This window comes from Gadus macrocephalus, chromosome 12, assembly GCF_031168955.1.
Source record: "Gadus macrocephalus chromosome 12, ASM3116895v1".
NCBI lineage: Eukaryota > Metazoa > Chordata > Actinopteri > Gadiformes > Gadidae > Gadus > Gadus macrocephalus.
Window position 1 is genome coordinate 16,388,178 of NC_082393.1, and position 144,179 is coordinate 16,532,356.

At 42.7% G+C, this 144,179-nt stretch overlaps 2 protein-coding genes across 4 annotated transcripts; both read left to right on the forward strand.

Moving 5' to 3' along the window:
• The first annotated feature begins 49,037 nt into the window (after positions 1 to 49,037).
• kdm4aa (lysine (K)-specific demethylase 4A, genome duplicate a) lies at positions 49,038 to 79,407 on the forward strand. 2 transcript variants are annotated; one of them, XM_060066837.1, is made up of 22 exons: positions 49,038 to 49,193; positions 50,009 to 50,152; positions 50,651 to 50,826; positions 51,311 to 51,425; positions 51,803 to 51,996; positions 52,282 to 52,331; positions 52,599 to 52,702; positions 52,803 to 52,940; positions 53,480 to 53,709; positions 56,082 to 56,218; positions 56,585 to 56,973; positions 57,791 to 57,887; positions 58,123 to 58,307; positions 59,700 to 59,904; positions 74,183 to 74,259; positions 74,741 to 74,796; positions 74,899 to 75,007; positions 75,503 to 75,691; positions 76,430 to 76,600; positions 76,942 to 77,061; positions 77,166 to 77,258; positions 78,005 to 79,407. In XM_060066837.1, the coding sequence occupies exons 2-22, from the start codon at positions 50,018 to 50,020 to the stop codon at positions 78,143 to 78,145; spliced, it is 3,111 nt and encodes a 1,036-aa protein (XP_059922820.1). In that variant the 5' UTR covers positions 49,038 to 49,193; positions 50,009 to 50,017; the 3' UTR covers positions 78,146 to 79,407. The 2 variants fall into 2 exon arrangements, with proteins under 2 accessions (XP_059922820.1, XP_059922819.1); XM_060066836.1 differs by having other exon boundaries at positions 49,052 to 49,193; positions 49,984 to 50,152.
• Positions 79,408 to 91,491: 12,084 nt separating this feature from the next.
• Positions 91,492 to 113,660, forward strand: LOC132469027 (neurturin). Of its 2 annotated transcripts, none has more exons than XM_060066954.1 (3): positions 91,492 to 91,980; positions 101,751 to 101,903; positions 112,229 to 113,660. In XM_060066954.1, the coding sequence occupies exons 1-3, from the start codon at positions 91,848 to 91,850 to the stop codon at positions 112,636 to 112,638; spliced, it is 696 nt and encodes a 231-aa protein (XP_059922937.1). In that variant the 5' UTR covers positions 91,492 to 91,847; the 3' UTR covers positions 112,639 to 113,660. The 2 variants fall into 2 exon arrangements, with proteins under 2 accessions (XP_059922937.1, XP_059922938.1); XM_060066955.1 differs by having other exon boundaries at positions 91,842 to 91,980; positions 101,714 to 101,903.
• The last annotated feature ends 30,519 nt before the right edge of the window (positions 113,661 to 144,179 follow it).

The window sequence follows — 144,179 nt, forward strand, 5'->3', positions numbered from 1 at the left end:
GTTGCTCTTCTTTGGGTTGACTATCCCAATTTTAGCTTGAGTTCATGAAGGATTTGTTTAGCTTTTAAAGATGACTTGGAAAAGGAAAACCTAGTGCATCTTAGATGGCATTGACAGTCGATACCTCTTGACTGTTCTTTGGCGGGATTTGGAAGGTTAATCCATCACTTAATGTTCCAATGGAATGCCATTGCTCTTTCTTTTTTTTTTTTACTTTCTTTTTATTTGTTTTTCAGGATGAATAAGAACAAACAAACAGACAATAAACACAGGGCAAACATGGGCCATGCTAGAGTGCGAGGATAGAAAAATAAAAAGGACGGGAAAAGGAAACTTTACAATTAAAGTGGGTTACATTCCTAACAGTAGACAGACCATTTTTCCCAGGCCTTGATATAGCGATCAAATTGTAACCTTAAGGAAAAGGTCAGTCCCTCAAAACAGATTATTTCTTTGACAATTACAATCCATTCGTCTTTAGATGGTGGATTTTCCCTTAATCCGGGAGTTTGTAACACTTTGACTAATCTTTTAGCCCAGTTATTACGAAAGAAACGCAAGTTTCTTAATTTGAGAACCAAGCACATTGATTGTGTTCGTTTGAGACCACTTAATAATACAAATAACGAGGATATAGCTCAGGGAATTACATTAACTCATATATTTTCAAACTGTTCATATTTCCATATACATTCACCAAACAACCCTCAAATAAACCCACAGTCCAGATACCCCAAAAGTCTTTTCCATATACATTCACCAAACAACCCTCAAATAAACCCACAGTCCAGATACCCCAAAAGTCTTTTCCATATACATTCACCAAACAACCCTCAAATAAACCCACAGTCCAGATACCCCAAAAGTCTTTTCCGCCGATGTGATCTGATAACCGCGTTAATATGCGGCCTCCATTTGCGCGCCCCTTGCGCACACTCGCGCGTTCTCCCTCTAGTTCAAAGCAAACAAAAAAGAATATCCAAACGAAATCCCCGATGTCCCCGAACAAAACTCCGCAAGCAACTGTCTCTTACGTCCGGGGAAAAAATAGGCAATCCGGGAAAAAGACAGGCAAAGAAAAACCAGATGACCCAGGTCGTAACAAAAACCTCCAGCAAAAAATATAAATCGCTCTTACCGACGTATCCAACGAGTCGGCAAGAGTTGTCGACTTTGTCTCAGTGGTTCTTAAAGCTTTCCCACTATTAAGCTTTCTCAGTTGGACTGGCGTTTGTTAACTCTGACTCTAAAAAGTCAGAGTTATAAGCCACCCATTTCAATATTCTTGCATGCTTCACAAGGTGGACCTTTTTGCAAGTCTTAAACCACACCATAATGGACTGTCTGGTCCACTGATCTAGTTTATACATGTAGGTGTCTCGGTTTTGACAATCACCCAATATAGACTGTGCCAGAGATTCAAAAAGCCTAAATTCTAATGGTGCGGCCACACTGAACGCGCTACGCACGTTAGATTACGCGAGTAACGCTCCTAACCTGACGCTTGCTGATTGTGTGTCACAAAAATGGTTCAACGCGCCTACGTAGCCACCATCGCTGCGCCTTATTTAGGAGTCCGAGGTAGGAAACCCAAACGCCGCCGTGTTTGGGTGCATGATAGAGTTTAGATCGGGTAGATTAAATAATCTCGGATATAAATAACAATAATCGGGTTAAATAACTTCACTTGGTGTTTCTGGTGTGTTTCCAGCATTCGTAGTGTTGATCAGCAGAGAAATAGTCAGCCAAAGACGTTGAGGTTGCATAGCAACCAAAGACGCTGCCCATGCAAGTGAATGGAGCGTTCCCTCTTCGTCATAACTATCAAACCAAACATCCTTCACATTCACCGAACATTATGAAAGTAAAATGCACATTTCTCACTAAAAATGTTTACATAAACACTTTTAATGGCGTAACTATGTTACTATTTCCACCAAGAATAAAGAGTAAAATGTCCGCCATGTGCTTCTGTGCAAGCGTCACGCATTACTGGCGTTAAAAGTAAAAAAAAATTAACTCGGCACGTTGGTGCGTCGTTTAAGTGCGTCATTACGTGCGTCTAACGCCCCTAATGCGCCGCTTTAACGCGTGTAGCGCGTCTACACGCCTAAACCAATGGTTCCCTATGCGAAAATGCCGATTTTCAACGCCTTTTCTAACACGTTCAGTGTGGCCGTACCTTAAGTCTTTCCATTTAGCTGAATACTCTGGATTGCACCAACATACAAGTGGTCTTAGCTGAGCGGCGGTGTAATAATCCTCAATGCATGGAAGGGCAAATCCGCCCTTGTCTATGCGCAGTTGTAGGGTTTTCAATTTAATCCGGGGTCTTCTGCTATTCCACAAAAACCTTGAAATCATCCTATTCCAGTCATTAATGGCCGTAGGGGGGATAGCAACAGGAAGAGACTGGAATAGGTACAAAAGCCTGGGGAGCACAACCATTTTGACTGTTTCAATTCTATTCGACGTGTCCAGTGGTAGTAAAGTCCATCTATTATGGTCTGCTTTAATTGACATGGTAACAGGACTATAGTTACTATCATAGACTTCAGAGGTGTCCCTTGGGATCCGCACACCCAAATATTTAATAGCTGTGGCGTTCCATTTAAAGTCGTATTTAGTTTACATCTCACCATTTGGAGTGAAGTTGTAACAAAGTATTTGGGACTTATTCATATTCAATTTATATCCTGAGTAAGGGCCAAACAATTCCAAAAGAGACATACATTTTGGTACACTTTTTTCTGGGACAATCATAGTCATCAAAACATCGTCAGCGTATAGGCTTGTCTTATATTCAGTACCCCCTATACAAATTCAATTTATCTCTGGATCTTCCCTCATAGCTTGAGCTAAGGGCTCTATAAAGAAAGTGAAAAGGGGGCGGGGCTAAGTGGACAACCCTGGCAGCACCCCCTCTCTAATTAGATGGGTTGGGACAAATGTCAATTAATTCTTATTCTGGCCGTAAGGCACGAGTATAAAGATTGAATACACTGTACTGACATTTTGTTGAAGCCAAATCACTCTAGTACCTGATAAAGATAACCCCACCCTATTGAATCGAACACCTTCTCTGCGTCCAGGCTGATCAATGATGCACTAATGTTTTCCTTAATCACATAGTCAACCACATGCAGGGTGCGTCGGATATTAACCTGTGTTTGTCTTTCACAGACAAATCCTGTTTGATCTGGGTCTATCATTTCAGAGACAATATGTTTCGACCCTTTTAGCCATAACTGATGCAAATAGTTTATTATCGGAATGTTAAATAGATATAGTCCTATATGAACTACATTCCTCTTTGTCTTTGCCCTCTTTGTGAATTATTGTTATTAAAGCCTCGCTCCACGATTTTGGTGTCTGTCCCTCTTTAAGAGTGTAGTTGAAGCATCTAAGGAGCAATGGTGCCAACTCAGGTTTAAAGGCTTTATACCACTCACTGATGAAGCCATCAGACCCAGGCGCTTTATTAGCTTTCAGTCGTGAAATCGCTTTATCCAGCTCATCAATTGTTATATCTGAGGTCATAATATTATTTTGCTCGTCACCTATTGAGGAAGAATAGTAAATAAAATTGGTCTATCTTCGAAGTGTCAACCGTTCCAGGTTGGCTATATAAGTCCTTATAATAATCCTCAAAAGATTGTTGCATATCCTCTAGTTTGTAACACATTATATTAGGTCTCGTATTCCGTATTTTATAAATAGTTCTCTCGGTTTGTTGTTTACGTAGTCTCCAGTAGAGAAGCTTCATAGCCTTAGGACCAGTTTCATAGTATTTCTGTCTGCTAAATCAAAATTTCATCTCATTTTGTTCATTGTAGATCTTATTTATTTCCTGTTTGATACATTTTAGTTGCGTCAATACTTGTGGGTTTTTCTGAGTAAAATGTGGAATTTCAAAATATTTCACTTTAGCATGCAATTCAAGTAGATGTTTCTATTGACCCTTTTTCCTATAAACTGAGAAAGCTATACGTCTTCCTCTAATTCCCGCTTTCCAGGCATCCCACAAAACATTTGGTGATACTGTTCCATTGTCATTGTTTAGCAAGTAATCTTTAAATTCTTTCCTAATAAATTCCTTACATATTTTGTCGTTCATTAGACTTGAATGAGACGCCATAGTGAATCCTTCTTTTTATTATCCAGGTGCAGTGTGAGATATACCCCTGAATGGTCTGAAAGATCTCTAATACCTATCTTGCAGGCACTTATCCTGTGTCTACTGTGTACATGAAAAAATTGTCCAATCTAGAATTTTCTTTGTGGTGAGATGAGTAGTAAGTGTATTTTTTTCTGAGGGGTGTAGGTCTCTCCATACATCTATCATACCAGATTCCTTTGGCAATTTTCGCATAATTAAGGAATTCCCATTTTTGTTCTTGTGTAAATTGTTAGACAAGTTTATACTGTAACTGAACATTCCAATCACCCCCACAGATAACTATTCCTGACACCTCACGAATTAGTAGATTCCTTATTTTTTGATAGAGTGATCTATCATGTCCTGGAGGCATGTACACATTTAGTAAGGTCAGTTCTTTGTGGTCTATTTTACCTCTAATCAGTATAAAGCGACCTGCCCTATCTTTGATTTTAAGCTGGTAGTTGGAAGTTCAACTTATTAGGAAGTAAAATGGCCACACCCTTCCTACGCCCTGATTTATATGAGGAGTAAAACGTGTTCTTGAACCCCTTCATTTTTAGTTTTTTGTATTCTACATCAGATAGGTGTGTCTCTTGCCAGAAATTGACATGTAAACCTTCCCTTTTAATTTTAGCAATAACTTTACTTCTTTTCACAGCATTCTGTAACTCATTCACATTAAGTGATATTACCTTGTATTCCTGATACATTGACATGGTTTAGATCTGTCTCTGATGGCCCAGTGTAAACCAGAACATATTGGCCTTGAACATGTATGGTAACTAAAACATACAACAAAACAAGCAGACTTCAAAGGTAGGAGAACATGTCGTGTGCTCCTGAAATCTGGGGGGAAAACCTAGCTCAAAGTAAGGGCCCCTCTTTGGAGTAATCAATGAGATTGCTCCCAAAAGTGAAAAAAATAACATTGAGCCTCTATGGTAGCTTCCAACAAAACTACTCTCCCAGTCTCAGTAAAACATCTTCTCTTAGGCCAAGGGCAGTCATTGCAAGTCATTGAGTAAAAAGAGATTACCAGACCACTTGTTGCCATCTGTTGGGTTCAGGTTGTATTAGGGCTGCGGCGGAAGGCACGCAGCTTGTGTCTTATCAGCTTCGAGTGAGGTGCTAGCTGGGGGCACTTGCCTCTTATTTTATCCCACTGCGCCTGGCCTATTTTCACGGCTGGGCTGGGATTGGTATCCTGGACGATGGGGAAACCCTCTCTCTGTAGGTTGTTGGCAGCCTCTTTTGCATCACTGTAGAGCCTTGGGCCGCTGGTCAAAAACACCTTGAGCTTGGCGGGGGTGGGGAGGGGGGGGGGAGATGTCTGGAACCGTACCCCTCTCTCCTTCTCTTCCTCATTACTTCTGTCAGGTAGTCATTGTCAAAGTAGACTTGTGTGTCCTTATAGAAAACTTATTTATTTTTCCACGCAGTAGAAATAACCTGGTCTTTGGTTTTTGTTGTGTCTACTACCTGATTACACCACTAGGTGCGCTCTCCTGCTATGAAGTGTGTTGTGGTACGAGAGAAGAAGTCGAACGACACGTGTAGAGATAGTCTAGGAAGCTAGACCTACAGTACTGTGCTGTGTGCTTACAACCTTGGACTTACTCAATATACTTACACTTGAACGTATGTCGGTCTCACGTTACTTTTGCACTACCGATTTTTTCTACATTTAAATTTTTCAATATGACTGCTACGGCGCCTTTCCCGAATTTTTTTCTGCCTGCGCCGGGGGAGACCGCCGTTCCATTCAAGGTCTGGGAAATAATATTCGAGAACTACTGCTTAGTCATCGACGTGGATGGACTAAAATGGACTGAGGCAAGAAAACGTGCCCTTTTGCTTCACTGTTTAGGAACAGAGGGACAAAGAATATTTTACACATTGCCGGAGACTGGTGCTACATTGGCAACTGCGATAGCTGCCCTGCATGGCTACTTCACGCCAAAGGTAAACGTTGTCGTCTAACGACACACATTTAGGAAACGAGTCCAGCTAGCTGATGAATCAATCATTCAGTACGTGACTGCTTTGCAAAGGTTAGTTGCTACTTGTGTATTTGCTAGCTGTGATGACATGATACGTGACCAGCTAGTGGAACATGTTGCAAGTCCACATATCCGAGAAAGACTGTTGCTAAAAGAAAAGTTAACACTGGAGCAGGTTACCACTATTGCTAGTCAGATGGAGTCAGCTGGAGAACAAGCAAAGTGCATGACTAGTGTTAAAAGTAGCTTGCCTGTACATGCAGTCCAAGTTCAAGAAAAAGGGAAGAGTAGACAGCCATACAGGAATGCACGTTCGGGTTCATCTGCAAGCCATTCTACTGCCAGTTACACTCCTGCTACAAATTCCCGCTCATGTTTTCATTGTGGATCCGACAAGCATTTGGCTAATGCAATGGAATGCCCCGCGATTAAAATCACGTGTAAAACCTGCAACAAGAAGGGACATTTTGCGTGCGTGTGTAGGTCAGCTGCACAGACTCATAGCATGCCTCAAGTGGAAATACCGGAATATACTCTGCTATTGCTGCAACAGTCAGAGTCACCAGCAAAACTACATTGCACTGTGGACATTCGTGCTGGGACATTGCAAAAGACAGTTAAACTCACAGTGGATACGGGAGCCTCAGTGTCAGTTTTGCCAGCATGCATAGTGGAGGAATACTTTGAGGGAGTGCCTCTACAGCTGCCTGCAGCTCATCTTGGGACATACTCCCAAACTCCAACCACTACAATGGTGAGGAACAGTGAGTACTGTAAAGTGAGGAGAAAAACGGTCTGTCTAGTTACTGGACCAGATGAAATGAGACGGAGAGGTAATAAAGTCTGTCGGCACGAGGACCTTGGATTTATTAAGTAAAGTGGCAACGGTTATACAGAGTCATAAAGCGTGAGAGATCGAATATGTCTAAGTCCCTAATCAGCGCTGATGGTTCGTCCAGAGCTTCGCCTCCGTGGAAGGTCTGCTTCAGAAGAAGATCAAGAGTCCCAGTGTGATACAGTCTTATGCTGTATCCTCCTCTCGATGAGGTGTGTGCGTTTGAGGTGTGTGTGGTTCTGTGTGTTTTTGCTTGACCTTGGCTCCCAGGCCCTGGTATATGCATGCGTCCTCCTAACGGGGGAGAGCTCCTCAAAGTGTCTCCTGTGTGATAAATTAAAACGGGGGAGCGCCCCCCCGAAGTGTCTCCTGTGTGATAATTTAATGTGGCTCTCACGTTCTTGAGGATGACTGGTGCATTGTCTGAGTGTCTACCATTTGCCTGCTTGGGAAATGGGGCCTTGGCTCTGGCCTTGACCTGACTATATTATCATGTTTGTGTTAAAAGTTGACTATATTGTAATGTGACTGCCATGTGATGTGCTCATCAGGCTAGGGTAGGAGTTAGCTATATTTGTAATGTACATGTGATGTACTCAGCAGGTTATTTTGCCCAACAAAAGTGAACTTTTATGTAGCAGAGACTGGGACACTAATGGACATGGATTTGATAACTGCACTTAAGCTGCGTATTGAAGGTGACAAGGTCCTTTCTGCCTCACCTGCCTGCAACCCTCCCGCCTCCAGCCCAGTCATGTAGCTCTCCAAAGCCGAAGCGCAAGCTCCAACAGTGGGTTGTGTGAAAGGTTTCATGCATAAAGTTACGGTCTCTGAGTCTGCCATACCTGTTCGCCAAAAGCTACGACGTCTGCCCTTTGCTGTCAGATCTGATGTGTGACTCAGACTTCAAATGGAATGATGCGGCTGAAAAGTGTTTCAGGGAGTTGAAACAGCTGTTGGTGGACAGCTCACCATTGGCCTTGTATGACCCTGCCCTGCCAAGCATAGTTTCTACAGACGCCTCTGACTATGGCGTAGGCGCCGTCTTCACGCAGATACACCTTAACATTTGCTTCAAGAACGTTGACACAGGCTGAAAGAAAATATGCAACAGATGAAAAAGAGGCCTTAGGCTGTGTTTTGGCAGTCGAGAAGTGGAGACGAACCTGTGGGGGCACAGGTTCAATCTACGTACCGATCACCAGGCCCTCACTACTCTTCTATCTACTGAAGGTGCTGACAGAGCTGGAATGCGCATTGCAAGATGTTCAGCCCGACTGCTGTGCTTCAACTGTGATGTAAGTACCGTGCTGGCACACAGAACCAAACTGCGGACTGCTTGTCTCGATAACCATTGCTTACTGATCCTGCCTCTGCATCGTGCACAGAGATCTCTGCTCTGCGTGCACAGATTCAAAAAAGATGGCCTGCTTCCTTAAAAATCTGTGAGTACTGAACTGCAATCATACTTCAAAATGCGAAATGAACTGAGTGTACACGGGGACTCAGTGATCCGCGGGTCTCGCTTAGTGGTGCCTATTTCTTTACGGAAAACATTAGTTGTGTTGCCACATGAGAACCACCAGGGCAGGCGCGTCGTTAGACTTGGGCATTCGAGGCTATAGCCCCGGATCTTTTGGGAATAGCCCCGGATCGCCGTAAAAAAACCCAACATAATGCTGAAAATTGCCCCGTAGAGTTTACTTCTTTGTGATTGAATTACCAGCAGCCACAGATGCAACATTGTAGAGTGAAAACCGCAAAATTCCACCGTGTCCATGGGCAGATTTAGAATAATTTGTTGCAAAATGTTGCAAATTCAACGTCGGTATTCTTTCTTCTCTATGAATAGAGCATCTCGTCGATATTGCTGTTTCGTGCTGCTAGCCTTTTAGGGAGATCAGAGAGTGTTGAGAAGGACAGTACCAAAATATCTTTGGTAAAATGGATATAAGAAGAGAGACTATGAAGGTATTATTGTAGCAAAAGTCTTTAGCACCTGTAACTGCAGAATTTGTAATGCGTACACTAAAGTCACAATAAATTTGAAGTCGTATATATTTATTTTGCATGTGTAGGCTACTCTAAAGTCACAAATGTGTAACAGTACATTTGCAGTCGTAAATATTTTTTATACCATTGTAAACACAAAATAGGGTCTACGAGTACGCAAATCTTTGTTACAGGTGCACAAATCCTTTTGCTACAATTATTGCAGCGCAGTTGGTGCAAAACACATTCGCACACCCGTGTTTCATAATCTGAGAACATGCCCAAAAGGTGTGCATTCGTAAACCCAAATTTGAAACATCTGTGAAAAATTTCCTCACAAATAAAATGATAAAGAACGCTATGTTAATTCAGCATTTTAATTAGCGAGCACAAATCCATTTTACAACTGCTCGAATCTGCTCCTGCAAGTCTCAGCTGTGGGTTTTTTTGCAGGTTGTTTTGCACAACGCCTAGGTGGTAAATGTGTAGCAAAAGTATTCGTATCCGTAGATGCCAGAGCGTCCGTGAGCGGGACAAAATAGACCCGCCCATAATTTCCTAATCCAATGAAAATCGCCGGCAGGGATGCATTTCTCAAATTAAACTGGGACCCACTGCGTGCCAGCCATGGAACAATAAAGATCGCAGCATACTCAGCGCGCGATACGTTTCTTTCTGGAGAAGTGAAGAGGGCGTCCTACTGAACGGAGGTGGGTATCCTACATTTTGTTAAATGAATTCCCCCCAAAGTATTTCATTAACATGCCGCAAATGTCCTTCAATGTATTTTAATGGTCGCCATAACATAAGTTCAGAAATGTTAATGCAATACTTTGGGGAGAATTCACTTGAACTAAGTCATTTCATTTAACATAATGTAGGAAATTATTACGTAGTTCTTCAAGGAAAGTGGTCAAATCCAAAGGAATAGCTTTAAAGAGACTTTATTTAGTATAAAGTATTTTCGGTATGGTAAACTGATACTCTGAAGCAATGAGAGATTGAAGATGTGTCTAAGCACGTGCTGAGCGTTCTCCTAGCTGATCAATAGACCTATAACCCTGTCCAATAGCTACCGGGAGAATTCTGGCTTGCTCTGGCTCCAACCGTCTGTTATGGTATGGATCCTCAAGCCCGGAAGTAGTGGGAGGAGCCGGGTTGACGGCCTCCTTACCTGTCTGTGGTGCTGCCTTCTGTGGCTAAAGTATTTATTGCAGCCTTCAGTAAGGTCTTGCTCCCCTTGTGGCTATGTATAGTATTTACGGCTTATATGTTTGGTCCTACTCCCTAGTGGTTAAGTGAGGGAAATACAGCTTGTGTTCTTAAAATACGTAACAATCCCTCCTTGGTCATCTCAGATGACCATACAATAATATTTTAAATCATAAACATCATTTACCACACCGAAAACATAGTCAAAGTAGGATAATTCATCAACACCATCAACCGTGTGGGAACAACTCTATCGAATAGAGAAAAACCACTACGCGTCCCCATAATACTGAAACGGTATTCACATTGTGGCTCTCATAGGAAATACAGGTCATTATTTAACAATACAACAATGAACATATATCTTGTTATCATACAATCATATGGTCAAACAGCACACAAACAAAAGTATCCATAGAAATCCTGAGCTAATACTTTTGGTTATGTGCTACAAGGTCATACAATTTTCAACATGTGCAAAAGTAAAGTAAAAATTTGAAGTCATAATACAATTTAAAAAATTCTAAATGATTGATAGGCTAGCATGGATTTGGGTGGTTCAGGTGATCTTCGTGTATTGGTGCGCTGTTTCATGTGGGTGGTTTTGGGCGTTGTTATTATCGTAGCCATTGTTTCTTCTGTCGCCGTCGGGCCTGCAATTCATGAACCCAAGACTCGTCCCTCCTTGTCAAGGGTTCAGCTCAGAGAGCTTACTTTTACATCATGGGAGCCTCCAAACAGGTTCTCCATCGTCAATGTGTCAGCAACAGGTGGCCTGTAAACAACCGTCTCAAAAAAGATCAACAGTACCATTATCAATGCAGCGATACAGAAATAATGGGTTGCACTCGCAACCAAACAATACTATATAACAACAAACACAACTCGTCTTGGTGGTTCCTTCATCTAACCAATTCTATTTAGTGCTTGTACAGATTTTAAATCTTTGTTTTGAGTGTCCCATTCCTTATTCCGAGCTGGCATCAACCTTCAATCTTGATTTAATATTCACACTACATCCCTCCTTGCGCATTGCTTCAGCCATGCGCATTAAATTAACCAATCCTAACACCGATGTAGTGCATCCAAGTTGAAGTTCCTTTCCTTAATCATCTGTACATAAACCAATCTATTATGAAGAATAATCTTGTGTTAACGAGTAGGGGGCACTACCAAGCACTACAAATATGGCGGCGCGGCAAACTGCATACGTATCAGCCGACTACACAAACTTCTCTGAGCTCTATCTGTCCGGCTGGAAACTTGACCTTATAACCTATGGCCAAAACTTAAATGACTAAGCACACACTATTCGCACGCCGCGCTGACGACCGGACCTTACTGAAGGGACAAGGGGATGGGGGGGGGTCTGACGACCGGACCTGTGAGGACAAAAGGTTGGGGGGGGGGGTTTCACGATAGGATATTTTAGACAGGGACAAGGGGATGGGGAGAGGGGGGGGTCTGACGACCGGACCTGTGAGGACAAAAGGTTGGGGGGGGGGGGGGTTTCACGATAGGATTTTTTAGACAGGGACAAGGGGATGGGGAGAGGGGGGGGGTCTGACGACCGGACCTGTGAGGACAAAAGGTTGGGGGGGGGGGGGGTTTTCACGATAGGATTTTTTAGACAGGGACAAGGGGATGGGGAGAGGGGGGGGTCTGACGACCGGACCTGTGAGGACAAAAGGTTGGGGGGGGTTTCACGATAGGATAGAGAGGGGGAGGGGGGGGGGGAGGAGGGAGGGGGAGAGAGGGGGGGGGGGGGGAGGAGGGAGAGAGAGAAGGGGGGGGGGGGGAAGATAGAGAGAGGGGGGGGGAGGAGAAGAGAGAGAGAGGGGGGAGGAGAGAGAGAGAGAGAGAGAGAGAGAGGGGGGAGGTAGAGAGAGAGAGGGAGAGTGTGGGCTCTTTAGCCCTTGGCCTCCTACACAGCGCAAGATGGCGCCTGTTTTCACCAAGGGCAGTGACTACAAATATGGCGAAGGTTGTCAACAAAAGAAACCGACGTCATGAAGACGCGCCGTCTCTTTAAACCGTACACCCGTAGTTACACTCAAGACTCGCGGAAGAAGCAAAGTATAAGCAATTTGACCCTGATTATTTGTCAAACGCCTTCATGGATCTCTATAAGAATATTGAGATTGCTGCAAATTTGCTTCCACGGCGGGTTAGCGAGGCACTCAAACCAGTTGGGTTAAAACTGCGCAAGTGTACCTCTACGGCTGCGTTGTATACTAATCAAAATTGCACATTAGATTTTAAATGAACCGGGCCGAGAGGAATCAATCCAATTTGAACTCCTTGGCAAACGACGGCCAAGCCTCCGGTTTAATATGCAACTATGCTAGATTAACGTTAAAAACCTGACCTTTCCTCCCCCCACGTAAGAGTTTGGAAGTTTATGGTCGGTATAAATATACCTTATGGTGGCCCGGCTTAACTTCGGCGCTTTTCACCATATAACACTTAAAACCATAGGTAATACGTCTCCCACGTTGGTACAAACATTAGATCTAGACGGGATTGGATACAGTCTATCGACAAACCCATATAAAACACACTCCTAGCTCTTTGCTTCTTGAGGCAGTTATTTAATTTAATCTGTTAGCGTATCCGAGGCCGTTTATCTAACCGGCTGTTTATGAATTTCAAACCAGACCGAGGCCACACGTCCCCGCAGCCAGACGGAGGCAGTACAAGCTATTCACCTAAATATTTCTATTCTAACTATACAGAGTTCAGTCATTGACAACAGGTTCTGTTTACCTTTTCAGTGGCGCCTGTAAACAGCTTGTATTGCGTCCCGACGGCCTCGTGGCCGCTAATCTCAGTCCGGAACTTCCCAAGAACGTCAGGGTCACCAAATTATTACGTAGTTCTTCAAGGAAAGTGGTCAAATCCAAAGGAATAGCTTTAAAGAGACTTTATTTAGTATAAAGTATTTTCGGTATGGTAAACTGATACTCTGAAGCAAGGAGAGATTGAAGATGTGTCTAAGCACGTGCTGAGCGTTCTCCTAGCTGATCAATAGACCTATAACCCTGTCCAATAGCTGCCGGAAGAATTCTGGCTTGCTCTGGCTCCAACCGTCTGTTATGGTATGGATCCTCAAGCCCGGAAGTAGTGGGAGGAGCCGGGTTGACGGCCTCCTTACCTGTCTGTGGTGCTGCCTTCTGTGGCTAAAGTATTTATTGCAGCCTTCAGTAAGGTCTTGCTCCCCTTGTGGCTATGTATAGTATTTACGGCTTATATGTTTGGTCCTACTCCCTAGTGGTTAAGTGAGGGAAATACAGCTTGTGTTCTTAAAATACGTAACAATACCCACCTCCGTTCAGTAGGATGCCCTCTTCACTTCTCCAGAAAGAAACGTATCCCGCGCTGAGTATGCTGCGATCTTTATAGCTCCATGGCTGGCACGCGGTGGGTCCCAGGGTGTGTTCGAAACCACCTACTTGCTTCCTACTCTTACTAACTATGACGTCAAATTGAGTAAGCAGAACGTAGTAAGCGAGTTTTAGGTAAGCGAGTAGTATCCGAATGTCTTCTACTTCCGGAAAGATTTTGTGTAAGCATCGCTAGCTTACTAGACGTACTCAACTGCCCCAGAATGCACTGCGTCTATTCAAAAGAACAATGGAAGCAATGGCGCTAAACGGGGAGCCGCAGCAGCAGAGCCCACAGCCATACCGATGTAATTGTTTAATAATTGTTTTTAACATATCACCGCAAATCCTTAAGTTGAAGATGTACTGTGACGTTAAATGTGACGTTTATATATTTATTTATAATATTTATTAACGGCGCCCGGCCGGTAGGTTATTGACACGTCATTTGATTCACGTCATCTGAGGTGGTTAAGTAAGAACGGTCTTCCGAACGTCGATTACTCAAAATGTATTACTCAATCATTATTTAAGGATTCGAGTAGTACGCCAAGTATTTAGTAGGTAGTAAGTAGTAATTAGTAAGTCATTTCGAACACACCCCCAGTGTAATTTGAGAAATGCATCCCTGCCGGCGATTTTCATTGGAGTAGGAAATTATGGGCGGGACTACTTTGTCCCGCTCACGGACGCTCTGGCATCTATGGATACGAATACTTTTGCTACACATTTACCACCTAGGCGTGGTGCAAAACAACCTGCAAAAAAACCCACAGCTGAGACTTGCAGGAGCAGATTCGAGCAATTGTAAAATGGATTTGTGCTCGCTCATTAAAATGCTGAATTAAAATAGCGTTCTTTATCATTTTATTTGTGAGGAAATTTTTCACAGATGTTTCAAATTTGGGTTTACGAATGCACACCTTTTGGGCATGTTCTCAGATTAAGAAACACGGGTGTGCGAATGTGTTTTGCACAAACTGCGCTGCAATAATTGTAGCAAAAGGATTTGTGCACCTGTAACAAAGATTTGCGTACTCGTAGAACCTATTTTGTGTTTACAATGGTATAAAAAATATTTACGACTACAAATGTACTGTTACACATTTGTGACTTTAGAGTACACATGCAAAATAAATATATGCGACATCAAATTTACTGTGACTTTAGTGTACGCATTAAAATTCTGCAGTTACAGGTGCTAAAGAATTTTGCTACAATAATACCTTCATAAGAGACCCGCAGTGAATTCAACCCGGTCCACTTGACATCGGGTAGGTGCATGACAGTGGTAACGTAAAACGTCAATAGCCCGGGCTATTATTTGTTTTCTATCACTGAACTTTCGAACAAAACTATTGCTCAGCAACGATGGGAAATAGCCTACTATCAAATGCATTATTTAAACCAGTATTTAGCGTAGGCCTACATGTTTACCAGGCAGTTGAATAACACCTGCACACACACACAGGCACGCTCGCACACACACGCAGAGTGGTAATCGGGAGAGTTGGGAGAATTCCCTGTGGCCCGTTAACGTTTCGGGGGGCGCCGGGTGAACGTCGCAACCAATTCAATTTTGTCTAGAGGGGAGTAACTGAGCGCCCCCTCCCGAAGTGGTACAGCCCAGGTCGGCCTTGAACTGCGATTGGTCAGAAAGACGTAACAGCTAATGACAACATTGAACTCTCATGCAGGCTCGAACAGAGTGACACACAAACACACACACACACACACACATACACACATAGTTTTTCACCCACTCCGTATCCAGCTTGTTCCACGCTTAAAGCACCCCAGGCTACTATGCGGCGAGCTGGGGCTCTCATGTTCACCCCTGCGGTGTATTCCTTGTCCGCATCCACTGCCATCCAGTTGTCATACGATTCATGCAGACTGGTTTTGAACGGCTGATTCCATGGATGTACTTTGCGTGTGCCGTGTTTTCCCGCCGATTTGGCGAAGCTGTATGGTTATGCTGTTGAGAGCTTAAATAAATGCACTATATAAATTGACTATGAACAATTATTGAAGTTTAACATTTTGTTCAGCAAATTTGACAACTGACAGATGCAATATTGTAGCCAGTGAAAATCGCAAAATTCTGACTTGTACATTAATGGGCAAATTTAGAATCATTAGTTGCAAAATGTTGCAAATTTGATTCTCTATGCAAAGCCCATCATGTCGATATTGCTGTTTAGTGCTGCTCTAGTTTGCACAGATTCAGGAGACCCGCAATGAATTCAAGGCCACTTGATGCGCCTAGATGTCCACTTGACATCTAGGCGCATGAGTGTTTATTTGGCTACAGGCTTTTCTAATTCATTTTGGCTGCTGTATGTGGTGCACTTTCCTATCCTTAACGTAAACATTAACCTATTCAGTAGGCCTGCCCCGACGTGAGTCAGACATGACGATTTGTCTTACCTTTACTTCTCAAACTATGTGACAATTGCATGTTCATCGGCCCGATTTTCAAATTTCCTCGGGGGAGATACCCCCAAACCCCCGTTTTAAAAGGACTCTAACTTCTGGGCTACAGCCCCCGATGTTTTCAATTGCTAGCGACGCTTCTGCACCAGGGCATAGTACGAACTAAACAACGCCTGTGTGAGTTGTATTGGTTCCCTGGAATGGATGCCCTTGCTCAGTCTTACAGCTCAGCCTGCATGCTATGCTAAAGCCTGGACCGCACGACAAAGACTTTCGCCGCACCACTACAGCCAGTACCCTTGCCTGCAGCACCATGGACCAAGATAGGTCTGGACATAGTTCGAGACCGTTCGAGACAGCCCCATGGAACTGTAGGTATGCCATTGCTCTTACTGACTACTATTCCAAATGGCCTGAAGTGGCTTTTGCAGCATCAATTACCAGCGAGGTCATGATTGGATTCCTCGCTAATATCTTCAGTCATTATGGCAACCCTAAATGTGTAGTGACTGACAATGGGCCTCAACTGATTTCCACTGCCCTTTCCACATTCTTCAAAGACCGCATCATAAGACAGATCAAGGTGTCTGTGTATCACCCAGCGTCTAATGGAGCTGTAGAAAGATTGAATCGAGTCTTGAAGAGCTGGGGGGGGGGGGGACTTCAGAGAACCTACGGACTTCAGTGGGGGTTTCATTCCATCTGCGCACGGCACCTTCTCAACAATAATCAATAATCTTCCTCCCACTCAGGGTGAAAATGGTAGGTCTTAGCTCGTTTCCCCTCAGCCATGCCAACGTTTAGGAGTGCGTAACTACTGTTGACGGCTTTCAACTGCTGTTGACAGCGCATGCGCTACCGCACGTATATGTCCCGCGCAAATTATATTTTATTTAAAAATAAATAAATACGCGAGTCCGCGGTCGACTTGGGATCTGTCGGCGGTCTACTGGTAGACCGCGATCGACTGGTTGGGCACCCCTGATATACAGTGTACCTACAATCTACCAGTGCTTTGAACACATAAGTATATTATACAAAATACAATTACATACGTTCATTACAAATTACAAACATTGCAAATGATCGGTGGTGCATTGGATCCCGCAAGAGCTACTCACCGATAGTGGCAGCATCCCTTCCACCGGTAAACAAATGTTTGTGTGCCACCCTAAGGTGCATAAAAGCCTCAGTTTGCTGGGCTGACCCTAAAAAAAAAGATTAAACACAAACATAAATAGGTATACATAACTAATCTTACGTAAACATACGTAATCTTGTGAGCGAGTAAATTGACATTGGTGACAGTGGTGTTTAACACCAGCTAAGTCCATGCAAAATATAGTAACGTATCATTAAGTTGCAAAAATGTTTGAAAAGTGGCACAGGTCAGAAAAGCTAGAAATTGTGAAACAGGGACGACCAACACCGCAGCTAGCTGCTCTGACCAAGACGGGCAAAGGATTTGTGCGCCACTTTCAATCCAGCAACTACGAGAGGTATAGTTGGCTGACAGTGTCAAGTGGTCATTGTAATCTGTATGCTTGCTATTTGCAACGGATCGATGTGGTGTTTGGAGTCACGGTGGGTTTTCCAACCTGTGTTGTCTTACAAAGTCGGCATTGAGACACCAAAGTACGGCGGGCCACTTGCATGCAACAGTCTTGTTGAAGACGTTCGGAGACAACCGAGTGGATTTCAACTCAATGAGCAAGTAAGAAGGGAAACAGAGCTCCACAACAAAATCGCACTTTGGTTGATTTGTAAAGCCTATATTAAAGGTTGGGTATGGAATTCGCTTTTTTGGCCATTTTTGCAGAATTACTTGAAATCCTTATCATAACCCACTTACAGCCACTGAGTTAGAAGTACTGACATGAAAATTAAACAAGTCAATCATCTGTGGAACGGGCAGGGCTCGAAAAACTCCAGCCAATGATTTCCAGAGCCACCGAGTTGCATTGGACAGTAAGTACGTCAATCAAACGGTCGTACTGCACTCTCCCTCCCCCGCGCGCGACCCCTTCGTGCAGTACTCGTGACCCAGAGCAAGCTCCTGTTTGTTGTTATCCTGCGGTAGCTACTGGAACTAGTTAATCCACATTTGGACCTAGCAGTAGAAGACAATTTCCATGGCAGACAAGACGCCACCATCCCCATGTTGTTTTTTTAATGTTGCCATGTTGTTTAACGAAAACCTACGCTAGCCTGGCTCGCTCTCGCGCATCTGTGTTCGCGCTCGTGCATGATTGCGCGTCCAGGTACTTGGGATGGGTGGAGTCAGAGTCAGCGTTGAAGGAGAGGGGGTAGGACCATTTGAGTTGTGTATTTTCAAAATCTGCTGGCGTTTCGCAAATCCCATACCCAACCTTTAATATTCTTTTGGTTTAAAAAAAAATACCTGTGTTCGTTAAAGTAACATGTGATTGTTTTGAATTGGTTCTTGTTTGGTAGCATTAAATATGTGTGAATTTATTGCAAAAGTCCTCTAAATCAAGCACAGGTTCGAGGAAAGAAGCACGTACTTTACAGCGTTTTTACTAGGCCTAAATGACAGAAGATTTTTGGCTGCATTCATGGACAGTCGGAAATTGTAGAATCTGACGAATATTACGGTCTTTTCAGCTTATGACTAGGGTAGGCTACGTGCGTTTTGCTGTGGTTGTTTTGGCTTAAAAAAAAACAAAAAACATTATTCTTAAAGCCTGTTCAGTTGTCAGGGTTATATTGGGTGGTTACATCAACATGGCATTAACCCTGACGTCATTATTAAGTCATTGGAAAAGCGGTTTACTTCAGGATGATTGCATTGAAGGCCTCATGGTGAAAGTCACGGCCGGCACTGTTACAGATGTTGTTCCACAGATGTTGTACCGTAGGTCCAAATCGGCCACCTTTATTTGCATGGATTCCTGTGCTTGTTTCATTTGCAGGAGCTCGTCTTCGAACTCTTTGTTGAACTCCTCTAAGTTCAGCCACGCGCTGCACCGCTTCATCCACCCATGTTGTTGTAGTTTTCAATCCTTTCCTTATGTTTCCCAATGTCTGGTTGATCTCCTCTCTGAACTCAGTCAACTCATTCTTAACATCCTTTCTTAGTTCATGACAAAGTGCAGTTAGCTCCTTTTCTACATCCGCACGCATTGCCCTAACCTCGGTCTGGATATTAGCCAGGAAGCTAGCTTCGATATTCTCAAGCCTGTGCGGGCTAGGCGAGTTGGCATTAACGCCGTCGTCACTCTCCATGGCTGTTTTCTTATTTCTCTCCGCCTTTGTTGCCGTTCTGCCCCTGGCTCTCCTGTGCTTATCCCCTTACATACTTTGGGCGTGTCTTATTTCGTTAATTTACTTGATTCCGGGAAAATATACTTAAAAAGTGGGAGAGCGATTTGCTAGCCTGCCATCCTCTACCACAGAGGTCACTAAATGGCGGACTCCGGTCCGGATCCGGACCGAGTGACGGTTCTTTCTGGACTGCAACGCATAGTTTAAAAATGATTGAGAAATGAAATTACTAATATTGACGGAGCGTTTTTTTCAACCAGCGCGGCTTTGTCGCAGCTTGTCCAGCTGAGCTTACGTATGTACGTCATTAGGTCATAGCGCTTCAAGCTACTCAGCCAATCAAAGCGATTGTTTGGAAAGAGAGGCGGGTAATTGTGGAAAGGGCTCGCTAGAGAGAATCTTTAATAGGTGCATGGAGAGAAAGAGAGAGGATCGAAAGCAAGAGCTAGCAGGAGGAGAAATAACAGCATGTCGTGCTCAAAGATAAGAAAAGTATACTCCGAAAATCGAGCTTTCAAAGATGAATGGACAGAGCAATATGTCTTCATTCTTCCCACTGCGAGTAGTAAACCAGTCCGTCTCATATGTTCCGAGACCGTGGCGATCATAAAATGTGGCAATGTGAAGCGCCACTATGAAACCAAGCACAAGTATTTTGAGCATACATACCCACTGAAGTCAGAGGTGAGGGCACGGAAAATAAACAAACTCAGATCCCAGTATGATCGGTCCTCCAGAATACTCTCACATTCATTAACGGCCCAGCAACGTGCAGAACGAATGTTCACTAAAAGTAACATAGATTTTGGGTCAACATAAAAAGCCATTTACTGATGGGGTCGTTGTTAAGGAGTGCATGAATGCTGTCTCTGAAACATTACTTGAGGGTAAACAAACGATGAGTTGTGTGAAAAAATCAAGCAAGTCCCAATGTCTGCTCAAACAACATCAAAAAAGACTGAAAAATTAACAGAGGATGTACTGGCGCAGCTTGATGCAGCTATTCAGAGTGCACCATGCATATCCTTAGCTGTTGATGAATCTACAGATATTACCGATAAAGCCCAGCTTCTGGTGTATGTTCGATTTTTCCACAAAGAGAAGAAAGAATTCTGTGAGGACCTCTTGGGTGTAACATCACTTGAGACACATACAAGAGGAGAGGAAATTTACAAGGCCATAAAGGAGATGCTGAGAAAGAGGGGGATAGATTTGAAACAAGTGGTCTCAATCACCACAGATGGAGCACCTGCCATGTTAGGAAGAGAGAGAGGAGCTGTGGCACGGATGAAAGAGGACAACCCTGATCTCATAGCTTACCACTGCATCATCCATCAATCTGTTCTGTGCGCTCATCTGTCAGAAGAGTATGCTGAAGTGATGAATATAATGATGAAACTCATCAACTTCCTCAGAGCATCCTCATCCCATCAACATCGCCTGCTGAGAGAATTCCTGAAAGAAGTTGACGACTTACTACTGCACAACAACGTAAGATGGCTCAGCAAAGGCAGGGTGTTGGAACGCTTTTGGTCCATTCATAAAGAAATACCCGCTTTTCTAGTGCAGCTCAAGAGTCAGAAGGCAACACAGTTTTTACTTTTATTGCAAGATGAGAGCAAAATGGATATTGTTACTTTTTTGGTAGACATCACATCACACCTTAATGAACTAAATTTAAAGCTACAGGGCAAGAAGAACTCTGTTTGTGATTTGATGACAGCTGTCCGCTCCTTCGAGAGGAAACTGGAAGTGTTCAAGGAAGATCTTCAAGGAGACTGTGAACACTTCCCAAACGTCCAGGAACAGATTCAGGGAGAGAGAGATGTTTCTCCTCATGTTGACTTCATGGATAAGCTGATTTGAAACGTCAAAAGACGCTTTGACAGCTTCAGCCTGGGACAGCAGCTCCTCCTGCTCATTCAGAATCCATTCCTCATCACAGATGTCAGAGGATGTCCAATTCCTTCATCTACTTGGCCTTACATTTGTCAGGCATTTAAGCCGATACTCTACTGCTGTAGCTGATCCTTAGAGCATAGATCTCACATATTTTACAAGTGATAATTGTTAATAGACTTGAGGCTGTCAATGTAAACATTGGGCGTTGGGCGCTCTTTTGTGCATTGCAAATTTGGCAAAAATGATAGATGATACAGCACAAAATAGAATAACTTTCATCCTCTATTTCTTCCGACTTTTGTTGAAGGAATAAGAAGCACAAGGAATCTCTGTGCTCGTCGTAGACACTTACTTGATGGAGTGTTCCTTCAATGTCGTTGATTACAGCATGGAATCCTCGCCAAACCTATGCAATACAAGGAGGTTATTTATTTGAAAGAGTTGACTATTTGAGGAAATGCCTTTAAATGAAGATGAACAATCAAATACCACCAGTTATTCCTCTGTGTTTATGATGAACTGATGTGATTTGGTGTTTATTTTTCTGTGGTTGAAGTTGTTCAGTTTGGCTCCTGTGTAACCTTTTGTAATGATCTCTTCCATAAGGGCTTTATGCTCAGCAGCATCAGATTAATATTTTCTGAACTATCTGGATAGATTCTGTTGGGAAAAATAACCTGCTGAGTACATCACATGTACATTATAAATATAGCTAACTCCTACCCTAGCCTGATGAGCACATCACATGGACACATTATAATATAGTCAACTCTTGCTCTAACCCAACAACACAAACATGATAATATATAGTCAGGTCAAGGCCGGAGCTGAAGGCCCCATCTCCCAGGCAGGCAGATGGTGGACACTCAGACAATGCACCAGTATCATCTCCAGAACGGGAGAGCCACATTAATTTATCACACCTCGTGTCTCACGAGGAACTCTCCCCGTTACGAAGCTCTCTCAGGGCCTGGGAGCCAAAACACACAGAACCGCACACACCTCAAACGCACACACCTCATCGAGAGGAGGATACAGCATAAGACTGCATCACACAGGGACTCTTCACCTTCTTCTGAAGCAGACCTTCCACGGAGGCGAAGCTCCGGACGAACCATCAGCGCTGATTAGGGACTTAGACATATTCGATTTCTCACGCTTTATGACTCTGTATAACCGTTGCCACTTTACTTAATAAATCCAAGGTCCTCGTGCCGATAGACTTTATTACCTCTCCGTCTCATTTTATCTGGTCCAGTAGCTAGACAGACTTTTTCCCAACAATTTGGTGACCCTCGACGTGATTTTTTCTGAATTGAACACGCAACTGGGAAACGAGAGACGGAGAGCGGCACGACCTCGGGACCCTGGAGCACCGGACCGGTTCCTGCAGTCTCACCTCGGGCCCAACAAAAGGTAGGCAGAACCTGTTGATAAAATCCAAACTCTGCATAGTTATATAGGAATCACTTTAGGAGGTGAGACTGTGAGAGCGGTTCGCTACGGGATATCTCGTGGGGACGAATAGGACTGCATCCCAGTATTTCCCCCTAAATCCGATTGACCCTGAACGCGTGACACATCGAATATCGGCTCGTTGCATGGTGAAAGAATACCCTCGAGACCATAGGGCCTATAATAATCGGTCATAGTGATACAAGACTACCGATGGCCTAGTAATAAATGCCTGGGCCAAGAGTGGAACCCGGAGGGATGCCTGGACCGCGGGTGGAATCCAGAGGGAATGAGAAGAAAAAAACTAGGGCCTATAATAATCGGTCATAGTGATACAAGACTACCGATGGCCTAGTAATAAATGCCTGGGCCAAGAGTGGAACCCGGAGGGATGCCTGGACCGCGGGTGGAATCCAGAGGGAATGAGAAGAAAAAAACTAGGGCTTATAATAATCGGTCATAGTGATACAAGACTACCGATGGCCTAGTAATAAATGCCTGGGCCAAGAGTGGAACCCGGAGGGATGCCTGGACCGCGGGTGGAATCCAGAGGGAATGAGAAGAAAAGAGAAGGGCCTATAAGAATCGGTCATAGTGATACAAGACTACCGATGGCCAAGTAATGAATGTGTATTAAATAATTCTGTGTGGTAAGAAGGTTAGAGTCCCTTTGCAGAGGGAACCGTATGCCTGGGGCACGAGTGACACACAGAGAGACAGTGTGTGTATGCGCGAGAGAGGCTGTGTGTGTGTGTGTGTGTAAGAGGCCCAGAGAGGTTGAGACGGAGAGACTATGTGTGTGTGTGTGTGTGTGTGTGAGAGGCCCAGAGAGAGAAAAAAAAAAAAGAGAACGAGCGTATCTGTGGGCCGGCTAAATATAGAAATAAATCATTCAATGATAACCCGGGTGTGTGTGTGCAGCGTTTGCTTGCTTTGTTATGCTCAACGCTATGTGTGCAGCGCTTGCTTGCTTTGTTGTGCTCAACGCTATTTTGCCGTGTCTGATGATTGTGGGCGCGGGACACAGAATGAGAAGTCTGTTGATATGTTTCTGTGTGCGTCTGCGGGAGACTGAATGAGAGAAGTCTGTTGATATGTCTCTTTGTGTGCGTTTAGAGGAGACAGAATGAGAGGTCTGTTGATATGTTTCTGTGTGCGTCTGCGGGAGACAGAATGAGAGAAGTCTGTTGATATGTCTCTTTGTGTGCGTTTAGAGGAGACAGAGTGAGAAAGGCTGTGTGCGTCTCTGTGCGCGTGTACGCAAGAGGTGATGTTTCTGTGTGTGCGTTTAGAGGAGACAGTGAGAAAAGCTGGGTGCGTCTCTGTGCGCGTGTACGCAAGAGGTGATGTTTCTGTGTGCGTTTGGAGGAGACAGAATGAGAAAGGTCTGTTTAGGTGTGTGTGTGTGTGTGTGTTTGTGTGAGAGGGAGCGAGAGAGATAGCAAGGAGAGATAGCAAGGAGAGCTAAAGTCGAAGGACGATCGAGAGGGACCATTTTCCCTCTAGACAGTTGGAGGTAGCGATAGAGTGCGTGTTTTTCTAACAATGAACGGTTGTTTCAGGACCACGAGAAGGGGCTCTGTATGGTTTTCAGGCCCAGAGTGTAATCCCCTTTCCCATATGTGTAGTCCTCCCATTTGAGGTCCCCGTCCACCATATTTGAAGTCCTCTACTCCACCTCATGTTGTAGTTCCCCTCCCTAAAACCATATGGAAGTTAGAACCTGTGAGGGTGTTTTGGTTCGGCCTGACGAGGCCTGTACCAATTTCGGTGGTCAGCTTCTAGTTTTGTGTATATAGAAATTTGGAAAGGGGGAGCAGTATTAAGTTATATATAATAAAGTGAAAAGTTATTTGTGAATGAAGGGACAGAAGGATCTTTTTGTGTGTGAGAGATAGTTATTAGGCCTTGTTCCATGATGGAGAGTTGAGGATGTTGCATTCCAGGCTTATCTGTTAACGGTCCTAGCTGCTGCTTGACCCTAAGGGGAGCGAGGAAGGGTGAGAGAGAGAGAACACATTTCCCCCCCCCATTTGTCGAGCTACACCATTCAGGCAGTACAGAGAGACACACTAACACACAGTACAGAGAAAGGAAATAGAGTGTGTTCAACTGAAAGCGTGTGGTGGCCATACACCATAAAATACCACATATCCAAGGAATGCAGGTAGAGCTCTGTTGAGTTTTCAGGCTTTGATAAATTTGTAGTTCCCTGTCTGCCATGTTTGAAGTTCCTTGTCATCTCTGTCCATAGGTTTCACCTGAACAACCCCTCTGCTGGCCGAGAAAAGGAACTACCCATGGTTTCTCTCACACCCAGCCCCCAGAGCACACTCGCTTTCAAGGCGTTATGGCCGCACCCAACGTGGGAGGGAGACACGCAGAGAGAGAGAGAAGCCACATTCCACCCTTATCTGTTGTCTTGCACCAAACAGCACCCCGTACTGAGGAGGGAGAGAGAGCGTGTTCTCCCGAAGGAGGGAGAGAGTCACAGGGAGACACGCAGCGGATATTCACATTATGGCTAATTTGTTTTTCTTTAAGTTTAGTTTTAGTTTTGTTTTTTATTCAGGATGATGAACATCCTGACACAGTTACCATTCAGGATGAAGAACATCAAAGTTCATGAGGAGGTTATAAGGACAATAACGTTGATACTTTAATAGGACAACAGTGATGATAATCTAATGCAATTGGACTAAAGAAGGTGTTGCTATTAACTAAGTGATTCATATTATTTTCACACAGGAAAGAATAATTGAATAAATATGGATATGATAAAGAAGGAGAATAATAATAAAATAAAATAAAGTAATCTTGATAAACTGTACAAGTAGGACTACACCTATTAAAATATGGGGTGTATCTCTTTGGTCAAGGATGACAGGTGGATTGAAGCCACATCTGCTGGGAAGGGGTCCTACATGCTATGTTGTCAATTTGGATTCGGAAGTAGTGGGTTTACCTTTCAAATGCCACTACTGCTGCTGCAATAATTTTAACTGATAAATTACCTTTTGTTTTATAGTTTCCCTGATGTGTATCCAATACGCACACACTTGGCTGCATAGAACAGATGGGGCTGAAGACTCTGTCTCCATCCCTCCACTTTGCGATCTATACCACCATATAGGTGGGGATTGATTGTATCCCAGGTATGGCATCCTGCAGCGAGCCAGTATGGAAGGCTGGTTAGCCAACGACGGGTAAGATCCCACCTTGACACCCGGGACGACCTAAGGCAGGCACAGTCACGATTACTTGGCAGAGTCGCTGTGGACACTGGCTTACTTGATCATGAAGTCACGAGCTGCAACAATCATAGGAAGTGCCGGGTGGGGTGTAGGGTGGAGGAGGAACAGGAGTCAGATATGTCAGCTCTGGCAGCAGAGGTGGTCTTGGAACGGGGCATGTCGCGTTTTATTTTATTTTACCTTTGTGGTATAGAAGGCCACTAACGCATGTACGTTTTTCGGTTTAGTGCATGACTTTGGAACAGCGTGGTCTCCGGCGGCTGATGGTAAACCCACCCATATTGGGCTTTGGTTTTGGACATACTGGTTTCGATTTCCCTTCCCAAAAGATTGGTTTTAGTTTGCTGATGGTTAAGGTTAGACGTTTCGCCGTTGGTTGCACCAACGGCGTTCTTAGATTTGCTTATCATTTAATGTGCATGGTTTTGACCATTGCCCAAGGGGGGAGGTATTGAGGAGGATTAAAAAAATATATATATATAAAAAAAATAATATAATAATAATAATAATAATAATAATAATAATTAGAAAACAAGGTTTTTCTTCACCATACTTGCAAACAATGATTGACATCCAGCTAAATGAGTGTGAAATATTTGAAAAAACAGTGTTCAACAGATGGGTAGAAGCAGTCCCATCAGAAGACCAAAATGCGGTTACGGTAATCAAGGTTCTGACTAGAGAAGTCATGCCAAGGTTTGGAATTCCGTCACAAATTAGCTCAGGCAATAGGGCAGCGTTTATTCAGAAAACACTCAAACAAGTGATTTAACATCTGCATGTCAAACAAAGATTAGGCTGTGTCTACATTCCTCAAACCACAAGGTATGGTGGAGAGAGGAATGGGACGCTTGAGATGAAGATTAACAAAGTTAAATTAGAGTACTAAATTAAAGGACTAATGCACTACGGTTGACACTAATGAGTTATCGCATGAAAACTAACAGAACGACGCATCTAACCCTGCATGAAATGCTTAAGGGTCGACCCATGCCTTCACTTAACATTCGAGGGTCCCGAAAGGGACTTCCATTAGAGTAATTAGAAATAGAATTAAGGAAAATATGTTTGAACATCTAACTGTTGTACATAAGTTTGTAATTCCAGCAAGAGAAACACAAAGTTCCAGGGCCAGAGGAGGAGCCAGATGCAGACACGCCCGGAGCCGACCAACTACCCAAGGATGATGCAATCAGATTTCGGATGGATGGAGAGCCCAATGAGCGATGGGCGCTACAGGTGCAGCAGGTGCCATCCAAGCTTACCTGGGGATCGAGTATACACCGGAGAGTTTGGACGCGGGACCGCCAGAGGGGCCCGACCTGATCCGGCTGGAGAACATGGTGGGCTGCCCCATTCCCGTCCCCGCCAACGGCACCCCCCCCCTCCCACCTGATGCACCCACGTCGCCCGGACCAGGGATCTGCGTTCCGGTACCAGGGGCTGCGGCCCGTTCCCTTAAGGCTTAAGGGCGCCCCTGGCTGTATTCGCTTCTGTACGCTTCACTGTTTTTAGCCGCTCCCATATCTATGCCCGCGTCTACGCAACCGAACATAAATGTTGTTGTTTATATCGCTGTCCCACTAGATGGAGCTCGGGGATACACACGGGCGAGATTCCAGGGGCCTTGATTGCCCGTTTATCAGATGAGGTCCTGAGCGCAGTTGAATAAAAGGGTCTAATGCTCAGGTGGCGCCTTGCGTTCACCTGCCCGTGATGACGCTCAGGACTATTCCGTGGTTTCTTAGTTGTTCCTGTGCCCCGGGCCTACCTTGAATACCCCATGCGTGTGATTGCTTATTGTTACACGACCAGTTAACTCCTCCTCACATCCTTAGTGTGTGGTCATCTAGGGATGGGTTGAGGGGGATTGCCATTCGTTATCTACCTCATATCTTTCTATTATTATTACTATTATTTAGGGACACGTTTCATGGTTACATTTCTTTCCTGTGATTGTTATTGTGTAGTGTCTGTGTGATTGTTGCATTTTTGTTATATTGTTATTGTTTACTGTTAGTCTTATTGCTGCTTTTTGCTGATACTGTTTTTGTTTGGAGTTTGTTTTATTGATGCATTTTGTTGTTATTATTATGGTTTGGTGTTAGTTTTGTTGTGTGGCCAGCTTTGTTGTTGGTTGTTGTTTTTTGGTGTCGTCTGATGTCTGTTTTTTGTATTATTGTATGCTTGTGGTATGTTTTTTGTGTATTACCTGCTGCCACTTTACTTGGTATTGTCTGCTCGCGATGTAAGGCCGGGGTGGATGCCACCCCCTAGGTGGGGTGTGTATGGCATACCCATGTCTGAAGCATGGGTAGCGTTTCTCCCACGTGGTTCCCCATACACCCGGTCCAGCGAATTGTTTTGGTCCCATGCTCATGGTTGTTTGTTTTTATGGTCATTTGCCCTCTTTCTGTTATTTCTAATGGTGTTATGATGGTAGTCCCGTGCTGGAGTCCTATCCCTCGTACCCCAAATGAGTAAAAGTCGTCTTGCGACGACTTGAGGGGGATATGTTGGGAAAAATAACCTGCTGAGTACATCACATGTACATTATAAATATAGCTAACTCCTACCCTAGCCTGATGAGCACATCACATGGACACATTATAATATAGTCAACTCTTGCTCTAACCCAACAACACAAACATGATAATATATAGTCAGGTCAAGGCCGGAGCTGAAGGCCCCATCTCCCAGGCAGGCAGATGGTGGACACTCAGACAATGCACCAGTATCATCTCCAGAACGGGAGAGCCACATTAATTTATCACACCGGAGACACGAGGAACTCTCCCCGTTACGAAGCTCTCTCAGGGCCTGGGAGCCAAAACACACAGAACCGCACACACCTCAAACGCACACACCTCATCGAGAGGAGGATACAGCATAAGACTGCATCACACAGGGACTCTTCACCTTCTTCTGAAGCAGACCTTCCACGGAGGCGAAGCTCCGGACGAACCATCAGCGCTGATTAGGGACTTAGACATATTCGATTTCTCACGCTTTATGACTCTGTATAACCGTTGCCACTTTACTTAATAAATCCAAGGTCCTCGTGCCGATAGACTTTATTACCTCTCCGTCTCATTTTATCTGGTCCAGTAGCTAGACGGACCGTTTTTCCCAACAATTCCAACCCTGTCTTTTGCCATTAGACTGTTGTTTGGTAAGGCCATGTCTTTATGCAAAGTAGTATTTTTCAAGGGAAACACAGCTTGTTGCATTCTGCATGGAAATGAGATTTTGTTGGGTGGCAGCTGGGACCACCATGCTGTTTGGCACTTATAAAGTGCAGTGGATGGGCTGGGGAGTATGGCTTGAACATATCCTAGATATAGGATGGACCTGAGGCCTTCCCAGCACATCAGTCATGTACCAGTGATTTTAATAAGATTTAAGAAACCACCCTCGTTCCCACTGCAACGTGCGGAAGAAGCAGTGTAGTGTTGGGTAGGTTGAAGATCAGCCGGGCTGCTGCATTCTGGATAAGCTGCAGAGGATGAATGGCACATGCAGGCTGACAAGCCAAAATAGAGTTGCAGTAGTCCAAACTTGAGATGACAAGAACCTGCACCAAAACCTGCAAGGCCTTCTGGGTGGTGAACGGGCGTATCCTACTGATGTATGGAGCAGGAAATTGCAGAAGCTGGTTGTCGCAGCAATTTTTGGACCGGAAGGACAGCTTGTCATCCTGTGTCACATCCAGGTTCCTGGAAACACAGAGTTGCTCAAACACTGTCATTAGAGGGACTCTCACTATTTTTTTAAATCTCTTTGAGAGATACTCTATGACTGGCTGGCATGAAACAACCCTGAAGACATATCTTTTCAACAAATCACATATTTCTTGAGTATAATTGAAACCTCAAATTACGTAGGATTTTTTGGAAAAGGATGGAGCATTAGATCATCTCCATGGGCTATGTTGGGGAACATCCAAGACACTTATAGTATAACGCCACCGGATTTGTGGATATGTGGAACTCCATCTGTGCAGCGAGGGCTAAGCATCAACGTCACTTAAATATAATGCAACAGTGTGTGGAGCTCTGTCTAGCAGTGGATTTTGACGTCCGCCTCTGAAAGGTTAAGGTTTCTTGTGTTCATAGCCTATGCAATGCGTGGCACATTTCATTTACAATATAACTTATATCATTATAATGCTACAACATAACAACAGTACTAAGTAAAATAATCGCAAATGAGTTGCAAAAAGGGGGATAATATGCCCCCCTCCTTCTTACAACAGAGGCTTCCAGAGGGTTCTGTCCGTTCTGTGCTACTGTAAACATGTATGTGCAACATGGCAGCCTCCATCGAAGAGTACCAGCTCCCTACTTAGATATCAAGGGCTCATTCTAAGGTTACTAAAACACAATTCTTATTTTCAGGGGATCATACACGAATGAAAACATACTTGAATAATATATTACATTTTTGCCAAGTATGTTCCCCTAGATGCCCCTAAATTCTACACACTGTTCTTTTAAGATTGTCAATCTAAAACTTGATTTGTGAAACTAGTTTAAATTCCTAGGATGTAATGATTCCGTGCTTTTAACTATAGAACAGGTGCTCACAAGGACACTGACATCTCAAACCGTAGAGCCTTCCCAGATTCCAGTCTACTTGGATCCCTCACCAAGACCTTATCAAATCGCACAGCACCTCAGAGAATTGGTTTGTTGAACTGAGGGGTTATAATAATCAAAAATGTAAAAATGCAGAAGGACATGAAAACAAAATGAAATCAAAAACTTGCTTATTGCAGATATTTCATGTTAATTCATGTTATCTTGTGATTTTATTCTTACATGTCATAGAAATTCTTATGGTTAAAATGATATATTTTGACAATATAAGACTTTTATTTTCATGTAACTGTAGTTACTATCCAACTATATTTTTCTTTGTGAAAGGATACATTTATATTGTACAACACTGTCTTTTATTATTGCAATTGCATGAGAATTTGTATAAGAATCTGGACTATAAAACCTGTTTTGCAAATACAGGTCAGGGGTCTCATTTATAAAACTGTGCGTGGGATCGCTACTAAAAGTGTTCGTACGCCCAAAAGCCAAGTTTTGCGTGCGCCAAAAAATATTCTGATTTATAAAACCCTGCGTACACACACCGTACGCAATCTTTTCTTTATAAATCACAGACTGCCTACAAGTGTGCGCAGCTGAATCAGCTTCACGTTCCGCCCTGTACACGCCCCTTTTTAATCATAAATGGTCAATGCAAATGACCTCATGAATTCGATCTGCATATAAAACAGACTCAGATGCAAGTATTATGTCTTGTCGGAAACAATGGCAGAAGTACTGAGAAAAGCAAAAAAGCGAAATTTCACGGAGGTTAAAGTGGAGACACTTGTGGGTGAGATGGAGGCCCGGAAAGTAGTTTTGTTCGGCGGTCACGGGATTTGGATCGCCAACAACAAAAAGCAGAGTGAGTGGCAACATGTTGCTGCAGCAGTGAACTCTGTCAGTAGCAAGGAGCGCACAGTCCCAGAATTAAAAAAGAAGTGGTCTGACATAAAGTTACATATTTTTATGTAGCCTACCAATAAATCGTTATGGTCCCTCAAGACCCTCTCCCTCCGAATCCTGTCATTTGCATGGTCCGCCAGAAGTGCCATATGGTGCAGCATTACCACGGCGCCTACCTCTGCATTTATAGGGTTACGGTAATAATACTGACCGAGAACACCTTGGATAATCAGTTTGTAATCACCCAAGTAAAATGTTCTTGAACATAACCCCTTTTTAATGCCTGGTTTGTAATGGAAAGCATCAAGAGTAACGGACAACAATTGTGATGCAGAGTGTGGCTTGGTTTTCCAAACTTGGGATTTAAAGGCCCACTATGCAACTTTTTTAGCCAAAATTACATTAATTATGCTGGTTGAGAGTTATTCTGATGGTTCTGCAACCATTTCTGGGTCGTTTGGTGGGTGTGTCATTGCCCCATGTCACCTCTCCAAGGAAAAAGCCCACATGCAACTTGCTCTGTTCGGACCGACACAATCCGGATGTGACGCAGCGGAAGTATCCAATCGCGCCTCGAAAATGTAGTCAGATTGTAGTTTCGAAAATGCTTTACGGCACAGACACACAACCAAACATGGCACCGGCTAGATATAAACAGCCAGTTGCGAGGCAATTGCTGCATTCATCATGGATCAATCGTCTGATAAGGGACCCAAGAGGCGACTGTCGGTGGAACAAAAGAAGAATGGACCAGAAAATAGATCAGACACGAGTGAAAGGGGAACTATGGAACTTTTTTGGCTTGATTTACCTTAATATAACAGGCTAAGAGTCATTGCGATGGTTCTATTACACATTTTTGTTCGATTGTTCGTTGTTTCTACTCCCCCTTGCGCATCTTGGCGGAGAAAAGGAATATGTTTCTGCCGGCGACCCGCCGCCCACTCTCGTGGGAGTATCGGGTCTCGCGAAGTAACGAATTGCTTTACGGCACAGACCCCCAAACACGGAACCGGCTCGATATAAACACAAGTAACCAAGGGATTGTTACATTCATCATAGATCAGCTGACTAAAAAGAGACAGAGAAACCCAATGTCGGAGGAACAGAAGAAGAGAAAAGGGAGACTGACCGACAGAGAGGCCAGACACGAGTAAACGTTGGGCAAGCTTTTCAGGAATAGCGTGAACTGAAAGAAAAAGAAGACTGCAAATCAGACGCCGATTTGGCCGTGTTGCTTTTGAAATTGAAAGTACCCTTGGGTGAACTTTGTCTTCGTGGTATTCTTGATGTTGATAGTCTCTGTACAAATGTGTTTGCTCAACCATTTTGTTGTGAGCCCTGTAAAAATTGTTTTCTCGACCGTTTTGTTGTGAGCCCTGTATGTTTCTAGCTTGCTTGGTTGCAACCATATAAACACCTTTGTTTCCATGGGTGTTTTGCTGTTCGACTGTCTCGTCCCCCAGATACAGACTGAATCCCCGAATCCAGGTTCTTGTTTATTTAGATTATAATGTTGGCCAACACTCTTACACTGATTGTTCTGTACAACCTAAGATAAAACAATTATAATCTAGGATATCAATTCTCCCGTCAACTATAAAAAAGGATGGATTTATGTTTATTGCAATACAAATACACCATTTTAAAAATGTATAACCTTGCCTACACTTTATGAACATCTACTTCGGACATGGCTCCACGCATTCGCCGGCTTCTTTGAAAACAAATGCACATGGCTCACGTAGAAGTGCATGGGGAAGGGTCGTCAACGAGTTGTTACGACAGTGTTGTAAAAGATCTACTACGAAGCTGTAGGGGGCGCTGTGTAGAGAAATGTGCGTGCCAAAACCAAGAAAACAGCGAAGAAATGCCCGAAGTTGCATAGTGGGCCTTTAATTGACATTTAAAATTACAATGTCACATAAAAATATTATGTTATTGACACATGTTGGACAGATGCTTTATTCCATGCAGTCGCGCCGTCAGTGGACAGTATGGAGTGACGGGATTAAATATAGAGAATTTTTAAAGAGTTATAGAGAGTTATAACTGAGAAATAACGCAGTTGACTTGAATTATTCTGATAACATAGATTTAACGCATGATACGGGTTGAAATTAAATTTATGAAGAGCGATGATAAAACATAATCGTTCTTCTCACTCCACAATTCTTCGGTCTGACTTCAGTTCACCACCACACCATCTGTGTCGCAAATTCCCCTTTTCCTCCAAACCATGCGTACTTTTTGAAAACTGACAGAGCAACCCTTTCTCATCAAAATTACGTTCCCAGAGAACTATTCGGCATTCGCAATTACGTTTGTCTAAAAAACGTATGTTGTCCGTGATTACGTTTAATTGAACATATCGTAAATACGAATTCGTTCTCAGCCTATTTTTGCCATTTATTTACCGTGTTACTATGGCAGAATAAAGAATAAATTCATGCATTATCATTCAACTTGAACATGTGTTTTTACAGTATAGAGTGGTGGAGAGGGATGACGTATGTTGGCCAACCCGGAAGTGAGCGTCGCCCTCGGTTCCCTTGACAAAAAGCCAACGGGTTTTTACCATTGGATTTTGGATTATTGCAGAAAAATTAGCATCTTTGAAGCAACTCCTCAAAAACTGAAAATAAACAAACAAATAAAAATAACCGTGCTCCAAAGAAGGAAATGTAAACCAATGCATTCTGAATGGGAGTGTTTCTCCGATTTGTGTCTACACACCTTTAGCCACAAATGTACACCTCCATCCCACAGCAAAAGGGGACTAGAAACTAACCTCTGTCTTATGTACATTTACTGGACTGTTGGAGGTCACGCCCCTTTTCTGACCTTTTCGAGATAGCTAGGGAGGCTAAAAGGAAAAAAAGTTTCAGGGCGGTAGGACCTTCCTATCTCAAAAACGGTTTTTCCACCACATTCTGAACCATTAGGTCTTGCAGGCAACACTTCTGAGGGGCTTTGTCCAAATGACAGTCCATTTGGGAAAACTTTTTTTCTCTAAGGGCTAGAACTCCAAATCTCGGATATGTCGTTCTCGGGGCCCCGGGAAATGTGTGTAAACATTTTAGCATGACCTCGTGTGACCTCCAACAGTACAGTAAATGTACATAAGACAGAGGTTAGTTTCTAGTCCCCATTTTTTGTGGGATGGAGGTGTACATTTGTGGCTAAAGGTGTGTAGACACAGCTGGCCTGTGGCCACGTTTTTGAAGTCTGGGGTCAAAAGGTCAAAAGGAGCCGGCACCACGTCGCTTATGAGATAACAAAAAGTTCATCTGCATTTCTCTCATAACTTTTTGTCATTATTAAAGAGAGGCCTAATTCTCAAATATGCATGTTGGATGGCTAGGGTGTAGGTCTGGGAAGAACTTCAGGCCAAAATCTTTCAAGCGAGCCGCTGGGTGAGGTGCAACGAGATGGAGCACTTGCTGAGTCATTTCCTGTAGGGCTGGAGCCACAGGTTGAAGCGTATGCATCCTTTGAGACCCCTTTGATATATAAGAGACCCCAAGGTACAGCTTACTTAAAGGTTCTCGACTCAGTCACCTATTGCATCCCTTCCTTTAGGGCTTCGGCCTCCTAATTGATCATTGTAGTATAATTGAATGCCCTCTTTCATATATATGATACCTCCACCACTGGGACGTGGCAACAATTCTCCGAATCCATATGGCGAGGGGGGGGGGGGGGGGGTGCTTGTGGACAGTAGGGGTGTACACTAGACATAAATAGGAAGCAAACTCAGGAGAAGGAATGACCTCTCACAAATATTAATTTAATAAATTGTTTCAAATAACCCTGCCTCGTTAAATCAATGAGCTTGGTGTTTTGCTTTCAAAAATAGGTTATACAAGAAGTCTAAACTGCAGAAAATATGCCTTTTAAGGATACCTTGGAATATCTGTCTATTTTTCAACCATCGGACCCTAGTTTACGACAAAAACAAGACCATTGACGGCAGCTCCTTTGCCGTGTGGTTTTTAGAGCCATGTAAGGATTAGAGGGGGGCGGTCGATAGCAACCACCATAGCAACCATGACGGTCAAGTGACTGGATGCAGCCCCGTTGAAAAAAATAGAATACCACCCTACACACTCAGGAGATTAATGATATTTAAATTATTATGACCATGAAGTCTTTATTTGCATGGGTTTACATTTCATTCTGTGTAGCATGGAAAAATCTGAGAAACACTCCCATTCAGAATGCATTGGTTTACATTTCCTTCTTTGGAGCACGGTTATTTTTATTTATTTATTTATTTTCAGTTTTTGAGGAGGTGCTTCAATGATGCAAATGTTTCTGTAATAATCCAAAATCCAATGGAAAAACCCGTTGGCTTTTTGTTGAGGGAATCCAGGGCGACGCTCACTTCCGGGTTGGCCAACATACGTCATCCCTCCACCACTCTACTGTAAAAACACATGTTCAAGTTTAATGACAATAATAATAATAATCATAATTCTGCCATAGTATTTAATTAAGGGAGGGGGGGGGCATACAAGTCTTTTGGCCATTCGTAGTGTTGATCAGCAGAGAAATAATTTGTCCGCAAAGACGGTGACGTCGCATAGCAACGGAAGATGCTGGGGTAGACAAGTCACCGGACTACTACCCATGCACGGAGCGTTCCACGGCATTGAGAAGACCCGTGTAATAAAGGCCTATAATATTTCTGTTTATGGCATATATTTCTCCTCAGATTAGGCCAATAAACCAATGATAAAATAAAAATAAAAACGCTCGATCAAAGGCCCGGCCCGAGTATAGTGGTGGGAAATATTGGCCCGACCCGGCCCGCTTCGGGCTCGGGCTCGGGCTTGGGCAGAGAATCTAAACACTGACTGGAACTACTTAGCAGGTGTCTGTAGGCCTATATCAGGAGTTAATGCACGCCCTGCAGCCAATCAGAATACGAGTATTCCCCCAGAATACGAGTATTCTGGGGTTAGGGGGAAAGTCTGCGTCGAGGTATCGACGCAGACTTTCATTCACATAGCCAAAAACAAGAGAATAGATGGCTAGATAAAATAAACATCAAGACATACAATTCTAAAAAGAACAGATGAAGCAGCTACCCTTTTGTCCTTCGCGGTTTGCCTACAGATCAGCGCACCTGCATTTAATATATCTGTGTATTGTCACAATTTCTCAGAATCAAAGGTGAAAGTAGAAACGGGTGGCCAAAAGCTGTCATATTGTTAGTTATCACAGACAATTTTAAGTAGAAACGGGTGGCCAAAAGCTGTCATTTGTTAGTTATCACAGACAATTTTCAACAATGAATGATCTGTACGGAGCTCCTTAAAGGTTGGGTATGGGATTTGCGAAACGCCAGCAGATTTTGAAAATACACAACTCAAATGGTCCTACCCCCTCTCCTTCAACGCTGACTCTGACTCCACCCATTCCAAGTACCTGGACGCGCAATCATGCATGAGCGCGAACACAGATGCGCGAGAGCGAGCCAGGCTAGCGTAGGTTTTCGTTAAACAACATGGCAACATTAAAAAAAAACAGCCTGTCCTCCTAGAAAATACGACCGCATAGGTCGTTTGTACCGCCCCAAATTACGACCCACTGGAGCGTATTTAGCGCCTCTAGCGGTCATGCAAATAACGACATTCTGAAGTCTCGGGGCCGCTCGTGGACGCTCGTGGTTGCTCGGGACGCGCGTAGCCATATTAATCGTTATTATCTGAATGGGAAATGCAATATTTTAGGACAGATACACAATTAAACGTGTTTCTAATGACATTTCTAGCGAGAAATGTACATTTTCCTTGCATAATCTTCAGTCAGTGAATGTGTATGATCTTTATTATCTGAATGGGAAATGCAATATTTTAGGATCGATTCAGCGTTAAACGTGTTTCTAATAACATTTCTAGCAAGAAATATACTTTTTACTTGCATAATCTTCATTCAGTGATTGTGTCTGATCTTTAGTTTTATAGTTATTAGGAAGATTTAATCGTCTCGCTCGCATGTTTCAACGACGTCAGGTTGGGGACGCTGCTTTCGCTAAACTAGCAGCTCACGTGTTTCCTGCGTTTGTGTTATTAAACCGTTACTTTATGTAACTTTTAATGATATTGTAATAACCACAGGCGAGGTATTGAGCGAAGTAAGCTTGATAGCAGGTTTATTGGATTCCACAATCGGACAGGCAGGCACAGCTCCACCGGAAAACTACAACAACCAAAACTCCCGCCCGGAAGGAAACCCCCGGAACCCCCTCTCAGAAGGCCCGCACCTTCCTCCCAAACCCTGTGACGCTAAAATATCATCTTGTTAGAAACCCGTTTATCTGAGAGCCAACCCAGTAGCCAAAAGCATACGTTGACAGTGTACGTTTTCGTGAACACTGGATTACGTCGCATTTCAACATAAAATAGCGTGCTAAGCACACACACACACACACACACACACACACACACACACACACACACACACACACACACACACACACACACACACACACACTGCATTTCGCTGCTAAAACAACAACTTGGGCTGCTTCTCGGACATTTTGGGTGGATTTTGAACGGTATGTGGGCAGGACGTTTTTTGCAGGCAGGACCTGGCAACCCTGCGCTGTTGCCCGAGGTGAAGAAATGCTCCGGAGCAGATCTGGATCCACCATGGCCAAAATAATTGTCATGAATAGCATGAATAGATTCATGCATTATCATTCAACTTGAACATGTGTTTTTACAGTATAGCGTGGTGGAGGGATGACGTATGTTGGCAAACCCGGAAGTGAGCGTCGACCTGGGTTTCCCTTGACAAAAAGCCAACGGGTTTTTCCATTGGATTTTGGATTATTGCAGAAAAATTAGCATCTTTGAAGCACCTCCACAAAAACTGAAAAAAATAAATAATAATAATAATAATAACTGTGCCCCAAAGAACGAAATGTAAACCAATGCATTCTGAATGGGAGTGTTTCTCCGATTTTTCCATGCTACACAGAACGAAATGTAAACCCATACAAATAAAGACTTCATGGTCATAATAATTAAAATATCATTAAGCTACTACTGAGTGTGTAGGGAGGTATTCTATTTTTTTCAACGGGGCTGAATCCAGTCACTTGACCGTCATGGTTGCTATGGTGGTTGCTATCGACCGCCCCCTCTAATACTCGTGGCTCTAAAAACCACGCGGCAAAGGAGCTGCCGTCAATTGGGTTGTTTTTGTCGTAAACTAGGGTCCGATGGTTGAAAAATAGACAGATATTCCAAGGTATCCTTAAAAGGCAGCTTGGATGTGTTTATTTTCTGCAGTTTAGACTTCTTCAATAACTAATTTTTGTAAGCAAAACACCAAGCTCATTGATTTAATGAGGGAGGGTTATTTGAAACAATTTATTCAATAAATATTTGTGAGAGGTCATTCCTTCTCCTGATTTTACTTCCTATTTATGTCTAGGGTAAACCCCTACTGTCCACAAGCATCCCCCCCTCCCCATATGGATTTGGAGAATTGTTGCCACGTCCCAGTGGTGGAGGTATCATATATATATGAAAGAGGGCATTCAATTATAGCCTACTACAATGATCAATTAGGAGGCCGAAGCCCTAAAGGAAGTGATGCAATAGGTGACTGAGTCGACAACATTTAAGTAAGCTGTATAGGGTCTCTTATATATCAAAGGGGGTCTCAAAGGACGCATACGCTTCAACCTGTGGCTCCAGCACTACAGGAAATGACTCAGCAAGTGCTCCATCTCGTTTCAACTCACCCAGCGGCTCGCTTGCAAGATTTTGGCCTGAAGTTCTGTCCAGACCTACACCCTAGCCATCCAACATGCATATCTGAGAATCAGGCCTCTCTTTAATAATGACAAAAAGTTATGAGAGAAACACACATTAACTTTTTGTTATCATAAGCGGCGTGGTGCCGGCTCCTTTTCACCTTTTGACCCCCGACTTCAAAAACGTGGCCACAGGCCAGCTGTGTCTACACACCTTTAGCCACAAATGTACATCTCCATCCCACAAAAAATGGGGACTAGAAACTAACCTCCGTCTTATGTACATTTACTGTACTGTTGGAGGTCACGCCCCTTTGCCGACCTTTTCGAGATAGCTAGGGATGCTAAAATGTTTACACACATTTCCCGGGGCCCCGTGAATGACATATCCGAGATTTGGAGTTCTAGCCCTTAGAGAAAAAAAGTCTTCCCAAATGGAGTGTCATTTGGACAAAGCCCCTCAGAAGTGTAGCCTGCAATGGTTCAGAATGTGGTGGAAAAACAGTTTTTGAGATAGGAAGGTCCTACCGCCCTCAAATTTGAATACCTTATTCTAGGGCCTAACTTGGACCTCCGCTTCGAAACTTGGCCCGGTCGGACCCCGAGGGCAGGAAGGGGGGGCCCTTCCTGCCCGAAACTTGGCCCGGTCAGACCCCGAGGGCAGGCCCCCCCTTCCTGCCCTCGGGGTCCGACCGGGCCAAGTTTCGGTGCGGAGGTCCCAGTTAGGCCCTAGAATAAGGTATTACAATTTCAGGGCGGTAGGACCTTCCTATCTCAAAAACTGTTTTTCCACCACAGTCTGAACCATTAGGTCTTGCAGGCTACACTTCTGAGGGGCTTTGTCCAAATGACACTCCATTTGGGAAAACTTTTTTTCTCTAAGGGCTAGAACTCCAAATCTCGGATATGTCGTACACGGGGCCCCGGGAAATGTGTGTAAACATTTTAGCATCCCTAGCTATCTCGAAAAGGTCGGCAAAGGGGCGTGACCTCCAACAGTACAGTAAATGTACGTAAGACAGAGGTTAGTTTCTAGTCCCCATTTTTTGTGGGATGGAGGTGTACATTTGTGGCTAAAGGTGTGTAGACACAGCTGGCCTGTGGCCACGTTTTTGAAGTCGGGGGTCAAAAGGTCAAAAGGAGCCGGCACCACGCCGCTTATGAGATAACAAAAAGTTAATGTGTGTTTCTCTCATAACTTTTTGTCATTATTAAAGAGAGGCCTGATTCTCAGATATGCATGTTGGATGGCTATGGGTGTAGGTCTGGGAAGAACTTCAGGCCAAAATCTTGCAAGCGAGCCGCTGGGTGCAGGTGCAACGAGATGGAGCACTTGCTGAGCCTGGACTTTCATAATCTTCGCTCTGTGAATGTAAAGGATGTTTGGTCGGATGTTACGACGAAGAATCATAATGTGAATGGGAATATTCTATAAATCTCTTGATATCATCTTTCGTCTCAACACTTCTGCTGCAGCCACTTAAAGTCTCACTCCGAGAACCTTAAAATATGAATCAATCCATTAGAAGTATGAAAATATCTTCCCGGTGGTTCAACAGAGCAAACAAGGTGTCCTTTGACATCTACGTTTCGAGACGATTGCAACAGTGCCACACATGATCATATTTGAATATGTTTCGGGGTAGTAATTAGCTGTCGATTTTGGAGGCCTTTATCAATAATGACAAGCTATAGATTTGCTTCCCGATGGAGATTTTTGACAAATTACAGGTTAATTAGCATCTACACGTTAAGCTGAGTCCAATGAGATCAAGCTCGGCCTCTTGCTACACCGAGATCATGTCCTAGACCTAGGTGTACCATGTAAAATACATGTTACCATTAGCTAGAGTGTCGTTCTTGGTTTCATTGGACTCAGCTCAACGTGTAGATGGTAAATAACATGTCATTTTTCACAAATTTCTATCGGGAAGCAAATCAATAGCTGCTCATTATTGATTAAGGCCTCCAATTTCGACAGCTAATTACTACCATTAAACATGTTTGAATATGCTCATGTGTGGCATCGTTGTAATCGCCTGGAAGCGTAGATGTTGAAGGACACCTTGTTTGCCCCGTCACGCCACCGGGAAGATATTTACATGCTTCTGATTGACTAATGAATTGATTCAGCTATTCCCCCAGAAGTCTGGGGTCAAAAGGTCAAAAGGAGCCGGCACCACGCCGCTTATGAGACAAAAGTTAATGTGTATTTCTCTCATAACTTTTTGTCATTATTAAAGAGAGGCCTGATTCTCAGATATGCAGGTTGGATGGCTACGGTGTAGGTCTGGGAAGAACTTCAGGCCAAAATCTTGCAAGCGAGCCGCTGGGTGCAGGTGCAACGAGATGGAGCACTTGCTGAGTCATTTCCTGTAGGGCTGGAGCCACAGGTTGAAGCGTACACACACACACACACACACACACACACACACACACACACACACACACACACACACACACACACACACACACACACACACAATGCATTTCGCTGCTAAAACAACAACTTGGGCTGCTTCTAGGACAGGGGGTCCTTTGAGACCCCCTTTGATCTATAAGAGACCTCAAAGTACAGCTTACTTAAATGTTGTCGACCTGCAGTCACCCATTGCATCACTTCCTTTCGGGCTTCGGCCTCCTAATTGATCATTGTAGTATAATTGAATGCCCTCCTTCATATATATGATACCTCCACCACTGGGACGTGGCAACAATTCTCCAAATCCATATGGGGAGGGGGGGGGGGGGTGATGCTTGTGGACAGTAGGGTTGTACACTAGACATAAATAGGAAGCAAACTCAGGAGAAGGAATGACCTCTCGCAAATATATATTTAATAAATTGTTTCAAATAACCCTGCCTCGTTAAATCATTGAGCTTGGTGTTTTGCTTTCATAAATAGGTTATAGAAGAAGTCTAAACTGCAGAAAATAAAAACAACCAAGCTGCCTTTTAAGGATACCTTGGAATATCTGTCTATTTTTTAACCATCGGACCCTATTTTACGACAAAAACAACACAATGGACGGCAGCTCCTTTGCCGCGTGGTTTTTAGAGCCATGTAAGGATTAGAGGGGCGGGTCGATAGCAACCACCATAGCAACCATGACGGTCAAGTGACTGGATGCAACCCCGTTGAAAAAAATAGAATACCACCCTACACACTGAGGAGAATAATGATATTTAAATTATTATGACCATGAAGTCTTTATTTGCATGGGTTTACATTTCGTTCTGTGTAGCATGGAAAAATCGGAGAAACACTCCCATTCAGAATGCATTGGTTTACATTTCGTTCTTTGGAGCACAGTTATTTTTATTTATTTATTTATTTTCAGTTTTTGTGGAGGTGCTTCAAATATGCTAATTTTTCTGCAATAATCCAAAATCCAATGGAAAAACCCGTTGGCTTTTTGTCAAGGGAAACCCAGGTCGACGCTCACTTCCTGGTTGGCCAACATACGTCATCCCTCCACCACTATATACTGTAAAAACACATGTTCAAGTTGAATGATAATGCATGAATCTATTCATGCTATTCATGACAATTATTTTGGCCATGGTGGATCCAGATCTGTTCCAGAGCATTTCTGCACCTCGGGCAACAGCGCAGGGTTGCCAGGTCCTGCCTGCAAAAATCGTCCTGCCCACATACCGTTCCAAATCCACCCAAAATGTCCTAGAAGCAGCCCAAGTTGTTGTTTTAGCAGCGAAATGCATTGTGTGTGTGTGTGTGTGTGTGTGTGTGTGTGTGTGTGTGTGTGTGTGTGTGTGTGTGTGTGTGTGTGTGTGTGTGTGTGTGTGTGTGTGTGTGTGTGTGTGTGTGTGTGTGTGTGTGTGTGTGTGCTAACACGCTATTTCATGTTGAAATGCGACTGGGTTGGCTCTCAGATAAACGTGTTTCACGTCACAGGGTTTGGGAGGAAGGGGCGGGCCTTCTGAGAGGGGGTTCCGGGGGTTTCCCTCCGGGCGGGAGTTTTGGTTGTTGTAGTTTTCCGGTGGAGCTGTGCCTGCCTGTCCGATTGTGGAATCCAATAAACCTGCTATCAAGCTTACTTCGCTCAATACCTCGCCTGTGGTTATTACAATATCATTAAAAGTTACATAAAGTAACGGTTTAATAACACAAACACAGGAAACACGTGAGCTGCTAGTTTAGCGAAAGCAGCGTCCCTCGCAACCTGACGTCGTTGAAACATGCGAGCGAGCCGATTAAATCTTCCTAATAACTATAAAACTAAAGATCAGACACAATCACTGACTGAAGATTATGCAAGTAAAAAGTATATTTCTCGCTAGAAATGTTATTAGAAACACGTTTAACGGTGAATCGATCCTAAAATATTGCATTTCCCATTCAGATAATAAAGATTAATAAAGATCATACACATTCACTGAGTGAAGATTATGCAAGGAAAATGTACATTTCTCGCTAGAAATGTCATTAGAAACACGTTTAATGGTGTATCTGTCCTAAAATATTGCATTTCCCATTCAGATAATAACGATTAATATGGCTACGTAACAATTTCACCAAATGCCCTGTTGGTCATGTGGCATACATACCTCCCGCGACCTGTAGAGGCGCTTGATACGCTCCAGTGGGTCGTAATCCGTGGCAGTACAAACGACTTATACGGTCGTAAAATTTTGCGGACTTGTTGAAAAAAAAACATGGGGATGGTGGCGTCCTGTCTGCCATGGAAATTGTCTTCTACTGCTAGGTCCAAATGTGGATTAACTAGTTCCAGTAGCTACCGCAGGATAACAACAAACAGGAGCTTGCTCTGGGTCACAAGCTCTGGGTCACGAGTACTGCACGAAGGGGTCGCGCGCGGGGCGCGGGGGAGGGGGAGTGCAGTACGACCGTTTGATTGACGTACTTACTGTCCAATGCAACTCGGTGACTCTGGAAATCATTGGCTGGAGTTTTTCGAGCCCTGCCCGTTCCACAGATGATTGACTTGTTTAATTTTCATGTCAGTACTTCTAACTCAGTGGCTGTAAGTGGGTTATGATAAGGATTTCAAGTAATTCAGCAAAAATGGCCAAAAAAGCGAATTCCATACCCAACCTTTAAGGGACCTTAGGGAGAACACTCCCGGACAGAACCTTTGTTTGGAAGTCGTGTTTAGTGACACGACAAATCCTTCCAATTGAAACACAAAATTTAGAAAATACGTGTCCCTGATCACGTTTCAATAGATTAAATAACGTGACAGTGTCACGTATTTTGGTGAGACCAGGTTCGAGCGTGTGCATGGGTTGAATTGTGTGTGTCTCACGCCGAATGCATGAGACTTGAGAGCCCTGTACTTACGTGACACAAACCAGCACCGCAAACGTTCTCTCCCGCTTGAGATGACGTCTTTCTTTATAGGTTCATGCAGTGGTGGACTCAGACTGTTTGAAGGGCAGGGGCGAAAAAATAAAAAGGGCACATTCTGGACAACATGGGACCCCACCAGCGGACACAGTGGCTTTTCTAACTTGATGGTGTTTTGTTCCCCCAACCTCCTTAAAGGCAGCGCTGCCTGGAAGGTCCTATCCCCTAACCTTAGCTGCCTTGAAGGTCCCATTCGGGGCACTTGTAACATCTCCATGTAGCACTTAAAAGAATAGTTGGGCTCATAATTTAAATGGGGGGTCTGGGGGCCCTCCCCCCAAATTTCTTTTGCTTCAAAGACACTGTTTCCCCTTATTCAAGCGACTTTATAAACACCAAAATGAGTTGTTCACATCATTGTGCACTTTCACATTTTAGCCAAAGAAAGGAGGATGCCTTACTGCTTTCATCTTTACTAACATTTAAGTAAAAATTAGACTGGAGAAAATTCAATGTGCCGCTACCATATCGTCTTTGACCGCTGACAGCCAGCTACGGAAACATTTAAGGAAGTTTTCCTTCATGTTGAGGTGATAGCTGACCATTATCGTCTCTCTTGCATGAAAAGACCTACACTTGAATGATCTTGAACGCTCAAAAAATGTATATACATTTTAAACGGATTATGCAAACTGAAAATATTACGTTTTTCTAACTTGGCATCTAATTGCGCTTTTCCACTATGGGTACTGACACACTCTTAATCCGCTTTTTGCTTCGTTATCCAGTGGAGATTTAAGTACCACTCGATGTAGCTGTTTGTCATGGCGACGCCACATGAAGCAACGCCTCGCATTCCCCATTCGTCAGCTACCAAAGAGAGGAACGTCTGCACCTCAATAGCTAACCACGACATGTTTTTTTCGGTTTGCCATATTCTTGCTCCAGAGGGCACATCATCATCATCAGGGGCAACCTAGGGCCCTCATAAATTTTTCTTCACGTGTAAAGGGCAGCCAATAAGGCACTTTCTCTAATTTTCACCACCATAGATGGCACTTTAGCACACTTTTTCAACCATGGGGGCACCAGACGGGCAGAAGAGCACTAGAAGGGCACTATAAGGACCAGACGAGCAGAAGGGCACTATCAGGGCACTAGAAGGGCACTAGAAGGGCACTGGAAGGGCACTAGAAGGACCAGACGGGCAGAAGGGCACTAGAAGGGCACTAGAAGGGCACTAGAAGGACCAGACGGGCAGAAGGGCACTATCAGGGTACTAGAAGGGCACTAGAAGGGCAGAAGGGCACTTGAAGGACCAGACGGGCAGAAGGGGACTATCAGGGCACTAGAAGGACCAGACGGGCAGAAGGGGACTATCAGGGCACTAAAAGGGCACCAGATGGGCAGAAGGGCACTATCAGTGTACTAAAGGGGGCACTAAAAGGGCACCAGACGGGCTCATTAAGGCACGTCATTGAATTTTCTTGTTCTAGAGGGCACATCATCATAATTTATTGTATGAAGGAGCACCCTAGAGGGCACCTAATCATGTTTTGCACGTGAAAAGGGCAGCCAATAAGGCATTTCCTCTCGTTTTCGACACTCTTGAAGGGCACTTTAGCGCGCTTTTTCAACCATTGAGCCACGAGGGGGGGGCGGTCGCCCCCCCTAGTTATGCATAAACATAACTAGGGTGCACTGTACTATCTGCGCACACCCTTTCTGAAGCCTCTCTCTCGCTCTCTCTCTCTGTCCCTCCCTCTCTCTCTTTCTCTCTCTCTCTCGTAGCGTTTTGTGGAGCACGTTAATTGTCTGAGAACACTCCCATTCAGAATGCATTGGTTTACATTTCGTTCTGTGTAGCACGAAAAAAGTCGGACTATCGTGCTCTGGAACACGATTCAATAGATTAACGTTCGTGCGCATGAGCACGAAATCGCGTAATACCTGGTTGCCAGTGGAAGAACCAGAGACGTCCCAGAACCCGACAAAGTCGTTTGTGATTCATAATATCGTCTGGAGGCGCACACAGCTTTTGGCCGTGATAATATGTATTATATGATATAGATATCTATGTATTATATGATATTATTTAGATATAGAGCTCCAGGACTGTAACGCAAGTGTTGTACACTTCCTTGTTGGATAAGGGTTATTTGGATAACCCTCCTCCTTGACCCGCCTCGCTCCTCCTCATTTGCATTATAGCTACAGACACCAAAACAGCGCATTTGGGGGAAGCTCAATGTGCGACTGGCTCGGAGTAGCTGTAACTCTTCACCACGGCTGAATTTCGGGAACGTCTTTGAATACTGTGTTAGTTGCCCACTAATACCTATATTAAAGAATACATAAAATAGCATGTCATGGGACCTTTAAAAAGTCTTAAATTCGTTACAAATGTCATATGCTGGTCTTAAACACTGTAACTCAAGGTCTTAAATTTACCGGGGCAGCACTATTTTTATTTATTTTTTTCTCGTGGGACTTTTCAGGAAGGACATGTAGAGAGGCTCCTTTCTTGCTAGCTGCAAATATAAACAATTATCTGCGTGCTTGCTAGCTAGTCTGCGACAATGGGTGGTTGCAAATTCAAGGACAGTTGGCTGGAAGACGTCGTTGGCTCGCGTCTGTTGCCAACCCCCACCATCGCGTGTTTTAGGTCTTAAATTTCATTCAAGGTGGTATTAAAAAGGTCTTAAAAAGTCTTAAATTTGACCTGCTGAAACCTGCAGATACCCTGGACCCTGTACGCAGGTTGTATACAATATATTCATAGATATGTTGTCTTTACTTTTTACTTAAAAAGAAGGCATGTCAGTAAACTCCATGTCGGCCCTTAGTGTGATTATCATTTCATCATAGAGTGGCCCTTTGTGAAAATGAGTTTGACACCCCTGATAAAGGTAATGTATGGTCTGTCTCACTTGTATTAATTTTACTCTGAAATAACTTGAATGGAACTTTAGATGTCTGGGGATAAGCAGCAGTCAGGTAGCAATGCTATAATTACCTGCCTATTTGGTTTATTTAGGTAAAGCATTATGAATAAAAATGTGCATGCATGCGCAATAAAGTATACAACAAAATTTGCCGCGCGCGCACTGTCCAATTCCCTCTTGGGCAGCCCGGATATTTCATAAACCTAGAAACGCCCCTGCACTGGTGATCCTTAGGTAGAATCCTGACAGAGCATTATGAACAAGCTGAACTTGACATTCTTTCATTGCCACTCATTTAAGAAACACAACTTTGAACAGCACCTGGAATTCATCAGGCAATCAACATTCCGGCTCATAAGTTTCCAAGAATCGGACTGCCAAGACACAGTATGGCATTAAGGGGAACTTCTTCATTAACCATTTTTCCTTCATAATTAACTCTGTCATATTTATATTTCTTCAGGTTGTGTTCTTGACTGCAAATGTTTAATTTCACACAATGTTGTGTGCTTATCAATAGACATGTTGACCATGTGAATGAGGCTGCAGTTCAGGTTAAATTAAACATCTTTCTTTAAATATGACAATTGTTATATTTATATATCTTCCATTAGTGTGTTCTTGACTTTTAATTTTGCTCGGACCCCGTTAATCACCGCTTGCGGTTATATTTTGTATTTGAAATGCAACAGTGTTTTTGGGGAGACTACGCTCAGAGCAGCTGGAACTGAACCTCAGCAAGAGGAAGGAGGAAAACGGGCTATGAAACAAAATTATTATATATTTGTTTTGCTATCGCCCATGTTTGATTGTGTTGTGTTGGTTATTGAACTGTGTGCAGGACCGATCCGCGTTGTATGACCACTGTTACAATGAGCATAGGCTATTTATTTCAGGAAGCCTATTTATGCAACCGAAAAGATTTGAAAACCATGAAAGTTTGAAATCCCCCCCCCAAAAAAGAAACATTTCCCAGCGCCCCCTTTGGATGTGCGAACGCCCCCGTTGAGAAACCATGTTCTAAGGAAGGGAGATGCTATAATGTTATGCAAGCCGACTGCTCCCTCTGGTGGGCTTGGGTGTGTATGCACTTTGGTAGCCAACCCGCGTCAGTCCTGTTGTGCGCAAGCTCGGTAATAAATGTTACTAACTACTACGAGAGGCACAGCCTGACTCTGTGTATTATTCTATGCTCCTTCACTTGCAGCAAATAGCGGTAGGCGAGCTTTTTTTTTTTTTTTTTTTTCTCAGCAAACAGCTTCAAAAACATGTTTTCTAGACTAGAACTCATATACTATGTTTGCTTGTTGGGAAAACACCATAATATGTCTCCTTTAACAATCAGAATAAGCCTGAAAAATAATAATAATAATAATAATAATAATAATAATACAAAATAAAATACTTAAGAAACGACTCTGTAGATGTTTGGTCATACAAATTAATAATACAGTAATTAATTGTATTGTAACTTATGAGCTTTTTCCTTTACGTTATTATCATAATATATTGAAGAGGCTCGGTCTGTCAAGAAGTACGCGCCGTAATTGGCTTATACGTGGCGTAAGGCCCGCCCTCTCCACTCTCGGTGTAAACAAACACACACTGGGCATGCGTGCGACACTGAATAATGGAGGACTATCTTTTTTTCCCAGACTGATTTTTTATATTTACATGATACTAGCTTTAACTAGAAACCAATACTATTCATGCTCGTATATATAGGTAAGTCTCATTTTAGAACGGATATGTTCTTATTTATTGGCACTACTAGGGTAGATCTAAATTTGCGAGTAATAAGTGTGGACGATATGCAACAAGGCATGTTTGCTGTAGCTTCCCAATGTTGGGTAGCTCAAGCCTGTCCGATTCCTGGCCGTTCTTACTGTTAGTTTTAGCTACAACAGTTGATCTAATACATAGAGATCCTACTTCTATTTAGTTTAGTCACTGTTTAATGTAACTCTCGCCACATATTGGTGGTTTGCTACACTGCGTTAGCCCCGGCAGGACATGTCAACCAGTACTAGCATGTTAGCTACCTAGCTTGCTTTATTTATCATAGTACAGTGTTGTCTCTGGAGCTTACTTTTAAAAGATTGCGTTCAGTCAACATAATGTACTCATCATTTTGCTATAAATGGTAACTACGTTATCATACGGCTAATGATTTTGCTGACGTGCAGTTAATAGATATTACTTGGTAGTCTGTTAAAAGTTAACTAATGAACCCCTTACTACCAACATAGGACTAGCCTTCGCTTGGTGTTGCCCTCTGTGGATCTATTAATGAATCCTGATCTTAAATTACCGTTAACTTCAAGGAATGTCTTGCATTTTTGCTCCTATTGCTTCATGGGGGGGGGGGGGGGGGGGGGGGGGGTAATGAAACTGTCAGTAAACCCGATTCATCAATGCCAAGTTACTGCCATGGAAGTTTTTGAGTATAATTCCGTATAATTGCATTACTTTCTCTCTTATTTTAATTATATAAATATGTGTATATTTCTTAAAGAGTTTCCTCCTTGTGCATGCTAAAGTCACCCAAGATGACCACGGACCCAGCCCAGACAGATGGCAGCGGGATAATGACCTTTAGCCCCTCGAAGGAGGAATTTAAATACTTTAGCCGGTACATTGCCTATATGGAGTCTCAAGGGGCACACAAAGCTGGCATGGCAAGAGTAAGTATTATTTATTTTGTTTAAAACAAGATGATTTTATCAATTAATATATTAATTATTACAGCGCAGTAATTCATACATGAACTGTTGAAAACACCACAGGACATTAGCGCATTAGTATGAAATCGCTATGGAAAATATTTTTTTATTTAATCTTGGTTTTCCAATATTTTATTCTTACTAGGTATCAACTAGATTTTTTACAATTGTAGATTTTCACTCCATATATACAACAAGATAAACTGTTGTCATTTAAGCCTTATGCATATGAATTGTGTGCAGTGTTATTGGCTGTGGTTACTCTTGAGGTAACGGGGTGTAATAGATGGGTAGGACTATCCAGGTAGTATTTTAAGACTCATATTTATGTCATTAATCATGCAAAGAATATACTGATTCCACAAAGTATATATTACCCAGTTGTTAAATATTGCAGAAGGTTTATTTGTTTTTTTTGTAATAAAGTGAATGAGAGCACGACATTTTCTTCATTCTCAGGTTATCCCACCGAAAGATTGGAAGCCAAGGCGGAGTTATGATGACATCGATGATTTGGTGATCCCTGCCCCCATTCAGCAGGTTGTGACAGGACAGTCGGGTCTCTTCACACAGTACAACATCCAGAAAAAGCCCATGACGGTCCGAGAGTTTCGCAAAACTTCCAATCTAGACAAGTAAGCCATGCAGCATTATTACGGTGTTAACAATAGATAATATGTCTGCATTGTGCATATGTGAATTTGGGTCTTGCATTCATTATGCTTTTCAAGACCTCACCATGTGGATGTTTTGAAGCTCTAAATGCAGCCATGGGAAGAAGGTTGACCTTGAACGGGTCACATTTTTATATTTGAGGTTCCCAAAGTTGGCACATTTGGCAGAGTGAAAGCGCTTTGCATGGTCTGACTCTGGAAGCAAGTCTATCTATCTATTCAAGGTTTAAGGGAGATGTCATTTTCTGAACTCTGCACCCTCGCTGGTTATTTTGGCGAGACATGCTTCTGGAGTAAAAATCGGCCAAGATCACTCTTCATCGGTCTATTCATAAGGGCAGTTACAGTTGTCTTCCTATGGATGGTGTACTCTAACTGTTATCTTCTTCCTAGAGGCGTTGTGTTTGTTTTAGTATAAAAACTCGAACATTGTCTTTCCCTCTAGGTTTTGTAATCCTCGGTATGTTGACTTTGAGGAACTGGAGAGGAAGTTCTGGAAGAATCTGACTTTTAATCCCCCACTCTATGGAGCTGATGTATCTGGGACACTGTACGACCTTGTATGTAAACAAATTATTTATATGGTGGAATGTATTGTTGAAGTCTTGTATGGCATTTCATGATGCCTGATAAGCATTTGTATCTTGTTAATGATGTTGGCATTTTAAATAACAATGAAGATGACGCACAACATAGTTGGAACAAGGTTATGGTAATTTTCTTGAATAAAATAATGTCATTCAATAAAAAAGATGGCAAGAAAAACATAAGATGGGCTACCTACAAATATTCTGCCTACCCCTTAAATTACGTTTGTAGTATCCTTCTTTGGTAGTGTACATAGTAAAAGTACTTGGTTGGTACTTGATTATCTCACACATGCATTGCTAACCCAGCCAATCACCTTTTCTTTCCTTCACCATCCTTTCCTACTAAGGATGTAAGTGAGTGGAACATTGGCCATTTGAACACAATCCTAGACACGGTCGAACATGAGAGTGGTATCAAGATCAAGGGAGTCAATACACCATACCTATACTTTGGGATGTGGAAGAGTACATTTGCCTGGCACACAGAGGACATGGATCTCTACAGCATAAACTATCTCCATTTTGGAGAGCCCAAATCTTGGTAAGGTCTCCGTTTAACCTTCCCCTCCGATTTGTGCATAGCTGTCATTACTACCACTTAAACATTTTATTTGATTGATCACCCAACCTGCATGTGTGTTGGTGTATAGCTTATTGGTGAGGAATGCTCATAGGTCTTCGATTTAGGTTAATTCTTGAGATTTACTTGTCAATCTTGTTCAGTTGCCAACGTTTTTACTATCTATTGACAATTGACTGTGTTTAAAATAGTGTTCGAGAATGTTGATGTATTTCTGAAATATCTGTGGGTCTTTACCGTGCACAGGTATGTTGTCCCTCCAGAACATGGCAAACGTCTAGAGCGGCTTGCAAAGGGTTTGTATATAAAATACTTTCATTAATTATTTCAGTTACCAAGGTTACTTTTACGACGATGAGTCAATTTGGTTTAATAATTGGGTCATAGTCTACATGGTCAATTTTTGTTTTGTTATATTCGTCATCACTTTGGATAAAAGCGTCTGCTAAATGCCCTAAATGTAAATGTAAATGTGAATCACCGGCCACTTTATGGAAACTGATGGTCATGAAAAGAAAAAATAAGATGCAAAAATATTGATATTTTTTTTTGCTTTTTTACAGGATTCTTTCCAGGAAGTGCTCAGAGCTGCGAAGCTTTTTTGCGACACAAAATGACCCTTATCTCACCATCCATCCTGAAAAAGTATGGCATACCTTTTGAGAAGGTGAGCTTGTCATCTATTATGAACAGATGTTCAACATTTATATTAATTGACATTCATTTTTGTATTATTTGTATTTAAATGGTCCATGTTTGCTGTTTAGGTTACGCAAGAGGCTGGGCAGTTTATCGTGACCTTTCCGTTTGCTTATCACGCTGGTTTCAATCATGGGTTCAACTGTGCAGAGTCAACCAACTTTGCCACGCAGCGGTGGATTGATTACGGCAAACAAGCAACCCTGGTACTGTTCGCTTCACACTAAGTCCCACCACAACTTTACTCAGGGGTTGATTGCAACCAGCCACACTGAATATTCAGAATTCAGATATACATAGTCTCATTCATCAGTATGATTGTACTTTTTCAATAATAGCAGACTAATGTCAACTTCATAATAATTAATATAGGTCAACAATCAAAGGAACAGGCTGGCACTAAACTTGCTAGACTTTCCACAAGTTACCTTAGGTACCCCAAATAACTCAATTTTGAATAGGCAAGATAAGGAATAAAATGAATGAAACAGATTTAAACGTGTACAGCATCAAGGCTTCTTCATCAACCTTTCTAGTTATTTGCAAGGTTGATAGTAGAATAACACAAGTTACAAGGGCCTCTGCCATCCATGACTTTTTTTTCAAGAATGGCTACCAAGGATTCACACACATGTTAGACTTGCAATGCATCTGTGCTATTTTTATCAACTAGCCTAGAAAAGAATCAAGCATTACGAATTGAATAATGAAAGTAAATTCCATTGTTTTTTAATTTACCTTTCAGTGCTCCTGTAGTCAAGACATGGTGAAGATATCAATGGATGTCTTCGTGCGCAAGTATCAACCGGAGCGCTACGCGCAGTGGTTGGCCGGAAAGGACAACGCGCCGATCGATCACTCCAAACCAACACCCGAAGCAGCAGAGTTCATCCCGGGACATGAGACCCTCCAGCTGCTAGACCCCAACGCGAGTGACCTTCAAGAAGCTACAAGCACCATCCAAGAGGACAAAAGGTTGTTTTTCATGCTCACAGAAGGGAGGCATTTGCATGGCATCAGAGCCACTTCATATAGGCGGCAGTCACTCTGGAGGTTGAGCGGGTTGACTGGCAACCGGAAGGTTGCTAGTTCGATCCCTGGCTCCCTCTAGCGAGTGTCGAGGTGTCCCTGAGCAAGACACCTAACCCTAACTGCTCCAGACGAGCTGGTTGTCGCCCTGCATTGTTGAAACCGCTGTCATTGTATGAATGTGTGTATGGTTGGGTGAATGTAAGACAATAATTGTTAAGCGTTTTGATTGGCCACCGGCAAAAGAAAAAGAAAAGAAGTGTGTGTATGTATATATATATATATATATTAGAGCTGTCAGTTAAACGCGTTATTAACGGCGTTAACGCAAACCAATTTTAACGGCGTTAAAAAAATTAGCGCGCGATTAACGCAAATATTTTATTTATAAAAAAAATATAAAAAAAATCTTTGCCTCAAAACAAAGAAGCAGTAGCCTGACTGCTATGTTCAAATGACATTGGTTCAAAGCAGTCGTTTAATTGCACTATAGGCTCTTTTTTTGTATCGTCCTGTTTTGATCAGTATATGCCAATGTTGTTACGAAACGAAACAAAATATTTATATCCCGCCCATATGCAACAATAGACTTACTATAAAATAGACAGAATATTGCCCATGTCAGGGCGGCTCTACACTCCTAACTTTAACAAAAACATATGGTAGAAGCAAATATATAGCACTCCATGGAAGACAGATAAACTGTTTGGAGTAGGTAGGAAACATGAAAGTCTGCCTACAGATGTTCAAAAAGAAAATTTTTCAATTGGCCCTTGAAAAAGCTGATATTATCAATCTTTCTCAATCTAGATGGAAGTGAGTTCCAGGCTTCTGGTGCATAGTTACTGAAGCGCCTGTTTGTTGCTTTCAGCTTGGAGATCTTTGGTAGCTTCATCATTATCAATAAAAAATCATTTGCACAAGACAAGCCGATGCACTTCACCATGTTGATAAGAGAATTAAAATGAGAAGAATTATGGGACAAAAAAATCAAGAGATATTTAGCATAGAAAAATAATTTGCGATTAATCGTGAGTTAACTATGACATTAATGCGATTAATCACGATTAAATATTTTAATCGCTTGACAGCTCTAATATATATATATGCAGTCCATTTACCATCCAATGCAATGTTTTGTTCCTCAAGTTGTGTGTTAACATGCCATAGCACTTTTTTTAAGTAGCGATTTAATTTATGTCTGAAACATTAAAGGCACCCAGTGCAACTTTATGTAAACATTCAATGAAAAATAAACATTCAATTTCTAGTCTTTTTTACACGTAGTAAGTTTCAATAACTCCATACCATTACATAACGACATTCAAGGAGCAAAGATGAGACGTCGTTGTGTGGTGAGAACTGATAGAAAATCGTAAACAACAACAATCGCCGGTGGGGAGAAGCCATTTTTCCATTGACTGGAAGCCTGCTTTATTTATTGTAGGTTACAAAAAATAAAGAAAATGGCGGCATTGTTGTTGTTATCGATTTTGTATCAGTTCTCACCACACAACGACGTCTCATCTTTGCTGCTTAAATGTCGGTATGTAATGGTATGGAGTTATTGAAACTTACTACGTGTAAAAAAGACTAGAAATTGAATGTTTATTTTTAAGCCTCGAAAGTTGCACTGGGTGCCTTTAACAGTTATTTTAATGGAATTGCAATTTCATGCCTTTCATTTCCAGTTAAGTTGTTTTTTTTAGATATAGATCCCATGTGTTGTGTATCTATTCAGGTCTGTGATGTCTGGATTTCTGTTTGTTGTGGTTTTCACTTGCATAGCTTACACCCAAGGAGGACAATAACCATTCAATTCTTCCTTTCAATGAATGAGTTTTGGTCGAAAGACATGTAGGTACATACGTACTAGGGATTGGTATTGCCAGGTACCTCACAATTCAATTCAATTTGATTCTTTAGGTCTTCATTCGATTAGATTTTGATATTGATCCAATTGCTTCGATATCGATTCAATAATACCTGCAGATGACAAAAATACCTAAATATTATTTAGAATTAACCATTTCATAATGAATTAACCATTTCATTGTGCTTTAACTATCAAAAAGGGAATACACCATTGTATAGCATTGTTCCTGAGCTAAACTTGCAGCATAAAAATAATAATCGTAACATGGACAAATGTAAAAGGGCATGTACATTTAGGCATTCTCGCTTCTAGATTACAATGACTGAGTATGCTTTTTTTTTAATGGAAATAATCGATTTCAAAATATTAATAATACAAACTGTATATGTTCTCTCTGTACAAACACATGAATATGATGGCAATAATTTATTTTTTGCTTCAGCGCCAAGCAGGGGACAAAGCGTTTCTATGTGGACTTGGTAGTGCCTGAGGATGGCAGCTCGCCACCGATGGAAGACGACAAGAGAGAGGATGAGGTTGCCGCGGTCAAAGCATGCAAGGAGGAGGAACCAGATAAAGGTACTGCACAATGCACATTTATATTTGTCTAATCGGGGGGCATATTTTGTTATTATTTATGGAATGAAAATTACCAAACATATCCTTTCAATGTATAAATGAATGATGCCACTTTTTTGACTTATCTCAGCTTTAGAGGGTAGGTCTAAAATATATGGTTCATATTGGTCCTCTTGATGTATGGGAAAACGGGAAAAAAACCATTTAAGTATTTGTTGGTAAATATTGATTTTATATCTGAGTTTATTTAATAAAATAGAAATACCTTTTGTGTGCTGCTATTGGAAATGTGTTTATGAACCGAAAACATGCTTGTGAATATTGAGGCTAATCTAACTATACATCATCTCTGTTCTCCTCCCGCAGACATCCAGGGCCCCAAGGACAAAGGTGTCAAATCAAAGCCCAAAGCGCAGTCTAAAGCCCATGCCAAAAAATCAGCCAGAAGAAGAAGTCCTGGGAAAAACTACAGCAACAACGGCACCCTAGACACGGACGAATCCCCAGAAAACCACCATGAGGCCGGTGCGCTCACCCTGGCCCTGAAGTCTGAGACGCTGGACGAGGAGCCCCAGCTAGCAGGCAGCTCCAGCCCGGCTCCCAGGCTCTTTCAGATGGCCCTCAGTCCAGCCGATGTCCTCCATGTCCACAGCTACGCCAAGGGGGACTACGGGGATGACGAGGTCCAGGTCAGGGAGAAGGAGGAAGGCATGAACTACAGCACAGACACAGAGACGGATGCACAGGATAAAGGGGTGAGCAGCTAAAGCGACAATACTTTGCTTTGTGTGCTACAAATGCTGATTTATGATAAACCATCCTCGCTATTATTTGTACATAAATGCGGATTAAAAACTGCAGTTTGTTCTCTTTTTATATTGCAAGAATAAAACAGGAGCAAACTAAGTGGTTAAGTGGATTATACTGATCTAAATTTAACTTTGATTGTTTTACTACGCACCACTTCCCTGAGTAGGAAAATAACACATTTTAATTATTAATTAACCAAGCCACTTAATCTACCTTTCTCTCTCCAAGTCAGTCGTTTGTGTCATCTATCAACCATGAGGATTCTTCTTCCTTTGATTGCATTGTATTAACACATAAAGGGGGGTGATGTGTATGAAATGGAGAATTGTGAAAAAAATTGGGAGTAAATAAGCATACAAATGTCAAAAACCTAAATCAAACCAAACACAAATAACTTAAAGGTGTATGTAGAATACAGTGGCATCTAGTGGTGAGGTTGCAGAGATGCAACCAACTGAATACGTATTGTAGTATAAGGCCATGGTGTTGATGTGTTGTCCTCCGTCTAGGCAGCAGTTGATTTTGATGCAGGCTAGAAGGTTAAGAAGTCTGTGTGGTTTGGATACTAGAGGATAACACTTAAACCCCTCCTTTCTAGACGCTTTTGCTCAAAACGTATTATTAACCAAACTAAACCCTAGCTTGATTGACCCTATTAGAACTTAACCTTAGTAGCATCTAGCTATATTAAATTCTGAATCTCTCTCTCTCGATCTCGATCATGGTTCACCACACTCACACTGACGACATGTTCTCCTGCAGGATGCAGATGAGATGGCCACAGATGAAGAGTATGAAAGCCACCTTGGAAAGCTGCCAAGACACCATCCACTGATCAAAGATGGCATCAGTGATGAGGGTATGGAATAACCGGACACAATACAAAATGAGAATAGAATAAGACAATTAACAGAGAAAAACAGACTCGTGGATAGCTGTGTTTTATTCTTGAGAAACGTTCTAGTTATGTCGACATTTTGTTATGGAGTAAATAGCCGCTGTCGAAAAGTTATGTAGTGCAGATTTGACCCGTACCTCTTTGAAACGTGAACATCCCTGTGCTTATCTGTTTTATTCTGAATGATGGATTCCAGAGGTGGCCGAGGACATGCCTCTAGAGGACGAAAGCCACGATGTGGGGGAGAGCTGGACCAAACCCTTGGCTCAGCTGTGGCAGAACAGACCTCCCAACATGAAGAAGGAGAGGGAGTACAACCGCCGCATGGGCCTGCAGCCCCCCTACTGTTCCGTCTGTACACTGTTCAGGACCTACCAGCGGGTGAGCCCTCCAACATGGGATGCACAGGGGCGCATACATATTTATTTCACATTGCAAGCACACCTCCATTACGAAAGAATAGGAGCACAGGAATTTTATTGGTAGTAATGTTGTTTTGGTCAAGCTTTAGTAATTAATCGTTAAATTATTTTTCATAATGGGGAGACATGCTGTGCTTTGAAATGGCCACTGTTTGTCATGTGAGATGTATGGCCAAGTTTTGATTGGCCTAGGGCCCTAGGCTATGCTACTATTTAAGTTTTATTAAGGATTTAATATACTAAAACTCTAGTGAGTCAAACACCATACAGTGTAATCAAAGAGGCGACAGGGTGGGACAAATGCAGGTTAACAGTTATAACGGGTTTAATCCTGTATTGTAGCAGGTCACGGAGACTAAGGACTCGTCCACAAATTTCTGAAAATGTATTTTCCTTTCCTCACTAATGGTGTCATTGCAACTATCTCTAATAATAATAATAATACATTTCATTTAGAGGCGCCTTTCAAGACACCCAAGGTCACCTTACAGAGCATATAGTCATCATACATTTTTTAAAAAACAAGACATTGTGGAAAAAAAATAAAAATAAAAAAATAAATAAACATAAGCAATAAGAAATAAATAAAACAAAAACAAGACAAAACAAAACAAAACAAAAAAACAAAACAATCAAAACAGTGATCAGTTAGACGTTGTGTGCGAGTTTGAACAGGTGAGTTTTGAGTTGTGACTTGAAGGTTGTAATGGTGTCTGACTGTTTTATGTGTGGGGGGAGGGAGTTCCAGAGCCTGGGTGCTGAACAGCTGAATGACCGGGCACCCATTGTAGTGAGTCGTGATGTGGGGATACATAGTAGTCCAGCAGAGGTTGAGCGGAGGGAGCGGGAGGGAGTGTATTCTTGGAGGAGGTCGCAGAGATAACTGGGGGCTAGGTTGTGGAGAGCTTTGTAGGCGAGGAGTAGGGTTTTGTATTGGATACGGATCTCTGTCCACAAGAGAACCCAAAAACGCTGCCCTAACCATGCTAGGCAAGTAGGGGCGATACAACTTGATGTCAAACCCAAAGGAATATGAGCAGCAAGCGCTGGGCTATGCTGCTCATAGCCCAGCTACTTCTTGAACGGCAAATAAAACAACACCTAATGAGGAAGTTAAGCTCTGTTGACCTGTAAACCTGTATTGCTCGTAGGTTTCTGGCACATGCGCAATGTGTGAAACAACAGTTGCCAATGCTTAAAATCGAGGTCACGATACCATCATTGTTTTTTTGTGTAAAACAAATTAAATGCATCCACAATATCAAAGGGCAAGCCTGCTGGAAGAACTAAAGATTGGTGTTCTTTAACAGCCTGGTGGGAAACCTTCATTCCTCCTTCTTCTCCTCTCCAGACGGAGTGTGCCAGCGGCGGAGAGAGCCCCGTCATGGCGTCCGGCGGCCGCATGCGCACCAAGCCGCTGATCCCCGAGGCATGCTTCACCACCATCACCGAGGAGGACGCCGAGTCGGAGGAGCAGACACCCACGACCCATCTCCACGACGACGGGACCAGCCTGCTCATCAGCTGCTCCCAGTGCAGCGTCCGCGTTCACACAAGTCAGTGCAGCAGAACACACTCCTTGTTGGATGGGGGTTTTCCATCGCACAGGTCGTAGTTTGGTTTGGTTCAGGGTCAGGGCAAACATACGAAACAGGCATGTGTCTCAAAAGGAAGAGATGATTGGAGCGGATTAGAACGTCTTGCTCATCTCCATCCGTGGGACCAGGTCAGGTACACATCACGTTGTATTAAACAGGTTAGAGTACAAAATATTTTCGCTCGCACGGACACACACACACAATTGCAATCTTATGGTATTATATATCTGAACATAACTCCTTAAAGGCCGACGTGCAGGTTAACCGGAAGTTTTGATTAATGGGTACATAAAGCACTCAAAATATGTGTATAATTTATAAAATGTCTCAAATAGTGTTAAAGTCCAGATTTTGGCGTTTTTGGCAGTAACGGATGTTTTCTAAAGCCATTCGGCGATGACGTCACGTTGGGAAGACGTGGTGGAAGGTAGCCTCAGCCTAGTACTAGAACTATGGCGTCTTAAGAGGTGGCAAGAACCACAAATAACATGTATGATGGCCCACAGCCATATAATTTCGAACCTGTCAGACGTGAGAGGGCGAATGAGGAATTGCCAAGAACTGATGGCGGTCAAAGCCAATTAAATGCATGGTCAGTGGAGAATGAGTGGAGAGTTGCTATCATTTAGCAACGCAGCAACGAGCGCTGGAGCTAGTCAATGAACAGCAGTGCATACAATAACTACACTTATTTATTTTTACTGTAGTGAATAGCACCGAGTGAAAGTCAACGTTTTCTTTTTATCTAGTGACGGGGATTATGTCGTTCAGATTAGTACAGGTAAACTTAGCCTATCGGACACGCAATCAGTGCACTTGCAAATGAGTGCCTGCAAGTATAACCGATCGTGGTGTGACATTATTTAACCATCAATCTACCGCAAATACGACCAGACAGATGTACAACACGTACACAAAGCCCATCGTCCAACCCGGCAGATGCTGACAGACAGCCCACAACAAGCCAAACATCACCATGGCGGGTGTGCTCACTCTCGCACAAAATCACTCCAACTTATCCAACTCCAAGGCTAGGCTGCTTCACTAAGACCACAACTAACTACAAGGCCTTCATAACCATGCAGTGTGCCTAAGCCGGAAAGGACACAGAACAGTCACACACACTCATCTTATGCAAAACAATCTGTTTTATCATCAACATTCAGTCATTGCAAAGATTTAATGACTAGCCTCTTAACATAAGTTAGAATGGAACCAAAGTATGTGATTGATACAGTCTGGTTTAGCTTTCGCTTGCTTTCCGTTTTAAGTATGACTTCTCAACATTACCGGCCCTATCTTGCATCCGGCGCAATTGACTTAATCACTGGCGCATGTGTTGCTGCTAGTTTGCAACTGGCGCAGAGCGTTCTTTTCCCTCCTGCGCCATGCGCCGGTAAATTAGGGAATGATCTTGCGCCCCAAGGGGCGGCTCAGCGAAAGGAGGAGGCGTGTTCTGGTGCAAACGTTCCCTGGTGCAATTTTGACGTTTCAGAAACCACTTGCGCCACAAACCAGGAAATGCCTTGTTTAAAGTCAGTGGCGCATTGTTCAGATGCTATTTTAAGGGGGCATGCATAATGTTACTTGTGCACCTCGCGCATACACTTTGCTTCTCTCATCTACCTAGCCACACATTCTTGGTAAATTATTTGGGAAAAAACAGCTGATAGCGGTAATAACTTGGACTTTTAAATCAATGCATCTGCAAACACCGTACAGCAAACACATATTTTCTTGACACAGACATCATGTACATGCCCATAACTTTTAGGGTTCATGAGTATTTGATCGTGAGAAAACATTGTTTTACCGCGAGAATGAATGAATGCGGGCGCGTGTGTGTGTGTCCATCTCACGCAAACTAAACACGTAACGCATAATAGAGCCTAGTAACGGGGACGCTGGCGAGTCTAACGCCGCTCTGTATGGCTAGTTTTTATTCAGTATTTTTAATATTTCTCACGAATGCATTGAACTTTTTTTTTTTTTTTTTTTGGTCTTTAGTAGTTTAGCTAAGTTTACTAGTTATATATAGTCACTTTTCGCTATTGTAAATACGCCAGTTTTCTTTATTTTTACGTGTTTTATATGTGGAGTCGTACAGTTGCTTGACAGTTGGTAGACGCTGTTGCCTTTTGAACACTGCTGCTCACCGGTTGCCGCTTCTCGCTCTGAACATCATTCTGAACATTATCTTTTCGCGATTTTCTTTTTCTTTATCTTACTAGTCTTTTAATTTTTTATTAGTTTTCTTTTGCTTACTTTCAACCCCTTCTGTCTGAAACCCTTCTGGACCTCGGATCGGACTACAATTCTCCCTTTCTACCCCTGGAAACTGGTCGCTAGCTAACCAGCTGGTGACTAGCTGGATGCTACCTGTCCGTGCCACTGCTGTCAGCTGTCCGGGACCTGCCTGCAGCGCTGGGCCATTGATTAGCTGGCTGCCGGCTGTTTGACAGTTGGTGGATGACACACCAACTGTGACACACCAGTCCGCTGCCACCCTGCCAGCTCTCCTGGACCCTTACCTGCGTCCGCGGATTGCTGTCTATCGCGGGGGACGCCACCTCCCTCCTACACCGCTACCCGACAGTGTTCACCTGCTGGCCGGCTAGACTGCTGCTAACCCCCGGGCGCCGTCCAACTGGCTTCCCCGTCTCCAGCATAGCTACAACCGGCAAGCTCCACTCCTCTGCCTCCGCTGTGCTGGCTCTGTGGCTTCACCATAATCGCCTGGATCTACCGCTGGCTTACGCCGCTGCCGACTTCACAGCCTGTGGATTTTGCTATGTTTGACTCTCACGTCACGAGCGCATCTCTGCCGCTCCGTTACTCGGTAACGGAGATGTTACGTCTCCGGATCTTCTCAAGGACCCCCCCACCTCAGCTTGCATCCCACCATGACATTCTCAAACGACCAAAATACCAGTAGGGCCGAGATCGTTTATTGGCCTGTGGCATGTGCCACCGCGACCACTGACATACCATGGCATATGCCGTTCTGGAACGGTAACTGCCGTTCTGGAACGGTAACTGCCGTTCTGAAACGGTAACTACCGTTCTGAAACGGTAACTACCGTTCTGAAACGGTAACTACCGTTCTGAAACGGTAATGCCATGGCATATGCCTTTCTGGAACGGTAACTACCGTTCTGAAACGGTAACTGCCGTTCAGGTGGAACGGTAACTGCAGTTCCCAACAATGGTATGTGACACCAGCATAACTCCTCCGTATAATTTCAAGACAGGTATTGCCATAAATGTAAAGGTATATATATTTGGTATTTATTGACACAATATCACAACATAACGCCGTAAATAAAGGGATTTACACGTTTCTCTCGTCCGTGCTGTTGTTAGGATATTTCCGATCTGTTTTGTTGTTGCTTTTGTAATGACAGATGGTTTTGAAAACAGCCGGACTTGCTCCGGTGGCGGTAGTTATAGCCTAGCCTTCTAGGTGGCCATAGAGCTAGTCTATTGCTTTGTTCCAATATCCATACTATCCGCAGTCATTATACTTTATTTTAGTATGACTTCTTTTTTTATATAGTTTGAGTACGTAGTGCGTTGCAATTAAGATCAGGGCGAAAGGAAGTGTAGTGAAAGGACCCGGATGGTATACTCAAACGGTCAAACCGATGAGTGTGGATTGATGTACACCTTTCGTGCTCCACGGCAGCGATCTAATAGCTACGTAGCTGAAGAGGCGGAGCCAGGCTGAGCCAACGTCGGCGCATTTTCTTTAATAGGTCCATGCATTTTCCACGTATCCTGCATTAATGGAGTCATTTTGTTGTTTTAATAGCTTTATAACTACTATGTGTAAAGAGTTCACCGTTCAAAGCGAGATGTTTATTGCGGTTGCGATCGTAGTTTCCGGTTAGTGCACCAGAGCCAGGTCCCTATAGGGGTGGCACTGTAGGCTATGGCTAGACAGTCATCCATTTTTCCACTCGTGTTTTATCAAGATGTTCTAGTAGCGTAGACTATAATAAAGCCTATACTGTATGACTGCTTCAGCTCATAACTATTCAATAGGCCAAATATTAAGTTTTGCATTTGTTGTTATTGGTGTTTAACCAAATAATTTAAGCAGGCCTATAGGTTCCTATCATTTAACCCTGATCCAGTGTCATAAACCTTTCTATATCGACATGATCCAGTGGTATCATGGCATACAGGCCACCGTTTTTCCGCTGGCATGCCACTCATGTAAAATGGTATTACCAGTTTCTACTGGCACCTACCGTTTTTCCGCTGGCATGCCACTCATGGAAAATGGTAATTACCAGTTTCTACTGGCACCTACCGTTTTTCCGCTGGCATGCCACTCATGGAAAATGGTAATTACCAGTTTCTACTGGCACCTACCGTTTTTCCGCTGGCATGCCACTCATGGAAAATGGTAATTACCAGTTTCTACTGGCACCTACCGTTTTTCCGATGGCATGCCACTCATGGAAAATGGTAATTACCAGTTTCTACTGGCACCTACCGTTTTTATAAGAATGATTGTGTAGCTGTGAATCATGAGTGGTATGTGTGTATGAACGGGCAAATACCACAGGAAAGGAATATCTACTGGCAAACGGTAGGTGCCAGTAGAAACTGGTAATTACCATTTTCCATGAGTGGCATGCCATCGGAAAAACGGTAGGTGCCAGTAGAAACTGGTAATTACCATTTTCCATGAGTGGCATGCCAGCGGAAAAACGGTAGGTGCCAGTAGAAACTGGTAATTACCATTTTCCATGAGTGGCATGCCAGCGGAAAAACGGTAGGTGCCAGTAGAAACTGGTAATACCATTTTACATGAGTGGCATGCCAGCGGAAAAACGGTGGTTCCAGTAGGAAATGGAACTTCCGATTAACATAATTGGCTTGCCAGCGGAAAAACTTTTGGCCTGTATGCCATGATACCACTGGATCATGTCGATATAGAAAGGTTTATGACACTGGATCAGGGTTAAATGATAGGAACCTATAGGCCTGCTTAAATTATTTGGTTAAACACCAATAACAACAAATGCAAAACTTAATATTTGGCCTATTGAATAGTTATGAGCTGAAGCAGTCATACAGTAGGCTTTATTATAGGCTACGCTACTAGAACATCTTGATAAAACACGAGTGGAAAAATGGATGACTGTCTAGCCATAGCCTACAGTGCCACCCCTAACGGAAACTACGATCGCAACCGCAATAAACATCTCGCTTTGAACGGTGAACACTTTACACATAGTAGTTATAAAGCTATTAAAACAACAAAATGACTCCATTAATGCAGGATACGTGGAAAATGCATGGACCTATTAAAGAAAATGCGCCGACGTTGGCTCAGCCTGGCTCCGCCTCTTCAGCTACGTAGCTAAGATCGCTGCCGTGGAGCACGAAAGGTGTACAATCCACGATTCCACACTCATCGGTTTGACCGTTTTGAGTATACCATCCGGGTCCTTTCACTACACTTCCTTTCGCCCTGATCTTAATTGCAACGCACTACGTACTCAAACTATATAAAAAAGAAGTCATGCTAAAATAAAGTATAATGACTGCGGATAGTATGGATATTGGAACAAAGCAATAGACTATAGCTCTATGGCCACCTAGAAGGCTAGGCTATAACTACCGTCACCGGAGCAAGTCCGGCTGTTTTCAAAAGCATCTGTCATTACAAAAGCAACAACAAACAGATCGGAAATATCATAACAACAGCACGGACGAGAGAAACGTGTAAATCCCTTTATTTACGGCGTTATGTTGTGATATTGTGTCAATAAATACCAAATATATACCTTTACATTTATGGCAATACCTGTCTTGAAATTATACGGAGGAGTTATGCTGGTGTCACATACCATTGTTGGGAACTGCAGTTACCGTTCCACCTGAACGGCAGTTACCGTTCCAGAAAGGCATATGCCATGGCATTACCGTTTCAGAACGGTAGTTACCGTTTCAGAACGGCAGTTACCGTTCCAGAACGGCATATGCCATGGTATGTCAGTGGTCGCGACGGCAGTTACCGTTTCAGAACGGTAGTTACCGTTTCAGAATGGCAGTTACCGTTCCAGAACGGCATATGCCATGGTATGTCTGTGGTCGCGATGGCAGTTACCGTTTCAGAACGGCAGTTACCGTTCCAGAACGGCATATGCCATGGTATGTCAGTGGTCGCGGTGGCACATGCCACAGGCCATTAAACGATCTCGGCGTCTCTCCAAAATACATCCACCGAGGCTCTGGACGGAATTTTCAGTACACTCACAACAGCAACAAAAACATCCGCTCCTTCTGGTCCACTGGGCCCCGCCCCCCTCTTCGCACAGCCCGTACGGTCAGTCCTGTCAATCACAGTGTACTGTCCCCTCTGCTCAAAGCAACCTGCTACACTCCACTCACCTGTCTGAAACTCTGTCTGCTGAACACCAGATCCCTCAGTAATAAGGCCCTTTTGATAAATGACTTTATTGTTGACCAGAGCCTAGACATCCTCTGCCTCACTGAGACCTGGCAACACCCAAATTACTTCTCCCATCTAAATGAGGCTGTCCCACCGGGTTTTTCTTTTATTAGTAAACCCCGGGTTAATGGGAGGGGGGGTGGCCTCGCTCTCCTCCACCGTGATAACATCAAAGTCACCACTGTCACAGTACCCCATCACTCCTCCTTTGAATGTCTAGCTGTAAAACTCACAGGCCCCAAACCCACTATAATTGTCACCATTTACAGACCACCAAAACCCTCTGCTGTTTTCCTCAATGAATTCTCATCACTACTTACATCTGTATGTGCAATGTCCCCCACTGTTATCCTCCTTGGTGATTTCAGCATCCACATTGACAACCCATCCTGTACTTTTGCTAATGACTTCACATCACTTCTGGACTGTCTTGGCATCACACAACATGTCACCCTCCCAACCCATAACAAAGGTCACATTCTGGATTTAATCTGCTGCACTGACATCACTCCCACTAATCTTGATGTCATTGATTTCCCCATCTCCGACCACAAAGCTGTACTTTTTGACATTCATACCCAACTACACAAAACCAAGGAACAACAGACCATCTCCTTCAGAAACATCAAACATATCAACACCACAGACCTCTCCACCCTGATCAGCTCCTACCCCAACCCTCCCCCAGCTTCCTCCCTGACTGACCTGGTGACTCACTACAATAACTGCCTCTCCTCTTCCCTCACAACCCTGGCCCCCCTGAAAACCCGCTCAGTCTCATTCACCCACACTGCTCCCTGGTTCACTTCTCATCTGTGCCAGCTCAAAGCCACTGGTCGTCGACTGGAGCGACTCCACAATAAGACTCAACTCACTGTGCACCGCCAAATGTATTCGGACCACCTCCATCACTACAAGAATGCCCTCACCACTGCCAAAACCTCATACTACTCCAACCTCATCAACACTGGTACAGGCAACAGCAGAGTCCTCTTCTCAACAGTCAGCCACTTACTTCAGCCTCCTAAAACCCTCCCTCCAGACATTTCCACCACCCAATGCACTGCGTTCCTGGACTTCTTCAGCTCTAAAATCAACACCATTCACCAACAACTGGCCTCATTTCGCACCCCACCCTGGATGATCACCTCTGGCCAACCTCTCATCAGCTCCCTCTCTGACTTCACCCCAGTAACAGAACAGACCGTTTCAGAACTCATCCGCAAAGCCAAAACCACCACCTGTCAGCTCGATCCTCTTCCCACCTCCCTTGTCAAAGCATGTCTACCGTCCTTCTCCCCCATGATCACCAACATAATTAACTCCTCCCTCACTACTGGTACCGTACCCCCCACTCTCAAGCTGGCTGCCATCACTCCCATCCTGAATAAACCTGGTGCTGACCCAACTGACCTTAACCATTACCGGCCCATCTCCAATCTCCCTTTCATCTCCAAAACACTTGAAAGGGTGGTTGCCGCACAACTACAGTCCCACCTTGACACAAACAATCTCCACGAACCGTTCCAATCTGGCTTCCGTCCAAAACACAGCACTGAAACAGCCCTAGTCAAAATCACCAACGACCTCCTCCGTGCAGCCGACTCTGGATTACTCACCATTCTCATCCTCCTCGATCTCAGCGCAGCATTCGACACCATCTCCCACCCTCTGCTCCTGGACCGCCTGACTGGCATTGGGATCACTGGTGCTGCACTCTCCTGGTTTACATCCTACCTCACCGGCCGTCAACAATTTGTTCAACTAAGCAACCACAAGTCTGGGTGTTCAGGTGTCTCACTGGGAGTCCCCCAGGGGTCAGTCTTGGGTCCACTCTTGTTCACCACTTACCTTCTCCCGCTTGGCACACTCCTCCGTCACCATGGGGTCCATTTTCACTGCTACGCTGACGACACACAGGTCTACATCTCCACCAAACCCACCGCTGCCATCCCCCCCACCTCCCTCATCACGTGCCTGGAAGAGATCCGGAGCTGGTTGAGCAGGAACTTCCTGAAACTCAATGGAAACAAGACCGAGGCCCTGCTCATCGGCTCCAAATCCACCCTCACCAAATCACAACATACCCCAGCTCCACTCATAATCATCGATGGATTCCCAGTACCCTTCTCCTCCAAAGTCAAGAGCCTCGGCGTCATCCTGGACAACACCCTCTCATTCGCACCCCATATTCACAACATCACCCGGACTGCATTCTTCCACCTCCGCAACATCGCCAGACTCCGCCCATCACTGACCCAATCCAGCACTGAAATCCTAGTTCACTCATTTGTCACATCACGCATAGACTACTGCAACGCCCTACTCACCGGACTCCCCACCAAACTCATCAACAGACTGCAGATCATTCAGAACTCAGCCGCCCGGATCATCAACCGCACCAAATCATCTGACCACATCACCCCTGTCCTCATCCAACTTCACTGGCTCCCAGTACACTACCGCATCCAATACAAAACCCTACTCCTCACCTACAAAGCTCTCCACAACCTAGCCCCCAGTTACCTCTGCGACCTCCTCCAAGAATACACTCCCTCCCGCTCCCTCCGCTCAACCTCTGCTGGACTACTATGTATCCCCATATCACGACTCATTACAATGGGTGCCCGGTCATTCAGCTGTTCAGCACCCAGGCTCTGGAACTCCCTCCCCCCACACATAAAACAGTCAGACAACATTACAACCTTCAAGTCACAACTCAAAACTCACCTGTTCAAACTCGCACACAACGTCTAACTGATCACCGTCTTGATTGTTTGTTTTGTCTTGTTTTTGTTTTATTTATTTATTTATTTATTAGGGGTCCAAGCCAACAGGTTGGATCCCTATTGTTTTTGTAGTGTTTCTTCTTATTATTCCTGCGCTAAAAGTGGGACCACAGCCCAAACCGTAAATGGTGCACACACGCCAATTGCATGACTAGATCCAGGTCCGGCACCGCTACTCAGATAACAAAATCCAGACACGCCGGTCCCTAGGTGGCGCTATACCAAGGAATACGCGTTTGGGGCTATAACTTCCACACCGAACCTCCCACAGTCCAAAACGTTAGACACACAGATTCACTGGAGTCTGCGGTCTATAATTTTTGCACACGACATCTTCAGATGCACACAAAAAAAAAATGTCGAACACTTTTTTGATCCGACCTATGACGACGAAACGGTAGCGTTTTGAATATTGGTTTATTTGCTAAATTAGACGTGGAAAATCAAAAATCCAAAAAAATCCAAAATTAGACATCGGATCGAGTCCAAGTTTTACACACATGTTGGTGCTTACCTTAATGTCGTTCGATAAAAAATTCGGAAAATCTCGCCATTAGGGGGCGCAATAAACGAGGAAATTGTATATCTTCTACAAAATTTCGCCATTAGGGGCCGCCATAAACGAGGAAATTGTTCATCTCCTAACTGGCTAAAGGAATGTTCTGAAAACGCGTTTGGGGATATAACTCCCACACCGAACCTCCCACAGTCAAAACCTTCATATCCACAGGTTCACGGTAGCGTTTTGAACACATGCTTCGCGTTGTGCCGGCGAAATGCACATTTCTTGGACCCCTGCATAACTGCTTGCAGTTCTAGTTAGGGGTCCAAGCCAACAGGTTGGATCCCTATTGTTTTTGTAATTTGGCTCCCCCTAGAAGTGGTACCACAGCCCAAACCGTAAATGGTGCCGACACGCCAATTCCATGTCTAGTTATTATTATTTTTCCACAATGTCTTGTTTTTAAACGATTTATGATAACTTTATGCTCTGTAAGGTGACCTTGGGTGACTTGAAAGGCGCCCTTTAAATTAAATGTATTATTATTATTATTATTATTATTATAATACAGTCCATGGCAATGTATATTAACAGGGGGACACATGCATATTAGGAACACAAGTCGATAACGATAATGCATACAATACTGATAAGAAACGATGTTTATAATGTATTGCGTATCATTAAATAGAACCACAGTTACTGCATATCATATGTTATATCATATAGGTTTTCTTTGCCAACATTTATTTGAGGACTCAGTATTTCTGAAGTTGTGGAAGAAAACCTTATTCCATGTGTGAATAAGGCCATATTATTTGGCCATAAACTGAGCCATTTGCAGTTTGAAATTCATGTGCATCTGTCTCATCGGAGACTGCAGATGCACTGTCAAAATATCAACTCGTCAGATTCAAATGCGCTCATGGCTCTTAAAGGGGATGGGAGCTGGCACTCTCATTGGTTTGTTGCACGTTACGCCCAAACCACACCTACGGGTAATTGGGATACTTCAGACCAACCCTTTTTAGATATGCGCCGGGAGCAAAAGTAATTTTTTGTGCCGGTAAACTAGCGACATCGCCGTGAAACCGCCCACAAAGCTACTTGCGCTTCTCACTTAAGTTTCAGACCGTTAAAAAAGGGCCCTACGTCTTCCTTGTGTTAGGCGCACATGGCTAATTTGCATACGCGCACAGTATTGGCTGGCTCCGCAAGGCAAATAATAGAACATATTTAATTATCTTTCTATCTATTGATCAATGCATGCTTCTAGTTTTAATGTGATGTTTTTTGTGTATGTCCAGTCAGACTTGTTGTCTCCCTTGTTCTGCGTGGTCTTGTAGATTATACTGTGTGAGCCGAATCACCCAAATGAATTCCCGACGATTTGTGTCGTTTGGTATTCATAAAGACTTGACTAGGCTATCTATCTATCTAGGCTACTAATCAACAATTATTTGCCGAAGGCGTAGTATATCTCTGCGACCTCCTCCAAGAATACACTCCCTCCCGCTCCCTCCGCTCAACCTCTGCTGGACTACTATGTATCCCCACATCACGACTCACTTCAATGGGTGCCCGGTCATTCAGCTGTTCAGCACCCAGGCTCTGGAACTCCCTCCCCCCACACATAAAACAGTCAGACACCATTACAACCTTCAAGTCACAACTCAAAACTCACCTGTTCAAACTCGCACACAACGTCTAACTGATCACTGTTTTGATTGTTTTTTAGTTTTGTCCTGTTTTTGTTTTATTTATTTCTTATTGCTTATGTTTATTTATTTATTTATTTATCTTTTTCCACAATGTCTTGTTTTTTTAAAAAATTGTATGATGACTATATGCTCTGTAAGGTGACCTTGGGTGTTTTGAAAGGCGCCTCTAAATTAAATGTATTATTATTATTATTATTATTATTATTAAATAGTTGGGAATTCACTTTGCCTTCGGCGAATAATTTTTTAGTATATACTACACGTGAACACTCCAAAAATAAACAAGATAATACTTTTTGCCGGGATTTATTTGTTTTTATTAGCGGTTTATTTGTTGTTATTAGCGTACATTTTGCGATGAAAACAATATCGAGTTTGAGATGTCAATCATGGGATATTGCCATTTTAAGAGGCGCCATCTTAAGAGGTTCACGTGTAGCATATACTAACTATATATCTATGTATTTATCTATGTATCTGTATAATCAGCTGAACACTTTCATACTAGACTTTACTCTCAAAGGTCTCAATGCGGCTTTGGTCCGTGTGTCTCCCCAACGTGACGTCATGCAAAGCAGTCTGGGGGAAATGAGAAACGATAGCAAACCGCTAAAATAGTACCTACTTTTTCGTATTGCATTCCGTTTTGTGATACCTAACAACATTAAATACAAAAAATAACAGTTTAAATCTTTATTACCAACAAGCAAATTGCGCGAATTTAAAAAAAGGACAACTTGAAGTTGGTTGTATGTAGGGCTGCAACTAACGATTATTTTAATAATCGATTAATCGGTCGATTATTTTATCGATTAATCTATGGATCGGATAAAAAAAGAAACATTTGTAATTGCCACATCTTTATTCAAAAACTGAACATAACTTAATGATAACTGGGATAACCAAAAAAAACATACAATGTAGTATATAAGGGATGTCCATGGTTAACCGGTTAACCGATAAGATCTTTAACCGGTAAATACTAACGATTAAAAAGAAATTAAATCATCTTAATTTCTCTCAGATGACATGAGATTGTTAATTTTTATTGATATTGATACCATTTTCGAGACTCCTTAACGATCCAAGTCTTTATTGATACCACTATTGATGCTTTTCTATTATTTGGTTGAAATATAACTTGTACTATTGCTTTAATTGCTGATAAGATGACTATAGCTCAAGATTGGACCTTAAACAGGTCATAATACCATCTTTACTATCTATCTTATATTGCTGGGAAAAATAGTTTTCGCCAAAATCTATATATATATTTTTTTGTGTTGCATTTGAACAACATCAATCATATTACTGAGCCGACCTAAACACATCACATTTGACACTGTTTGCTACTTTTTTTAAGCTAACTAGCTCTATATCCTGCCGATTTGAACATGGATAAACATGGATAAACTGGATTACTATTTTTAACTGACGGGAATTTCTACACCGTCCAGTTGTGTGATTACTGCTGCTGCTTTGAATGACTGTTGATGTACGCGATTCCGACTCCGAGCCCGTCTGCACACCGTCTGCAGCAACAGCAGCTGAAAGAGTTTTTGGTTGCACTAGACCAGGGATGGGCAACTTTCATGATAAAGAGGGCCACATTTTTCATCATAACCATCGGATGGCCACATGACTGCACACTTCAACTAAACGTGAGCTGAGAGAAGCTACACAATTTTGAATTTGGTAGATATGATTTCCTGTATTCTGGTGCATTTTGGGGATGGCCACTACCTAAAAAATCATCCAGAATTATAACCTATGTACGGTATGTTAATTGAACCAACATACATTCATTTCATGTTTTCCATGCTCAAACAGCCACATGAATGGTCAGTATTTTTATCAGTGCAAAGGGCTCACATACATCATCATTCAATGAAGTCAAAAAACTGAAAAACAGTGGCCCAACATTCAGTGCAACAACTCAATGAACTCAAACCCAACAAGCAGTTGTAGTAGTTGTAGTGGCGACTTAAGTGGATATCTTTAATGACTGATATCGCTTCTAAGCAAACTAGACGCATGGGTTTGCCTTCGAATTCTATGAATTCTTCTCATCTTTCTTGACTGAGTTTTCTGTAACTCGATCAATTATTATTATTATTATTATTTATTTATTTTTAATTATTATTATGTGCGGGCCTGACTGAGTGAGGATGCGGGCCGCACTGAGTGAGGATGCGGGCCGCCAGTTGCCCATCCCTGCACTAGACGGATACTAGTTTTTTTTTAACCCAAAAACAGTGAAGGTACAATACTTTTATATAGGCCTACAGCCCAATGTTAAGATATGACCAAAATACAAGCTGTGGTCGCTCTCATTAAAGCTCGCTGTGGGCGTGCATAGAACCATGAAACAACCTGTCGGCGGCTGGCTGTAAACAGTGCCTACGAGTGATGTATTAATCGCGCGCGACTCAACGAATCGATGACCAAATTCGATGCCAACGCTTTTAGTAATCGATTTTTATCGGTTTTATCGATTTGTTGTTGCAGCCCTAGTTGTATGCTATGTCACCTTTTCCGAGGAAAGTTCGCAAATGTCTTGATGTATGATTTTATCACTCATGCTAGGTCATTTCAGATGTATTTTCTTTAACCTTTATCCATAATGCTTGACTTTCTACTTGGTGGCAACCATTTTGAGAGGATTTGAGAGGAAGTACAAATTAGTCTTGCGTTTTCTTTTCAAATCAAAGCAATAATGATTTCTTGGTGTATATCTTGTGTTTGTTTGCTGCAGGTTGCTACGGCGTAGATCCAGCCAATGTGAGCAAGGACTGGAAGTGTGCACGCTGCAGGGCCAATGCCATGACTGAGGTCAGAACATGTCATTGGTTGTTTGTGCAAATAAGCTGTTACAGTGATGTATGATCAGGGGTTGGTTGTGCTTGGATTGCTGCATGATGGTTAGCTAGTTGAGACCTGAATTTCGATTGTATTTCCCTGTTTCAAAGGGATATTTCTGGTGCAGGTTTTGCATGTGGGCTCGTCTCAATTAGATGGCTCTCCCTTTTAAATCGGTTGAAAGCCGAAATGTTCCCAAACTGGCTAAACGGTTTGGTTCTGTGACCAGAGCAGCTGCTGTCTCGAATAACAAAAACTGAGGCTCTGCAGCAAAGGATGCTAACATAGGAATTCAGTTAACTCATGCGCATCAAAGTGTACATGTAACAATATCGTGCCAGCCCTCATTTATGCATTTATAATTTATATTTTATCGATTTGTTTGAAAATACCAGTCCCAAATTTCAAAAAGAGTATTTATGTTGTCTTCAATGTGTTTATTCTTTCCCTCTAGAACTGCTGTTTGTGCTCTTTAAGGGGCGGGGCCCTCCAGAAAGCCAACAACAACAAGTGAGCGGAACCACACCACCTCCACTAGCATGTGTTTAATGTCAAGGTAGTTATCATTGAGCTTACTTAAGAGATGTGACCAGCGGCCTGTTTGTGTTTCAGGTGGGTACACGTGTTGTGTGCAGTGGCCGTGCTCGAAGCACGCTTTGTCAACATCACTGAGAGAAGTCCTGTGGACCTGAGCGGAATACCGTTGCAGAGATTTAAACTTGTGAGTTCCTGTAAATAATGTCTTTATTTGCTTTGGTTTTTGTTGGATTTTGTCCGTGGTTTTATCCGTGAACAAAAGGGACGGTTATAAAACAGTGGGAACAACGGAACACTTTCGACTTTGCTGGATGTTTTTCCTGCAGTTTGTGACTTGTGGAATGGAGGTCTGGATTTGTCCCTAAATGAGCTGTATATAATTAAAGGTGGTTGTTAGATTATTTTCTAGCCAACTGTTAGTCAATTAAATGGAAGACACTACTTATGAGACATCCTCAAAACGTCCACGTGCTTGAGTACAACATTTTGTAGTTGTCTGTCTGTCTGTGTACAATTCTTTAAACACATATATTTTCTGTTGATCTCGTGATCCCTTACTGCTTGCTAGAACATGCAATGTTTACATTTCATATTAGGTACCACAACCTATAAACCTTTTCTTCCGTTCCCCACCCCCCTGCCCCCTCTCTTTTAACCCTGTGTCGGTCATGTCGTTCAGAAATGCTACTACTGCAAGAAGCGCATGAAGAAGGCGTCGGGCTGCTGCGTGCAGTGCTCACACGGCCGCTGTCCCACCGCCTACCACCCCACCTGCGCCCAGGCCGCCGGGGTGCTGATGCAGCCCGACGAGTGGCCCTTCGTGGTCTACGTCACCTGCTGCCGGCATAAAGGCCCCACACAGATAGAGGTAAGCCCCCGTTTCCAGCCCGTCCGCAGTAACAGGGCGGTTGTCGTGTTAGTCAGTGCGAGTAAGTCCACGCAGTTCCTTGTCACAGAGGGGACTCATTTCCAGGTTGTACAAATGATTTATACGTTCACCTCCGCTCTGCACGACGTAGCGCACCAACCCACAGTTTTGCAGTACCCAAAAAGCGAGATGGTTTTGAGCTCTATCTTATTGTGTTTGTTTGAGAACACATCACCCGACCTGGTAAAACGCACAATGTCCCATCACATCTCAAAAGAACGCACCTTCAAGGCATACGCCAAGATGTCATTAAATTGCCATTTGCCTGTCTTACCCAGATTCAGAGTTGTGTGATTCCGGGAATCATCAGTGTGTGTCCAAGGGGAGGTTGCTGGGTTGACATTTACTTTCCCTGAGCCACTTCCCTAGACCTGCAGAGTTGCAGAAGCCTAGCTCCTGTTCATGTGAGGGAATACACTTAATATTAGCATGTTCAGCTTATTCAAAACAAATGCCAGGAACCAAACAACACAATTGTAGTTTGTGTTCAAACACACTGTTATTTTCGGTGCTGTTATTTTTAGGCTACTTCTGATGTTCCAGGGTTGGGTTTGTCGGCAAATAATTGATTTGGTCATGGCCGTCCCGTAAAAGATCTGCTTCTTTTAAGGTATGCCAGCCCATGAAAGTGTAAAAAGTGAATGTGTTGTTGCTCATCTCACGGCATACCCCTCCCAGCGTAACAAAGCAGCGATGCTGGAGCTGACGGTGGGACAGAAGGTCATATGCAAACACAAAAACGGCCGGTACTACCAGTGTGACGTGGTGCAGCTGTCCAAGGAGACCTTCTACGAAGTCAACTTCGACGACGGCTCCTTTAGCGACAACCTTTTCCCAGAGGACATTGTGGTAGGTTTGTTGGTGCTTTGGTGTTGTTGATTGTCTACTTAGAGATTAAAATGTATATTATAGGTGTATAATATATCATATTCATATTTGAAATATGAATGCTAATTTTTCTTCAGAAGTATTGCTACAAAGAACAGGCAGAAATATGCTACAGATATAATATCACTACCCTAAAACGGGACTTGAATAATATATTTGCGTTCTTGGTAAATATCTGCTGAATCGTTTATCCACATTAAGAGGTCTCACACCGTATTATTAAACACAGACCTGTTATTTGTCAGTGAATCAAACAAGGGCCTGTGTCTCCTCCTTCACTGAGTTCTTGTGCAACCCCTCAGAGTCGGGACTGCGCCCAGCTGGGGCCCCCCCCGCCCGGGGAGGTGGTCCAAGTGCGCTGGACAGACGGACTCGTCTACGGGGCCAAATTTGTTGCAACTCATGTGACTCAGATGTACCTGGTAAGAATGAAGTTGATCTGGCAGAAAAGTTCTGAGTTCGCCAATTATAAATCATTCATGTTCTGTAACGCGACAACACAACAACAACCGTCGTGTCTCTTCAGGTGGAGTTTGAGGACGGATCACAACTAACGGCCAAGAGAGATGATGTCTATTCCCTGGATGAGGAGCTGCCCAAGAGGGTCAAGTCTAGACTGGTTAGTGACACTTGAGTTCAGTGATTGTTCTTTTTTTGTGTTATAAGTCTGTCCAGATTTGATGATTCCCCATTAAGCTGTGTCCATACTAGACATTTTCAATCCAAACAATTGCAAAGCAACGCACCAGCACACATTTAACGATTGACTTGCCGATTTTGCAATCTTGTCTGGGCACGCACATAACCGCTGTCTTTGAGGAACACAAATCTTGGACCGACGTCCTACGGACAAGTTTTCCTGAGAGTGTGTTCATCCACAATGTTTTTCCCCAATGAAAAAGTGAACACAAATCGTGGACGACATATAATTTGCTCTATTTGTGGAGCTACATGCATGGGAAGAAAAGTAAAAGAAGGCAACTTTTCTTTTCCATCTTTTAAGCTTTCACCTGCTCCTCCTTGTGAATACACACTTTTCTTTAGCTGGTGAAAATTCCCCTTCAAATATCTGTGCCTGACCCCAAACATCTACATACTTGTTTGAGGTAAAAGACAGATCCATGGTCTAGATTCAAGACCCCAAACAAGTTTGTCAAGAGAAAGATGAGCGTCTTTCACTTACACTTACACACGCATAACGTTGAGTGGGTCAGACTCTACCACGACCCCCTTGGCCTTAAAGAGAATGTAGTGGGGGCCCAGTTTTAGGAAACAGTAGCAGTCCAAACGAGCATGGCCCGTCAGGGTGGCTTAATTCCTCTCAAACTGATCTCTAATCCCTGTGGACTTTGGCTCTGTCTCCAGTCCAAGGCGTCGGACATGCGCTTCGACGGCATTTTCGAGGATAAGGACATCATCCGCGAGTCAAAGCGCCAGAGAGTGATTAACTCCCGGTATCGGGGGGACTACATCGAGCCGGTCATCTACAGAGCCATCATGGAGTAGCCGCCGAATCCGAATGAACTTGGCGTCCGCCCAGCCACAGATCCACCAGCACATGTAAACCTGTTACCGCAGTTTCACTAGAGTGACCTTAATGTCGTCTGCCACACAGAAAATACCACTGGACAGACCTTTTTTGTTATTGTTGTTTATAATTAATCCATTTTCAATAAGTTATATGAGGAATATTGAGTATTTGCTTTTAACGGTGAGATGTCATTATAGAGAGACAAAAATACAGTGCAACATGTTGAAGTGCAACCCTTTTTTATTTTTTTATATTAATAGCTGGATGGCAACCTCAATGCAAAGCAATACAGGACCACCGCACTTCTACCACCAGAGCAGTGGTATGTTGGTTGAATACATCAATTGAAATCCATCCCATGCATTGGGAAAAACACTGGTAACTCAAAATATTTTAACGTTGCTTCTAAGAGCATGGCACCCATGACTCCATTCCAAATACAATATTTGTAGAGATAAAATAATAGTTTTGAGGTTTTATACCATTTATTGTATGTATTTATTGTTATGGTGCTCATACGTCTGTGTATGTATGTTTATGTGTATATATATATATGTATGTATGTATGTATGTATGTATGTATGTATGTATGTATGTATGTATGTACACATACACATACACATACACACACAAATATATGAGCTCATGTATACAATCTAAATTAATCCCTGTATGACAATTCAGAATAGTTGCAGTGGCGTTTCTATTTGCTGAATGAAGGCCTGCTCTGAAAGGTCTAATTGTACATTTGCTAGGTTACATACTCTAGTAAGTGCAGATTTCTCTGCAATGCCAAGCACATCGAAAGCATCGGCGTCCTCTCACTGGTGCCTTCAGCTGTCTGCCATTTGCTTTCGCTGTCACACTTCATCGGTTCAGTGAAGAGGAATTTTATGTTATTCTCATTATTGAATGGGGGTGGGGGGAGGGAGGGGGGGGGGGGGATTTATTGCAATGTTCAAATGTATTTTTCATCGAAGACGAGGTCTGTGGATACTTTGTCATTTAAATGTCTTAAGTTGTCCGCTGTTCATAACACAGGAAGCAGTCATGGTGCGGCAGTCCTGCCTTTCGCTCTGGTTGCACATTGTGCTACAAATGGCTTGCAATCCCCAGATCCACTTTGTAGCCCTTCCATTGTATAAGATATTGTATATGTACAGTATGCTAGAGTTCTGGATTATTACTAAAGCATTTTATAAAAATTGTTTGATTTTAGTAAAGATATAGACTTCCACTTCTTTGTCCTTTGTCCTTTTTTGTTGTGTTTTGAATAGAGCTTTTACGAGTCAGACTCTAGAGGATTTTGACTCTGTACTCCAGGGTCATGTTTTCAACGCCTCTTTCCTGTAAGTGTGCAGACAGCTTTTTAACGGCTGCCATGCACCACCTAGGTTGGTGCTTCACATTGTAGCAGCAGTCGATTTAATATTATTAATTCATTCTGATGATTAGCACGTGTTCATCATTTGTAGGCCTATATGCTTGCTATACAATATATGCTTGCTGCCTGTGGATATGCAATGTACAAATTGTTTATTATTAGGGGAATATGATAGAATTTTTATTAGACACTAGAATAATAACAGAACAACAGAGAAAGCTCTGTTAACAGTAGTGACGCGTTCTCTGTAGGGATCGACCGATACAGATTTGTTGGGGCCGATACCGATAGCGATTTTTTTTCATCTGTCTTAGCCGATAACCGATACGCCGATATCGATTTTCTTGAGCCGATATTTGTAGCCGATAATACCCTGGAAATCCAGAGTTCTCGAGAGAGCCCAATTTGAATTTGCTCAGCGAGTCACTCTGGGACCGAGCAATATACTCGGGTATATTCTTGGCCTCCCCTGGCCCAGAACATTAATCAATCACATCGATGTATCAATATAGGAGGGTCAAAAGCGTTGCTGTTTTACCGACCGGATACTCTATTTTATTGGTTTAGTTAAGGGACATTGCACACTAATCAACATTCAAAATGTAAGTGAGCCAGAGTTAGCCTAAGAGGCTAGTTTTCATCTGTTGTCCCCTGCCAGATATTCAAAAGGCAACCTAAAATTACAGAAATAAAATGCATCTAAACAAAGATTAAAAAACAGCATAGTCGTAAGAATGAATTGACAGACAATGGCAAACAAACAATAAAATAAGCAGACAATAAAACAGTGTACATTAAACATTTAAGGAAAGTGCACAAAACAGTAGATTAGAGCAGGACAAACGCACCTACAATAAAAACACATTCAGCAGCATAGAACACAAACATGCAGCACAAACATATATAGCAGCATAAAGCACAAACATGCAGCACAGACATACAGCAGCCTAAAGCATAAACATGCAGCACAAACACATACAGCAGCATAAAGCACAAACATGCAGCACAATTAACTTAGACACTAACATGACCATCACAGGACAGGAGCACACAAGAGACAAGCAAGCAGGACACAGCATTTACTAAGAAGTCGGCAGGACCATACGGCATAAGTCTTATCTATTGGTTAGCTCCACTGGTCTGGATACGTCACCCCTTGTATTCTTCTGATTGGTCATAGTGTTATCCAATGTGTGTTATCCAGTGATATTTTCAAATGCATGCTTGGTGCTGCCCCTCGAGTTGGGCCATTTTCATTACTCGTTGCCGGCCCCTACAGCTTTCTAGATGTGGGTCTGGATTTCCAGGCTAAGCCTCCCTCAATTTACATCATAAAAATGACACAATGATGGTAACAAATGTAACAATGTGTCATTTAAAAAAAAAAATGAACATTTATTGAACTGTAAATCACGGCAAAAAAATTAATTGGCCGATACTGAAAAAAATAACGGCCGATACTATACATGTAAAAAACACATATCGTCCGGCCAATATATCGGTCGATCACTAGTTCTCTGCAGCTACAGCAAACGCAGTAATGTCAAACGTACTGCCAAACACCCTTGCTTTATCCTGATCGATTCGTCCATTGGTCAACCACCAATTACCTGTCATTCCATTCTTGATCATTATCTAAATTTAAGTCAGTGTTAAAGAGTTTAAAACAGGATTTTGTGTTCACACCTACTACTGCCGCAGCCGTAGCCCTGAGGCCAATACTCAGCGGTGCCACAACCGTTATAACCCAATGAAGAACATGAACCAAACCAGGTTCCACATCATCTCCGCTCTTAGATCAGGCCTTCAGTTCAAATGTAACATTGACCATCCAGAGAATAATGGTCTTTGGGCTTTTCACTCATCAACAGATCAGCACGTCTATACTTGGGTTTCAGCCTTAGTTGTCGGCAACAACGAAAAACAACACTGGACAGATCACTGGCTTGTTCATGAGGGCCAACGGAATGTTCCTGAACGTGGTCATGTGGTTCTCACTGAGCTAAGAGGTGCGTGATCTGAAACAGCCCATTTTCAGCTCTGCATTATTGAAGAGCAGAGTCTTCTCCCAGTGTACCATAAAAGCCCTATATACAGCAGAGCTGCTGCTGCAGAGTGCTTTATTCCAAACGTGCCCAGACACAAACCAACAAGAGTTGGCCAGTGGGCTGTCTACTCTGCCTGCCTTTCTCCCTCATGCACTCAGAAATACATGAGGAAGTTGTGGCTCTGTCTGCCCATCTGTTCTGGTTAAGAGCAGAATGACACGCAATCCTCCATTCATTTCTTTATCAATTCCCTTTGGGCATTTGCAATATTTTTTCACAAGATAGGATGTGATATGCTGTTTTTTTTAAATGGCTTACTAATGTATTACAGTTAGCGTCTATATGTTTCTAAAATAATATTGTATCTATATTAAGTTTAGATTCCCCAACCAAATCTATGATTCAGGTATACTTTTTTAACAGTAGTTAAAAATGTGATCTATAGTGTCACCCCAATAAAAATAGAAACCATGATTGTGATGTTTGTGCAGTTGGTTACAACCAGGCCTCTGATTTGACAGTCCATACGTTATTTGCTCTTCCTCAATCTCAATCAATAATTCCAATTTCCATTTTATTACTCAAAATATTTTTTGACATATTTCACAGTTTTCAAACAATTTCAACATCCATGTATGTTTAGATAATTTCTTGTGCATTTATTTGTACTACCATGACTGTTTCAAGTTACTGCTGTTGCATGCACACATACTGGCCAATATTTAAAACGGGGGGACACTACTTGTTGCATGTCGGACATTACCCGCATCTCTAACTTTGAACTTTGCACCTTTTATTATTGTTTAATGAGCAGTTAATTTCATGGCTACAAGTCTTAAATGCGCTTAAGTAAAGACAGATGTACATGAAATGGGCCATTTTATTTTAATTAACTCAGGTGGCGTTCAGCCAGTAAACTGAACGGTTCACGTAGAATAAATAGTTGGGGTGAAGAATGCCAGTTGGTCACATAGTTTGTTCAAGCTGAATTAACAAGCTTATAAATGACCCCCTGGTTTCCTTTCTTATTCAAGCTAATTTGGCTCCATGGCTTCTTATAACTTCTATGATTCTTCCTTAGAGAAAATTAAATGTTTTTTTGCAGGGTTTGTGTTGTTAGAATAACAAAATAATTCAAGACATTCAATATTTGATATGTTTTAAAGGTGCTGTGTGTAGAATCAGGGCCGTTGCACCAAATCCTGGGCCCTGTATACAAGAGGTACTGATGGGCCCCCCCCCCCGAATTCCCCCTACCAGCCCCCTGCGCTGAATTGTTGACGGGGGGGGGGGGGGGTAGATAAAAAAAAAATTATTGCCATGGGCCCCCCCTCTGCCTTGGGCCCCCCCAGGACTGCCTCACTTTCCCCCGCAGTCCGTCGGCCCTGTGTAGAATTGAGGGGAATCTAGCTCAACTAACTTGGCAGAAATATTCATTAGTATATTTTAATTGTGTATAAAACCATGAAAATTAGAATTGTTGTGTTTTGGTTACCTTAGAATGAGATCTTATATCCTATAAGGGAGTGGTTCCCCTGCAACGGAGCCCGCCATGTTGCAACGCCATGTTTCTTAAAGGTTGGGTATGGAATTCGCTTTTTTGGCCATTTTTGCAAAATTACATGAAATCCTTATCATAACCCACTTACAGCCACTGAGTTAGAAGTACTGACATGAAAATTAAACAAGTCAATCATCTGTGGAACGGGCAGGGCTTGAAAAACTCCAGCCAATGATTTCCAGAGCCACCGAGTTGCATTGGACAGTAAGTACGTCAATCAAACGGTCGTACTGCACTCCCCCTCCCCCGCGCGCGACCCCTTCGTGCACGTACTCAAACCTCGTGACCCAGAGCAAGCTTCTGTTTGTTGTTATCCTGCGGTAGCTACTGGAGCTAGCTAACTAGCAAATGACTCGCTCTCGCGCATCTGTGTTCGCTCGTGCATGATTGCGCGCGTCCATGTACTTGGAATGGGTGGAGTCAGAGTCAGCGTTGAAGGAGAGGACCATTTGAGTTGTGTATTTTCAAAATCTGCTGGCATTTCGCAAATCCCATACCCAACCTTTAAGTAGCTCAGAACCAAGTAACATTTTAAACATCTTCTTTAAGCTATGACTTACAGCTTTACATACTTAATAACTAAATACAATTTATAAATCTATCAAGTAAGCTCATGACTCGACACTTTACTACTAATTGATGTCATAGACAATGACATAAATTATTGAAGTACAGGCCACCATAGCTTCTTCAAGGTCATTGGAAGGAGGGGTCTGGGGTATTAAATAGGTTGCAATCTATAACCTCACCGCTAGATGCCACTTAATCCTACACACTTGAACTTTAAGGTTCATGTGGATGCTTAATTTATAAATGAAAACAAGGGTCAAATAAATAGTAATAGTGTAGAAGGAGCTTATGTAGAACAATACTTTAGCTTTGGGAAAGTTGACCTCTGGCACACGTCACCTACCTTTCTGAGTTATTCCGACAAACAGGTCACCGGCAAATGGTTTAAACCATTTTCTTAGAAAGTTAGCATAATGCTATAGGAAAAGCTGGTGTTACCCCCTGACATGTTTTAGTGTGTTGATGGCTGGTGTTTCCTGTGTACCCTGATTATTCAATGCACCATGGAGATGCAGCCTCACCCAGCCCAAGAGTCCAATGTCTCTGACTCGGGCCAGGTGAGGCGGTGTCATGCCAAATTTGTACCGGCTGCCAAATTTGTACCGGGCGCGTCATCCATACGTAATCCATTCCAAACCTGCCTGGCAGCAGATGATCGCGTCGTCCGTTGCCGGGCAGGTTTCAAAAAACATTCGCGCTCATGTTGCCAAAGACGAAATAACATAATAAAGTTAACGGATCGCTAGATAACACTTGTTTTTACTTTATATTTGTATTGTATTCAATTGTTTAATCAAATTTAGCTGGTAAACTGAGTGTTTAAAGCGGGTTTCAAAAAACATTCGCGCTCATGTTGCCAAAGACGAAATAACATAATACAGAAAACGGATCGCTAGATAACACTTGTTTTTACTTTATATTTATATTTGTATTGTATTTAATTGTTTAATCAAATTTAGCAAGTAAACTGAGTGTTTAAAGCAGGTCAAGGACGAAATAGCACAATACAGATAACGGATCGCTAGATAGAAGGTTCGCGAATGTCCGTGAACCTTTCACGTCATTCGACGCGATCGTCCGTTGCCAGGCAACGGACGACGCGATCATCTGTTGCCAGGCAGGTTTGGAATGGATTACGTATGGATGACGCGCCCGGTACAAATTTGGCAGCCGGTACAAATTTGGCATGACAGCGGCTTGAACCAGCCATCTACCACAGACACGGCACAAAACTTCGATATGTGTTTTATACATTATTCACATAATAAATGGAAATGGCTGCATCTAGTAGCACCATTTGGATCAACGAAGGCCCATCAAAACATTTAGTATCTCCTAGACTTCCATTCATTGTTGTTGATCATAGCAAAGTAAAGTCATTAAGGGAATGAATTAGCTGAACCCATAAAAACGTCATAATCCCTTTAGGGCATTCTCCATTTTCGAGACTCACTGTTATCGATCTTTGTTGAGTTTAATAGGGGCTTTGTAGTTTTCACTCCACAGATTTTCACTGTCCGCACTTTAGGTGACTTGCATATCACGAGGGTCAGCACATTGCTTCTAATCTCCCTTGATAAAGATTATTATTCTCCAAGAACCCCCCTCTTTCATCCTTCCCATAATTGGCTTGGATAATCTAATAGAATGTAAACAGTCAATGCAAGGCAATATTATATAAGTAGTATGGCTCTAGTTAATTTTTGTAGAATGAGAATAAATCATTTTGTAAATCAAGGATTTAAAAAAAATAGTTGAGTACCTCCTCACCCTCCTCATCGTCTTCTGCTTATCCGGGTCCCCAGACCACCCTTTCCCGGGCCACATTGACCAGCTCTGATGGGGGGATCTTGAGGAGTTCCTAGGCCAGTGTTGAGATATAATCTCTCCACCTAGTCCTGGGTCTTCCCCGATGTCTCCTCCCCACTGGTCGTGCCTGGAAAACCTCAGAAGGGAGGCGCCCAGTGGGCATCCTTACCAGATGCACGAACCACCTCAACAGACTATATATATTTTTAAGTGCAATTCGCAATACTTTGTTCATCCATATAAGCATAAACTAAAAAATAAAAAAACAAACCTCTAAAATAGAAGTGTGTGAGCTATTTAGGATAGGGAGAATTTTTTTCTCATCTGAGCAACAGAAAATACTGTTTGGGACATAGTGAATTGTCTGGCCTTTTTCCCAACATCTCCACCTCTATCCCAGCAGGAACTGAATATGGAACCATCTGCCAGGATCCACATCCCAGATGTAGTTATCTCAATACATGCCTTCTCAGTCTGCTGACAAGGCCTTTCGGTGCAAGTTGACTAAGGAAACACGTTGATGAGTATATATACTTTAAAAGTCCATTTTTGTTATTAAGCTCTCCCCCTCCAAATGTCAGTCAACCACACTGTGGCACTACCTTTAAATCTATTCTCAATCCCATCTGTTCTACTCAGCCTACTCAGTCTAAACTAATTTACATTTCCACATATCTGTTCCCCTGCCCTCATGTCTCCATGCCCCTTCTACTTTTTATTTAATTCCTTTCAATTTTAACTATTGTCTTGTTTCATAGCTTTACATTATGCATCATATATAGTTTGATATTATTCATCATTGCATTGTATTTAGTTATTATATATATTTTTTAGTGCTGTCAAGCGATTAAAATATTTAATCGCGATTAATCACATTAATGGCATAGTTAACTGACGTTTAATCGCAATTCTTTTTCTATGCTAAATATCCCTTGATTTCTTTGTCCCATTAATTTTTCTAATTTTAATGCTCTTATCAACATGGAGAAGTGCATCGGCTTGCCTTGTGCAAATATTTTTTCTAACAACATTGGCATATACTGATCAAAACAGGACGATATTAAAAAAAAGCCTATAGTGCAATGAAACGATGAACATACAAACATACTGCCTTGAACATAGCAGTCAGGCTACTGCTTCTTTGTTTTGAGCCAAAGAAAAAAAAAAAAAGTTAACGCCGTTAAAATTGGTTTGCGTTGACGCCGTTAATAACGCGTTTAACTGACAGCACTTATATTTTTACTTATTATTTGTGAAAGCGTTGATCAATTCTTTGTTGCACGTCTAAACCAACCCCCAGTTCCAGGCTACCAGATTGACTCATAATAAAACCATGAGAACCATGTGAAATGCCTTACCTGAAGCAAGAGCATTATGATCAAGAATTACTCTTTATTCTGTCGCTTTCGAATATCCTCGAATACGTCCCACATTTTATGTAATTAGAACCTGCTTTTAGGTTTCACGGATGTTCTCAGTTTGTCACATGCTGTTAGTTTAACACATTCTATGGCTAAGTAAAGGAAAAACTGTCTAACTATGATGTATCATAATGCAACCTTTGTAACCAGACACAGCCTCCCTTAAGATATGCAGGTATAGTGGACCAGGATTGGAGGGAGCCAATCAGCAGAGTAAGATGACAACCCACAAGGTCAAATGGAGGAGATCACCCAACAATCATCATGAAAAAAAAAAAATCAGGATACATTTTTGTGGTATAACACAAATCAATGCAAGGTTATCTTTTTGTGATATGCCACATGCCTTTTCTGATCTGCATAAAAGGTTTATCACTTCTTACTTGGCACATAACCAAACCACCCACAAAATGGTATTCCAATCCCTCATCTCATCTTTTGGAGATATTCCGCTCACAGTCACAGACACTAATGGACGGACACATAAACATTGCAAAAACATCATAACATTACAAACCTCATAACCATTTTTTCCCCCAGAATTTTCCCCAACAATACTTAGTGCTAGGTCCAATATAGCCCCAGATGTATTTGCTTCACTTGCCTCACAACAGGTCTTACTGATCAGATCATCATCTGTGCTTACTCTGTCCATGTGGAAGTTCCATACCATCGCTTCCCCACAGCACAGCAGCTCCAGCATGCCTAAAGCGTTGAAAATGTCTGGTTGGCCTGTATCCTGGTAACTGGCAATGGGTAATTAGTGTAATGGCTCTGTGGTATATTGATACAGGGTCTTTCCTTCTCAGGCCGTCCTTTGTTTGCTCCTCTTGTTTTTGTCAGTGTTTTTTAGCACTCATGACCTCCCCTTTCAACTCTTCATGTAGGGTATCAGTTTCACTGGGCTGTTAAACTGCTGTCATATTTTCCACTCCCCTTCAACCTTGCATTCCTTTTTACAGTACCATGCACATTTCAGTAGATGGCATTTTGTTGTTTTATTTAAAATGTTTTTAGCCCTGTGACTAAGTGTGCATGGCAGTGTTTTCAGTCTCAGACCAGACAGCATAATTCTTCTAGAAACATTTAAAGGCAATTTTGATGGGTTGGGAATGGGAATAAGATAAACAAAATGATGATTTTGGTCATAGGACATAAATGTCAGAAAAGTCAGTGATAACACTAATTTTAACCCTAACCCTAACTTGATTGGAAATACTTTGTAATGTAACCAACTATTAATGCAGATACCTTGACAACCATGTTATGTAACCAACTGCTAATGCAGATACCTGGACAAACATGTAATTTAACCAACTGTTAAGGGAGATACCTGGACAACCATGTGATGTAACCAACTGTTAATGCAGATACCTGGGCACCCATGTGATGTAACCAACTGTTAATCGAGATACCATGTTTTTGGGACAACCATGTTATCTGGCGATTCATATTCATGTCAACATTTTTAATGTTTGGGTAACTTTTGACCCAGGGGTCGGGTAACCCCTGCACTAGCAGAAACAAGTCAAAACCTGTTAACGAGCTGTGTGCCCCCAAAAAATAATAATTTCAAAAAAGGATATAGTGGTACAGTTTGTGTTGTGAACACAATAGATCAAATCTTGGTAAAATTGTTATTTGTAATTTGTATTTCTTTACCGGTCCCTTTGGCCTAGTTTTGCAAAAAAAATATGGTTTCTATTGATATTGGAGGACATATTTTTTGCCGGTTGCTGATCAAATAAGGCACAACATTGTCTTTTGAGCTAATAACAAAAACTCATTCCATGTGATCCTATCCCAAATCCACAGTGTGTTGCAATGCACGGCTCTGCTTGTATCTGATCTATCCATTCAGCCCATCCCCTGATGGCCCTGGTGAGATAAAGGCATCAGGTGGGGGGACTTGTGCCTGGTCCTTTTGGTTTACCCACAGAAAGAACAACGGAGCTGGACAATTCTGACATAACAATAAAAAAAGAAAGTGTATGTTGTCTGTAAATTGTTTATTTTCACAGCTGTATATTTAAATACATAGGAAAAAATACTTTTGAAACAATGGAGGTATGTTGAAATATGCTTTCTTTGTTACTTCATCATTTTGACACCACTAGAATAATTATTACGAATAAATGAAATGAGGCCAGCAAAAATTCAAGTTATTAACAACCATTTTTTAAAGGTAATCTAAAGTCGGTTCAAGCAAGCAATGAACACCTCCATATTTTGCCAGCAACATTTGTTATCTTAAACTAATCCATACATAACATGATTTACAAATATTTACTCATGCGATAACACTTTAAGGTAATCATTTGAAGTTTGACCTGGATAAAACCCACACAAGATGACACCTTTCAAGGTATTTAGTTACGCGAGAGTGCTGCCAACGGGCCTTCGTGTTAGCGCAGTGTGGCTGACAGCACCCGTAGTAAATAGCAGACCGATTTAGAAAGTGGACGAGATGGTAGACAAGTCAAGAGGACTTGGAGGCACAGGTGGCCACTATTTCAAGTGAATCCTTGACCTTGATGTGTTGGGGGACAGGGTGGGGGTGAGGTGGGTGCACACAAAAACAGAAGCTTCTACTATGTAGGTGGCCCTCAGAATGCCAGGATGGGAATGTTCAGGACAAAAGGATATGGCACCACAGTGGCCTTCCATTAACTGGTAGAGGACTGCTTCAGTGGCCGCAGTTTTTTATTTCAAACAGCTGTTCTTTGCCTGCTTGGCTGAGTGAAACTCTAGCCCATGCAGTAATTTGGTTTAATTAAACCCAGAGCAAAAAGAGACACTTCTGCTGGGAAGGATCAGCTCCTTACCTCGGCCGGGAACATGCAACTCTGTTTTTCCACAATGCGAGGTTAATGCGATGGGCTGGGAAATGCATCATTCTGTCAGCGGCCAAATTGAGTTGAAATTGGTGTTGAAATTGAATTACCTAAAGACCAATCTCTATTTTAAGCTATAAACCATAGTTTTAAAGAACAATGTTAATGTTCAGCAATTCCAGAGTTCCAGATCTACTGCTGTTTCAGGAGGCCATATGTGACCGTAACGAGTGACCAGAGGGTTGTTGGCGTGCCGTGCACACAGTGGTTTAAGCTGTGTAAATGTGTAATAGGACATATACACATTTTCCTGAATGCGCAACTCATTTAATGTTGCTTTTTTGGATTACATTTTCAAATCTATGGGTTAGTCACTTTGTTTGTCTTTGAGGCAATAGGCCAAAGTTTCAATATGTGGGCTGTGCCAAAGAGTGGTGAAGACAGGACTCCCTGCGTCACAGCCTCGCATACAGTATGTTTAGTTGACTGATAGAAGCAGACGAACCTGCCTTTGTTTATTCAATATATAACCTTTACCTCCATCATAACCTTGCCTTTATTAATCGGTGCTAATCCAAATTAAACTAGTTTTGACTTTTATTCCCCTAAAAAAAATGCCAAAACACTGAGTTCTCAAACAGTCCCCTAAATGCAATGTTTATTTACTAAGATATTAACATAACACTAGTCAAATAATTATTAAATAAATATGACTGTTGACATCCTAACACCTAGCTAAAGGAAAAGTCTTATAGCCCTATACCACTTATATTACTCCTAAGGAGAATGCCTTCTTAGGCACGAGACAATCATCTTATCTGGCTCCTGTGATAATATCTTGTGAGGTGTCCAGTAGCCTACCTTGGCTAGCTCCTCTGACCCTTGACTCACATCTGCTGCCCTCTTCCTACAGAAGCAATAGAGAGTAAATGTTGAACCCCTGAGCTATCTCACAAACTACTCGCTCTCTTAAGAAACCTCTGAAGTTATAACACACAGAGGGGCACCTCCACCAATCTGTGTCCATAGGCCTAACTCTAAACTCTGAACAGCTGTTGACGTGAACTGAATGTGACTCACGGCTGTCTCAATTCATTTTATTTTGTGCTGGGCAATGGCAAGACGAAGCTGTACTTTTGAGTGTAGATTGGTTTTCTTCATGACGGATGTAAGGTATGAGTTTGATACAGGTTTTAACTACACAGCAGGCAATCTGGTTGGGGTTGGCCCCAACCAGATAGTTGCAAGGCTGCAAGGGATCGTGATGGATCCTTCGAAGAGGGCCAATTCCTCCGGGTGGTTGCGGAGGATAGACAGATCACAGGCCAGGCCAAGTTGGTCCCAGTAAAACAAATCGTTGCTTGGCAGTGAAGGGCCATTATGCCCAAGGCCATGCTGCAATAGCCGCTCCCACACGTTGGTTCCGAGATGAACATCGCTGCAGAGGATAACCGAAAGACAACGCGTCCATGTGACGCTTTAAGAGAAAACAAATAAAGTCCGATTCACTTTTGATTATTAACTTTTTAGCCGCACATTGGCATGGAAAACAGTTATGTCTGAAAGCATTTACGGCGTCATATGATAGGCATGGATGGCATCGTAATGTAATGCCGCCCGCTTTAAAAATTAAAACAAATAAAAGGATCGGGAGCCAGCAGGCACATGTGTGTTTGGACCTTCTTGTAGCCTACACACACACGCGCACGCGCGCGCACACACACACACACACACACACACACACACACACACACACACACACACACACACACACACACACACACACACACACACACACACACACACACACACACACACACACACACACACACCTGCCTCACTGGAGGAGCTGTTCGGTGGGAGCCGCTGGCCCGTTGTTCCACCTATGGACCAGATCTCCAGAACAGATCCATCTTCTATAGGCTCTACACTTCTGTCTTAAGATGAATCGAATTACTCCAGTTTACTATTTTGTACATCTTGGTTAATATTAGGAATCACACAACGGCTCAACGCTGGGTTGAAACGTGGAGAATGGAAGCACGCAACGATGCGCAGTCGTGGAATCAACTCGAAGATCAGACCGAAATATAAAGTTTGGTCCGCCGGTGGATTAGTTGAAATCAGGGACCTTTGCTCACCTTTCGTCGACGTGATCGGACGCCTCAACATATTCCACAAAGGTGGGTTCGTTAACATTTGGGGGGGACGGGGGGGGGGGACGCAGTAATGGCACCTTGCAAACATTGAAGTGAGGCAAAATAGATTCAACAGCCAAGTTTAGAGTTCACCACTAGTGTTTATCCTGACTTATCTCTTTTTTATTTATTTTTTACAAACTGTGAAAGGTTATGGTCTCCTTAAGACGTGAATATGGATCCACCTTTCTTTCTCCTCATTAAGAAAAACGGACAGTAAGCCTAATTTGAGATTATAAAACACGATCAAAGCATTTTAGAAAGGCCATTGCATCTGTTGCATGTTTTACTGTCGATAATGTTATATATGCTGTCTTTAAGACAAATGGCTCTGTTCTGCCTATGTTATAAATTATGAAATAATTTAGAATACACAGTAGACCTATATAAATACCTAATAAATGCCTTCCTATAAATAACTTATTATACCTAATAAACAACCACCTAACTCATTCTATAACAACATTTCAATATCAAAAGTGTGACAATATTGTTATTTAATTTGGTCATTCACTGCGCAATGATTGATGGCAACATATAAATGAGGACCAAGCCAACATAGAATTCGGTTGTTTGTTTAGTTTGTTAATTTTAACATAGTCCATTGAGGAAATGTGAACCTTAGTGGCAGTGGGTCTAAAACGCTTAACTCAACATAAAATTACTCTTCATAAGATATAGGCTTAGATGATCTCCGTGAGTCAATGTATAATTACAGCACGATTAATACACAGTCTATCTGTGAGCATCCTTTAGGAAGAGGCTTTATCTGCCTCTTTATAACCCCTTTGCAGTCGTCTCATTGGATAAAAGCGCCTACAAAATACATGGTCAACCAATGGTGAATATAACCACCATATGGTTAGTCTATATACAATGTGTACATTAGTAAACACCGTTGATATTGACTATTTCTTAGTATTTCTAAGTAGTGACTATTTCAAAGTCAAAAGCTTTTAAAGAAAACATACAGAAAAATGCACACAGAGGAATAAAGCTTTTAAAAGCAATATGCGTGTTCAGCCTTTAATATTATTGGATTTTACTCAACGTTTTATAGGTAATTTATCTGAGGAATATAGGTATAACTCTCATTGACCCTTTCATCTGATTTCTAAATGTTGATTATGAAATGATGCACCTTTCTGGAGAGGGGATGAACAAGCTGGTTTTAAGACTGGCCAAATTGTAATCCAACTTGGCCAGTTTAAAATCAGAAAAATGTTTTGGCATGGAAGGCATACATTGGGCATACATTGTTCGATGTGAGTGTCAACACTGCATGTTGAGAAAGCTCTTCAGTTACAGACGAGGCTCCAGTACAATAAGACAGTCAAGCCAGCAGGAGCCCAGGGTTAAGCCAGCAACCTTAAGCTGCCAGGCGACCATGTCTCTGAACTAGCGGTTCACTGTGCCAGCCCTGCATGAGTCATTGCAAATACCGTCAGCATGTTTCACCGATGAGGTGGCATGCTTTGTAGTGTACATGAGCCATTCTCTTTGTATCCCAAATATATATCCCAAGGTATATTTTTGTAAATCCATTTGTATTCAAATGAAGGACGGTCGCGTATTTATTCATTATTATATCAATGTATATCAGTTCAGTCTTCTTAATTTCATGTTCAGTTTATGCTATTGAAATTATGAGCAGATAGTGTGAAGCCTAAGATATGGAACAAAGTATTTTAATTTTCATTATGGCAAATAATTGACCTTATTGCAATTGTTTTGGAGTTTTGTAAAACAGTAAAAATGGGCGAAACCAGAATAGATCAATGAGAACATTACGAGGTACTAGACTGTAGGATGCTAAAGCGTGCCGCTTCCTCAGGGCACCTGTTTATCAAGTACAGATATGTTTCTGCATTTTCTTGTTTCCACTACATCACATACATCTGATCCGGGCCCTTTACACACTGCAGGTGGCAACGACAGACAGTCATTTTTGCAAGTGCCCCTAAAATATTAACCTCATCAGCATTGCAGAGATAAGTATCGCATGTCAGTTTAGTAATTAAAGACGCTGAGGTGTTGGCTGCCGTCTTCCCAATAGACATGTAGTCATGACGGTGATCGCCCCTCCTTTAAAGCTGGTTAGCATAGAGGCTGAACAGTATCAATGTAAAAGCGGAGATTATTTTACCCCCAGACAGTATTTCTGGATCACAGTTCCAAAACTTCAGAGGGCAGTGGATGACCAAATCAACTACAATAGTATGTACACGTTTTCATTCATATAAACCACAAACAGGAATCAGTTAATAGATCACTTTAAATATATTTATTTGTATTAGTGGCAGTGACAGTTTCTAAATGCATCCCTAGTGTGATCATATCACAAATCAACACGCAATTGGTGCAAGGTTAATTTGTCTTGCTCAAAGATTCATACTTTAACGGCCCGACATTCCAAAACACAAGTGGAATGTGTGTTTTGGAAAAAGTGTAGTTCAAAACGTTAGCAGCTTTTACTTCTTCACCACTTACAGAATTTGTCACGTACGACCATTCAAAACCCCCATGCAGTGGCGTAGCATAGGCCTCGGGGCAAGATCGCGCTGCCCCCCCCCCCCCCCCGACCCCCCACCAAATCCCCCCCCCCCCCCCCCACAGACAAACACACACCCACACGCGAATGCATCCTCTCCCCCATAGGGCCTAAGCCAACAGCAAAACGCAAAATCATCATCAGAACCATGAACAGAGACTTAGCATCCCTAGATCACACGTCAAAATCGCGGAAACATTATTAGGACCACGTACACCGTATTTGAAACACACTGCCTACTTGGGGTGTGAATCTTTGGCTTCAGACGATTCGATTTGATTAACGATTCAGTAGTTGGCGATTCGATTCAAGGACAATTTTTTATTTTTTTGGATTGATTCGATTCAATTCTGTAAACCACGATTCGATTCAGTAACTTTGAACCAAAATTCTATATCCGTGAAATAAACATGCAATAATGTGACACCCCTTGTCAATTTTACCATCATTCTTTGCGAAGCCGAAATGCCTCCAGACTTTGGATTTCAAGTTTGCTGGTGCATTATCAATCTCGCTGCCGCTCTCTGCCATGTTTGAAATGCACCAGTAGAGGGTGAGGGAGAAAAAAACCTCTTGTGGGACTTCCTTGCAAGCTGACTAGTTGATGACAGAGTTACGGATTACCGAGCTGCACTTCACAAAATAAACGTGTAAACTAAGTCTTAAAACATTACCGTATTTTCCGCACTATAAGGCGCACCGGAGTATAAGCCGCAGCAGCTAAATTGAAAATGTGTACGTATATAAGCCGCACTGGACTATTAACCGCAGGTGTTTTAATGTTTAATTACCATTAGGGCTGGCCCGAATGCCATTTTTCTGGCTTCGAATACTCGTTGGTTTTTCCAAGCGAATATTCGAATACTCGTTCCAGAAAAAAACACCATCAAAAACAACATTAATAATCCCTATATACTCCCTGGAACCAATTTTGACAGTATCTGCATATTTTGAATATTTAATAGCTTTTGAACGTTAATTAGTAGGCCCAAGTAGGTTGAAGTTCCTTAGTTTTTCCCCGTGAAAGCGAACAGCTGTTGTTCCGTTCCAAATCAGCTGTCCTCTGCCATCTCAGCCCTTACGGGAGCTTTTCAATTCATCCTGGAACGTGCATCTTTTCAGGGAATTTGTACAATAAATCCATAACAAATACCGAGTATTGATTGTCTTATGTGTCCATATTATATCCATTATATTGTCCGGGTATTCCCAAGGCGCTCACGCTCTGCAGCAAGCCGGTCACAGTTGATGGGCGTGGCGCTGTACAGCGAACGTAAACAAACAACTAAGCTAAGGTTAGCATTTCGTGGGAGCGTGTCTATGTTCCCCGGGACCTATGTTCCCGGGTCCTATGTTCCCCTCTTCGTATGAGACTGGGGAACATAGGACCCTTTTTTTAAAAAAGGGTCCTATGTTCCCCGCTTTTCCCAAAAAGGGTCCTATGTTCTCCGATATGTATGTGACCAGGGAACATAGGACCCTTATTCAAAAAAAGGTTTCTATGTTTCCCGGTCTGTTACTTTTTTCACCATTACTGCCAAATTCCGGCCGAGATAACTACCATTGCATGGCTTTACCTTTTGTGGAAGAGGGAGAGACGTCGGAGAACCTGACGCAGTCTATTCATACGCCGGTAAACAAACCCAGAGAAGCCCAATCCCTACGAGAGCTCCCCGCGCTAGGGCCATCCGGAGGCGCACAGAGCTTTTGGCCGTGATATTATTCTACAATTATATTATATTATATAGGCCTACTATTATATAAAGAGCTCCGGGAGTCGCAAACGGCAACAATCAGTTTGTCCTCCATGCTGCAGTTCACCCCGGACTGCACTGCACTTGCACTGAGTTGGCCGGTTGAACGATGATTGGCTGTTACGTTACACATGTCACTCAGTGGCCACGCGTTTGAACGCCGATTGGCTGTCATCACGCGAATGTCGCGTCAAAGTTTAAATATTTTTAAAGATCAAAAAACGGGTAAAAAGGCGCGGCTTATAGTCCGAAAATTACGGTAATCATAATAGATTCATACGATTTAAAGCATTTATATCGATTATTGGTGAAGCCAAAGCGATTCATTCTATTTATTTATTTTAGCAGATCGATTTAGTTGAATCGGTAGGACTGACAATCGATTCATCGCATGAATCGTTACACCCCTACTGCCTACTATCAAAAACAAAACATAAATACTCCATTCAGCTGACCACACAACTACATTTCCCAAACAGCAAGACTATGGCCTAATCAAAATGGCCAATGGTAACATACTCCTACATGGCACAGCGGCCATAACCAATAATAAAATAACAACTGCTCTTATCCATTCAGAAGTTAACTCTGCGTGCCTTCTGTTCGGCGAACTCGTTGATAATAGAGGTGAAATCCAATTTTCTGGCTCTTTCATTCTCGATGGAGAGTATGGCCAATGCACTCAATCGCTACTATGCCACGGCGCACCTTAGGGAAGTCTTTATCAATTTGAGCTTGGAAAATGACCGCTCTGCCGTGGCTACTGTCACTGGTATGGTGAGTGCAAACATTTCGAATTGCACGCATCCAGGTCTTTCTTCTCTTTACCTTTTTTAGCACCACTTTTTAGCTTGCTAAACATTGCAATGGTATGGCTTAGCTTTTAACAATATGTTAGAGTTGGAGACACTAGCTGTGTTCGAAATCGTTCCCTATACACTCACTCACTATTCCCCATATAGCGTTCATGATATAGTGCACTATATAGGCAACGAACAAACGAGAATTCGGACACTACGCTGAACATTTCTAAACCTCATGTGCGTCAGTAAATGCGCCGGGTATTTGTGTGACGCAGACAGATGCGCCCACATCATTTAAAGAATCAGGGCACTCACGAGGAAAGCTGGAGGTTGGATTGATGTTGAATGTTACATTTCCTTGTTAGATTCCAAATAAATTGTTGACATTTCTAAACAAAGACGGAGACTCCATCATTAAAAGTATTTGTTTTCGCGGTTAATCAGCTTCTTCTTCCCCTTCGGAAAAACACGACCGCATTGCATTGTGGTATACGGGAGTAACATGTAGGGTACATCGTATGCACACTCAAAACATCACGTTGATTGGTCGAACAGATTTCCCAGTAGGCCCTATTCTTTTGTAAATGTTGAAAATAAAAGAAAATAAATGAAGTAGCCTAAGTGCGATTGTATATACTTTTTTATTCGTGGCCAAAATATCACTACTGTAACCAAATTACATACATTAAGGAAGAGAAAATATATGAGCCACCCTGACTGTGATGTTATGAGAGAAGAGAGTCTATATAAAGCAGTTCCTTTCTACAATCACTTGTAGATATTTTAAGCGGCCTTGGCCGTGCGGGGGCCCGATGGGCCCCCCCGGAAGCCCCGGCCCAAGCTATGCCCCTGCCCCCATGCTATTTTCCATAGACATTTAAACATGGAACCAAGAGCCTCGGAGGCGGGACTTATTCTTCAGAGGTCTATGTCGCAGGGCAACATCAAGGAGAGATTTGCTTCCGCATCCTGGGAGCCTAGCCACGTTCATGACCTACCGGATGCAGAAATATTCTTGTTTTCTAGCATTAGGCGAGTTTCAGATGAGGCATGCAGCTTCGTTTGCCATGCGTCAGAATGCATTCTGGGATGAAAAACAGAAATACCTGTGATTACTTCCGATGCGACGAGTCACCAGGCTTTCAAAACTCGCGGTAGTTTCAGGAAAACAACTTCCGGGCATTTACTCTCGAATAAGAGCGGACATAAGACACTCCCCTCAACATATCAAAACGTTGCCCTGGTTGGTTGGAATTACCACGTGGAATTTCCCAGGTGAGAAATGACGTAACTCTTTTCAAAGAGGCATGCCCTCTCCCAAATTATGCTTGCTCAAATCATGGTTCAAACAACGAGAAGTACACCCATGGACATATCATAGAATGGACAGCGGATTCCAAAATGGCGCCCATTCATTCCTATGAACACTGCTCAATGTCGCAGTGCAACATCAAGGAGAGATTTGCTTTCACATCATTGGAGCCTAGCCACTCCCTATTTCATGACATACCGAATGCAGAAATATTCATTGTTTCTAGCATTGTTAGCATTGTAGCATCATAAGCGAGAGGTCTGAGCGATCGCAGTCGCATTGTCACAAAAAATACAGTTCAATGTTATTGCTTAAAGGGACACTGTGTAATATTTTAAGTCATTTATTACCTCAAATCAGCGTATTCATTCATAAATAAGTCCTCATTGGTGTAAAATTATCTCTGCCAAAAATGTCACTTATCCTCCTGAGCGAAGAATAATTAATATGTAGTTACATAGGACGGGTAGGCTTCATGGAGGCTTCCATGTTCTTCCGGTCTATGAACTGCCGAGAAGGACAAAAAGCACTACGTAGTACAGGAAATGCAAACGCGTTTTCACTCTGAGCCAGCATGAATGATGACTGAAATAATTCACTATCTTGCTCGAGGAATAATTACTCATACATCATTAGCTTACACTAATGATTAAATGCAGTTTAAAATTTGTTTGAAATAACGAACCTCATCATCACTCGAATGACTCGATGAGGTAGTATTGGATGTCATAACACAGCTTCTTGGCACATACTGCCCACCGTCGTTTTTGAACATGCGAACACTATTAGTTTGAATGCAATATACAATTGTACCACTAGATTCGAGTAATTTTTACACAGTGTCCCTTTAAGAAACAGATTCCTTCAAACTATTAATAAAAAATGCAATCAATAATTTATATACAATTAAATGGTTACATATCGATCAGCAACAAGGTTGGAGTAGCCTACCCACATAAATAATTGTAATACACCAACATTGTTAACTGTCACAAGCAAATGAAAAATTGAAATGTTGATTAGGCTATTAAAAATATTATGAAAATTATACCGTAATGCACCCGTTCTTTGGATCTTTTGAATAAATGGATCAATACCTGGTGAATCGCAATGATCGCAAGCAGAGAAACGTGAGTCATTGAGCAGCAGCTGAACCAGTCTAAAAATCCCTTTATCACTTTTAGTGATAAAAAGTCACCACAGTGACTAAAAACCATCAATGTCATTCATGTTAAGTAAAAGGAAAAACCTCGGACACGGGAAGTTAACGGAGCCGTGCACTAGGCCCTCTCGAATGCCGGGCCGAAACAACGTTTGTTTCACTACGACTCCTTTCAGCTGCCCAACCCTCATTCTCCAGCAAAAAATCATAACATAAAACGGCTATTAAAACGCTTGAGGTGGCGTTTTGAAAAGAGAAAACTTATTTTTTTTTAGCACATGGCATAAAGATAATTAGGATTAATTGATTGATATTCAGACATTTTTTGCGGAGACAAATTCCTGTTCCCCACTTGTACTGGAGTAGTCTCGCAAAGCCAGACCAAAGTGCAGCTAGTAGAATGGACTGGATAGTACTGGAGTGAACGGAGATATCTACTTCTGGGCCCCTTGAATCGAGGGACCCGTCCACAGCCCGCTTAAACAGCTGCAATACCAAGCTTGGCCGCTGAGCACTGGTGGATTGCGGCTGTTCCTTGGGGCTTGCTGCTGCCATGAACTCAATTCATTACCACCATGTTTTCAATTTGATTAATGGAAAGTTAGAGAGTTGTTGTAAGAGCTGTGGAGGAAATTAGCTCTACATGTTGAAAAATATGTTGATATAGAATATATTATAAAAAATATATACAAATTGTAACTTTGCCTATTCTTCCGTTTTCCAAATATTTGTTGCCCCTAATCAAATGTTTTATGGTCACGACTAGCCTGACGAACGATTGGCTTGGTTCCAGCCTAAAACTCTTTATATAACGATTGTACGAAAAGTCAATGGAGAAATTAATGGGAAATTTACTCCCGGGACTAGAGCTGTTCAAAAAGAGGGCTATCACTGTTAAGCTCTACTGCGCTCTGTAAAGCAACCGCATCTTCTTGCATCTTGTAACGCATGTCATTACTATATTGTTTATATTACAAGTATATTTATATGTATACAAGTTGTGTCATATATTCTGTGTGTAAGTGTATGTATACTGTAGTGTGTTTCATATAGTGTATTTGTCATCGACTTGGTACGTTCCTGACTGCAATCACCACGTTCTGACGTTACTCGTTATGAAGAATTGTGAATTCAGTCTCATAATCAAGTTATTCAACATTATGTATTCCTGGCTTTTATACTACCAAAGAGCACTGTTAGTGCTATATCATATATTTGTACTTTTATTTTTATCATATATTCTATATCAACATATTGCGTGTACCCCGTAAATAAGGCGAAGAACGGGGTATGACGCCCTTGACAGGCAACCAAATTGAACATCCCTAGCTTGATAAAAAGTATATCCCTGGCTTTGAAAATTTCATTTTTTGTTATTTGAAGGCAGAAATGTTACATATTATACCTTTGAGCTGCCTAGTTAAACTGTCCTGCTCAATGATATCTACATGCTGGAAACCACTGTTCCTAGCACTATTCCTACACAGCCAATCCCCTGCCTCAATGATACATATTTTTGTTTTAAAGGCCTTTAGCTTACCTGAAATAACCTTAAAGGTGGGGGCTTGTTAAGACCCTAGGTCATTTTTTTTGCATTTTCAGTGTCCAAATGTAAATCAGACATAATTTTTGTTCAACACATTCGTATATTGGGCAGTTGTTCATGAATTGACCTCCATTATATTCAAAAGAAGTGTTTAGCACATCCCATAGCTTTATTTTGCTTTTTCAAACCCAAATAAGTGCATACAAACAGTCCTGACTAGGTAGCTTTCTCCAATAGTGGCCACAAACAAAGAAGTCCACGCCTCTTTTCAATTCTGTTTTTAATTCTGTGTTTACTCGCACATGCTCACAGACTTAGAGACCGAGGCGTGCCTTTAAAACTCAAGAGTCAAGAGAGTGGGTTAGATTTGGGCATAGATGTACATCTGGGCATAGACCATGTCAACCATTAACCTGGGGTCTTGACAAACTGACCAACATATTTAAGAACAAGTACGCCACTTTAGGTAGATTTCTGTGCAGCGATGACGGTAAATGAATGCTCATCTTCAGTCAGACCTGGAAGATGTACTAACTGTACAGTACAGCACTGACTGTTGTTCTGACTGTGATGTACCTCGTTGCTGCTAGGTGATGCTCTGGTTTGTGGCCTTTCTGCTCACACTAGCAGAGGACGTGTTTTCGCAAGGGAAGAAGGAGACACCTGCAGAGCTCCTCCACATCTACAGAAAACTCAGTTGGTCCGCTGGCCACAACGCCCTGGTGGAGGAGCTGACGGCAGACATGAACAACGGGGCCAATGACCCATGGCCGGCTCTGGGTAAGAGCTGCTTCAGTTCAAATTGAAATTGAATTAAATTAAATTAGATTAAATTCCATTTAGTAGCGTGCGGTGACCCTAAAATTCATCCTAAAACCACACCCACGATTTATGTTTTTTTAATATGTATATATTATACGTATACAATATTGTATTATATATTATATATATATATATATATATATATATATATATATATATATATATATATATTAGTGCTGTCAAGGGATTAAAATATTTAATCGCGATTAATCGCATTAATGTCATAGTTAACTCACGATAAAAAAATTTCTATGCTAAATATCCCTTGATTTCTTCGTCCCATTAATTTTTCTCATTTTAATGCTCTTATCAACATGGAGAAGTCCATCGGCTTGCCTTGTGCAAATGTTTTTTTAATGATAACAACATTGGCATATACTGATCAAAACAGGATGATACAAAAAAAATGCCTATAGTGCCTTGAACATGGTAGCGTTGCTATGGCGGCGCGTCTAGACGCAGCGGCTTTGAGCTCTCCTTTTCGGTGCTTTTTCTTAGTGTTTTTGTACATAAATTTGTTTTTCAATTGTAACGTCAGCTGGGCGAATCCTGTCTACAGTCGTCAGCATCTAATCAGCATTGGATTTCGGGCCGAACAGGCCGTAATTAAGGACTTTATTCACTCCAACGGCATACCGGAATGTATCGCAAGGACGCCTGGCGCTCCGTGGATTGTTATCCCCGCAGGTAGGAAGCGGAGGCGGCGTAGAGAGAGAAGGCAAAAAAGAGGCTGCCGGGCTGGCGTTCTCTTGCGACTAAAACGACGACAACACACACTGCCGCTTCCCAGCATCTTCCTCTCTAATGCAAGATCAATTGCAAATGAAATGGATGAACTAAAACTACAGATTGCAGCAAACAATATAATCCAGGACTGTTGCATTCTGCTGATAACGGAGACCTGGCTTCACTCATCCATACCGGACACGGCTATCGAAATAACAGGTCGTACAGCCCACCGCTACGACAGAAATAGCGACTCCGGTAAGAACAGAGGAGGGGGTTTATGCATTTATGTGAACAACGATTGGTGCACCAACGTTACTACCATCGATAGCCATTGCTCCCCTGACTTGGAGTATTTGACCATCAAATGCAGGCCCAAGTATCTTCCACGGGAGTTTACTGTTGTCATGGTTACCGTTGTTTACATAGCACCGAATGCAAATGCTAACTCCGCCCTCAGTCAGCTGTACAACGCCATTAGCCTTCAGCAAAACACTCATCCAGAGGCAGTGCATCTCATAGCAGGCGACTTTAATCATGCTGATCTGAAAGTAGTGCTTCCCAAATTCCATCAGCACATAAACTGTGCTACCAGGGGAGGAAACACTCTGGACAAAGCCTACTCAAATATCAAGCATGGTTACAAGACTAAACAGCTACCTCACCTGGGAACATCTGATCACATGTCCCTGTTTCTGATTCCAGCATACACCACAATTAAGAAAAAAGCCCCCCCAGTAACTCGGACTGTTAAAACCTGGCCTGATGATGCCGCACAGCAGCTGCAGGACTGTTTTGGAAATACCAACTGGGCCATTTTCAAAAATCAGGACTTGGAAGAGTACACCTCCACCGTTCTCTGCTACATCAAGCATTGTGTTGACACCGTCACTGTGGACAGGCGCATCCGGGTGTATCAAAACCAAAAACCCTGGATGAAAAAAGACGTCCAGACCCTGCTGAAGGAGAGGGACACTGCCTTCAGGTCTGGAGATGTGGTACATTACAGCGCTGCCAGAACCTGCCTGAAGAGAGGCATCAGGGAGGCCAAGACAGCATATAAGAGGAAGATTGAGGACCACTTCAGCAGCAACAACTCACGGCAGGTGTGGCAGGGGGTCCAACACATCACAAACTACAAGTCCAGCAACCTCACAGTAACCAACGGTGATGCCTCACTATCTGAGGAACTGCTTCTTTGCCCGCTTCGAGGCTGAGACACTGGAGGTGGCTCCATCACATCCACCAGCCCCCAGCAACGACATCTTCACAGTGCAGGCACATGAGGTGAGGCGCATACTACGGGCAGTGAATCCTAGGAAAGCTGCTGGACCGGATGCTTGTGGGGAGAGTGTTGAGAGACTGCGCAGAACAACTGGCTGATGTCTTCACTGATATATTCAACCAATCCCTGTCCCAGTGCAAGATCCCACCCTGCCTGAAGTCCTCCACAATCATTCCTATACCAAAAAAGACTACTGTCAGCAGCCTCAACGACTACCGGCCGGTGGCCCTTACACCAGTCATCATGAAGTGTTTCGAGAAACTAGTCCGGAGCCACATCACAACAAGCCTGCCAACCACTTCTGACCCCCACCAGTTTGCATACAGAGCAAACAGGTCTACAGAGGACGCCATAGCCACCGCGCTCCACACCACGCTGCAACACGTGGAACATCAGGGGAGCTACGCCAGGCTGCTCTTCATAGACTTCAGCTCTGCCTTCAATACCATCATACCAAATAGACTGCTCACCAAACTAATGGCCTTGGGTCTTTCACAACCCATCTGTTATTGGATCAAAGACTTTCTGACAGAGCGCTCCCAGAGAGTTAGAGTAGGTGCCCATCTTTCCTCTGCACTTAGCATCAGCACCGGCTCCCCACAGGGCTGCGTGCTGAGCCCCCTACTCTACACTCTCTACACCAATGACTGCATCCCCAGCCACCCCAGCAATACCATCATTAAGTTTGCGGATGATACAACAGTGGTGGGGCTCATCTCAGGTGGGGATGAGACTGCATATAGGGAGGAGGTCCAAAGACTGTCTACATGGTGTGCGGAGAACAACCTCATCCTCAACACCTCAAAGACCAAAGAGCTGATCATTGATTATAGGAGGAATAAGCCGGACATTCAGCCCATCTATATGAACGGGGAGAGTGTGGAGAGAGTCTCGGACTTCAGGTTCCTGGGCATGCACATTCAACAGGACCTGACCTGGACAATAAACACCAAGGCGCTTCTGAAAAAGGCCCAACAGAGATTGTATTTCCTAAGGATCCTCAGGAAGAACAATCTTCAGGAGAAAATGCTGATGAGCTTTTATCGCTGCACCATTGAGACTGTCCTAAGCTACGGCATCTCGCTGTGGTTTGCCAGTTGCACTGCAGCTGAGAGGAAAGCGCTCCAGAGGGTCATAAAAACGGCACAGAAAGTCATTGGATGTCCTCTTCTCTCTCTTGAGGATGTGTACAATAGACACTGCCTCAGGAGAGCTCATAGTATCCTGAGAGACTCATCCCACCCAGGCCATAACCTGTTTGAACTGTTGCCCTCTGGGAGGCGCTACAGGGCAATCAGGTCAAGAACAAATAGGCTTAAAAATGGTTTCTACCCCAGAGCTGTTATTTCTCTAAATAATGCAGGATTATAAATGACTGGATTATCATACCAATCTGACCTTTTAAATTGGCTGACATTTTAAAATGTATATATTTTTTTGAGTTCAACATTCTAAATTTATTTTCAAAAAATACACTCATTTTCTCATTTAGTTTTTGTTTTAAAAGCACTTATTTTGAGAGCCTCTACCCCAATTTCGTTGCACTTTGTGTAATGACAATAAAGAGATTCTGATTCTGATTCTGAACATAGCAGTCAGGCTACTGCTTCTTTGTTTTGAGCCAGAAAATAAAATAATTAACTCCGTTAAAATCGGTTTGCGTTAACGCCGTTAATAACGCGTTTAACTGACAACACTAATATATATATATGCTTCACACCACTCACAACCTTGGTCTTTATTGTCCTGTGCACACACTTGCTCGAAAAAGTACACATGGGAAACTAAACACAGTGTTTCTCTTTGAGCAACCACATAGCCATTTTTCCTTTTCATACCATGCTTGGGAGAAAGTTCTGTTGTAAGTTGTCCCACTATCCTTTGTTTGTTGGATAATGTAAATGTCCGGTCTGTCTGGGCCAAGTTGTTTGATGGCTATCTTCTCTTCCAATTTTAACCTCTCAAATGTTTTTTTTAACAGAAACTCAACACTTTTAATCACCAGCAAGGCAAGGCAAGGCAACTTTATTTATGCTAGAGTTTTCGCGTGCACGTTACGCTCGCTCAACCTCTAGTTGTAATTAACAGGGGGAATCGTTCAATGGAAAGCGTAGTATACTATGCATGCAATTCAATTATTAAATAGCTTTTACTGTTATTCAGGGCTGGTAAGTGCATTGACATTTTAAAATGCAAGGCAGCTACTATTGGTTAGTTGAAATAATAATCATCATTGAGATTAAACATCTCTTCCAGTGTCCTGGCCAAGAAAGGCAGTAGTAGCCTACAGTCAAACATGGCATACACACACAACATAAGAAAAATAAAAACATAAAACAGAAACAGAAAAAAAACTAAAACAGTCCACAGGGGGGAAGGGGGATATCAATATCGCAAGACATTTCGGGAGGCTCAAGGAGGGGAGTAATATTAAGTTTGAGCAACAAAGTGTAAAGACATTTCGGGAGGCTCAAGGAGGAGATTAAAGTGCAGTCTTGTGGTGGACTCTATAGACATAATTCACCATACCGTGTTATTGACATATTTTCGTTCTGTTATAGGGACACTGTCTCTCAAGATCACGTCACTGTGTGTTGATATGCCGGTCGGCGCGATGTTTGAATTTAACGATTTTTGTATGTCAAAATGAACGACCTGCCTCTGTCTAGGTGAGAAATTGTCTCTTCCCTTATTTTATCGCAATTTCTATAGTCTATAGACAGAACGTCTTACCTGGGAGAGTTTGTCGACGGCGGAGCCGTTATGTTTAAAAACATAACGTTTTACCTGGGTGAGTCTCGCTGCGGTGTGTGCACTGTGTGTGTTCTTACCTGCGCGTGTGTCGATGGCGGAGCCGTTACGTTTAAAAACCTAACACCTTACCGGGGCGAGTGTCGCTGCGGTGTGTGCCCGTGCGTGTGTGTTCTTACCTACGTGTGTGTCGATGGCGGATCCGTTATGCTTAAAAATATAACGTCTTACCTGGGCGAGTGTCGCTGCGGTGTGTGCGCGTGCGTGTGTGTTCTTACCTGTGCGTGTGTTGATGGCGAAGCCGTTATGTTTAAGGGCGAGTGCGCTGCGGTGTGTGCACGTGCGTGTGTGTTCTTACCTGCGCGTGTGTCGATGGCGGTTATGTTTAAAAACATAATGTCTTACGTCAGCGAGTGTGTCGCTGCCTTTGTCTTGACGTGCGGTGTGTGTGCGTGCGTGTGTGAGTGTGCGTGTGCGCATGTGTCCGTTTCCGTGTATGTTCGTGCGCATGTGCTTGTGTGTGTGGTGTGTGTATGTGGTGTGTATGTGCGTGCTTGCTGTGTGTGTGTGTTTATGAGCTGCAGGCTACTTGGCACATGCGCACATGAGTAACTTGAGTCACTGGTGCGACAGGCCTGCTATTATAGTAGTAAGATAGCACTTTTAACATACACAAGGCCGACTCATGTGCTTACAGGTGCAACACCACTCGCCATATCTGCATCTGATGTAGAAATGACGAAAGACACTGGCGGAATAATTCAATAATTCATAACCCTGCAGCATGCAGGGTTATGCGATAAACATACGGAGGAACACGGTCACTGAGCTGCCCTGCCCCAACATTGCATGACAATTTAAACTCAACTAGAATCGCCACCATCATCCAAAATTCGGAAAGCCTACAGAAACTATAGATAGTTATGTGACAATCACATTATTAAAAATGTATTTGGAGCAATGATTTACTGAGGAACTATCTTTTTGGGAGCATGCTTTGGCAAGTAGTTTGCAGCCCCACCTGCCCATATAGACAGCACGCGCCTGATTCCATTCCATATATTCTAATTCAATTAAATTATTTCAATCTTTCATTGCATTGCCCAATGTAACAGAGACAACATACGCATAAGTACAGGACAGCAAACAAGTGCAAATTAAAGCAGTGTAAAGGCAGTGCATCTCCACCCGTGGGCCCTTTGAGTGGGTCGCAGAGCGTATGTCAAACCTCAATCTTTGAAAAGAAGCCCTTTAATTAACTAATGTTTCCATGTGAATTCATGTTTCAATGGCTGACTATTGAATTGAGTTGAGCCCAAGTTGTTGAAGCTTTTTTTTGGCTCAATGTTTGTAACACAACATGAAGGCCTGGATGATTACCGTTATATTGGCAAATACAGATTTTCTTTGGGTCGTCATTGACTAATGACACATGGGGGCCCTGAGGCGAGACCAGCTGACAACTAGCGGTCAAAGGGGTCCAGTACAAGGCATCCGCTAAAAGTTTTTTAATTTATGCATTGGCCTTACATATGTTTAACATTTATTTAGACAGGAAAACACACAACTTAAAAATATTTTTTGTGACATTGGTTGCATTGTATCATATCGTGTAACATACCCTTAAAGCATAGATGTTTTTAATTATCGATTAAGATGGCGACATTCAGAATCAGAATCAGAAAGGATTTAATTGCCAAGAAGGGATTTACACCAACCAGGAATTTGGCTTGGTGAATAAGGTGCATACATTGAGACAATAACAATGAAGAAACAGTGATATATATATATATATAACACAATATAAACAAGCAGGGACATAAGTGATCAATTAAAAATAGGATAAAATAGAATAAATTAAAAACTAAAGTAAAAGATACTTAAAAATGTATAAGAATTTACAAATTGGTGATGGGTATGAGTGCCAGAGTCATTCAGTACATTTAATCATAATAATTTTGTAACAGTGCTTGTTCTATGAACAAATTTCAACTGGTAGTGATCATTAAATAGTCCCTCCCCCATGACTAATATAACCTCAGCAAGTATGCCTTGTAACTGTTGTCATAATGCATAACACATGTATAGCCTTGGTCAACATAGAATGGACCCCCAGGTATGACAAGTTAAAAATAACCTGTCCAGTGTGATGATTGCCGTCATTCATCATTGTCTTGTCTACTTGACAGCCAGGGGCATGACATTTACATTTAATGTTGTACTGTATCCACCATGACCTGTTCGTCAATGGTGGATTATATCACTGAACTTGTTTGATGTAACAAAAAAAAGTCTTGTGCCGAGTATAAAGCATGTCCACAAAGACAATACATGTGGAAAAGCATGTTATAAATGTAGTCCAATGGGTCCAATGTAATACAAAAGGATCTGATTGAAATAAAACATTCCGATTTCAGTAGAAGTGATTGTGATATTAACCTTTTGAATACGAATGAAGTACCAAGGATTGAAAGGAAACATCAATTCATAAAACAATCGGGAACCCACATACTAAAGAAATTAATGAATTTGCTTGATTCATTGAAATATTGAAACAATTATACAATTATATCTTAAATTCGTAATTCACGGAAGAAAGAAAATTAGGTCTTCCTAATAGTATGTGGTTTAAAATATGTTATAAAAGATACAATGCTTATGGTTTATAGAATTCAGCTAAGTATAAATATGTCCTGTGGTCAATGTGGATAACATTTTTATCTACATTAAATATGGATCGCAAAAACTTTATTTACGCTAAAAGCAAAAGTCCCTCTCAGCTCGATAATCACACGTACAATAGGGGCCACAGGTTTGTTTCATATCCATGGTTTGCACAATCTCCGAGACAAAGTGATTTCAACCAAAGATAAAAACAGTTGAGTTTCATGAAAAATAATGTTGCATTCCTTTCTTCTATAATTATATGAATAAATGGAAAAGCTCTGACATTTTTCAACATGGATTGATATGTACCTATAGGTTAAACTGAAAAGACCCTCTTTTCTTAGCCTTGGGGAACATTTTTGTGCAGTTACGCTGCCTACCCCCTATGTGCGTTGACACCACACCCCAACAAATGCCCTGATTTCTAACAACGTTCCCTTGTTCACACACAACAATGAAGCATGAACTGACTAGAATCTGTTTAGTACTTGGGATCATCCTACCTAGCGTATAGTGGCGCTGAAGGCCAGTTTGAAAAAAAAAGCATTGATTGTAGAGTATCTTTATTCATTTCAGCACGCTTGTGAAAGTAGATAAAAAAAACAATAGTTTCCTCTTTTCTACATTTACTTCAACCACATGAACTCTGCCTTACCTCAAGTGCCTCATACAAACCAGAGGTGCCACAATACCTTCACAATGAATTGAGATCTTTTATCAATCGAGCCTCTGGTAGGTAATCAGGTTGATCCAAGTGGGCCTGGCTTTGAGGGCGCCAAGTTGTTGCTATGAGCTGAGTCATAGCAATAAGGGGAAAAACTCTTGTTTTTCTAAGCACCCCGTCCAGCAAAGGATAAACGCCATGTGTTTTAAATAGTGACATGCAAGACTATTCATATTCAGTCACCCAAAAATGGCCCAGTAGTGATTGCAGATTGTCTCCCAACTTCTGCTGTAGCCAATTAATAATAGCCACGGAAGATATGCATATTTTTTAATCAATACTGATCCATGGAGAATAGGGTTAGATTACATAATAATATATTTTGAGTGAACTATTCCTTACTCCTTAGTCCATCCACACATGAAGGTGGACATATATTCCCTCACTTTGTAAGTAGTCTATGGGCCAGTAGTTTATTTTGTAAACCGTCTCTTGCAACCGTGTAGGCCAGAGTGCAACCATTATAAAATTAACATTATTTTGCAAATACTACTTTTGCAAATAATGTTTCTTCATTACTTCTCCTACACAGGCCTAATGCATGAATATAAGATATATTCAAGAGAAAAATTATGCTGTGTCAGTCAGAGATTACTTTATTTTTAACAAACATTCAAATATCATCATTAAATTAAAGAATTCAACAATATATTCAAAACAATGTTAAAACATATTTACGAAAACCACAGTGATAAACTCTCTTGGTTGAGTTTAAAGACACAATTAGAAAACTTTGGTTGGTGTTTTTTTTTTAATTCATGCTGCAACTCTATTAAACTATAGCACACAAGTCGAGAAGGCTCTAACATGATTGAGAAGCCAACGTAACTGTTAAGTCAAATGAGAAAAGATAAAAACTACATTCAGTCAAACTGTATAGATGTCGGTCTGATTAAATTTTTCGTTCTCCGTCACAATGCTTTAAAGGAATCCCTGCTGTGCATAATAAACCAAATCCGAGTGCACAGATTGTGTGTGAGGGAACGGCTATACAAAACCATGCGCATGGTATCCGAGAGCATGGTTTACAAATCCGTATCGTACAGATTTACACATCAAGTTTTATTTTTCCTACCATATGATCCCATAGGGACTCCATAGGTGCACGTTTGTGTTATCCGCCTCACAAACACTGAGACAGACAAACAACTTCCTTGGTTGAGGTTATAATAAAGATATTCTGCTTGTTAAGACTGACAAGAAGAAGCTTTTTAAATATAAGTCGCATAAGTAAAAAAAAAAAAAAGTAAGTTGAGTAATTTAATGCTGACTTACATTATTTAATGTATTTTATTATGTTTTGTGTGCATATATATATAGTAGCTGGCCAGTGGGTGTGGGGTTTCCACGTCACCAAGTTGAAAGATAAAATCACAAAACACAGAGAGCAGGTCCAACTCAGGTTGGTTTATTTACCTCGTAAACAAAACCAGGGTAGGAAAAGGGTCATCCACCTCCTTTATGATATAGTCGGTAATCCTTGATTATTTCAATCCTGTCCATTGCTCGTCAGCCGTACCGCACTTTCAGGCGATCACCGAGATCCTGCCTGTCCTTTGCTAGCCCGAGATCCTGCCTGTCCTTTGCTAGCCCTAGCTTCCGCCCTAGCTCTGGCTTGTGCTAGCCTGCTCATTTCTTTTAAAGCAAGCACTCTAGCTTAATGGCCTTCAGGCCTGCCTCGTTAATTGGAGGAAGTCCATGTATGGCTTGGGGGTGGAGCCACCAAGTTGCCAAATGTCTCCTGTCAATCCCCAATCCCCTCACTCCTCCCTGGCGTCTGCCACAATATATATATATATATATACATATATATGTATGTATGTATGAATGTATGTATGTATGTGTATATATATATATATATATATATATATATATATATATACACATATATATACACACATATATATATCTATCTATACACATATATATATATATACTGTATATACACACACATTCATAGCCTTTTTTATTAATTATCTGAGAATATCAGACTTTCTCAAGGCTGCTTGCTTGGTAGCAACACAAAGGCATCAAAATCAAGAGTTACACTTAGTTTCAGTGGTACATTTTGATTTCTATGTTGTGACATGTTGTTAACGACATGCATGTGCCTCTCAATGGCCCCTACAGATCGCCCTCTGCTGGACAGAGAGGAAAGCAGCAGGTGGCGACGGTCCCCACTTGCAGAACCTACCTCCCCGAGCACTTCCCGGCGGAAAACAAACCGCAAGAAGCATGTGGTCTTCCGAGACTGCCGCATTGAGAAGAAGCAGATCCGCGTGCGGGACCTAGGCCTGGGCTTCGACTCGGACGAGATCGTACTGTTCAAGTACTGCATCGGCACGTGCCAGGGTGCACGGGGCAACTACGACCTGGCCCTCAAGGCCATGATAGAGAACGGCAGCATGTCCCATAGGAAGGTCAGCACCCAGCCCTGCTGCCGCCCCACCCGCTACGAAACCGTGTCTTTCATGGATGCTCAGACTATTTGGCAGACCATCCGGAGGCTCTCAGCAGCCAATTGCAGCTGTGTGGGTTGAGGAGTCGGGGGAGCGTGTCTGCATAACACACCAGTTAGCTCACTCAGCCCACAAGAGATGCAGTGGATGAAGCAGACTTGCCTGCCCGAGGCCAGCAGCACCCGTCCAAGCAGCAGAACAACCGGGGTCTGGGTACGGTCTAGTGTTTCAGAGGTTGATACCCAGTTTGTAGTTGCCAGGAGCATAAACCATAAATGTTAGACAGCAAAGCATATTACCAGTAGGTAAAAATCTGTCTTGACTAAAAGCAAAGTGTGAAAGTTTGACGTCCTCAGCACCTCATGAAGTCATTGAATGGCTATGAGTGTTATGACCCTCTTAAGTAAAGCGGTGCTTTGTTTTAAAACAAACTTGAGAGGCTGATTTCAATGTTGAACAGTTGGTCATGGACTACATTTTCTGTAGGCCATTTTACTCATGAAAGAAGCCACAAAGTATACAAATTACAAGAAAAGCTTTTCCTCAAACCACAAAAATGTACTTTTGTGATCGTGATTTTGACTTCGGTTCAAGGAAAGCAATAACTCAACTGTTCATGGCCCATATAATACATGCATTTGACTAGGGTGATATATACAGATATTGGGATATAGATATATCCACCTACTAACTAGTCGAATTCATGTGTGTGTGTGTGTGTATATATATATATATATATATATATATATATATATATTATTTTCCTTTAAGCAATCACATTGTTACTACATCTGAAATAACTAAGTGGGTGACTACACTTGTTCTATTATTCATTAACTATTTTTCATTGAGGCATAAAACCATAAATTCTTCATTGTAAATCAGTTTTTTTGGTAAATCTTTGTTTGTATTATACTCTTTTTATTCAATATTTCCTTTGAAGTTGACTGTATTTTCTTATGTTTTCAGTGCACTGAATGTTTTTTTTATAATAAGAGTATGTTCATCTTTTAAAAAAAAAAGCAGTATACTCTCCTATATCAAATAACAATATTTGAGGGAACTCTGCAAAAGGTGTGGCAAATAAAACGAAACATGGGCGTAGCTACACTGGAAAAAGACTTTCATTGAACCAATTAAAAAAATGTAGGGTAATGGTTCACATCTATATTACATAACTTGAGCCAATGACAAATATATAGCTTGCCTCAAACAATATTTCCTATGTTCATAAAAACAAAATAATACAACTTGTATAATTCTATTCTTTGAATGAAGTTAATACATTTAAATCGTATGTTAAATCCTAAACAAAAAAATATTGATTCACTCCAACAATTGTTTCTCATTTAAGAAATATCTATCAGAAATAATTTGTTTTATCCAATCAAAAAGATTAAAATTTAATCAAACAATTGTTTCTCATTTAAACATGAACATTTTTAAACATAACATATTTTTGTATACAATATATATTAACAATCTAAATGGCAGAGTTAGGCCTACTCCAGAGGCCTGTTTCAGGTAGCTGGTTTAACATACTCTGAGTTTAATCCTGCGCTCTGAGTTGGTTGACTCAGAGTTCAGGGTTGAAAAGCAACTCTGGGTTTTCGGTTTCAGAACAGGTGATCAGCGTTGGGTTAATCAACTCTGAGTATGTTCACTCTGGGTTGAGGGCATGCCTGTTGACTATAAAGAGCCATCATCAATGGATCTCTGATAACATGATCAAACATGGAACAAAAGCGTAGATCCACTTACTTTTCCCCCACGGAATTGGAAATTCTAATGAACGCGTATGCCAAACAGTTACCCATTTTAACAAAAAAAAGCAATTCCGCAGCGAGAGCGCGAGAGAGAGCTTGGCAGTAAATAGCTGAACAAGTCAATGCGTGAGTAAAATCAATTAGTAAAATAAAATAAAATAGGAGGAAAGTTTAATATCTTCCACTTATTCAATATGTAAATTGTGTGTGTGTGTGTGTGTGTGTGTGTGTGTGTGTGTGTGTGTGTGTGTGTGTGTGTGTGTGTGTGTGTGTGTGTGTGTGTGTGTGTGTGTGTGTGTGTGTGTGTGTGTGTGTGAATTTACGCAACCCGAGTTGCCCCACGAGGACTTGGCAGCAAATGAAGATGAAGTACAAAAATATAGTTTAAACAGGTAAACTAATGTTTAATTGAAATCAAATCAATTGTGCTGTTTTGCCTGCTCTACCTAATTGAACAGCTATATTCAACATGTGATGGGCCTATATTTAAGCAGTAAATGTAAGTAGTACATTTCCCAGCCACCCCAACACTGCCAATATTTAATAGGATTTAGATATATTAGAAGGCTACACCTAGGCAAAATGCATTATATATATATATATATATGTCTTCAAAATAGCGCTTACTGAATATTAGGGTAACATTTTCCTCCATGTTAGCAAATCGAAAAAAAGCAGAGGCCCGGCAGACTGGAGGGGGTCCACCTCTGCAGCCCTCAGAGGCTGAGGAGATGGCCCTCAGCCAACAGAGTATGCGTCCTGTGGCTGAGGGCATCACTGGGGGGAGCTCCTCTGATCCCCCCACCCCCCAGGATAGAAGTGCCTTTATAAGAGGTTGGTTATTCAAAATAATTAAATATGTACACGCAACCCAGCGCGTTGCAAATTAGATGGGGCAATATTCTGGCTCAAGTAATAATCTAATCATCTGATGGCGTCATCACCCTACTTGAACCAGATGCCCTCACCAACTTCCATGCAATTGTAACAATTCAAAAGATGCAAAAGGATGCTTTGGAGATCCAAATTTTGGAACATAAGTTAAATGTGGGGGAGGTGCAAACTGGGATACTGTTCCCTGCTTTATACCCAATATAAATTACTTAATTTTTTTTGTGCTTTCAGGAAATAAAGGAATCCTCATAATAAGTAGATTGTCTTTATTAGAACACGGGCTGTGGTGGGACAAGTTATTTTGTTGAACAGTTTACTCAAAGGGTTTTATTTCAGTGAACAATGCAGACGATTATGCTGAGCATGTGCATGTAGAGAAGAACAGCATCTGGGTAAAAGCAGTACCAGGGTCTTTTCTGCCTTGCATTCTTAAAATGAGTTTCTTGACATGCAGCAGTTATAGGTCCGTGGTTAGTCAGCTACTCTGATGATGGGAAACCACAACGTTGAAGTGACTGTAGTACAGAGCGGGTGGGATGCACGGGGCGGATCATTCTGCACATGCGTTAATTGCGATAAAAAAACAAAACTTAAACTTAAAGCATGCCCCCGGTGCGTTTGACAGAAGAGAAGAAAATTATCAGGAAAATAAATTATATCCAACCGGGGTCTTAATAATCGTTCCTCACGGAGATTCCTTCTGAGGATCGCAGCCTCTACGTCCACAGGCTCTCGTAGAAAAGGACATGCCATTTCTAACACTTCCTTCTGTCGGAGAGCTGCCTTCAGCCTATAGACAACAAACTCAGAGTAGGTCTAACCACCTCCCGAGCAGGTTAGGTCCACGGCGTATGTTGCCGCAGCAACTAACTCTCGGTTGCGCTGAACCTGCTACCTGAAACGGAAAACCCAGAGTTTCCACTAACTCGGAGCGAACAAACTCGGGGTTGCCTCAAAACCAGCTACCTGAAACAGGCCTCAGACCTCCCTCCAGACACAGACAGGCTGTGCTAGCTCACAGAACCAGTGAGTCATCGTCACTCTGGTCAAGGCTCTCTACTGCAGGTTCAGCTGTAGGTGCTACATTGAATGAATAAGCAGTTTAAGATTAAAGATTAGGTGATGCTTGCTGTCAGGTGATGCTTGCTTTGAGCACCAGCTGCCTGATAATGTTTTGAAGCTTTTTGGAACATCAGCTGCTTATTCATTCAAGGTAGCACCTACAGCTGAACCTGAGAGAGCCTTGACCAGAGTGACGATGACTCACTGGTTCTGTGAGCTAGCACAGCCTGTCTGTGTCTGGAGGGAGGTCTGGAGTAGGCCTAACTCTGCCATTTAGATTGTTAATATATATTGTATACAAAAATATGTTATGTTTAAAAATGTTCATGTTTAAATGAGTAACAATTGTTTGATTAAATTTTAATCTTTTTGATTGGATAAAACAAATTATTTCTGATAGATATTTCTTAAATGAGAAACAATTGTTTGATTCGATTTTTATCTTTTAAATTGGATAAAACAAATTATATCGGATGCATATTATGACTTAAATGAGAAACAATTGTTTGATTAAATTTTAATCTTTTTGATTGGATAAAACAAATTATTTCTGATAGATATTTCTTAAATGAGAAACAATTGTTGGAGTGAATCAATATTTTTTTGTTTAGGATTTAACATACGATTTAAATGTATTAACTTCATTCAAAGAATAGAATTATACTTGGTGCCAAGTTGTATTATCTTGTTTTTATGAACATAGGAAATATTGTTTGAGGCAAGCTATATATTTGTCATTGGCTCAAGTTATGTAACATAGATGTGAACCATTACCCTACATTTTTTTAATTGGTTCAATGAAAGACTTTTTCCAGTGTGTCAACAGTACAAAAAAGCACGCTGATCATGTATTATGATATTACAGATTTTCTTGAACACAGGTAAGTCATGGGATGTTCCAGTGCATATAAATAGATCAGTCTGGTATTCAGTGCCATAATTTCTGACCCAACTAGTAGTTGAAACATCTGAACATGGGTCTAAAAGCAATATTTGACAAAGTAATTCTCCACCTTTCAAACTATCAATAGTTTTTGTTTTTAAAGGACCAAACTCAAATCTCAAAGTAAAAAGCTTGTTGACGCTGATGCTGATTTACTAGAGATTTTATAAGATTTTTGAAAAATTTCTTTGACTTTTTAAAAAAATTGTGTTTGGCTTCGAATCGCATACACCACATATGGATAAGAGGACCAATTTTTTTCAATAATCTTGGATAGTGGATCATTAAGTGGTGTTTGGGAATCAATCTTTTATCAGGGAACAAAGTTTTGAACATGGTATGGTGGTCACAGATCAAATGTTTTAGGTAACATATCATGCCATCAGTAAGGATATGTGAGAACACTATATTAACAATATGTAACAAAAGAAGCACTAAGTTCCAGTGTTTATTGTCCCTTTCAACGATATCACCAAAAATAAGTGGAGTATTTTGGAGAATGCACAGTGACTGAATAGCATTTATACCTAAGTGCTTGCTGTTATCATCTATTTTTAACCCACTTGGTTTGTTTTTGCGTTCTAAGAAACCATAATTAAAACTCTGTATAACAGCGTTTTAATAGAGGTGTAACCATTTTTAATCAGGTCCTGAAAGAAAAGCTTCAGCTCATACTGTACGACACCCTCTAACAAATCATGCATTATATCGACCGTATAATTGTCAGAACTATGAAAATAGTGTAATGAATTGAGCACACAAGCTTTTTTAACACCATAAACGGAAGGTAGAGTAGGATCATCACTTAGTGCATTACAATGTTCAACATAAAGTTCTTTGGTGCGCAGAACAAGTCCAGGATTATTCTCAGTAAATACAGACTGAATTTCTTCCTTATTAGTTAAACAGAACCTACAACCAGGGGCGTAGGAACGTGTTTAACATTGGAGGGGACACATATCGGAAACCTGACAGATCCATTAATGGTTCGAAGAGAAATATGTCATAAATGAACTACACTGCAAAACATTCACAAATGTATTTTATTCTTCTAAAAATATACATTTGTAAAGGAAAACACATTTTGAATGGCAGTATTGAACTGATACATATCAAATCAATTCTTTAATTGCAGGCCTTATCATACAGTGTGGTAGACTGATAAATAACATGTGAAAAATATTGATCTAAATTTGAATTCGTATTTTCTGAATACCTTTTCTTTTCTTAGTTGTATCTTATGCCTAAATGAACACACAGGCAAAGGTTAAGGTTAAAGGGAAAAACAGCATCAAGAATTTTAACATATACACCAACGGTTCTATGAACATCCTTTCTGTACCGACAGCGATATATTGATGCACTTCTTATGACAAATGTACTTATTGTAAGTCGCTTTGGATAAAAGCGGCTGCTAAATGCCCTAAATGTAAACGTAAATGTAACTTGTTTTTAATCTCGAGTATGTGATATTATTCGAACATTTCCACTAACTGATTGGTGTGTGAAGGCAAACGAAAACGACATTAGAATGGATGTAATGAACTGATAAATATAAATTACTGTGTAGAACTGATACAAATAAAAGCTAGATAGCACTGTAGTGTTATCCAACAGTGTCAAACGTGCCGTGACACACAAAAGGTTGAAAAACAATGGCCTAGGCAAAAGAGCCAAAATGTTTTCTCCTCCTGTCATTTGCAGCCACGGAATGCTTGCAAATGGACTTCTTGTCCAGTAAGTCAAGTCTATCCTGATGGACATGACAGACAGCAACATGGTTGAGTCTGTTTTGAGACATTGTGGACCGGAGCCAGGTTTTGAGCCTGCGGAGGACACTTCAACTTCTCTCTGCCTCACAGGATGAAACAGGGACTACCAGAAGCAACCTGACCAGGTTTTCCACTTGCCCAAATAGTCTACATACCTCTATAGGCAATCCACGAATGATCCCTGCAGCCTCTGCACTGTTGCTAAATGAGTAGCTCAGGCGAAACATAGAAAGCTGCACTGAAAGTGACTCTCTGTTGAACTCTGAGTATTTCTCAATGACTGCAGCATCAATCTCTCCACTCAGAAGTATCTCTTCCAACTTTTGCAAAGTCAACAAGTCATCCTGGTTAAATAGCTCACTGAGCTTTGCATCTACAATATCCAGGACTTTAAAGAATTCCCCTCTGTAGTGGTCCCTGGCACTTTTAGGCTGATGTGCCTCAGCTCCTTCAATGAAGCGTTTTGGGGGCGGTCTGGTCTGGAATGGTAATGGGCTTAACACCTAAAGACTGAACGACAGCCATCGCCTCTTCAAACAGAGATTTGAAACTTGCCTCATTTCTTTTGGCCTTGATTGAGGTCCTAACAACTTGAACAGCAGCCCTCATGCCAGCAATGGTTTCAGTTCTCTTCTGAAAAGAGATGTTCAGGCATTCAAGCTCACAAATCACTGGTGAGGCAAGGATGAGACCCAAAACTGTTTTGCCTTTCCTGGACTGCCCCAGCAGCCCATTAGCAGTAGATGCAGTATTTGAGGCACCACAAGCCATCTCCTGCAAGCTGGCCAGCACTGACCCATACTGTGACAAAACAGCTGTGATGGCTTTGCCCCGTACTGTCCATCTCGTGGGACACAGGGGTTTTATTGCAGTGCACGATGGGTTCTCTGCATGTGCTATTGCTGCATGGGTTGCCTTAAACTTCCCTGAATGAGACAAAAGGACTCCAAGCTGGTTGACCCAATCCAATGAGTCTCTGATCAGAACAGAGGCTAAGCAAGCTTTCTGTGTGACCAAATTAGTACAGTGGGCTCCACAGTGAACATAAAGTGCTAGTGGCTGCTCTTGTTTTATCAGTGCCTGTGCACCAGCATGCTTCCCAGCCATATTAGCTGCCCCGTCATAAGTTTGACCTCGTAAACCATGCATTGGTAAATTTAATCTCAGCAGCACATCTTTAACTACTCCAGCAAGGCTTTTTCCTGATGTTTCAGTAACAGAATACATGCCGATGAACTCTTCATGGGGCTTCAGGTCATTGTCAACATAACGCAGGCAAATACTTTCTTGTTCTTGCCCAGATATGTCTTGTGTTCCATCCATAATAACTGCATACTGAATAGGGCTGTCACTTTTTCCAAAAATGAAATTCGAACGAATTTCGAATGTCCATAATTAATTCGAATACATTCGACCCCCCCCCCCCCCCCCCCCCCCCATAGAACACGACAACAGTCTTGATTTTTTATGTTGCTCTCGTATACCTCACGTATACCTACTGAATTCATAACAGCACAGGATAAAAACACATCTTTGATAACACATTTGTAAACACAACAAGAGGAAGCTCCGACACACAAGTGCGGCTGTCTTTTACACATTAACAATAACTGCTCGGAGCGCGATATGCGGAGCGCATGTCGTCCATGGCACACACAGCCTATATAAACGAACAATCTGTGAGGCCGACCTCCAACACGGCATGCTGCTCTTTTTATTCCTTACGGAAAGAAAATTACAAGTAGTCTCGCAGCTCTCCGTTACCGTTGCAGCTGCTTGTGTCAGCCGTGCTGAGTCCCCAAACAGGCTGCCCATCGCGCCCAGCGCAGCAGCGGACTTTTCTCCCTGTCGTGTGCGATCAGTGTCGGTCTCCGTTTCAGTGAGCTCGTGTGAGAGGCTTTCAGTCACGAGATGTTTCTGTGCAGGGGAAAGGTGGACTAACCGGGAGAAGCGGGGATCCAGGAGGGCCGCTTTATTGAGGAGAAGCCACTCGCCGCTCTCTTCTTTATAGCGCATTTTTACAGTTCGAATGGAGAATTACACTTCGAATTCGAACTTTTCACCCCACCTTCGAACGAATATTCGAACTTCGAATAAAAAGTGACAGCCCTAATACTGAATAACTGGTAGATCTCTGATTGTATCAGCTATTCCACTTACAATACAGATCTGTTGGATCTGTGGACTGATGTAATCTTTCTGGGACCTCTGCAACCATTTGGCTAAAAGGACATCATCCTCTGCCTTGTCTTTCAAGAGTTGATACAAATTACTGTTTTCATCCTCATGTCCTCTCAAGGCCTGTCCCTGTCGTGCCAAATATTTGATTGAACTTACGATTTTCCCCAGACAGTGCCTGTTGTCTGATTGTGTATTTGCCAAAGCACTGGACAACTGTGCATTTACAGGGTGATTTTCTTGTGCAGTCACAGAGACAGCGTGACGGTGTGTATGACTACTTTCAAGTGCTTTAAATTTTTCAATAGCTTTCTTCCAATTTCTGAATCCAGAAGTGATAAAGGCGGGCTTGGATTTTACAGCAAATGGTGTGGGTTTGTCCTGGTAAACTCTCATGCAATAAAAACACAAAACCCCCTTCTGTACTGCATCATAATGTAGCCAGGGAAAGTCCTTGTACCACTGCTCTTGGAAGGAGAGAGTTATGTTAGACAGAACTTGAGTTTCAATGAATTTTGGATGTGGCTGATATGACTCTGTCCTTTCCGCCCTGACTTCAGTGTCTCTCAGCTGTCTGTACCTGCTCTTAACACCCTAAAAGGAAAACAGTCACAATGTCACACAATGCAACAAGACAGTTACTACAAGCACCCTAACCCTAACCCTAACCCTTTAAGGTTAGGTGAATTAGGTATAGAAAAATACTGATGGTAAAGCTAGTGGAATATTAAAATCACGTTTGTAATTTTCACTTCTTATCATGTTAGAATTTCCTCTCATGATGAACAACCTAACCTCACCTCACTCTTCATATACTGTAGCTACCTACCTGCAACTCTGCAGTGCTGGCTTTCACTGAATCACCCTTACTGTTAGTGTCCAGCTGGACTTCATCTGAGCTCTAATATGAAAGCAGTGGAGATTAATAAGGCATAGAAAAATACTGATGGGATTGTCAAGAACAAGGGAAAAACATACAGACAGACTAACTCCTTTCTAGATGTGGGAGATGTGTGACGTTACTCTCGTTTTCAAGTGATATGGGTTAAGTTAATAGAAAAATTATGTTATTTGTCAATTAAATCAAATCGCTTTTTGTCCTTTACTTTACTGTAAAGTCTGCAAGCAAACGTTGGCTAGTAATGTTCATAATAACAACTTTTACCTAGCAAGAATGTACTAGTTAGATGTTGAATCACAACATCATCTGAACATCAACAACTCTAACGTTAGTCTGAAAATATAATCATCCTCCTGGATAAAATTATGACCAACTCACATTTCCTTTCTTCTTTTTCTTCCCCTGGAGAAACAAATCTTTTAAACTGCGCTGCTGCTGTCTTTTCATTGTAACGGCTCTAACCTGTCGCATTAGCTGCAGACACCCGCATCTCAAACAGTGAACCGTTGAGGGGTTGCGGCAGTTTAGCGCTGTCTTGCGAGACAGCCGTATTCACGTGAGATCGCGAGATCACGCGATTAGAGTTGCAGGCTGGCAGCGATCAGCAACGGTGACCGCGGCGCAGCCGTTCCGCGGTGCTTATGTCCCCGATGGAAAGCAGGCAACTAATGCCCTGTGCCCACTACCTCCGTCCGTTGACTGATCCCCATTGACTTTGAATGGGGACGGACGCTGTTGGGAAAAATAACCTGATGAGCACATCACATGGCAGGCACATTAATATATAGTCGACTCTTGCTCTAAACCCAACGAACACATAACACAAACATGATAATATATAGTCAGGTCAAGGCCGGAGCTGAAGGCCCCATCTCCCAGGCAGGCAGATGGTGGACACTCAGACAATGCACCAGTATCATCTCCAGAACGGGAGAGCCACATTAATTTATCACACAGGAGACATTTTGAGAGCTCTTCCCCGTTAGGAGGAACCAAGAGATACCTCTGCCCACACCAGGGGCCTGAGAGCCACATTAAATTATCACACACGAGACATTTCAGGGGGGCACTCCCCATTTTAATTTATCACACCGGAGACACGAGGAACTCTCCCCGTTACGAAGCTCTCTCAGGGCCTGGGAGCCAAAACACACAGAACCGCACACATCTCAAACGCACACACCTCATCGAGAGGAGGATACAGCATAAGACTGCATCACACAGGGACTCTTCACCTTCTTCTGAAGCAGACCTTCCACGGAGGCGAAGCTCCGGACGAACCATCAGCGCTGATTAGGGACTTAGACATATTCGATTTCTCACACTTTATGACTCTGTATAACCGTTGCCACTTTACTTAATAAATCCAAGGTCCTCGTGCCGATAGACTTTATTACCTCTCCGTCTCATTTCATCTGGTCCAGTAACTAGACAGACCGTTTTTCCCAACAAATTTGGTGACCCACGACGTGATATTTTTTCTGAATTGAACCGCAACTGGGAAACGAGAGACGGAGAGCGGCACGACCTCGGGACCCCGGAGCACCGGACCGATTCCTGCAGTCTCACCTCGCGTACGCCCAACAAAAGGTAGGCAGAACCTGTTGATAAAATCCAAACTCTGCATAGTTATATAGGAATCACATTAGGAGGTGAGACTGTGAGAGCGGTTCGCTACGGGATATCTCGTGGGGACGAATAGGACCGCATCCCAGTATTTCCCCATAAACCCAATTGACCCTGAACGCGTGACACATCGAATATCGGCTCGTTGCATGGTGAAAGAATACCCTCGAGACCATAGGGCCTATAAGAATCGGGCATAGTGATACAAGACTACCGATGGCCAAGTAATGGATGTGTAATGGAGACACCATATGTCTTAAAGGGGGGGTTAGAGTCCCCTTCTTTGTTTAGGTATTAAATAATTTCGGTGGTAAGGGGGTTAGAGTCCCCAACTATGTCTTAAGGGGGTTAGGGTCCCTCGGGTGGGATTAGAGTCCCCACCTATGTCTTAAGGGGGGTTAGAGTCCCCTTCTTTGTTTAGGTATTAAATAATTTCGGTGGTAAGGGGGTTAGAGTCCCCAACTATGTCTTAAGGGGGTTAGAGTCCCCACCTATGTCTTAAAGGGGGTTAGAGTCCCTCGGGGGGGGGGGGGTGTTAGAGTCCCCACCTATGTCTTAAAGGGGGTTAGAGTCCCTCGGGGGGGGGGTTAGAGTCCCCTTCTTTGTTTGTGTATTAAATAATTCTATGTGGTAAGAAGGTTAGAGTCCTTTATCAGGGTTAGAGTCCCTTTGCAGAGGAAACGGTGCCTAGGGCACGAGTGACACACAGAGAGACAGTGGGTGTATGCGCGTGAGAGAGAGAGAAAGGCTGTGTGCGTCTCTGTGCGCGTGTACGCAAGAGGTGATGTTTCTGTGTGTGCGTTTAGAGGAGACAGAGTGAGAAAGGCTGTGTGCGTCTCTGTGCACGTGTAAGCAAGAGGTGATGTTTCTGTGTGTGCGTTTGGAGGAGACAGAATGAGAAAGGTCTGTTTAGGTGTGTGTGTGTGTGTGTGTGTGTTTGTGTGAGAGGGAGCGAGAGAGATAGCAAGGAGAGATAGCAAGGAGAGCTAAAGTCGAAGGACGATCGAGAGGGACCATTTTCCTTCTAGACAGTTGGAGGTAGCGATAGAGTGCGTGTTTTTCTAACAATGAACGGTTGTTTCAGGACCACGAGAAGGGGCTCTGTATGGTTTTCAGGCCCAGAGTGTAATCCCCTTTCCCATATGTGTAGTCCTCCCATTTGAGGTCCCCGTCCACCATATTTGAAGTCCTCTACTCCACCTCATGTTGTAGTTCCCCTCCCTAAAATTGTATGGAAGTTAGAACCTGTGAGGGTGTTTTGGTTCGGCCTGACGAGGCCTGTACCAATTTCGGTGGTCAGCTTCTAGTTTTGTGTATATAGAAATTTGGAAAGGGGGAGCAGTATTAAGTTATATATAATAAAGTGAAAAGTTATTTGTGAATGAAGGGACAGAAGGATCTTTTTGTGTGTGAGAGATAGTTATTAGGCCTTGTTCCATGATGGAGAGTTGAGGATGTTGCAATCCAGGCTTATCTGTTAACGGTCCTAGCTGCTGCTTGACCCTAAGGGGAGCGAGGAAGGGTGAGAGAGAGAGAACACATTTCCCCCCCATTTGTCGACCTACACCATTCAGGCAGTACAGAGAGACACACTAACACACAGTACAGCGAAAGGAAATAGAGAGCGTTCAACTGAAAGCGTGTGGTGGCCATACGCCATAAAATACCACATATCCAAGGAATGCAGGTAGAGCTCTGTTGAGTTTTCAGGCTTTGATAAATTTGTAGTTCCCTGTCTGCCATGTTTGAAGTTCCTTGTAGTCTCTGTCCATAGGTTTCACCTGAACAACCCCTCTGCTGGCCGAGAAAAGGAACTACCCATGGTTTCTCTCACACCCAGCCCCCAGAGCACGCTCGCTTTCAAGGCGTTATGGCCGCACCCAACGTGGGAGGGAGACACGCAGAGAGAGAGAGAAGCCACATTCCACCCTTATCTGTTGTCTTGCACCAAACAGCACCCCGTACTGAGGAGGGAGAGAGAGCGTGTTCTCCTGAAGGAGGGAGAGAATCACAGGGAGACACGCAGTGGATATTCACATTATGGCTAATTTGTTTTTCTTTAAGTTTAGTTTTAGTTTTGTTTTTTATTCAGGATGATGAACATCCTGACAGTTACCATTCAGGATGAAGAACATCAAAGTTCATGAGGAGGTTATAAGGACAATAACGTTGATACTTTAATAGGACAACAGTGATGATAATCTAATGCAATTGGACTAAAGAAGGTGTTGCTATTAACTAAGTGATTCATATTATTTTCACACAGGAAAGAATAATTGAATAAATATGGATATGATAAAGAAGGAGAATAATAATAAAATAAAATAAAGTAATCTTGATAAACTGTACAAGTAGGACTACACCTATTAAAATATGGGGTGCATCTCTTTGGTCAAGGATGACAGGTGGATTGAAGCCACATCTGCTGGGAAGGGGTCCTACATGCTATGTTGTCAATTTGGATTCGGAAGTAGTGGGTTTACCTTTCAAATGCCACTACTGCTGCTGCAATAATTTTAACTCTGATAAATTACCTTTTGTTTTATAGTTTCCCTGATGTGTATCCAATACGCACACACTTGGCTGCATAGAACAGATGGGGCTGAAGACTCTGTCTCCATCCCTCCACTTTGCGATCTATACTACCACATAGGTGGGATTGATCGTATCCCAGGTACGGCATCCTGCAATAAGCCAGTATGGAAGGCTGGTTAGCCAACGACGGGTAAGATCCCACCTTGACACCCGGGACGACCTAAGGCAGGCACAGTCACGATTACTTGGCAGAGTCGCTGTGGGCACTGGCTCACTTGATCATGAAGTGACGAGCTGCAACAATCATGGGAAGTGCCGGGTGGGGTGTAGGGTGGAGGAGGAACAGGAGTCAGATATGTCAGCTCTGGCAGCAGAGGTGGTCTTGGAACGGGGCATGTCGCGTTTTATTTTATTTTACCTTTGTGGTATAGAAGGCCACTAACGCATGTACGTTTTTCGGTTTAGTGCATGACTTTGGAACAGCGTGGTCTCCGGCGGCTGATGGTAAACCCACCCATATTGGGCTTTGGTTTTGGACATACTGGTTTCGATTTCCCTTCCCAAAAGATTGGTTTTAGTTTGCTGATGGTTAAGGTTAGACGTTTCGACGTTGGTTGCACCAACGGCGTTCTTAGATTTGCTTATCATTTAATGTGCATGGTTTTGACCATTGCCCAAGGGGGGAGGTATTGAGGAGAATTAAAAAAATATATATATATATAATAAAATAATATAATAATAATAATAATAATAATTAGAAAACAAGGTTTTTCTTCACCATACTTGCAAACAATGATTGACATCCAGCTAAATGAGTGTGAAACACAGTGTTCAACAGATGGGTGGAAGCAGTCCCATCAAAAGACCCAAGTGCGGCTACAGTAATCAAGTTTTGGACTAGAGCAGTCATGACAAGGTTTGGAATTCCGTCAGAAATAAGCTCAGACAAAACGTTTATTCAGAGAACACTCAAGTCATTCAACATTTGCATGTCGAATAAAGACTAGTCTGTGTCTACAATCCTCAGACCACAAGGTATGGTGGAGAGAGGAATGGGACGCTTGAGACAAAGATTAACAAAGTTAAATTAGAGTACTAAATTAAAGGACTAATGCACTACGACTGACACTAATGAGTTATCGCATGAAAACTAACAGAACGACGCATCTAACCCCGCATGAAATGCTTAAGGGTCGACCCATGCCTTCACTTAACATTTGAGGGTCCCAAAAGGGACTTCCATTAGAGTAATTAGAAATAGAATTAAGGAAAATATGTTTGAACATCTAACTGTTCGGGCGTGCAGACACGCCCGGAGCCGACGAACTACCCAAGAATGATGCAATCAAATTTTGGCAGGGTTTGAATCAGTCCTGTTTTGGTGGTCCACTATTAACAAAAATGTTGATTGGATAAATAATATATACTATAATCAGCAACGTTTTGTCAATTTTTCCACGGATAAGGTCAAGGGACTATATAGATATAGATATGCTATTGGCAAGAGCACGGAGGGGTGTGTGGGATGATGAAGACGACATGTTGTACTTTTATCCCCAATAACACAGCACCGGATGGGTCGGTGGCCAGGGTGCTGGCAGGGTTACAGTCCCTCAGATTAGAGTTGGCAGAGAGCTCCGGCATTAATGACCCCTTCACAGGATGGATGGAGAGCCCAATGAGCGATGGGCGCTACAGGTGCAGCAGGTGCCATCCAAGCTTACCTGGGGATCGAGTATACACCGGAGAGTTTGGACGCGGGACCGCCAGAGGGGCCCGACCTGATCCGGCTGGAGAACAAGATGGAGCTTGGGGATACACACGGGCGAGATTCCAGGGGCCTTGATTGCACGTTTATCAGATGAGGTCCTGAGCGCAGTTGAATAAAAGGGTCTAATGCTCAGGTGGCGCCTTGCGACCACCTGCCCGTGATGACGCTCAGGACTATTCCGTGGTTTCAGTTGTTCCCGTGCCCCGGGCCTACCCTGAATACCCCATGCGTGTGATTGCTTATTGTTACACGACCAGTTAACTCCTCCTCACATCCTTAGTGTGTGGTCATCTAGGGATGGGTTGAGGGGGATTGCCATTCGTTGTTTACCTCATATCTTTCTGATATTATTATTATTTAGGGACACGTTTCAGGGTTGCATTTCTTTCCTGTGATTGTTATTGTGTAGTGTTTGTGTGATTGTTGCATTTTTGTTTATATCGTTATTGTTTACTGGTAGTTTTGTTGTTGCATTTTGTTGTTGTTATGGTTTGGTGTTGGTTTTGTTGTGTATCATCTGCTGCCAGTATTGTTGGTATTGTCTGCTAGCGATGTAAGGCCGGGGTGGATGCCACCCCCTAGGTGGGGTGTGTATGGCATACCCATGTCTGAAGCATGGGTAGTGTTTCTCCCACGTGGTTTCCCCATACACCAGGTCCAGCGAGTTGTTTTAGTCCCATGCTCATGGTTGTTTGTTTTTATGATCATTTTGCCTTCTTTCTGTTATTTCTAATGGTGTTATAATGGTAGTCCCGCGCTGGAGTCCTATCCCTCGTACCCCTAATGAGTAAAAGTCGTCTTGCGACGACTTGAGGGGGATATGTTGGGAAAAATAACCTGATGAGCACATCACATGGCAGGCACATTAATATATAGTCGACTCTTGCTCTAAACCCAACGAACACATAACACAAACATGATAATATATAGTCAGGTCAAGGCCGGAGCTGAAGGCCCCATCTCCCAGGCAGGCAGATGGTGGACACTCAGACAATGCACCAGTATCATCTCCAGAATGGGAGAGCCACATTAATTTATCACACAGGAGACATTTTGAGAGCTCTTCCCCGTTAGGAGGAACCAAGAGATACCTCTGCCCACACCAGGGGCCTGAGAGCCACATTAAATTATCACACACGAGACATTTCAGGGGGGCACTCCCCGTTTTAATTTATCACACCGGAGACACGAGGAACTCTCCCCGTTACGAAGCTCTCTCAGGGCCTGGGAGCCAAAACACACAGAACCGCACACATCTCAAACGCACACACCTCATCGAGAGGAGGATACAGCATAAGACTGCATCACACAGGGACTCTTCACCTTCTTCTGAAGCAGACCTTCCACGGAGGCGAAGCTCCGGACGAACCATCAGCGCTGATTAGGGACTTAGACATATTCGATTTCTCACGCTTTATGACTCTGTATAACCGTTGCCACTTTACTTAATAAATCCAAGGTCCTCGTGCCGATAGACTTTATTACCTCTCCGTCTCATTTCATCTGGTCCAGTAACTAGACAGACCGTTTTTCCCAACAACGCGCAATGCATTGTGGATCCGTCCGTTCCGTTGGAGCCTTCGGCGCTGTCAGAAAGTTGAAAAATGTTCATCTTTTTCGGCAGCGACGGATCCGTCATCCAATCAGATCGCGTATGCAAATTTAAGCCCTGTGACGCGACTCGGGCTCTGACGATACTGGAAAGCGGGAAAGCGGGTCATCTTGCATCGCAACAAGCAGGAAGTAGCGGGAAGAACCCGGCGAAGCGATTTGATTGGCTGACGGATGCATCTGCAAAGACTACTCCTTTGTAGGGTTACCCTACATGCCCACTACCTCCGTCAGTCAACGGACGTGGGAAGGCGTGGCTGACTGATGGGGGAGTAGTCTTTGCAGAGGCATCCGTCAGCCAATCAAATCGCTTCGCCGGGTTCTTCCCGCTACTTCCTGCTTGTTGCGATGCAAGATTACCCGCTTTCCCGCTTTCCAGTATCGTCAGAGCCCGAGTCGCGTCACAGTGCTTAAATTTGCATACGTGATCTGATTGGATGACGGATCCGTCGCTGCCGAAAAAGTTGAACATTTTTCAACTTCTTGACTGAGCCGAAGGCTCCAACGGAACGGACGGATCCACAATGCATTGCGCGTTCGTCCCCATTCAAAGTCAATGGGGATCAGTCAACGGACGGAGGTAGTGGGCACGGAGCGTTAGCCTTCTAGGCAGCGATTCGAAGGAGTTTCCAGCAAGTCCTTATAACTCCCAACCGCCCCCAACCCTGCGCGCTGCCATACATGGGGCAGGTGACAAGACGCTGTGTTGCGCTTTCAAAATAAAAGCAAGTGAGTAAAATATATAAAAAAAAGAAAGATATTTTGCGGTATAATTTTTGGGGGGGACGAATGCGCCTGTCTCGAAAATTGGAGGGGACACGTCCCCTCCGTCCCCCCCGGTTCCTACGCCCTTGCCTACAACAGTATGTTGCGCTAAAACCTTCAACAAAACCCAACAAGCCATTTAAAGCAAGATTATCGCCTGTGATTTGTATGACAGAGCCAAACAATGGTTCGTCAATGAATGGAAGCTGGATTCCTGTTGTTTCTAATATTTTCAAATAATCTATTAGAGGCTTTAGTATTAGATCAAAACCATATGTCTTTAAATCCTCTGTGTAGAAAAGAGCTGCAAGATGTACATTCATTAGCACAGAGTTCAACTTTGGTGGGAGGTTCTTTAAAGTAAAATAAACACATCCAAGTTTGTGGATCCCCTTCTTGGAACCTAGTGGGTTAGCCGTTTCAAAATCGTCGTAGTAGAGCAAGATTTGTAAGGCATGTCTATGTTGTGAGAACAGAGGATGGTTTTGGAAATATAACCCATCATTAATGTCTTGGTACATCCCTGTTTTACTGCGTTTCTCTTGCAAGAAGCACTCTTATCTCACGGTTTTTGAAAATGGATTTTAATGTACCTAAAATGGGTACATACATGTACTTGTCTGTAACAGGAATCTGACTATAAACACCTGTAGGTCTATCTCTACGTGTATCCAATCTCACTCCAAGGACCAATTCTTTAGGCTCTACTATGTCCCATTTTTTAGAAAAATATTTCTTTCTCTTTGTCTGTTTCTCTGCTAATTTATTTAAACTGTGCTCTATTTTCTTACACATTTCTGACTCCTTATTTTCGGCGGAAAATGTTTGGAAAACTGCCTCTCGTGTTTGAATTTGTACATCACTGACAACTTCCTCCATTGAACTAACTATTGTTTAGACTAGGGCTGAACGATTTCAGGAAAAGATTGAATTGCGATTTTTCTGGCAGATATTGCGATTTCGATTTTCTTCACGATTTTCTTCAAATCAAGCTTCAGTGCAATATTCACAAGTACAGTAATATTTACAAACATGACATCATACCATTAAAACATTACATGCCTTTACTCTAATGTAAGAATGAAAACTAAAGTTAAAAATTAATTTTAAATGTATTTATTAAGGAACATGCATGTAAACTAAAGTCCTTGACCAACTGGAGTTGTTACAAATGAACTAAAAGAGCCATCTTTTGCCGCGTTTCCACTGCAGGGTGCGGAACGGATCGGATCGCAAAGGTGCGGTAGGGAGGGGGCGGTATAGCCCAGCTCAATTCCGAGGTCGCGTTTCCACTGCCGACAGTACCCTTTGTGGTAGGCCGGATGTCGATCGCCGCGACAGCTACGTAAACATCGTATACAACGTCTTCCTCCCCAAGAATGCAGCCTCCACCTCCTTGTTCGCCCAAGCAAGCGTTTTACGCGACATGTTAATTGTAAAGAATAATACCTCGAGGCTACTGTTTGTTTTTATCCCCGCGTCACCCGGAAGTGATGATTCTGTCGACCAATCAACGGAGGGGGTGTGTAGCTAGAATTTCCCGGGACCCTTTCAGGCGTCTCGTCTCGTTTTCAGTACCCCAATGGAGGAGTCCTGAAAACGAGGCCAAAACGGGTACGGCTAAGTCCGGGTCACGCCCACTTTTGGCGGTGGAAACGCGACCCGATCCGCACCTTTGCGATCCAATCCGTTCCGCACCCTGCAGTGGAAACGCGCCATTTGACTGTCTTAACTTAGAAAAGTACTACTACTTTTTAGTTGTTTTTTTAAGACAAGTTAAGTTTAAGTCAAAGATGGCTCTTTTAGTTAATTCGTGCATTAGAGTATAACAACAAAGGGAGAGACGTCGGAGAACCCAACGCAGTCTATTCATAATATTGTAATGACCACGGAAGAGGCAGTGAATGAAGTATTGAATAGACAGAGATTTATTAGATAGGCCTACCTAATAAACCGTTGGAACACACAAGACCGGAAACATAGCAACGCCGGTAAACAAACCCAGAGAAGCCCAATCCCTATGAGAGCTCCCCGCGCTACGGCCATCCGGAGGCGCACAGAGTTTTTGTCCGTGATATTATATATACAAATATTATATTACATACTATTATATTATATATAGAGCTCCGGGAGTCGCAAACGGCAACATTCACTTTCTCCTCCATGCTGCAGTTCACCCCGGACTGAACTGCACTGAGTTTGACGGTTGAACGCTGATTGGCTGTTACGTTACACATGTGACTCAGTGGCCACGCTGTTGAACGCATGTTAACGCTGTTAACCATAGCAACGCCGGTAAACAAACGCCGGTAAACAAACCCCTCGAAGAGAGCTCCCAGCCCTACGGCCATCCGGAGGCTCACAGCTTTTGGCCATGATATTATATATTCAATTATATTATATTAATTTGCCCGATTCGCGTCTCTACTTGACGCGTGAACGCACAGTAAAACCGAAAAAAACGTGTCTTTGGTGATCCCGAGATCGCGTTGTCTGAAATCGTGATTTCGATCAGAAAACGATAAATCGTTCAGCCCTAGTTTAGACCGTGCTTTCAGAAACACTAGAAGCTTGTAAGTGTGCAACAATTGAGCCGCACATACTATCAAGAGAGTTCTGTGTGATAAAAGGGGGAACCTTGCAACAGGGATGCAGAAGTTGTTGGCTCATCACTTGATAATTCGAATCAAGAATGTCAAGAAGGCATTGTATGTACAAAAAGACGAAGGACATCCTTGTTCTCCATGTAGCACCCCTTTAAAAGGGTTGAAATTATCATTAAATGAATTAATTATCAGCCGACGCTGTGTCTCTTCTTCATGACATGAATTGATCTTTTTATATAACAAATTCACCATGGCAATAACACATTCACAATAATCAATTTCACATTCTTCCATATACATTCACAATTATTTAGCAGCATCAAGTCAACAACACTACTGTAATAACCCGGTTTCCATTATATCATCAACTATTCCAAAATAACATTCATCAGAAAATATCCATAGCCGCAATTAAATCAACTGTACCAAGTACCAGTGATTCTATAACTCTGGCATCATACTCACGAACATTAGTAAAGGCACTAGCCCATTAAAGAAGGCACTTAAATATAAGTTCAACACTGCAAGTGTTACAATACCAGAACAAAATAATTAAATGCTGCAAATGTTCTTAAATGCAATGCTACATCATGTATTGTTCCATTTTAACTAATATTATAAATGCGTTACTCATCAAACTGTTTTTATCCCTTTTAACCCCAAGTTATTCTATTTATATTTTACATGACCACTTTACTCTTTAAAGAATTGCTCACTCTTTTAAATGCAACAGTGCTTTTAGCTTCCACTTGACAAATGTATTTAGCTTGTAGCATACTCATGACCTTCACATTGTACTTATACAACAACCAAAATGGATTAAATGCATGTAAACCAGGCCTACACGCCATGCAGCGACGCACCACACTGTATTGTGAAAGTTGGCGCCGGCCACCATGTGGTTCTCAAACAATTATCTTTTGAGCTGAATAAACCCTCTAACATGACCATTTCAAAATGCTGATGCACTTCAATACATTCCGCATTATACCCAACACATATATAATCGACCGTGAGCCATCTGTTATCAGTATTTACCTGTAAAAGGGTTGAAATTATCATTAAATGAATTAATTATCAGCCGACGCTGTGTCTCTTCTTCATGACATGAATTGATCTGAAGAGCAAACACACTGCGCCCCCTACAGACCTGATGCAGACCAGAACAATTGATCGCCGGCTCACCAAAATACACTGTTCACTGGACGATAGATTAATCATGTACTGTTTTAGACCATAGAGTCCTGTAAACTGTTAGAAAACAAAGTCACATTGATACACAAAATAGGGAAATAATGAGAATGGCTTATAACCTAAATAAACACATTAAATAAATACCTTTGACTCAAAATAATAGCTTGTAAACCGTCAATCAATATTATTATAAAAATCAAAATATATTCAGCCTACTACACACTCCCCTTCAAAATAGATGTCGTCCTCGACATCAGAGAATGATTAACATCACATTTTTATTTTTTTTTACAAACTTTTGTCTTTGAACTGTAAACAAGATATCAAAATAACTCAACCTTCTTCAGAAGCCAACAGCTTAATCAAAAGTCCACAAACGTATGAAAAGGCACTCCGTTGTTTCAACAACAGTCCACGAGTGTATGGAATGTATGTGTATGAACGCATTCGGCTTATTTCAAAGTCCAACGAATGTAAAGGAATGTATGCATGTTGTGTATTGCATTCGGCTTGACGTAAAGTCCAAGAGTGTGAGTATGTGGTGTAGCACTCGGCTTCTCGCAAAGTCCACAGATGTACTGTATGTATAATGTATGTGGGTGTGTGGGACATTTAGGCAAAGGATATGAGGAGAGGGGGAGTTTGGAGGTTCTCTTCATTCAGTACCCGTGGATAGCAGGCTGGTAGTCGAAGGGCTGCTCTGTAGTCCTCCATCCACCCGTCGGTTGCATGGCTCCATACGGCAGGGGCACTAGAGGGTACCAGTACATGATGTTGCCTGGAGGTCCTGCACTGTGGCATACAGGGTGGCCCAGCTGGTCATATGTGAAGACTCTCGGAGGTCGCCTCTCTCTCACTGGTCGCTGATAGTGCTGCACTGTTTCGCTGTTGTCACTTGGAACAGGTGACGGTGGTGCTGACATTCTTTCTTCCACGACAGGCTCCTCTTGAACATGCATGTCCTCTAGATCCAATATCTCCTCCTCCACCAGCATATCTTCTAGGTCCTGAGCATCTTGCTGCTGGGGTATGTTTTGCTGCTGACGTTCAGCATCATTGACATCCTCTCTTTCCGTGTTCACAGGTTGCATCACAGGCAGAGGCTCACCCATGGGCCTGTAGTAATATCCATAGTCTTCGTCATCACTCTCATCATCCTCTTGATGTATTACTTCCTTGTCTTTACTGGTCCTAGCTGTGACTTTCCTCTTCTGTTTAGCAGGTTGTAACTGGATCTCCAGGGGCAAACTATCGCATGGCAACAGAAGATTGCGGTGCAGAATCCGACTTCCTCTTCCTTTCCCTTGCTCGGGTATGACTTCATATATAGGCATGTTTTTTCCCACTTGACGGATGACTTTGTGGATACTGTCCTCCCAGTGATTGCGCAGCTTCCCAGTTCCTCCTCTGGGTGTCATATTCCTAACGAGGACTCTGTCACCCTCGTGCAACACGGAACTCCTCACTTTGTTGTTGTCATGGTTCCGCTTGTTCCTGTCACCACTCTTCTTTGCATTTTCTGTTGTTATGTCGTATGCCTCCTGCATCTGTGCTTTCCATTTCCTCATGTATTCTTTGTGGTCAGCAGTCCCCGTCTCCGGAGAGGTCAAGCCAAACAGCAAGTCCACAGGCAATCTTGGGGATCTCCCAAATAAGAGATAGAAAGGGGAGAAGCCAGTAACTTCACTTCGTGTGCTGTTGTATGCAAACATTAGTTTGTTCAGTGATTCTTTCCAGTTAGACTTCTGTCTCTCAGTGAGCGTTCTCAGCATCTGTAGAAGTGTCCTATTCATCCTCTCAACCTGGCCGTTTCCTTCTGGATGATACGGTGTTGTTCTCGAGCCCATCATTCCACTGTTCTTCTGTAGCTGTGAAAACAACTGGTTTTCCCATTCACCTCCCATGTCATGGTGGATTCGCTGGGGAAAACCCCACTTAAGGGCGTAATCATTGAATATTTTGTCAGCAACACACTTAGCAGATTTCGTTGTTGTGGCGTAGGCCTGGGCAAAGCGGGTGTAATGGTCAACTATGACCAGGATGTATTCATAGCCACCTTTACATTTGTCCAAATGCATAAAGTCAATGGATACTAATTCGAATGGCTGTGTTGTGACAATGGGGATGAGAGGGGCTCTTGTTTCTCTACAGGGCTTTTTCTGTTTGAGACAGGCACAGCATCGGGACAGGTAGGTCTCCACCTCTCGCTGCATGTGTGGCCAGAAGAAACGGTCTCGCACAAGTGATGTGGTACGGTCCACACCCTGATGTCCCATGTCGTCATGGAGTTGTCTCAGGACTGTTGCCTTATACTTGTCTGGTAAGACAAGTTGTGTTCTTGTGACAGTCTTTCGGTGTAGTATGCCATCGTCATCCAAACTGAATTTGTTCCACTCTCTGAGTAGACGCTTGCTCTGTGCACTGGATGACTTTAATTGCCGTCCCACAGGTCTCTGATCTGACTGTTTGTAGTTTATTATGGGGCCAATGTTCGGGTCATCCCTCTGTGCCTGACAGATCTCTGCTCTTGAGAAGGGTGTGGGTAGCTCCTCTTCTGTCCCTACACACCCTAGGGCCATCATCCAACATGCTGTTTGAGAGTCTCTGGTTTCTATAGCTTGCACTGTGGCTTGTACTGAGTGGGAGGGCATTTCCTCTGTACAGTTCCCCATCATCTCTTCGATGTCACAGGGCATTCTGGACAGCCCATCAGCATCACCGTTCTCTCTGCCTGGACGATACTTGATAATGAGATGAAAGTCTGCTAGTTCAGCAACCCACCTACTCCCTGTAGCGTTCAGCTTGGCTGTGGACAACACGTAGGTAAGTGGATTGTTGTCCGTGTACACAGTGCAAGAACAAGTCATCAAATAATCTCTGAAGCGCTCGGTCACAGCCCACTTCAAGGCTAGGAACTCTAGTTTCCCAGAGTGGAGGTGGTAATTCTTTTCCGCCTTGGTCAGTGTTCTTGATGCATACGCTATGACACGTAGCTTTTCCTCTTGTTCTTGATACAACACTGCACCTAGGCCTTGGTTTGAGGCATCTGTATGCAAGATGAATGACTTATTGAAGTCAGGGAACCCGAGGATGGGAGGGTTAACCAGACAATCAATTAATCTCTCCAATACCTGTTGGTGCACATCAGTCCAGGTGATCGGCTTATTCGAAGGTACCCCTCTGTTCTTCACTTTTCCTCTCGTCATCCTTGTATTGCTGCTCTTCTGTGTCGCTCCTCCTGGTTCCGCTTCAAGCAGGGCATACAGGGGTCCAGCAATACGGGAGAAGTCTCTGATGTACTGGCGGTAATAACTGAGGAGACCCATTACTGCCCTGCACTCTCCCACAGTTCTTGGTCTCTTCTCCTTTAATGCCCGCACAGCCAGCGTGTCAGCAGGGTCCATTTTACTGCCATCAGCGGACACAATTCGCCCCAAGTAGCGGACCTCACGCCTGAATATCTCACATTTACTGGGCTTCAGCTTGATGCCGTACTGCCGGAGTCGCCGCAGTACTGTTCTGACATCTTCCACGTGACTCTGAAATGATCTACTAAATACCAGAGTATCATCTAAATACGGGATGCAGATTTCATCTCTCAGTCCTTCCAGACATTCCTCCATGCAACGCTGGAAGGCGGCGGGGGCGTTCATCAGGCCAAAGGGAATTCTGATCCATTCATAGAGACCCCAGGGAGTAACAAAGGCTGTCACAGGTCTGCTCTCTTTGGCCATGAAGCCCTGATGATATGCTTTCCCTTGATCTAGAAGTGAGAACCAGGAGTTTCCTCCTAGGCCATCCATGATGTCCTGCACTCTCGGAATAGGCTGTCTGTCAGGGAGAGTTTTTCTGTTGACTTCACGAAAGTCAATACACAGTCGTAGACTCCCGTCTTTCTTGCGAACACAGACGACTGGTGATGCATATGGTGAGTTCGACTTCTTGACCCAGCCCTGTGCGATGAGGTCATGTAAGTAATCTTTCATTTCCCTGTACAGGGGCTTGGGCACAGACATGTAGGTTTTTGCCACAGGTTCACAGTCTTTCAGGGAAATGCTGAGTTGCAGTTTTTCAATGAATCCGATATCATCATCTGTTTTTGAAAATGAGGCAGACTCCTCTCTCAGCATCTGGTGAGCTATCTCTCTCTCTGGTTCACTCAGGTGGCTCAGACTGACAGGCGGGTCCCATAGGTCAGTCGTTTTGTTCTCTTCAACCCTGATGTGGCTCATACTGACTGGAGGTGGAGGGCGGAACCCCTCTAGAATGGAAGCGGGGTACAGGGTCTGAATACTTTGTACAGTTCCAATCACAGTTCTTCCTGTCAACACTATGTCATGGGCTGTGGGGTTTTGCACACTTACAGTAATGTAGGGTCTGTTATCTTTACTCAGTTGGACGACGGTGTCACAGAGTTCAAGTCCCTCTGCCCAGTGGGGGTTGACATCGGGCTCAAAGATCAGTGGAGCATCTCCATCTGGGGGAGGCATCTGTACATGACACTCCACTTTGACAGACATGTGTTTAGGTATATTGATCCGCTCCTTTGTTGTCTTCACAGTATATTCCCTTCCCTGTCCAACGCTCACTTGATGTACAAAGGCTTGGGCTTGCTCTGGTTCAAGAGTGGGGAATACTGTTCTCACTGTATGACTCAGGAGTTCCATGTTAGTAGCATTGGACTTTTTCAATTCACTGTTTAGGATTAGCTCAATGACATTGGACCCAATGATTGGTCGGCCCAGCTTGTTACCTTTCATTACAAGAGTGGGGACAGTAACTGAGGTGGTGGGTGTTCCTGAAGCTAAACTAAAAGTTATCTCCACCCATCCAACATAGGGCATGTTCTCTCCGTTCGCTGCCACAATATCCAATGGGCCTGCTCTGTCCAATATTTCAGAAATGTCTCTTAGCCTTGTGTGTGGCAGGTGCACTTCTTTCCATAGCTCATCAATGATTGTCACTTGAGACCCCGAGTCCCACAAAGCTTGAACCCCTTGGCCTTGGATGTGACAGTCAATCAGACACTTTTTGCCTACCAGCGGGGCTATCTGGGCCTGTTTCTCTCTTCGGGGGGCAGTGTTCACAGTCATACATGAGGGGGGGAAACATTCTTTTCTGTGCACAGTCCAATCATTAACTTGACATTGTTTAGAACAGTAGAGGGCTTTTTTACATTTTGTACATTGTCTCATCTCTTCGCCCTGTTTTCCACAGTGTGCAGTTGTGGGACATTGGTATGTCACTGGTCACTCCCTGCCCCGTGCGAATGACCCGTCCTCGTTTAAAGGCTCACCTCCAAACTGTTCTTGTTGTCCTCTTACTCGACAGCCCGCCAGGTAATGCTCACTGCTGCCACACCGAAAACAGTGTGTGCAGTACTCCTCAGTCCCGCGCTGTTGACAACCAAAACACTTCTTCATCCGTCGAAAATTTGGGGGGGGAAAGCTGCGTTGTGGAGCGAACCTCTGTTGATATTGAGCGGTTCCTCCTCTCTGTCCTGGACCAGGAGGGAACCAGTATCCCTGCGGCTGGTTCTGTGTCTGTTGGGAGTTGTACTGGGGCTGTGACTGACTTGGTGACAGGTTGTACTGGGGCTGATGCTGGGAGGTATATTGGGGCTGTGATCGGTGTTGTGGGGTAGTGTACTGGGGCTGTCGGGGGGTGTATTGGGGCTGCAATTGACGTTGTGGGGGTTGGTATGGGACCTGCTGTTGGAGGGGGTACTGAGGCTGCAGCTGGGGTTGTTGGGGCGTGGACTGGGGCTGCTGCATAGACTCTCTGATCTGGCACATTTCAGCTTCAAGGTCTCTCAGTACAGCCATCTCGGACCTCATCTCTTCGAGCTGTAAGGCAACTGTAGGGGGCAATTTAACGTTTGAGTTTTGTTGACCAGGTGACTTGTCACTCTTTTCCATAGGAGTGTCGCTCGACTGGACTGCGTGGATAGTAGCAGGCCGTGGCTGTCCCAATAATTTCTTCTTATTCTGCCTCTCTGTCTCATAGGCACACGCTGTGTTCATCCTCTCCAGTAACAGTTCATCAGAGATGTCAGTCTGTTCAAGATAGGGCTGGAGATCACGTTTTATATTGTCATTTTGCAGACCGGTTAACACAGTGTGCAGGAACATGTTTTGTACTAGACCTGGGTCATATTTGAGGCCTGACTCATCTTCCTGTGAGGCAAACAAGATCTTCTGTCTCAGGTCAAAGGTACGAATGAGGAAGTTCTGTGGCGTTTCTTTGATGCCCTGCACTTCAGAGGTCAGCTGCTTATAGAGCTCAGTAGCACTTTTCTCTTGATAGTGGGAACGGAGTATTCTCCTTAGAGTGGGGAGGGTCAGGTTAGCTTTCCCCTCTAAATAACTACGAAGCCCCATGCCAGGAATGATTGACCTTATTACTGCATCTACTATCTCGAGTTCTGGTACCCCTTTATTTCGACCATGTTCAATTTGGCGGGCCAGACTTGAAAAGGTCAGACGGTCTTTCTGCCCAGGCTCTCCGATCTGGCCAGCTATTTTAAAATCCTTATGCCATGGGGTAGGGGGATAACTGTGGGGTGTGCTCTGAGTTAACACGCTGTTAGGGGCTGGGGTTTGTATTTCTCTGGTGTCTGACTTTTCTTTCTCACTCTGTTTCTGTGTGGCAGCCAACTGTAGCTGCAAGGCCTCAATCTCTTTCCGCATCCTATCCTCTTCTCGCTCCTTTTTCCTCTGTTCCTCTTGTAAATCCGCTTCCTGTGTCTGTTGCTGTGCTAGGTTGGCAGCTGCCAGGAGCTCAGTCATTTTGTCTTTACAGAGGAGTAAGTCAGTCATTCCGTCATCCTCTTGCTTTTCAAGCTCCTCTCTCTGCATGTGATCTGAAACTAACATAATGAGAGCTCTTCGACTTTTACCAGTCACATGCTGAAGTGCTCCTCCTGCTATACATAAAAAGTCACATAGCTCTACCAGAGCATCTCGGGGTAGCTCACATAGCTCTCTGAATATTTCTACCTGTAGTTGTTCCACTTCCGATGACGCCATCTCTGTGCCAGGTGGTTGTGAACGATGTGGAGTGATACCTCTTCACCCGTTGAACGTAGCCGCAGCTCTCCTGGTATGTAGCAATACCTCAGATTGGCTGCCCACTGCTCACTGATGATCGGGTTACCACAGTAGCAGTTCACCACGGTTCTCAGGATGACTGGGTTGGTTAAAAGAGACGTGTGACGGCAGGGGACTTCTGTAGCTAGAAGTGGAACCACGCTGCACACAATCCCGGACGAGCCCCCAAAATGTAGCACCCCTGTAAAAGGGTTGAAATTATCATTAAATTAATTAATTATCAGCCGACGCTGTGTCTCTTCTTCATGACATGAATTGATCTTTTTATATAACAAATTCACCATGGCAATAACACATTCACAATAATCAATTTCACATTCTTCCATATACATTCACAATTATTTAGCAGCATCAAGTCAACAACACTACTGTAATAACCCGGTTTCCATTATATCATCAACTATTCCAAAATAACATTCATCAGAAAATATCCATAGCCGCAATTAAATCAACTGTACCAAGTACCAGTGATTCTATAACTCTGGCATCATACTCACGAACATTAGCAAAGGCACTAGCCCATTAAAGAAGGCACTTAAATATAAGTTCAACACTGCAAGTGTTACAATACCAGAACAAAATAATTAAATGCAGCAAATGTTCTTAAATGCAATGCTACATCATGTATTGTTCCATTTTAACTAATATTATAAATGCGTTACTCATCAAACTGTTTTTATCCCTTTTAACCCCAAGTTATTCTATTTATATTTTACATGACCACTTTACTCTTTAAAGAATTGCTCACTCTTTTAAATGCAACAGTGCTTTTAGCTTCCACTTGACAAATGTATTTAGCTTGTAGCATACTCATGACCTTCACATTGTACTTATACAACAACCAAAATGGATTAAATGCATGTAAACCAGGCCTACACGCCATGCAGCGACGCACCACACTGTATTGTGAAAGTTGGCGCCGGCCACCATGTGGTTCTCAAACAATTATCTTTTGAGCTGAATAAACCCTCTAACATGACCATTTCAAAATGCTGATGCACTTCAATACATTCCGCATTATACCCAACACATATATAATCGACCGTGAGCCATCTGTTATCAGTATTTACCTGTAAAAGGGTTGAAATTATCATTAAATGAATTAATTATCAGCCGACGCTGTGTCTCTTCTTCATGACATGAATTGATCTGAAGAGCAAACACACTGCGCCCCCTACAGACCTGATGCAGACCAGAACAATTGATCGCCGGCTCACCAAAATACACTGTTCACTGGACGATAGATTAATCATGTACTGTTTTAGACCATAGAGTCCTGTAAACTGTTAGAAAACAAAGTCACATTGATACACAAAATAGGGAAATAATGAGAATGGCTTATAACCAAAATAAACACATTAAATAAATACCTTTGACTCAAAATAATAGCTTGTAAACCGTCAATCAATATTATTATAAAAATCAAAATATATTCAGCCTACTACATCCACACTTCAGACGTAGGTTTTTGGCTGGGTATAAACCGTGTTGGAACTTTAAATGTTGACATAGAAGCGAACAATTTTTGTGGTGTGTTTTGCAAACAAAACAGGTGAACATAATCACTGAACAGTTTTTTTTAACAATTCCTTGACCTTTGTGCAATGGTGGGAATTTAAGGCTCACGTAGCAGTCGTGCTCTCAGCTCCTTGACTCGTGGCGTTTCCTTTGCGCTTCCAACATCTATGTTGTAGACTGTGGTTTGAATGAAGGCGTAGAAACCCGAAGAGAGCTTCATCATAAGAGTGGCTGAAAACATAATGAGCTTTGAATAGCCCATCAAAAGCAGCCACCGACGTCAGGGCGTTGCATGGGATCGGTTTGTTGTCCACAACGATGAAGAATCTCTCGACTTTCTTCTTTTGCTGTCCAGTGCAGAGGAGGAAAGGCTGTCTGGCATCAACTTTCTCCAGGAATGTAGTGAGGCTGGCTCCATGCTATAGTTACAAAGACACAAATGGATATGCTTAGCATACTATAGTAGATAAACAGATCCCCTCTTAGTCCTTTGTCAACCTACATCTCAAACTTATTTACATACAGTACAAGTTCATGGTACATACCTTAACAAATCTAACAAGATGGTCCTCTGCGGCGCTGATCTTGACAGTTTTCTTATGGCCTCTTGATGGAGGGGGCAGAAGATGCAACGGCAACAGGAGAGCTGACATATCACTATCCCAGCCTTGAAGACAAAAAAGGACAAAACACGAAAAAATAAATAAATAAAAGTATCACCTTTCTTATAGGGTTAGGGTTAATACAGTTGCCATTTAGCTAAAAGAGCAGCTGATCATTATGTTAAAAAAAGCTGAACTGCATATGTGAATAATTAAAACAAATTGAGATATTATTGATACAGGAAGACTATCCACATTTACCATGATCATTCTCGGTCTCAGGGTTGCAACCTGCCCGCAGTTCCTCAACATGAAGACTGAAAGGAAGACTCTGGCTTTCTGATGACTTTGGGCTTGAAATATGAAGGCCACTTTGCAAGACACTTCGTCCCCAAACATCAGTGAGAAATCCTGGTCAATCTTTAAACAGAGATACAACATCCATATACAGGTTACTTGCATTTAGAAGGATTCAGTATTCAAATATTTATAACACTATCAAATAGTCTATAGATATCCTTACCAGTCCGGGTATGTCAAGGAAACGAGGGAAGACGTCAAAGACTGAAGATGTTGCATCCTGGTAATGAACCAGCTTCTGTCTGTATTCGAAGGTGGCTCTCATCTTCTCTTTGACCACGGATTCATCTGTGGAGTGTCTTATTACAGACACGGCCTCTCTGCACTCCTCATCCTTGAGCTGTTCAGCAATCAACAAAGATTCTCGTTGGGTTGTTGGCCTGCCCTGGGGATTGGGCCTGGAATGCCC

Excerpts from the sequence above, each read along its gene's own strand:
- kdm4aa (XM_060066836.1), top strand. The coding sequence starts at position 50,000 with ATGCTAAAGTCACCCAAGATGACCACGGACCCAGCCCAGACAGATGGC. Across the intron at positions 50,153-50,650 it reads ACAAAGCTGGCATGGCAAGA|GTTATCCCACCGAAAGATTG; the intron begins GTAAGTATTATT and ends CTTCATTCTCAG. Across the intron at positions 52,332-52,598 it reads TCTAGAGCGGCTTGCAAAGG|GATTCTTTCCAGGAAGTGCT; the intron begins GTTTGTATATAA and ends GCTTTTTTACAG.
- LOC132469027 (XM_060066954.1), top strand. The coding sequence starts at position 91,848 with ATGCGCAGTCGTGGAATCAACTCGAAGATCAGACCGAAATATAAAGTT. Across the intron at positions 91,981-101,750 it reads CCTCAACATATTCCACAAAG|CAGAGGACGTGTTTTCGCAA; the intron begins GTGGGTTCGTTA and ends TGCTCACACTAG. Across the intron at positions 101,904-112,228 it reads TGACCCATGGCCGGCTCTGG|ATCGCCCTCTGCTGGACAGA; the intron begins GTAAGAGCTGCT and ends TGGCCCCTACAG.